Source organism: Plodia interpunctella, chromosome 2, assembly GCF_027563975.2.
Source record: "Plodia interpunctella isolate USDA-ARS_2022_Savannah chromosome 2, ilPloInte3.2, whole genome shotgun sequence".
Taxonomy (NCBI): Eukaryota; Metazoa; Arthropoda; class Insecta; order Lepidoptera; family Pyralidae; genus Plodia; species Plodia interpunctella.
In genome coordinates, this window is record NC_071295.1 from 25,001 (window position 1) to 136,064 (window position 111,064).

The 111,064-nt window shown below is 42.3% G+C and overlaps 7 protein-coding genes across 13 annotated transcripts; 1 reads left to right on the forward strand and 6 right to left on the reverse strand.

Moving 5' to 3' along the window:
* Positions 1-3,210: 3,210 nt before the first annotated feature.
* LOC128677588 (uncharacterized) lies at positions 3,211-5,202 on the reverse strand. The gene has a single exon (XM_053758556.1). The coding sequence runs from the start codon at positions 5,200-5,202 to the stop codon at positions 3,211-3,213; it is 1,992 nt and encodes a 663-aa protein (XP_053614531.1).
* A 16,842-nt stretch (positions 5,203-22,044) lies between these two features.
* Positions 22,045-25,584, reverse strand: LOC135309879 (uncharacterized). Its single transcript, XM_064436502.1, has 2 exons — positions 25,151-25,584; positions 22,045-22,048 (listed from the first exon to the last, which is right to left on the reverse strand). Exons 1-2 carry the CDS (start codon positions 25,582-25,584, stop codon positions 22,045-22,047), a joined length of 438 nt encoding a protein of 145 aa, XP_064292572.1.
* A 346-nt stretch (positions 25,585-25,930) lies between these two features.
* Positions 25,931-34,836, reverse strand: LOC128677602 (uncharacterized). Its single transcript, XM_064436503.1, has 2 exons — positions 34,411-34,836; positions 25,931-27,550 (listed from the first exon to the last, which is right to left on the reverse strand). Exons 1-2 carry the CDS (start codon positions 34,834-34,836, stop codon positions 25,931-25,933), a joined length of 2,046 nt encoding a protein of 681 aa, XP_064292573.1.
* Positions 34,836-36,851, reverse strand: LOC128677612 (uncharacterized). The gene has a single exon (XM_053758588.1). The coding sequence runs from the start codon at positions 36,849-36,851 to the stop codon at positions 34,836-34,838; it is 2,016 nt and encodes a 671-aa protein (XP_053614563.1).
* Positions 36,852-39,720: 2,869 nt separating this feature from the next.
* LOC128676766 (odorant receptor 94b) lies at positions 39,721-45,061 on the forward strand. 2 transcript variants are annotated; one of them, XM_053757085.1, is made up of 10 exons: positions 39,721-39,836; positions 40,612-40,801; positions 41,026-41,155; positions 41,231-41,441; positions 41,729-41,851; positions 41,971-42,090; positions 42,262-42,361; positions 42,432-42,536; positions 42,863-43,018; positions 43,175-45,061. In XM_053757085.1, the coding sequence occupies exons 1-10, from the start codon at positions 39,823-39,825 to the stop codon at positions 43,223-43,225; spliced, it is 1,200 nt and encodes a 399-aa protein (XP_053613060.1). In that variant the 5' UTR covers positions 39,721-39,822; the 3' UTR covers positions 43,226-45,061. The 2 variants fall into 2 exon arrangements, with proteins under 2 accessions (XP_053613060.1, XP_053613069.1); XM_053757094.1 differs by lacking the exon at positions 42,432-42,536.
* Positions 45,062-48,219: 3,158 nt separating this feature from the next.
* Positions 48,220-83,017, reverse strand: LOC128679366 (cell adhesion molecule Dscam2-like). 6 transcript variants are annotated; one of them, XM_053761593.1, is made up of 38 exons: positions 82,934-83,017; positions 78,446-78,523; positions 75,086-75,272; positions 73,885-74,012; positions 73,150-73,314; positions 71,105-71,245; positions 70,883-71,000; positions 69,945-70,161; positions 69,055-69,262; positions 63,477-63,627; positions 63,248-63,399; positions 63,056-63,146; positions 62,613-62,794; positions 62,254-62,399; positions 62,045-62,180; positions 61,841-61,960; positions 61,528-61,737; positions 61,273-61,420; positions 59,629-59,777; positions 59,331-59,523; positions 58,896-59,041; positions 58,725-58,795; positions 58,360-58,624; positions 58,068-58,211; positions 57,701-57,871; positions 57,211-57,340; positions 56,640-56,980; positions 55,015-55,203; positions 54,597-54,794; positions 54,041-54,213; positions 53,655-53,763; positions 53,365-53,517; positions 53,080-53,220; positions 52,734-52,901; positions 50,010-50,108; positions 49,537-49,729; positions 49,030-49,058; positions 48,220-48,515 (listed from the first exon to the last, which is right to left on the reverse strand). In XM_053761593.1, exons 2-37 carry the CDS (start codon positions 78,486-78,488, stop codon positions 49,046-49,048), a joined length of 5,589 nt encoding a protein of 1,862 aa, XP_053617568.1. In that variant the 5' UTR covers positions 78,489-78,523; positions 82,934-83,017; the 3' UTR covers positions 48,220-48,515; positions 49,030-49,045. The 6 variants fall into 6 exon arrangements, with proteins under 6 accessions (XP_053617568.1, XP_053617541.1, XP_053617559.1 ...); XM_053761566.1 differs by lacking the exon at positions 49,030-49,058 and having other exon boundaries at positions 75,086-75,266; XM_053761584.1 differs by lacking the exon at positions 49,030-49,058 and having other exon boundaries at positions 52,734-52,886.
* A 10,092-nt stretch (positions 83,018-93,109) lies between these two features.
* Positions 93,110-93,988, reverse strand: LOC128677295 (ATP synthase-coupling factor 6, mitochondrial-like). Its single transcript, XM_053758043.1, has 3 exons — positions 93,936-93,988; positions 93,641-93,783; positions 93,110-93,384 (listed from the first exon to the last, which is right to left on the reverse strand). Exons 2-3 carry the CDS (start codon positions 93,781-93,783, stop codon positions 93,192-93,194), a joined length of 336 nt encoding a protein of 111 aa, XP_053614018.1. The 5' UTR covers positions 93,936-93,988; the 3' UTR covers positions 93,110-93,191.
* Between the last annotated feature and the right edge of the window lie 17,076 nt (positions 93,989-111,064).

The following is a 111,064-nucleotide window of genomic DNA, read 5'->3' on the forward strand; positions in this document are numbered from 1 at the left end:
AACATTCTACCACGACGCCCCCCGGCGTTGCCTCACGGCACTATCCTAGCAGACGACGGGCATATTGTGCCCGCCGCCTGCCTCTTCGTCCTCGCCGATGGGGAGGGGCATGCGCTCGTGCCTCGCGCTCCCTTTCAGCAGCCTCCTTCTGCGACATTACCGTTTCGCAGAAGGAGTATACTGCATCCCAGCGTCCCTCGCCGCTCAACATCTTGCTGATGACGTTGTGCAGCGAGAGATCCAGGCCTCCTCCTCCTAGGGCCACTGCTAGGGCCACCCTCTCCTCGGTCCATTTCCCGCAGTCTGCCAGAGTGTGTTGGGCCGTGTCATCCGGCTCCCCACACTCATGACAGACCGGGGTTTCCTCCTTTCCTATTCTGTGCAGGTAATGACCGAAGCACCCGTGTCCGGTCATCACCTGCGTCATCCTGTACGTCAGTTGGCCGTACGTTCTTTCCATCCATTCCTCGAGCGATGGGAGGAGCGCCCCGATGGTTCGAACACCATACGGGGAGTTTTCCAGCTCTACTCGCCATCGCTCTTTCAACCTGTCTACGGCCAACTGACGGACAGTCCTTAATTCTCTTGGGGCGGGCCTTTCCCCCACAGCTCGCCTCCTTGCCCGCTCCCAATATACTTCCGCCTGAACCTTAGCGTCCATATCCCACGGTGGGGTGCCAGCCAGTGCACACGCCGCCGCCCATGCCACCGTTACGTAGGCCCGAGCTATGCGATTGGCCACCACTCTCTGTGGCCTCCGCAGCTGGGCCACGTTGGCTTTGGAGAGCCTATCTGCCCAGATTGGTGCCCCGTACAATGCCATGCTTCGGGTTACACCCGCATATAGCTTGCGGCACGGGGCACTGGGCCCTCCAACATTGGGCAGCAGCCGGCCCATGGCCGACGCAGCACCGACTATCCGGGGAGCCAGTCGTTTGAAGTGCTCCCGGAAGTTCCAGCGTGAGTCCAGGATGATACCTAGGTACTTGATATGCGGTTTCACCTGGACTCGTTCCCCACCGATGGATATGGACGCGCCCTCAGGCGGCTTCCATCCCCTGCTTCCGAAGGCGATGACCTCACACTTGTTGAGGGCCACCCTGAGCCCCAGCAGCCTGACGCGGGTGACCATCAGGTCTGCTGCGACTGCGGCTGCCCTGAGGGTGCTTTCCAGCTTCTCTCCCCAGATGGCCACCATCGTGTCATCTGCATAGCAGATGACAGTCATCCGGGGGAGCAGGGCCCCGCGGATGGCCCAGTCGAAGCCGATGTTCCATAGCAGAGGCCCTAGAACAGACCCCTGGGGAACACCGCAGGTCATCGCCTTGGATTTTACGCCTTCTCTGTCCTCGTAGAGCACCACCCTCTCAGTAAGGTAGTGCCCTACGAGGTTCCTGAGGTAGAGGGGCACCCCATGGTATTTGAGTGCCTCCTCTATTACCTCATATGGGAGGGAGCCGAAGGCATTCGCTATGTCCAGCGAGACACCCACGGCCCCTCCCTTCCGTTCCATTGCGTCCTCCGAGAATATTCGGAGGGCCCCTATCGCGTCAACGGTCGACCGCCCTTTTCTGAATCCGTACTGGCGGTGCGACACGTTGGGCCCGACATTTTCCAGATGCTGGATGATCCGGTTGGCCACAATGCGTTCTAGCATTTTCCCGGTTTCATCCAGCATCAGTAGGGGCCTCCACCCCGAGGGGGAGTCCTCGGGCCGGCTCTCCTTCCTGAGTAGGCAGAGCTTGCCCTCCTTCCACGGTTTGGGGAACCGTCCTGATGACAAACAGTCATCAAAGAGCTGTCTGAGACGGCTCCCCAGGTGTTTTAAGGCCACCGGTAGAACCAGACCAGGGACGCCATCTGGGCCAGGGGCCTTTTTGCAGGCCATTAGGCGCGCTACTCCCTGGTCAAATTCCTCAGTCGTCACCGGTGGCACTTCCGTCGTGATGGACTCCCGCTCGGGGGCCGACATTCTCGGAGGAACGAATGTTTGGGCCGTTGGGAATAGGCCTTCGACAATCCTATTAAGGAGATCCGGCTCTAAGGAGGCTGTGGGGGGGGCGTGGCGCATCTTGTTGCGCACTACCCTATATGGCCTCCCCCACGGGTCCCTGTCGAGTGTGGCCAGAAACGCCTCGTGGGCTTCCTCCTTAGCCTTAGTGATTGCCATCGACAGGGATTTTTTAGCCTCCTGGAGGGCAGCATGGAGTCGCTCCTCCTCTCCAGCTACCCAGTTCCGTCGCCGCCTGCATCGGGTGTAGTTACGACGGGCGCGGTTACTGAGACGTCGGAGTTCAGCAATGTCCTCCGACCACCAGTGAACCCGCGCCTTTGCAGGCAACGGGCCGGACCTCCTCATGGATGCGTCACACACCTCAGTGAGTGACACGCGAAAGCCTATTGCCCTTTCCTCCACACCAAGGGACCGGCTTGGTGTGGGTTCTCTCCATTCGATAATCATGGCAGCCTCTTCAGCCAGGTCCCTGTCGAGACTTGCCATATTCCACCTGGGGAACCCTTGCCGCCCCCCCTCGTCCCGACCGGGCATTTGGGAACAGGGCATGTTGGAGACCGTCGTCCTTATATATAAATGGTCGGAGAGGGTCTCGACATCCTCCAGGACACGCCAATTCGCCACCCGCGCGGCAATGGCCGGGGTCGCAAACGTCACATCAACTATCGACTCCCCGTTCCGCCGCACACAGGTAGCGGCGTTGCCCCGGTTTAGGACTTCAAGCCCCACTCCCACCGCCCAGTCATAGAGGGCTTCCCCCCTTGGGCTGGCGACGGGAGAACCCCATGCCGTGTGTTTCGCGTTGAGGTCTCCCATCAGCATGACAGGTGTCGGCGCTATGCTCCCGATCGTCCTACCCACTCTCTCAAGGAGGTCTTCGAAGTCACGAAGCGGCTCGTTGGGGGAGAAGTATGCAGCAATTATTGCGATAACTCCCCATCTCACCGCCACGTAACCTCTACCACTCACAATTTTCGAGAGAGGTGGGTGGTTTCCGATTTGGGGAGCAGTAACCGCCACCAGCCCCTCAGTGTCGCCAGCCCAGTTGGAAAGCGGGGGGACGTAATAGGGTTCCGACACTATGGCAGCGCCAATGCCCCACTCCGCCACGTGCTGGACTAGGAGGTCTTGGGCACGGGCGCAGTGGTTGACATTGGCCTGCAGAACTTCCAGGTGGTGGGAGGGTCGTGTTGGCATTAATGTTCCATTAGTCGACCCTCCGAGACCTCCCTCGTAGCCAGGGCCGTCTTACCCCTGGTGCGTGGGGGGTTGCAGGCCTTTCCCCCCATTACGTGCCCCGCCGGGAGCTTTGCGGCGTGGCACACGGCACACCATGGCTCCTTGGCGCTACATTCCACCGTCATGTGGCCCGTTTGGCCGCATCGGTGGCACACATTGGATCTGTCCACCGGAGACGGACAGAGGGCCCTAGTGTGGCCCAAGCCCATGCAGCGGAAGCATCGCATGGGCAGGGCCTCGAGCCCCTTGATTTTGGCGGCCGACCATCCGACCAGTAGGCGTCCGGCTTTGATCAAATTGTTGGCGGCTGCTACAGGGCAAGTTAGAATAGACGCCCCGGTCTGGTCAGGTGCCGTGCGAATAGCGCCAACCCTTATCTGTCCCGGTGGACAGTTTCCAGCTTCAGCTGCAGCTTCCTTTAGGGACTCCTGGGTCACTGACTCATCGAAGCCATAAATTTTTATTTGTGCCGTTTTATATGGCCGTGATATTTGGGCTTCATCGCCCACCATCTCCCTTAATTTTTCGGCCAGGGTGTCAGCGGAGACCGCACTGTGAGCTCCGGGGATCTCAATAATGCGAGCCCCGGTAGCAGTTCTCCTTACCGCCACGTGGTCCACCCCAATGGACGGTAGCTTAAGGGTGGTGACCCTGGCCATAACTGATTTGTAATCCATTTTGGATTCCGGCCGTAGGGTTACCACCACCGCCGACGACTTTGGTGGGGTGAACATTTTCTTAGGTGGCGGCTTCGCAGACACCCCGGGGGTTCGGACCTGGGCTTGGGTGGGTTTCAGCTTGTCAGGGGGGGAATTTTTTCCGTGCCCCTTGCCTTTTCCCCTCTTGCCTTTTTTCTTTTTCACCACAGTGGCCCATCCTTCCTTCTCCTGGTTGGTCAGAGGAGCTTCAGTTGTCTGAGAGGGGCCAGGCTGTGGCTCTTCCTCCTGCGGCTGTGGCCTACGACGGGTTGTATTTCGCGCCGCTGGTCCAGGTCTTGCGGATGACATTAGTGTTGTTGGCCGTTCCTCTTCATGGTTTTGGCGTTCAACCTCATTTGGCCTCTTATCTGTCGTAAGGGGCGGGCGCATAATCGGCTCGGGAGCAAGAATGCCCCTTTTTTCAGCCTCCTTAAGCCGATCCGTAACCATGCCCCCCAATCTCAGAAACAGGTCCCTTTCTAAGGATTCCTTAAAGTCCGCAAGGACTTCTTGGATTTCGGTCCTTGTGATTCCCGTCCCTGAGGTTAAAGGCGCAGCCGCCTTTTCGGAGTAGGCCGTACGGAGCGCCTTTGTTTCCTTCTGTAGAAGTTCTAGCTGTTCCCTCATCCTTTTATTGTCCGCTGTGAGTATTCGAACTGCTTCCGATTCCACCTGTTGGGCCTCGATTTTCTCGGCAGCTTCCAATATTTGTTGGCAGGACTCTTTCATGGCCCGCCACACCGTCCCTTTGAGGTTTCCGGACTTATCGGCTTCTTCGAGCACCCTGTTGGCAGCAGCCCGGACCACCCCCAAGTGCTCGTCCACTACAGTGGCGCGTTTACGGCCTTCAGTTGCGCCTTGTGTGCGCCGCATACCTGGTGTGCGAGGCCGGCCCCTGATGGCGGTGTTGATTTTAGGACCTCGTTCCATAGCTCCTGATACTTCCGGTGCTTTCCTTTTCAGGGGAGCACTACCCCTGCCACCTCTGTTCTCCTCGTTCAGCAAAGCCTCTGGGAGACTAGAGTCGCTGTCGTTGTCAGAGTCCGTCTGGACTGATTGTTGAGAGGGACTTGCGTCCCTATGGCGGTTGATGCCCCCCCCAGATACGGTGAGGCTGTCCACATCCGAAGATGCAGAGAGGGATTCTCCAGCGAAGCTGGTACCCTCCTGGGGTAAATAGTTTTTGTCACTCGCCATTTCATATTTTCCTTTTTTGATCAGGGTGAGGTCCCTGACTCCTCCTACACTCATGTGAGCGCTCGGGACGGGGTTCCCCCCCCGCCATTCATCCCATCGGCACGCTAGACCTTGGGATTGGGGTTATTTTTGATGAGGTTTTCTTCCTCGCGGCGCTGGCTTTTAATAGCACAGCACCCTCGGCCCCAGTATTTGGGGTAACGAGTTGCCCGACGCAGGTCCACGTCCAAGACCTGAACGCCGCGCAAGCCACATCTGCTGCTCACTGTCTGATTGTTCAGACAGGAGAGAGTGGCTGGTTAGCGGGATATTGGCCAACAACCAACAAGACCCCGCATAACGGAGAGTTGTTGGCTGCCGCCCAGGGTGCACCGTCCCAAATCCCTTGTCAGCCACCGCTCTAACCGAATCCAAGAGGATTAAGAGAGAGAGGTAAACGTTCAAGGGAATGGGCACTCGAGGAGGTTTCCCGCACTTAGCACCCCAACCTAACCTAACCTAACCTAACCTAACCTAACCTAACCTAACCTAACCTAACCTAACCTAACCTAACCTAACCTAACCTAACCTAACCTAACCTAACCTAACCTAACCTAACCTAACCTAACCTAACCTAACCTAACCTAACCTAACCTAACCTAACCTAACCTAACCTAACCTAACCTAACCTAACCTAACCTAACCTAACCTAACCTAACCTAACCTAACCTAACCTAACCTAACCTAACCTAACCTAACCTAACCTAACCTAACCTAACCTAACCTAACCTAACCTAACCTAACCTAACCTAACCTAACCTAACCTAACCTAACCTAACCTAACCTAACCTAACCTAACCTAACCTAACCTAACCTAACCTAACCTAACCTAACCTAACCTAACCTAACCTAACCTAACCTAACCTAACCTAACCTAACCTAACCTAACCTAACCTAACCTAACCTAACCTAACCTAACCTAACCTAACCTAACCTAACCTAACCTAACCTAACCTAACCTAACCTAACCTAACCTAACCTAACCTAACCTAACCTAACCTAACCTAACCTAACCTAACCTAACCTAACCTAACCTAACCTAACCTAACCTAACCTAACCTAACCTAACCTAACCTAACCTAACCTAACCTAACCTAACCTAACCTAACCTAACCTAACCTAACCTAACCTAACCTAACCTAACCTAACCTAACCTAACCTAACCTAACCTAACCTAACCTAACCTAACCTAACCTAACCTAACCTAACCTAACCTAACCTAACCTAACCTAACCTAACCTAACCTAACCTAACCTAACCTAACCTAACCTAACCTAACCTAACCTAACCTAACCTAACCTAACCTAACCTAACCTAACCTAACCTAACCTAACCTAACCTAACCTAACCTAACCTAACCTAACCTAACCTAACCTAACCTAACCTAACCTAACCTAACCTAACCTAACCTAACCTAACCTAACCTAACCTAACCTAACCTAACCTAACCTAACCTAACCTAACCTAACCTAACCTAACCTAACCTAACCTAACCTAACCTAACCTAACCTAACCTAACCTAACCTAACCTAACCTAACCTAACCTAACCTAACCTAACCTAACCTAACCTAACCTAACCTAACCTAACCTAACCTAACCTAACCTAACCTAACCTAACCTAACCTAACCTAACCTAACCTAACCTAACCTAACCTAACCTAACCTAACCTAACCTAACCTAACCTAACCTAACCTAACCTAACCTAACCTAACCTAACCTAACCTAACCTAACCTAACCTAACCTAACCTAACCTAACCTAACCTAACCTAACCTAACCTAACCTAACCTAACCTAACCTAACCTAACCTAACCTAACCTAACCTAACCTAACCTAACCTAACCTAACCTAACCTAACCTAACCTAACCTAACCTAACCTAACCTAACCTAACCTAACCTAACCTAACCTAACCTAACCTAACCTAACCTAACCTAACCTAACCTAACCTAACCTAACCTAACCTAACCTAACCTAACCTAACCTAACCTAACCTAACCTAACCTAACCTAACCTAACCTAACCTAACCTAACCTAACCTAACCTAACCTAACCTAACCTAACCTAACCTAACCTAACCTAACCTAACCTAACCTAACCTAACCTAACCTAACCTAACCTAACCTAACCTAACCTAACCTAACCTAACCTAACCTAACCTAACCTAACCTAACCTAACCTAACCTAACCTAACCTAACCTAACCTAACCTAACCTAACCTAACCTAACCTAACCTAACCTAACCTAACCTAACCTAACCTAACCTAACCTAACCTAACCTAACCTAACCTAACCTAACCTAACCTAACCTAACCTAACCTAACCTAACCTAACCTAACCTAACCTAACCTAACCTAACCTAACCTAACCTAACCTAACCTAACCTAACCTAACCTAACCTAACCTAACCTAACCTAACCTAACCTAACCTAACCTAACCTAACCTAACCTAACCTAACCTAACCTAACCTAACCTAACCTAACCTAACCTAACCTAACCTAACCTAACCTAACCTAACCTAACCTAACCTAACCTAACCTAACCTAACCTAACCTAACCTAACCTAACCTAACCTAACCTAACCTAACCTAACCTAACCTAACCTAACCTAACCTAACCTAACCTAACCTAACCTAACCTAACCTAACCTAACCTAACCTAACCTAACCTAACCTAACCTAACCTAACCTAACCTAACCTAACCTAACCTAACCTAACCTAACCTAACCTAACCTAACCTAACCTAACCTAACCTAACCTAACCTAACCTAACCTAACCTAACCTAACCTAACCTAACCTAACCTAACCTAACCTAACCTAACCTAACCTAACCTAACCTAACCTAACCTAACCTAACCTAACCTAACCTAACCTAACCTAACCTAACCTAACCTAACCTAACCTAACCTAACCTAACCTAACCTAACCTAACCTAACCTAACCTAACCTAACCTAACCTAACCTAACCTAACCTAACCTAACCTAACCTAACCTAACCTAACCTAACCTAACCTAACCTAACCTAACCTAACCTAACCTAACCTAACCTAACCTAACCTAACCTAACCTAACCTAACCTAACCTAACCTAACCTAACCTAACCTAACCTAACCTAACCTAACCTAACCTAACCTAACCTAACCTAACCTAACCTAACCTAACCTAACCTAACCTAACCTAACCTAACCTAACCTAACCTAACCTAACCTAACCTAACCTAACCTAACCTAACCTAACCTAACCTAACCTAACCTAACCTAACCTAACCTAACCTAACCTAACCTAACCTAACCTAACCTAACCTAACCTAACCTAACCTAACCTAACCTAACCTAACCTAACCTAACCTAACCTAACCTAACCTAACCTAACCTAACCTAACCTAACCTAACCTAACCTAACCTAACCTAACCTAACCTAACCTAACCTAACCTAACCTAACCTAACCTAACCTAACCTAACCTAACCTAACCTAACCTAACCTAACCTAACCTAACCTAACCTAACCTAACCTAACCTAACCTAACCTAACCTAACCTAACCTAACCTAACCTAACCTAACCTAACCTAACCTAACCTAACCTAACCTAACCTAACCTAACCTAACCTAACCTAACCTAACCTAACCTAACCTAACCTAACCTAACCTAACCTAACCTAACCTAACCTAACCTAACCTAACCTAACCTAACCTAACCTAACCTAACCTAACCTAACCTAACCTAACCTAACCTAACCTAACCTAACCTAACCTAACCTAACCTAACCTAACCTAACCTAACCTAACCTAACCTAACCTAACCTAACCTAACCTAACCTAACCTAACCTAACCTAACCTAACCTAACCTAACCTAACCTAACCTAACCTAACCTAACCTAACCTAACCTAACCTAACCTAACCTAACCTAACCTAACCTAACCTAACCTAACCTAACCTAACCTAACCTAACCTAACCTAACCTAACCTAACCTAACCTAACCTAACCTAACCTAACCTAACCTAACCTAACCTAACCTAACCTAACCTAACCTAACCTAACCTAACCTAACCTAACCTAACCTAACCTAACCTAACCTAACCTAACCTAACCTAACCTAACCTAACCTAACCTAACCTAACCTAACCTAACCTAACCTAACCTAACCTAACCTAACCTAACCTAACCTAACCTAACCTAACCTAACCTAACCTAACCTAACCTAACCTAACCTAACCTAACCTAACCTAACCTAACCTAACCTAACCTAACCTAACCTAACCTAACCTAACCTAACCTAACCTAACCTAACCTAACCTAACCTAACCTAACCTAACCTAACCTAACCTAACCTAACCTAACCTAACCTAACCTAACCTAACCTAACCTAACCTAACCTAACCTAACCTAACCTAACCTAACCTAACCTAACCTAACCTAACCTAACCTAACCTAACCTAACCTAACCTAACCTAACCTAACCTAACCTAACCTAACCTAACCTAACCTAACCTAACCTAACCTAACCTAACCTAACCTAACCTAACCTAACCTAACCTAACCTAACCTAACCTAACCTAACCTAACCTAACCTAACCTAACCTAACCTAACCTAACCTAACCTAACCTAACCTAACCTAACCTAACCTAACCTAACCTAACCTAACCTAACCTAACCTAACCTAACCTAACCTAACCTAACCTAACCTAACCTAACCTAACCTAACCTAACCTAACCTAACCTAACCTAACCTAACCTAACCTAACCTAACCTAACCTAACCTAACCTAACCTAACCTAACCTAACCTAACCTAACCTAACCTAACCTAACCTAACCTAACCTAACCTAACCTAACCTAACCTAACCTAACCTAACCTAACCTAACCTAACCTAACCTAACCTAACCTAACCTAACCTAACCTAACCTAACCTAACCTAACCTAACCTAACCTAACCTAACCTAACCTAACCTAACCTAACCTAACCTAACCTAACCTAACCTAACCTAACCTAACCTAACCTAACCTAACCTAACCTAACCTAACCTAACCTAACCTAACCTAACCTAACCTAACCTAACCTAACCTAACCTAACCTAACCTAACCTAACCTAACCTAACCTAACCTAACCTAACCTAACCTAACCTAACCTAACCTAACCTAACCTAACCTAACCTAACCTAACCTAACCTAACCTAACCTAACCTAACCTAACCTAACCTAACCTAACCTAACCTAACCTAACCTAACCTAACCTAACCTAACCTAACCTAACCTAACCTAACCTAACCTAACCTAACCTAACCTAACCTAACCTAACCTAACCTAACCTAACCTAACCTAACCTAACCTAACCTAACCTAACCTAACCTAACCTAACCTAACCTAACCTAACCTAACCTAACCTAACCTAACCTAACCTAACCTAACCTAACCTAACCTAACCTAACCTAACCTAACCTAACCTAACCTAACCTAACCTAACCTAACCTAACCTAACCTAACCTAACCTAACCTAACCTAACCTAACCTAACCTAACCTAACCTAACCTAACCTAACCTAACCTAACCTAACCTAACCTAACCTAACCTAACCTAACCTAACCTAACCTAACCTAACCTAACCTAACCTAACCTAACCTAACCTAACCTAACCTAACCTAACCTAACCTAACCTAACCTAACCTAACCTAACCTAACCTAACCTAACCTAACCTAACCTAACCTAACCTAACCTAACCTAACCTAACCTAACCTAACCTAACCTAACCTAACCTAACCTAACCTAACCTAACCTAACCTAACCTAACCTAACCTAACCTAACCTAACCTAACCTAACCTAACCTAACCTAACCTAACCTAACCTAACCTAACCTAACCTAACCTAACCTAACCTAACCTAACCTAACCTAACCTAACCTAACCTAACCTAACCTAACCTAACCTAACCTAACCTAACCTAACCTAACCTAACCTAACCTAACCTAACCTAACCTAACCTAACCTAACCTAACCTAACCTAACCTAACCTAACCTAACCTAACCTAACCTAACCTAACCTAACCTAACCTAACCTAACCTAACCTAACCTAACCTAACCTAACCTAACCTAACCTAACCTAACCTAACCTAACCTAACCTAACCTAACCTAACCTAACCTAACCTAACCTAACCTAACCTAACCTAACCTAACCTAACCTAACCTAACCTAACCTAACCTAACCTAACCTAACCTAACCTAACCTAACCTAACCTAACCTAACCTAACCTAACCTAACCTAACCTAACCTAACCTAACCTAACCTAACCTAACCTAACCTAACCTAACCTAACCTAACCTAACCTAACCTAACCTAACCTAACCTAACCTAACCTAACCTAACCTAACCTAACCTAACCTAACCTAACCTAACCTAACCTAACCTAACCTAACCTAACCTAACCTAACCTAACCTAACCTAACCTAACCTAACCTAACCTAACCTAACCTAACCTAACCTAACCTAACCTAACCTAACCTAACCTAACCTAACCTAACCTAACCTAACCTAACCTAACCTAACCTAACCTAACCTAACCTAACCTAACCTAACCTAACCTAACCTAACCTAACCTAACCTAACCTAACCTAACCTAACCTAACCTAACCTAACCTAACCTAACCTAACCTAACCTAACCTAACCTAACCTAACCTAACCTAACCTAACCTAACCTAACCTAACCTAACCTAACCTAACCTAACCTAACCTAACCTAACCTAACCTAACCTAACCTAACCTAACCTAACCTAACCTAACCTAACCTAACCTAACCTAACCTAACCTAACCTAACCTAACCTAACCTAACCTAACCTAACCTAACCTAACCTAACCTAACCTAACCTAACCTAACCTAACCTAACCTAACCTAACCTAACCTAACCTAACCTAACCTAACCTAACCTAACCTAACCTAACCTAACCTAACCTAACCTAACCTAACCTAACCTAACCTAACCTAACCTAACCTAACCTAACCTAACCTAACCTAACCTAACCTAACCTAACCTAACCTAACCTAACCTAACCTAACCTAACCTAACCTAACCTAACCTAACCTAACCTAACCTAACCTAACCTAACCTAACCTAACCTAACCTAACCTAACCTAACCTAACCTAACCTAACCTAACCTAACCTAACCTAACCTAACCTAACCTAACCTAACCTAACCTAACCTAACCTAACCTAACCTAACCTAACCTAACCTAACCTAACCTAACCTAACCTAACCTAACCTAACCTAACCTAACCTAACCTAACCTAACCTAACCTAACCTAACCTAACCTAACCTAACCTAACCTAACCTAACCTAACCTAACCTAACCTAACCTAACCTAACCTAACCTAACCTAACCTAACCTAACCTAACCTAACCTAACCTAACCTAACCTAACCTAACCTAACCTAACCTAACCTAACCTAACCTAACCTAACCAGTTCCCCGCGCTCCTCCGAGCCGAGCGCCACGTTTTTGCAAAGCTCCGCGTCAAAAATTCCTAAAATTAGGTTTTTTCGCAAGAAAGTACTAGTGTTATATATCAAAATAATCGCGTTTGTGCCCGCTACACAATGGTGTTTGTTTCGTGAAAATCGGTGCACGCAATAAAAAGTTGTGACAAAAACAAAATTTTCCAACCGAACTTTCGACCACATCGTCGCTGAAAACTTTTGTTTTATATCGGGAACTTTAAGAACTTGAACTGTGAGTCTGTGCTAAGTGTCTGTGTGCATCTTTCCACAAAGTTTCAGAATTATACCTTTCAAATCCGAGGGACTACGCCCATTTTCGTATCAGTGAAAAAACTATACTAAGTTTCCCCCAGTGAAATTTCTCATAAACCAAGGCAATAGATTAATGATTCACAGTGATCCGTACTCTCTAGTTCATGACCTTTACGGAGGCACCACCACATAACGCCGCATGACTCATCTTCCACCTGCAAAAGGCCTGGGAAACTGAGCGGAACGCGGAAAACCGCCGAAATTCAAGCTTTCGAAGGCTCCTGTGGGCAGTGGATTATCCAGGAACAGTTGGTGCACAGCTAATTGTGTAGAGCACTACTAGGAGCTGCCCTGGACCAAGTTTCACGACCGTCCGACATCGGGTGGCTGAACAGCAACAGAAAGAAGATTTCAGCCAATCAGAGGTTTTCCCGTGTTTGCGGCTGAACCCTGAGGAGTGGAACTGCGGCTCCTGTGCTGGTGGATGGGCCACTCTCTGAGGAATCCGGAGGCACCTCAACTTCCTCCGTGGGTGCTCCCACTACCTACATATCACACTTTTTCCGATCAGCTGTGAGTAAATTTGACAGATTTTGACACTCAGTGATTTTTCTAGACTCCCCCTGACTCCCCACCGTCCTCAAACGATTATAGTGTTAAAGCAGAACTATCTCAAAGTGACTTTAAAAAGTTTGATCGACATACGTTTCTAATTCTTAAAACTACATGTGTTTTCCTGCGTCGAGACCTAAAAGTTACGTAATAAAAGTGCAATTCAACTTTTTTTTTCCTCGAAGTTTTCCCTTAAAACTATATATATAATTTGGACTATACCTCAATATAAATAAGTTTTCCGCAAGCAGTTTTGTTGTAGATACTATACTTTTACTGTAATTCGCATTGGAAATTTCGGGAAAACCGCGCTGGAATTCCTCACCTGCAGCTTTTTCCGCTACAGTAATAACCTAATAGTCTTCTATACACCTCCTAATATATAATACATCTAGTTTTATCACACATCCGCGGGTATTATACTAACATTTCAAACATCTAAGTACTGTCTGAACTGGGAATTTCGGGAATTATAGTACTTAGTACTTACTCAGTAGGAATTTCCAACCTCCAGCTGTTTTCCTCAAGTGTCCGATGCAACCTATTCATCATTTTATTTTTAGTATTGTCCTAGTGTAGGTACTTTGTAATACAAACAAGTTTTTTTTTTTTTTTTTTAAATCCAGTGGGAATTTCTATTGTTAACTCACATATCACAACCTCACCTCAGTTACACAGAGCTTAACCACATCACACCCATTGCTAAACACGACATCTCATCATTAACTCAAGTGTTTCCTTCCACCCTAAAGTATAAATTTACAGAAGTGACGTTCCTCAAAATTCATAACCCGATCGCTTTCCTTGACTCACTAATGCAATACAAATCCATGACTAAACTGTGCTTTTACTTATATTTAGCATAATTAATAAAACCTGTGTACATATTTATTCTTAATTCCTTATTGAAAATTCCATACTGTCTTAGAACTAACCCAAACTATTGCATTGCAATTATCTTTATCCAACTTTATATACTAAACTACAACCCACTTCACAGAATTTAAACCAATATTTTCAATTAAACTACTTTTCTAAATTGAATCGAGTACCCACTTCTGTAAAATTTTATTTTACTTCTTTTTTTTTCTTTTTAGATTAATTTCATGTTCTATCCATCAGTTGAAATTGATGTAAACTGCATTAAAATACTACATGCAGCTGCATTTTCTGCATACATAGAGATTTGACCCTAAAAATTCTTAGATTGCTACTTTTCTCTCCCCGTTTTAAGAAATTACAATCTCCCCTTCTTATTTCATTTAAAACCTCCATTGTATTCTACAATACACTACAACCACACCTTAGTAATACAGAGCCTAACCACATCATACTCATTGCTAAACACGGCATCTCCTCATTAACTCAAGTGTTTCCTTCCACCCAAAAAAAAAAAAAAAAATTTTTTTTTTTTTTTTTATATATATATATTCTATATACTCTCCTCAAGAGTTCGATATAAACACCTACCACTCATCTGTATATTTCACATTACCCTAGTGCACTGTCTTGCAATTGTCTTGTTACTTATTTATTTATTTATTTTATTATTTCATTAAACCCAGTAGGAATTTCCATCCTTAACTCATACACTACAACCACACCTTAGTAATACAAAGCCTAACCACATCACACTCATCACTAAACACGGTATCTCCTCATTAACTCAAGTGTTTCCTTCCACCCAAAAAAAAAAAAAAAATATTTTTTTTTTTTTTTAAATATATATAGATTCTATATACTCTCCTCAAGAGTTCGATATAAACACCTACCACTCATCTGTATATTTCACATTACCCTAGTGCACTGTCTTGCAATTGTCTTGTTACTTATTTATTTATTTATTTTATTATTTCATTAAACCCAGCAGGAATTTCCATCCTTAACTCATACACTACAACCACACCTTAGTAATACAGAGCCTAACCACATCACACTCATCGCTAAACACGGTATCTCCTCATTAACTCAAGTGTTTCCTTCCACCAACAAAAAAAAAAAAAAAAATTTTTTTTTTTTTTTTTAATATATATATATTCTATATACTCTCCTCAAGAGTTCGATATAAACACCTACCACTCATCTGTATATTCCACATTACCCTAGTGCACTGTCTTGCAATTGTCTTGTTACTTATTTATTTATTTATTTTATTATTTCATTAAACCCAGTAGGAATTTCCATCCTTAACTCATACACTACAACCACACCTTAGTAATACAGAGCCTAACCACATCACACTCATCGCTAAACACGGTATCTCCTCATTAACTCAAGTGTTTCCTTCCACCTAAAAAAGAAAAAAAAATTTTTTTTTTTTTTTTAAATATATATATATTCTATACACTCTCCTCAAGAGTTCGATATAAACACCTACCACTCATCTGTATATTTCACATTACCCTAGTGCACTGTCTTGCAATTGTCTTGTTACTTATTTATTTATTTATTTTATTATTTCATTAAACCCAGTAGGAATTTCCATCCTTAACTCATACACTACAACCACACCTTAGTAATACAGAGCCTAACCACATCACACTCATCGCTAAACACGGTATCTCCTCATTAACTCAAGTGTTTCCTTCCACCCAAAAAAAAAAAAAAAAAGAGAAAAAAAATTTTTTTTTTTTTTTAAATATATGTATATTCTATATACTCTCCTCAAGAGTTCGATATAAATACCTACCACTCATCTGTATATTTCATATTGTCCTAGTGCACTTGTCTACTTTATTTATTCATTCATCATAGAAGGAAAAAAAAAAAAAAAAAAAAAAAATATATATATATATTTTTTTTTTTTTTTTTTGTTGTTTTGTGTTGTTTTACGTAATTACAAGTGGAAGATAAATTTTCCCGTTTCTCCCTTTAATACTGTCTTCTTATATTTTGTATCGGAATTCGTGTCCGTTTTGTTTTGTATATATTATAAGGCTACTGCGTGCGTTACTTTCATACTTATTGTCTGGACGCCGCCAAAATGGTCCTGACGCGGTCACCTGCCAGGAGGGGTGGAGGCCAGTCATCACCACCACAATCACAGCCACTGGCAATACCGTCCCACTCCCGTGCATTCACTGTCGATGAGGACCCTGCGATCACACCACACACACACACACCCGCAGACGCGGTCACAGACACGGCCAAACAAACCCTATTGAAGTCACCATCACCGCCCATAACTCCCCCTTTGGTTATGACCTCACTTACTCAAGAGACCATCTCACCCCAGATTTCACCAATTTACCCCACTTCCGAGGGGACAAACTCAGAACCGAATATGTACCAGATGGCATTCGACTCTATCACGGCCTCGGCGAGGGAAATACTGACCAAAATCACAGAAGGGAAAAGTGTCACCAGCGCAAATAAGAAAAGGATACAAGAACTCGCCAAAGGGATAATATCCACGGCGGAAAAGACACGAGACCAACCGCCGCCAAAATTGCCCAAGGCTGTCTCTGAAACTATCATTATGACAATCCGTGAAAGCATCAGAGAAGAACTAAAAGAGCAACGGCTAGCACCCACACCGGCCCCCCCACCAGCCCCGGCCCCTCTGAATAGATCCTTCTCCTCGGCGACTTCAGCCCCACTGCCCAAGCGCCGTCCTGTGCGTACTCTACCTGCAATAATAGTTAAAAGCAAGGAGACGGGCGACCATCAGCCTGTCGTGTATGACGAGTGGCGCAAAAACATATCTTTCAGGCACACGACTTTCGCCCCAACTAAAGTGCGCTCTCTGCGTCAGAATAAACTAAAAGTCGAGTTCGACACCATCGCACAGAGAGATGAAACCCTAAAGAAGGTAAACCAGATTCCAGGAATTACAGCGGAGGAGGCGAAACTTCGTCGGCCTTTGATCATCTTGAAGGGCATTAGTAAGGAGGTACAGCGAGAGGAGCTAATTGAGATCGTAAGCAACCAGAACCAGATTCCAACCGAAGATATTCGCTTATGCTTTTTGTTAAAAAATCGAAATGAAAAATTGTACAACGCTGTCTTAGAGGTAGCCCCTACAGTGCGACGCACCCTAGTCGAAGGAGAACGCGTTAATGTGGAGCACCAGCGGGTGCATGTGGCGGACTTCAGCAGATTCTTGCAGTGCTACAAGTGCTTACAATTTGGGCACACTAACAACAAATGCACAGCTGAGTTCTACCCATGCGGCCACTGTGGCTCCTCTGCACATCACACGACCACCTGCCCTGTTCGCAACGATACATCCAAAGTTTGCTGTTACAACTGCAAGACAACAAACAGCGCTGATACAAACCACTCTGCTCTAGATTCGAAATCATGCCCGAAGATAATCAATGCCATTAAATCCCTAGAAGAAAACACCGATTATGGTTATTAGGTCATTAAAGGTCATTCAATGTAACCTTCAGCGTTGTTACGTTACACAGCGAGAATTCTTCGCATATTTTCATCAACAAAACTACGACATTGCCCTCGTTTCGGAACCCTATGTGGGCTCCGACCTAGAGATGAAGCCTCCCCCCGGAATTAACGTACATCAATTTTCTAAAGGCTCACGAATAAAGTCGTGCATCATTACCAAACCCACAGTTTCTGCCCTTGGCATCACCCAGCTCTCCAACGAGAACGTAGCTGTGATCCGTATTAATTTGGGAATGAAAAACCTAGACATCGCCTCATTCTACATAGAACCAAACAACGACGCCAATCAAACCATCCAGAAACTGGACAACTTTCTACATTCAACCGGATCCTCCTTACGTTTAGTCGGTGGGGACACCAACGGAAGCCACCAGGAATGGGGCGAAGCCACCGCCAATGACCGAGGTGAAGAATTTGCAACAGCCATGGCATCCAATGATATGACAGTATGCAACATCGGAACAGAGCCCACATTCGAAGCCATTCGGCACGGCCAGCATTGTTCATCCATTATAGATGTCACTTATGTGACACAAAACATGACCGACTGCATACGAGATTGGCAAGTCAACCACTCGGCATGCCCTTCCTCTGATCATAATGCGATAGACTACATTCTAGCTCCGCCCCAACACCCTGAGAAGGTAAAAAGTAACACAACATTCAAATACAATACACACAGAGCAGACTGGTCCGATTTTCGAACAAAACTACACACAGCTACCGAACAACTCGTAGCCCGCACAGACTTCTCCACCCTTTCTGAAAGAGACCTCGATCAAGTTGTGGACAAACTGACTGCCACCGTACAGAAAGTTTGCAATAGAACACTTCACCGTAAGCGAAACCCTAAGTACTTCAATCCTTGGTGGTCCGACACCCTCGAACAGCAAAAGAGAGAGTGTATACGCCTACACCATCGCCTTCACGACCTCAAAAAGTCTCGAAGACCGCTGGACGACATCATAAAAACCTACAGAGAAGCCAAACTAAACTACGCCAAGTCACTCTCTCAGCACTCCACGGAACACTTTAGACAGTTTTGTGAGGCACAGGGTAAGGAGGACGTGTGGGCTGTCACCAATCGACTGATTAAAGACGCCCCGCTCAGACGCCCCCCACAGACTCTCAAACTGAACAATACATATACAGACAACAGCAGCAACACTGCATCCACTCTACTCGATCACTTTTACCCAGACGATACACCGGACCAGACCAACGACCACCACGAGATACGCACTACAGCAAATAGAATACCGGACACACAAGATGACCTACCCTTCACGACCGAGGAGATTAGGGAATGTCTGAGTCATATGAGTGCCAAGAAGGCCCCCGGCGACGATCACCTGACTGCCGACATCTGCCGGGAAACCTTTGAAGTTCTATCTGACTTCTACACAGCGCTCTATAATAAATGTCTGGAAACAGGACACTTTCCAAGTTCATGGAAGCAAGCAATAGTAAAGATCATTCCAAAACCAAACAAACCGGCCGACCAACTCAGTTCATACAGACCAATCGGATTAATTGCAGTATTCGGGAAAGTTCTCGAGAAACTTATCATCAAAAGACTCGAGTACAAATTAGAAAATGAGGAGTCTCTGAGTAAGGAGCAATTTGGATTTAAAGCCCAAACCTCAACCACTGACGCCCTAGAGAGAGCCTTGACAATCATCAAAACTGCCAGGAACAAAAAACACCAAGTGGTAGCCATCTCCCTGGACATCAAGGCTGCTTTTGACAATGCCTGGTGGCCGGCCCTATTTAAGCGGCTGCACCATATCCGGTGCCCCAAAAATATATACAGACTTATACAAAATTACTTCACCGATAGAACCGTGACCCTAAATTACGCTAACAGCACTTCCACCAAATCCATGACTAAGGGCTGCGTCCAAGGCTCCGCCTGCGGACCAGCATTTTGGAACCTGATATTAGATGAGCTCCTCACCATCCCTCGACACAAAAATGCTCACATACAGGCCTTCGCGGATGATGTCCTGCTGATAGTTGAAGGGAAGACACAACAGGAGGTTCAATCCATAGCCAATACTTGTCTGCAGGAGATACATTCTTGGGGCGAACGCACCAAACTACGATTCGGTCCGGAGAAAACTCAGTGCATTTCGTTTACGCCACAAACCAAGAAAGCCGAAATATACATGAACAACACAAAAATTTCCCTAATTGACCAAATTAAACTCCTCGGGATAATAATAGACAGCAAGCTCAACTTCATTCAACATTCCAAGTACATCATACAAAAGGCCACCAAGATCTTCAAAAATTTATCCAAATTCGTCAGACCTACATGGGGCGTTCACCCGGAGAACGTGGAGTGCATCTACAGACAAGTGATAATTCCAATTATTACGTATGCGGCCGGAATCTGGGGAACAGCCACAAAATTCTATTCTGTACGTCGGGCTCTTCGCTCCTTTCAAAGAACATTTGCCATCCGCGCAATCAGAGGATTCCATACCATTTCCGCGATTGCAGCGGAAGCACTAGCACAGTTTCCACCTCTACACCTTATAGTAAATGAAGCATATGAACTACACAAGACCAAAATGACAGGAAGGCTGGAGGGGCTCCCCACTGATATAACCCTGTATAGGAGAACTAAAGTAAAAAACCTTCTTCATCCAGCAAAAAGGGTAAACATTGAATTTAAAGAAGCGACCACTCAAGAGGAAACGGATGAATTATTCATTCCAGACTCACCAAATATCTTCACCGATGGAAGTAAATTAGACAGCGATGAGACAGGCGCGTCATTTGTCGTAATACAAGAAGGGCGACAAGTAGTCATCCGAAAGTTCAAATTAGGCCGTACAGCTTCAGTTTTTATGAGTGAGCTATTTGCTATCTCCCGGGCTTTGGAGTGGCTTCTCAATCGAAGACACTCTTCAGCCACTATTTTCTCTGACTCCAAGTCATCACTCGTTGCCATACAGGACCGTAGCAATACTGACCCCTTAGTAAACACAATTCACAACTACATCTCCCGATTACAAAACGAAAACACCACAGTGAATTTTGTATGGACAAAAGCTCATGTGGGGATCGTTGGTAACGAGCTTGCAGACTGCGCCGCCAAGGAGGCGGCTGCTAAGAAGACGGCAGCCGAACTCAACGTATTCCCGCTCTCGTATGCTAAACGACTCGGCAGATCGAGCGTCTTGGACGAATGGCAACGAGATTATGAGACGTCCACGCAGGGCACAGGTACAAAACTCTTCTTTAAACATGTCCGGGATATAGGAACGGTTCGTAAACAAATAAAGATATCATTCGCGGTAACGCAAATACTTAGCGGACACGGATACCATAAGTCTTATCTAAAAAGGTTTAAAATAGTAGACGATGACCTCTGCCCTTGTGACAACTCCTCTATACAAGACGTTGAACACATTCTTAAAGTGTGTCCCATATTCTCACGAACCAGATACTCCTACATTATGTATTGCAACTCCAAGAAAATAGAACCCTTTAACTTACTCCAAACAATAAAATGCGAAAACACCTCTGAAAAACTAATTAACCACATAACGACAATAGTATCAAAACTAAAATCGATTAATGGAACTTAAAAAAAAAAAAAAAAACTCTTACTTGTGTGTGTGCTCACCACTCACCACTGTTCATAAACATGTAAAAATTTTTAAGTTTTTTTTTATATAGTAAATATATACCCACCTAATCCACTTCAAATTGTTGATATGATAATAGTGTTTGGAAAACCCATAGAATTTATTTTATTATGCCCAGAACTTATTTGTTGTAAATCATATTTCTCTAGCATGAGAAACCAATGTAAACCTTTAAAAACTTTAAGTATATTGTAGGTTTAATTTAAGCGTAATAATGTAAAATTAATTAGAACTATTTTATTATATAAGTGATAGTCAATAACTATTAGTCCTAAAATGCCGTCAAATTGCCATGTAATACTAATTGCTGTAAAATATTCACTACATTGACAAAATATTCCACAATTTATTCGCATTCCTTTATGTAACTAAATTTAGTAACTGAGTTAATTATAGTGACTGTACATGTAAGTGTGACTGTATATAATTACCTGTATCAAATAGCAGGTTTACAATAAACTCCTTTCATCTGTGGTGTAACAGATGGGAGAAATCTAAAAAAAAAAAAACCTAACCTAACCTAACCTAACCTTTTTTTTTTTTTTTTTTTTTTTTTTTTTTTTTTTTTTTTGTTTTCGCAGGGGAATGCATTTACGCACTGAGTGTGGGACTCCTGGGCCGCTATCCAGCCCAGACTACCCACTAAACCCCTGCGGGTGCCATCGGCCGCTTTACAGGGAGGCGCCTCGGATCTATCTAACACAAGACGCCTCAGCGACTGGCCGGTCTCTTTCGCCAGAGACCGGACTCACCATTCTCAGGGGCCCACCGACACCTGGTGGACCCCTGCCGTCGGGTGGGACTAGTCCCACCGATTTAGGGGGGCGCCTGCAGGCGCGCAAGGTAGCGCCTGCGTCGCACCCCCGTCCGCCTTCTGCGGATCGGCTCCGCGAGGGGGTGGTCCTCGCGGTTCCTTTCCTCGGCCTCCCTCTGTGACATAACAGTCTCACAGAAGGAGGCCACTGCCGCCCAGGCTCCGTCACTCCCGAGCATCGCATTGACGACACTCGGGAGCGACAGATCCACTCCACCGAGCACTGCCACCAGATCGTGGCGCTGCCGACTCCACCTGGGACACTGCTCTAGAACATGTTGCCTCGCCACAATCGTGGCAGACCGGCTCGGTCTCCCGCTGGGCCACGCGGTGCAAGTACTCACCGAAGCAGCCATGCCCGGTGAGCACCTGCGTCATGCGGAAGGTGAGAGGCTTGCGCCGCCTCAACATCCATCTCTCCAGGACCTGGCGCAGGGCCTCCACTGTGCGTACACCGTACGTTGCCCGCGCCAGGTCTGCCTCCCACCTCCGCATGAGTTCCGCTTGCCCTCGCAAGCGGACCCGCCGGACCATCTCAGGCGAGGGGTGCTCGCCGATTTCCCTCCTGTTCGCCACAAAGTGGTAAACCTCGGCGAGCACCTCCGCCACCAACTCCCACGGCGGGTCGCCCGCGAGGGCTGTGGCCGCAGAGAACGCCACTGTACGGTACCCCCGTATCGCCCTTACCGCGATCACCTTCTGCGCCTGCCGGAGAAGGCGCTTATTCTCCGCGGCAAGGGCGTCCACCCAAACGGGGGCGCCGTACATCGCCATACTCCGGCACACGCCGGAGTACAGCTTCCGTACAGCGTCGCTGGGCCCACCCAGATTGGGCAGGAGTCGGCCCAGCGACGCAGCCGTCCTGATGATCCTTTGCCCCAGCTCTCGGAAGTGGGGGACAAAGGACCATCTCCCGTCGAGGATGAGGCCCAGGTATTTCATCTGGGCACTCACCCTCAACTCCTCATGACCCACCTGGAGGCGCGCCCCTGGGGGAGGTCCTCGCGTCCGGGCCCCGCGGAAGAGGAGGACTTCGGTCTTATCCAGTCGGACCCGAAGCCCCAACCTCTCTATGCGGCCGACCAAAAGGGCGAGGCCCGTTTCGGCCAGCCGCGCCGCCTCACCGAAATTCGCACCCCGGGACGTGAAGAGAGTGTCATCCGCATAGCAGATGACACCCGTCCCGGGGGGAAGCCGGCACCGCAGGACCCAATCGTATGCGATGTCCCACAGGATAGGGCCGAGAATCGACCCCTGCGGGACACCGCACCCGACGCCCCGCCGGACCATTTGACCTCCCCTGTCCTCGTACAGGACGACCCGCTCCTCCAGGTACGCCCCCAACAGCCCCCGCAGGTACGAGGGCACTCCGAAGTACCGGAGCGCCTCCCGTATTACACAGTGCGGGATACTGTTGAAGGCGTTGGCGATGTCTAACGACGTCGCCAGGGTCACCTCGCCTTCTCTGTCCGCCTCCTCCGTCACCGACCGCAGACGCCTGAGGGCGTCGATGGTGGACCTCTTGGCCCGGAATCCGTACTGCACGTCAGAGAGACGCGGTCCCGGGCCTTCCTCCACATGCCGAACGAGGCGAGAGGCCACAACACTCTCTAGGGCCTTCCCAGCCTCGCTCAGCAGGACCAGAGGTCGCACCGCCGAAGCCGAGTCCAAGGGCCGGCTCCCCTTCGGAATAAGGCAGAGCCGGCCCTCCTTCCATAATTTCGGGAACTGCCCCTCTCGCAGACAGCGGTTGAGCAGCCCCCGAAACTCCTCCCCGAGGTGCACGAGAATCAGCGCAAGCACTTTCCCGTGCACCCCGTCTGGACCCGGTGCCCTCTTCCTTGTCTGGAGGCGGTCGAGGACCACCTCCATTTCGACGTCGGTGACGGGAGGCGGATCTGCCTCCACCTCTTCTGTCGGCTGTCGGGCCATCCTCGGAGGAGAAAACCCTCGCGGATTGCCGGGGAATAGATCCCCGACAATCTCCCCCAGCAGAGCTGGCTGAAGGGTCTCCGTTAGCGGGGTCGCCTGTGGGCGCAATTTGTCTCGCGCCCACTTATACGGCCGGCCCCATGGGTCTCTTTCGATACCCTCCACCAGCTCCTCGAAGGCTTCCTCCTTGGCCCGACCGATGGCCAGCTGCAGCTCCTTACGGTTTTCCACATACACCGCATACAGCTGACCATCCCTCTCCTCGTCCCGGGGACTGCGCCGCCTGCTTCGACTATAGGCCCTTCGGGCCGCGTTGCAGGCGACGCGAAGGGCGGCAATCTCCGCCGACCACCAATAGACCGCCCGCCTAGGGGGGGCTCGACCTACGCTTGGCATGGCCGCCCGGCACACCGCTGTGAAAGCGTCGCCGAGACGGTCAGCCGCGTCGTCCACCCCCATTCCGTCTAGAGGCGGGAGGCTCCAGCGGCCGACGATGGCCGCCTCTTGCGCCAGCTCCCGGTCAAGCCGCGTAAGGGCCCAGCGCGGGAACCGGCTGCGCACCCGGGACGATGATGCCGCCTGACATTGGGGGGCGGCCGACACCTCGAACCGAATATACAAGTGGTCCGAGAGTGTCTCCACCCCCCCTTCCACCCTCCAGTCCGACACGGAGCGCGCGGCGGAGGGGGTGGCGAACGTCAAGTCCACCACCGATCCGCCCGTCCGTCGCACGCACGTGTGGGCTGTCCCCCTGTTTAGGAGAGACAGCCCCGCGGCCAGCGCCCACTCTTCCACCTTTCGCCCCTTGGGCTCCGTGGCCGGGTTCCCCCACGCCGTTGATTTGGCGTTGAAGTCACCGGCCACGAAGACCTTTAGGGGCGCTAACCGCCTTATTTCCGGCCCCAGGGCATCCAAGAACCGCTCCAGGGCCGGCAAATCCCGGTTCGGGGAGAAGTAAACACCAATTATGGCGTACTCTCCCCGAACCGCCACCACAAAGCCGTTCCCTCTCTTCTTAATCGCGAGGGGAGGGGCGGCACCAGGCCTAGCCACGATGGCCACGAGGCCATCCAGATCCCCCGCCCAGTGAGGCAGGGAGGGAACCGCGTACGGCTCCGCGACCACCGCGACATCCAAATCCCACTCCGCCATGGATTGCAGGAGGAGATCCTGCGCCCTAGCGGAGTGGTTGAGGTTGGCCTGGAGGAAGGTGACCCCCATCACTCCTCCATTTGGCCGACTGGCGCCTCCCCTTGCCTTCCCTCGCGCGGAGGAGGGGACGGCCCTTTCCCTCGGATCGGGGGTGGGTTGCAGGCCCTACCCCCCATCACGTGGCCCGCCGGCTTGCCGGCGTCGCGGCATACCGCGCAGCGGGGCTCCGCTGTGCAGGAGGCGGACAAATGCCCTGCCTCCCCGCACCTATAGCAGAGCCGGCTGCGGTCCGTCTGCGAGGGGCACAGCGATGCGGTGTGCCCCTTCCCCATGCACTTGTAGCAGTGCATGGGGCGCGCCTCCAGGTGCCGGAGCTGCACTCGACTCCAGCCTACCGTGAGGCTGCCCGCCTCGATCAGCTTTTTAGCTTTTGGTCCTCCGTGCAGCTCCCGGCTTGCGCGACCGCAGCCTTTATCCGCTGCGCCGTTGCCGCATCATTCAGGCCCGTCACGCGGAAGTCCGCGGTTTTGACGGGCCTGGAAACGTCCGCGACGCCGGAAAGGGCCGCCTTCAAGGCCGATGCAAGCGCATCTGCCTTGTCTGAGTTGGAGGGGCCAGAGACCTCGATTAGCCTCGCTCCGGTCGCACTCGGGCGAATCCGAAGCGAGCCGATTCCTAGCCCCTCCAGGCTCACCGCCTGCTCGGCCTTGAGGAGGGCGGAGCTGTATGTGGCCCCTTTTTGCGCTGCCTCTGGCTGTAACTTGAGAATTACAGCCGAGGAGCTAGGGGCCGACAGCTTGGCCGCCCTCGCTGGCGCCGCCCTGGGGGGTGCCTTGGGCGCCGTTGCAGTGGCCTTTGTTGGGGCCGCCGCCGGTCGCTCCGCAGGTTTGGGCTGGGACTTCTTTCCCACGCCCTTCCCCTTCCCCCTCCTCCCCCGGACTTCGACCCAGGGGAGCTCCGGGCATTCGTCGACCACAGCTGTTGAGGTCGACGGCCCGAAGGGCCCCCACTCTGTCGCTCCCCCAGCACCTACCCCCTTACAACCCCGCCTCTCAGAGGCCGGGCGTGCAGGGGCCCGAACCTCCAACTCCACCGGCTGCTCAAGCCGCGGCGCCGGACCCAGGCCGGAGGCCTCCTCAATGGCCGTCCTTGCAGCCCTCGCCACCTCGGAGTTGTCACCCGCCAGAGGTGGACGAGTGGCACTCCGAGGACATCCAGCCAGTCCTAGCGCTGCCAGACGGCCATCAATTAATCTGGCCATCCTCTGCTCCAGCTCATCCTCCACTGGAGCTGCCTGCCGCTGTACCGTCCGCGCAGCCTGAGCAGCCTCACGGCGGGCCTCCTCGAACCCCCGGCGGAGCGCAGCGACCTCAGCCTTCATAATGGCCACCTCCCTTTGGAGGCGACCATTATCGGCCTTAAGGCGTCGAACTTCGTCCGACTCGCTGCGCGCCACCAGGGTGTCCACGATATCCCTGATATCCGAGGAGGCCCGCATAATTTTGGAGTTGAAGCCCCCCTTGAGGGCGGCAGTCTTCCCGACGAGGCTGGTTATAATACCCAGCCTCTCCACCGCAGTGGCCATGAGTCCATCAGCACCCATGGCCCCAAAGTCCCGCGCATCAATGGGGGCCACCACCACATCATCGTCCCCACCATTCAGGGGTCCTCCCCTCCGGAAGGCCCGAGCCCCTAGAGAGGCCGAGAAGGAAGCCTCGGCATCCTCCTCTTGACTCCTCCTCGCTTCAGCCCGGGCCCTCGTCAGGTGCGAGGCACCCCGAGCCTTGCCCCTCTTCGCCACTGATTGTGCCCGTGGCACACCGACCTCAGTGTCGGTGCCGGAACCAGTCGCCACCTCAGAATAGAGGCGCTTGTTGCCCAGCACCGACTCCGACAACGAGGTGATGGAGCCCGCACTTCCCAACAGGCTCCCCATCCTCTCTTGGCCCACAGCGAGGCCACTCCCGTCAGTTTCCTCCCCAGCGGAATGTTCAGACCCTGAACATTCCATTTCCCCCCTTCCCTTTGTTTGGCCCTGAGAAGGGCCTTTTGGGTGGCCCTGAGAAGGGCCTTTTGGGTGGCCCTGAGAAGGGCCTTTTGGGTGGCCCTGAGAAGGGCCTTTTGGGTGGCCCTGAGAAGGGCCTTTTTTCAGGAAACGCCCGCGGGCGTCCCTCATTATTTGGTCATTAGACGACATTCTTCACAGTTCGCAAATTGCTCCTTCTGCACAGTGCACTTTAGCCGTCGGCCTAACCACTCCGTTACGGTGGTTAGGACGCGACGTTGCCCGGGGAACGCGACGTGGACGCAAGCACTGTGGGGTGGTTCCCCATGCGGAAAAACCTTTTTTTTTTTTTTTTTGTTTTCGCAGGGGAATGCATTTACGCACTGAGTGTGGGACTCCTGGGCAGCTAATCGGCCCAGACTACCCACTAAACCCCTGCGGATGCCATCGGCCGCTTTACAAAGAGGCGCCTCGGATCTAACTAGCACAAGGCGCCTCAGCGACTGGCCGGTCTCTATCACCAGAGACCGGACTCTCCACTCTCAGGGGCCCTCCGACATCTGAAGGACCCCTGCCGCCGGGTGGGACCCTTGTCCCACCGATTCAGGGGGGCGCCCGCAGGCGCGCCCCCAACCACCAAGGCGAGCCGCACGCCATCCAGTCCGGAAGCAGACCGGAGGCAGCGGCTCTCCGTCTTATTCGGCCGCAGAGGATAGGGACAGCGGCGCACCGTAATACCGGCAGTCCTCCTCCTCTGCGGCCCCACCGACCACCATGCCTGCGCCATGGCCGCGCCTCATTCGGCCGCAGAGGATAGGGACAGCGGCGCACCGCAATACCGGCAGTCCTCCTCCTCTGCGGCCCCACCGACCACCATGTTTGCGCCATGGCCGCGCCTGGTCGCGGAGGATAGGGAGAGCGGCGCACCGTAATACCAACCCCTCCTCTTCCCCCGCGACCCCTACCACGGCTGTAAGAGTAGAGGGCTTAGCCCCCTTCTCTCACAGCCACTGAGCCAATTGGCTCTCCAACCTGGGTTACCCGACATGGGTAACCCACCACCAGTTGCCAGGACATTTGCCAACGGCTAACAAGACCCCTAAACGGGGAGTTATTAACCGTCGCCCAGGGTGCACCAGCCCAATAACTTGTCAGCCGCCGCTATCACCGAATCAAAGATCAAGTGACAGAAGCAAACCTTCAAATCATCGAGCCAACGTGGAGGTTTCCTGACAGTAGCACCCCAACCTAACCTTTTTTTTTTTTTTTTTGTTTTCGCAGGGGAATGCATTTACGCACTGAGTGTGGGACTCCTGGGCAAACGGCCCAGACTACCCACTAAACCCCTGCGGATGCCATCGGCCGCTTTACAAAGAGGCGCCTCGGATCTAACTAGCACAAGGCGCCTCAGCGACTGGCCGGTCTCTATCACCAGAGACCGGACTCTCCACTCTCAGGGGCCCTCCGACATCTGAAGGACCCCTGCCGCCGGGTGGGACCCTTGTCCCACCGATTCAGGGGGGCGCCCGCAGGCGCGCCCCCAACCACCAAGGCGAGCCGCACGCCATCCAGTCCGGAAGCAGACCGGAGGCAGCGGCTCTCCGTCTTATTCGGCCGCAGAGGATAGGGACAGCGGCGCACCGTAATACCGGCAGTCCTCCTCCTCTGCGGCCCCACCGACCACCATGCCTGCGCCATGGCCGCGCCTCATTCGGCCGCAGAGGATAGGGACAGCGGCGCACCGCAATACCGGCAGTCCTCCTCCTCTGCGGCCCCACCGACCACCATGTTTGCGCCATGGCCGCGCCTGGTCGCGGAGGATAGGGAGAGCGGCGCACCGTAATACCAACCCCTCCTCTTCCCCCGCGACCCCTACCACGGCTGTAAGAGTAGAGGGCTTAGCCCCCTTCTCTCACAGCCACTGAGCCAATTGGCTCTCCAACCTGGGTTACCCGACATGGGTAACCCACCACCAGTTGCCAGGACATTTGCCAACGGCTAACAAGACCCCTAAACGGGGAGTTATTAACCGTCGCCCAGGGTGCACCAGCCCAATAACTTGTCAGCCGCCGCTATCACCGAATCAAAGATCAAGTGACAGAAGCAAACCTTCAAATCATCGAGCCAACGTGGAGGTTTCCTGACAGTAGCACCCCAACCTAACCTTTTTTTTTTTTTTTTTGTTTTCGCAGGGGAATGCATTTACGCACTGAGTGTGGGACTCCTGGGCAAACGGCCCAGACTACCCACTAAACCCCTGCGGATGCCATCGGCCGCTTTACAAAGAGGCGCCTCGGATCTAACTAGCACAAGGCGCCTCAGCGACTGGCCGGTCTCTTTCACCAGAGACCGGACTCTCCACTCTCAGGGGCCCTCCGACATCTGGAGGACCCCTGCCGCCGGGTGGGACCTCTGTCCCACCGATTCAGGGGGGGCGCCCGCAGGCGCGCCCCCAACCACCAAGGCGAGCCGCACGCCATCCAGTCCGGAAGCAGACCGGAGGCAGCGGCTCTCCGTCTTATTCGGCCGCAGAGGATAGGGACAGCGGCGCACCGTAATACCGGCAGTCCTCCTCCTCTGCGGCCCCACCAACCACCATGTTTGCGCCATGGCCGCGCCTGGTCGCGGAGGATGGGGAGAGCGGCGCACCGTAATACCAACCCCTCCTCCTCCCCCGCGACCCCTACCACGGCTGTAAGAGTAGAGGGCTTAGCCCCCTTCTCTCACAGCCACTGAGCCAATTGGCTCTCCAACCTGGGTTACCCGACATGGGTAACCCACCACCAGTTGCCAGGACATTTGCCAACGGCTAACAAGACCCCTAAACGGGGAGTTATTAACCGTCGCCCAGGGTGCACCAGCCCAATAACTTGTCAGCCGCCGCTATCACCGAATCAAAGATCAAGTGACAGAAGCAAACCTTCAAATCATCGAGCCAACGTGGAGGTTTCCTGACAGTAGCACCCCACCCCAACCTTTTTTTTTTTTTTTTTTTGTTTTCGCAGGGGAATGCATTTACGCACTGAGTGTGGGACTCCTGGGCAGCTAATCGGCCCAGACTACCCACTAAACCCCTGCGGATGCCATCGGCCGCTTTACAAAGAGGCGCCTCGGATCTAACTAGCACAAGGCGCCTCAGCGACTGGCCGGTCTCTATCACCAGAGACCGGACTCTCCACTCTCAGGGGCCCTCCGACATCTGAAGGACCCCTGCCGCCGGGTGGGACCCTTGTCCCACCGATTCAGGGGGGCGCCCGCAGGCGCGCCCCCAACCACCAAGGCGAGCCGCACGCCATCCAGTCCGGAAGCAGACCGGAGGCAGCGGCTCTCCGTCTTATTCGGCCGCAGAGGATAGGGACAGCGGCGCACCGTAATACCGGCAGTCCTCCTCCTCTGCGGCCCCACCGACCACCATGTTTGCGCCATGGCCGCGCCTGGTCGCGGAGGATAGGGAGAGCGGCGCACCGTAATACCAACCCCTCCTCTTCCCCCGCGACCCCTACCACGGCTGTAAGAGTAGAGGGCTTAGCCCTCTTCTCTCACAGCCACTGAGCCAATTGGCTCTCCAACCTGGGTTACCCGACATGGGTAACCCACCACCAGTTGCCAGGACATTTGCCAACGGCTAACAAGACCCCTAAACGGGGAGTTATTAACCGTCGCCCAGGGTGCACCAGCCCAATAACTTGTCAGCCGCCGCTATCACCGAATCAAAGATCAAGTGACAGAAGCAAACCTTCAAATCATCGAGCCAACGTGGAGGTTTCCTGACAGTAGCACCCCACCCCAAGCTACCTTTTTTTTTTTTTTTTTTTTTTTTTTTTTTTTTTTTTTTTTTTTTTTTTTTTTTTTTTTTTTTTTTTTTTTTTTTTTTTTTTTTTTTTTTTTTTTTTTGTTTTCGCAGGGGAATGCATTTACGCACTGAGTGTGGGACTCCTGGGCCGCTATCCAGCCCAGACTACCCACTAAACCCCTGCGGGTGCCATCGGCCGCTTTACAGGGAGGCGCCTCGGATCTATCTAACACAAGACGCCTCAGCGACTGGCCGGTCTCTTTCGCCAGAGACCGGACTCACCATTCTCAGGGGCCCACCGACACCTGGTGGACCCCTGCCGTCGGGTGGGACTAGTCCCACCGATTTAGGGGGGCGCCTGCAGGCGCGCAAGGTAGCGCCTGCGTCGCACCCCCGTCCGCCTTCTGCGGATCGGCTCCGCGAGGGGGTGGTCCTCGCGGTTCCTTTCCTCGGCCTCCCTCTGTGACATAACAGTCTCACAGAAGGAGGCCACTGCCGCCCAGGCTCCGTCACTCCCGAGCATCGCATTGACGACACTCGGGAGCGACAGATCCACTCCACCGAGCACTGCCACCAGATCGTGGCGCTGCCGACTCCACCTGGGACACTGCTCTAGAACATGTTGAGCAGTGTCCCGAGCCTCGCCACAATCGTGGCAGACCGGCTCGGTCTCCCGCTGGGCCACGCGGTGCAAGTACTCACCGAAGCAGCCATGCCCGGTGAGCACCTGCGTCATGCGGAAGGTGAGAGGCTTGCGCCGCCTCAACATCCATCTCTCCAGGACCTGGCGCAGGGCCTCCACTGTGCGTACACCGTACGTTGCCCGCGCCAGGTCTGCCTCCCACCTCCGCATGAGTTCCGCTTGCCCTCGCAAGCGGACCCGCCGGACCATCTCAGGCGAGGGGTGCTCGCCGATTTCCCTCCTGTTCGCCACAAAGTGGTAAACCTCGGCGAGCACCTCCGCCACCAACTCCCACGGCGGGTCGCCCGCGAGGGCTGTGGCCGCAGAGAACGCCACTGTACGGTACCCCCGTATCGCCCTTACCGCGATCACCTTCTGCGCCTGCCGGAGAAGGCGCTTATTCTCCGCGGCAAGGGCGTCCACCCAAACGGGGGCGCCGTACATCGCCATACTCCGGCACACGCCGGAGTACAGCTTCCGTACAGCGTCGCTGGGCCCACCCAGATTGGGCAGGAGTCGGCCCAGCGACGCAGCCGTCCTGATGATCCTTTGCCCCAGCTCTCGGAAGTGGGGGACAAAGGACCATCTCCCGTCGAGGATGAGGCCCAGGTATTTCATCTGGGCACTCACCCTCAACTCCTCATGACCCACCTGGAGGCGCGCCCCTGGGGGAGGTCCTCGCGCCCGGGCCCCGCGGAAGAGGAGGACTTCGGTCTTATCCAGTCGGACCCGAAGCCCCAGCCTCTCTATGCGGCCGACCAAAAGGGCGAGGCCCGTTTCGGCCAGCCGCGCCGCCTCACCGAAATTCGCACCCCGGGACGTGAAGAGAGTGTCATCCGCATAGCAGATGACACCCGTCCCGGGGGGAAGCCGGCACCGCAGGACCCAATCGTATGCGATGTCCCACAGGATAGGGCCGAGAATCGACCCCTGCGGGACACCGCACCCGACGCCCCGCCGGACCATTTGACCTCCCCTGTCCTCGTACAGGACGACCCGCTCCTCCAGGTACGCCCCCAACAGCCCCCGCAGGTACGAGGGCACTCCGAAGTACCGGAGCGCCTCCCGTATTACACAGTGCGGGATACTGTTGAAGGCGTTGGCGATGTCTAACGACGTCGCCAGGGTCACCTCGCCTTCTCGATCCGCCTCCTCCGTCACCGACCGCAGACGCCTGAGGGCGTCGATGGTGGACCTCTTGGCCCGGAATCCGTACTGCACGTCAGAGAGACGCGGTCCCGGGCCTTCCTCCACATGCCGAACGAGGCGAGAGGCCACAACGCTCTCTAGGGCCTTCCCAGCCTCGCTCAGCAGGACCAGAGGTCGCACCGCCGAAGCCGAGTCCAAGGGCCGGCTCCCCTTCGGAATAAGGCAGAGCCGGCCCTCCTTCCATAATTTCGGGAACTGCCCCTCTCGCAGACAGCGGTTGAGCAGCCCCCGAAACTCCTCCCCGAGGTGCACGAGAATCAGCGCAAGCACTTTCCCGTGCACCCCGTCTGGACCCGGTGCCCTCTTCCTTGTCTGGAGGCGGTCGAGGACCACCTCCATTTCGACGTCGGTGACGGGAGGCGGATCCGCCTCCACCTCTTCTCCCTCCGCGTCAGGCGGCTGTCGGGCCATCCTCGGAGGAGAAAACCCTCGCGGATTGCCGGGGAATAGATCCCCGACAATCTCCCCCAGCAGAGCTGGCTGAAGGGTCTCCGTTAGCGGGGTCGCCTGTGGGCGCAATTTGTCTCGCGCCCACTTATACGGCCGGCCCCATGGGTCTCTTTCGATACCCTCCACCAGCTCCTCGAAGGCTTCCTCCTTGGCCCGACCGATGGCCAGCTGCAGCTCCTTACGGTTTTCCACATACACCGCATACAGCTGACCATCCCTCTCCTCGTCCCGGGGACTGCGCCGCCTGCTTCGACTATAGGCCCTTCGGGCCGCGTTGCAGGCGACGCGAAGGGCGGCAATCTCCGCCGACCACCAATAGACCGCCCGCCTAGGGGGGGCTCGACCTACGCTTGGCATGGCCGCCCGGCACACCGCTGTGAAAGCGTCGCCGAGACGGTCAGCCGCGTCGTCCACCCCCATTCCGTCTAGAGGCGGGAGGCTCCAGCGGCCGACGATGGCCGCCTCTTCCGCCAGCTCCCGGTCAAGCCGCGTAAGGGCCCAACGCGGGAACCGGCTGCGCACCCGGGACGATGATGCCGCCTGACATTGGGGGGCGGCCGACACCTCGAACCGAATATACAAGTGGTCCGAGAGTGTCTCCACCCCCCCTTCCACCCTCCAGTCCGACACGGAGCGCGCGGCGGAGGGGGTGGCGAACGTCAGGTCCACCACCGATCCGCCCGTCCGTCGCACGCACGTGTGGGCTGTCCCCCTGTTTAGGAGAGACAGCCCGGCGGCCAGCGCCCACTCTTCCACCTTTCGCCCCTTGGGCTCCGTGGCCGGGTTCCCCCACGCCGTTGATTTGGCGTTGAAGTCACCGGCCACGAAGACCTTTAGGGGCGCTAACCGCCTTATCTCCGGCCCCAGGGCATCCAAGAACCGCTCCAGGGCCGGCAAATCCCGGTTCGGGGAGAAGTAAACACCAATTATGGCGTACTCTCCCCGAACCGCCACCACAAAGCCGTTCCCTCTCTTCTTAATCGCGAGGGGAGGGGCGGCACCAGGCCTAGCCACGATGGCCACGAGGTCATCCAGATCCCCCGCCCAGTGGGGCAGGGAGGGAACCGCGTACGGCTCCGCGACCACCGCGACATCCAAATCCCACTCCGCCATGGATTGCAGGAGGAGATCCTGCGCCCTAGCGGAGTGGTTGAGGTTGGCCTGGAGGAAGGTGACCCCCATCACTCCTCCATTTGGCCGACTGGCGCCTCCCCTTGCCTTCCCTCGCGCGGAGGAGGGGACGGCCCTTTCCCTCGGATCGGGGGTGGGTTGCAGGCCCTACCCCCCATCACGTGGCCCGCCGGCTTGCCGGCGTCGCGGCATACCGCGCAGCGGGGCTCCGCTGTGCAGGAGGCGGACAAATGCCCTGCCTCCCCGCACCTATAGCAGAGCCGGCTGCGGTCCGTCTGCGAGGGGCACAGCGATGCGGTGTGCCCCTTCCCCATGCACTTGTAGCAGTGCATGGGGCGCGCCTCCAGGTGCCGGAGCTGCACTCGACTCCAGCCTACCGTGAGGCTGCCCGCCTCGATCAGCTTTTTAGCCGTCGTGACCGGGCAGCGCATCAGGGCAGAGCCAGAGCCCCGCCAGTCTGAGCGGATTTCACCCACCCAGACCTGGTCCTCCGTGCAGCTCCCGGCTTGCGCGACCGCAGCCTTTATCCGCTGCGCCGTTGCCGCATCATTCAGGCCCGTCACGCGGAAGTCCGCGGTTTTGACGGGCCTGGAAACGTCCGCGACGCCGGAAAGGGCCGCCTTCAAGGCCGATGCAAGCGCATCTGCCTTGTCTGAGTTGGAGGGGCCAGAGACCTCGATTAGCCTCGCTCCGGTCGCACTCGGGCGAATCCGAAGCGAGCCGATTCCTAGCCCCTCCAGGCTCACCGCCTGCTCGGCCTTAAGGAGGGCGGAGCTGTATGTGGCCCCTTTTTGCGCTGCCTCCGGCTGTAACTTGAGAATTACAGCCGAGGAGCTAGGGGCCGACAGCTTGGCCGCCCTCGCTGGCGCCGCCCTGGGGGGTGCCTTGGGCGCCGTTGCAGTGGCCTTTGTTGGGGCCGCCGCCGGTCGCTCCGCAGGTTTGGGCTGGGACTTCTTTCCCACGCCCTTCCCCTTCCCCCTCCTCCCCCGGACTTCGACCCAGGGGAGCTCCGGGCATTCGTCGACCACAGCTGTTGAGGTCGACGGCCCGAAGGGCCCCCACTCTGTCACTCCCCCAGCACCTACCCCCTTACAACCCCGCCTCTCAGAGGCCGGGCGTGCAGGGGCCCGAACCTCCAACTCCACCACCGGCTGCTCAAGCCGCGGCGCCGGACCCAGACCGGAGGCCCGATCAATGGCCGTCCTTGCAGCCCTCGCCACCTCGGAGTTGTCACCTGCCAGAGGTGGACGAGTGGCACTCCGAGGACACCCAGCCAGTCCTAGCGCTGCCAGACGGCCATCAATCAATCTGGCCATCCTCTGCTCCAGCTCATCCTCCACTGGAGCAGCCTGCCGCTGCACCGTCCGCGCAGCCTGAGCAGCCTCACGGCGAGCCTCCTCGAACCCCCGGCGGAGCGCAGCGACCTCAGCCTTCATAATGGCCACCTCCCTTTGGAGGCGACCATTATCGGCCTTAAGGCGTCGAACTTCGTCCGACTCGCTGCGCGCCACCAGGGTGTCCACGATATCCCTGATATCCGAGGAGGCCCGCATAATTTTAGAGTTGAAGCCCCCCTTGAGGGCGGCAGTCTTTCCGACGAGGCTGGTTATTATACCCAGCCTCTCCACCGCAGTGGCCATGAGTCCATCAGCACCCATGGCCCCAAAGTCCCGCGCATCAATGGGGGCCACCACCACATCATCGTCCCCACCACTCGGGGGTCCTCCCCTCCGGAAGGCCCGAGCCCCTAGAGAGGCCGAGAAGGAAGCCTCGGCATCCTCCTCTTGACTCCTCCTCGCCTCAGCCCGGGCCCTCGTCAGGTGCGAGGCACCCCGGGCCTTGCCCCTCTTCGCCACTGACTGTGCCCGTGGCACACCGACCTCAGTGTCGGTGCCGGAACCAGTCGCCACCTCAGAATAGAGGCGCTTGTTGCCCAGCACCGACTCCGACAACGAGGTGATGGAGCCCGCACTTCCCATCAGGCTCCCCATCCTCTTTTGGCCCACAGCGAGGCCACTCCCGTCGGTTTCCTCCCCAGCGGAATGTTCAGACCCTGAACATTCCATTTCCCCCCTTCCCTTTGTTTGGCCCTGAGAAGGGCCTTTTGGGTGGCCCTGAGAAGGGCCTTTTGGGTGGCCCTGAGAAGGGCCTTTTGGGTGGCCCTGAGAAGGGCCTTTTTTCAGGAAACGCCCGCGGGCGTCCCTCATTATTTGGTCATTATACGACATTCTTCACAGTTCGCAAATTGCTCCTTCTGCACAGTGCACTTTAGCCGTCGGCCTAACCACTCCGTTACGGTGGTTAGGACGCGACGTTGCCCGGGGAACGCGACGTGGACGCAAGCACTGTGGGGTGGTTCCCCACCCCAAGCTACCTAACCTAACCTAACCTAACCTAACCTAACCTAACCTACCGACCGACCGACCGACCGACCGACCGACCGACCGACCGACCGACCGACCGACCGACCGACCGACCGACCGACCGACCGACCGACCGACCGACCGACCGACCGACCGACCGACCGACCGACCGACCGACCGACCGACCGACCGACCGACCGACCGACCGACCGACCGACCGACCGACCGACCGACCGACCGACCGACCGACCGACCGACCGACCGACCGACCGACCGACCGACCGACCGACCGACCGACCGACCGACCGACCGACCGACCGACCGACCGACCGACCGACCGACCGACCGACCGACCGACCGACCGACCGACCGACCGACCGACCGACCGACCGACCGACCGACCGACCGACCGACCGACCGACCGACCGACCGACCGACCGACCGACCGACCGACCGACCGACCGACCGACCGACCGACCGACCGACCGACCGACCGACCGACCGACCGACCGACCGACCGACCGACCGACCGACCGACCGACCGACCGACCGACCGACCGACCGACCGACCGACCGACCGACCGACCGACCGACCGACCGACCGACCGACCGACCGACCGACCGACCGACCGACCGACCGACCGACCGACCGACCGACCGACCGACCGACCGACCGACCGACCGACCGACCGACCGACCGACCGACCGACCGACCGACCGACCGACCGACCGACCGACCGACCGACCGACCGACCGACCGACCGACCGACCGACCGACCGACCGACCGACCGACCGACCGACCGACCGACCGACCGACCGACCGACCGACCGACCGACCGACCAACCAACCAACCGTGTTGTGTAGAACTTATATTTTGGCGCAAACGACTGGACTGCGCGTTTGTCAATCTAGCCCAATGAAAAAGCGCCATCTATATTCCTAGATTCATATTATATTATCTCCTTCGTGAATGCATTCGATTAGTTACGTATTTTTAACCCCCATGATAGCCGTACCCACTTATGTATTTGATCGACGTGTCTGTGTATGTTCGTGGCGTGTTGTAGCAGCAAAACGGGTTGAACTGATTTTAATGCTGATTTTTCAATTCAGGATTTCATCGAATGCGTTATTCTTTATATTTGGTCGATGGCTCGCATTAGCATTGTGACAAAACTGTTGCTCGCACCCCGCGCCCCCACTGAACCTTTGTTTTATTGCATATATGTCGGATGACAATGCAATATTATTGTGACATAGAGCTAATCTGATGATGGAACTGAAAGGTAGAACAATAGGATAGGAACTCAGCAATTAAACGACCTAATTTCATCGAGTTTGGGCTCATTTGATTCGTCTTGATGAGTGTTTTAATATTAGATGGTATCCAGGATCTGATAATGGAGCTGGTTAACATGAGCTGTTGGTGGAGGAGGATTCTTCTTATTTTTGCACGGATTTTAAATTTTCTGATAATGTAGGTAAATATAAAAGCTTGTCCCAAAAATGTTAGGGTAAACCTACCCTAGTTACCTACCTACCTACCTAGTTCAGACCTAACCAGGTCTGAACTAGTATTAAAGCCCAAAAAATAGAACCTCATGACGAGTACTATACGATATACTCTTTCAATCAAAACAAAAATTGTAAAAATCGATCTCCAATTGACATATAATTGAACATACTTAATAAAAAACAACTGAACTCAATAACTTCTTCCTTCTTCCTTTTTAGAAGTCGGTTAAATATATAGCGTTAGCAAAAGCTGCAAATATATCACATTTTAACAGCTGATGCTTCGGGAAAATGCTAGTTAGCTGCAAAAATATGTCAGTCATATTTCTAGCAATTAATATAGTAATTAAGTATAAATACTCATTAGGTGCCGACGTGTATAATTAAGTAACATGTTATTAGTGGCTCTAATATCCCCGATTGCTACTGAATATTTGATGACCGCCGCCCCTCCGCGTCCTCCGTGGAGGGACAATCTTTCGCTGCTTTCTATTATTCATTTGCTTGGACGTAACAGTTAGCAGCTATCCAGGGCCTAAGGGGCACACCCATCTTGATTTTTTATTTGGGATAACTTCCAAATTGATATCTAATAGCTTGTAATAATATATTGAGCATTTTCCCACTTTGTTCGTAATGGTAGTCTTCTTTTCCTACTCATGCAACTAATTATTACCTAGTATTACCTATATCTATACTATTATAATATAACAGTAAAGATATTTTGTCAGTACATTTAGTATTTTTTACTGAAATGGATGGAGGGACCACTTCAGGGTGAGTAACTCTTCAGGTCTTTTTATATTGGCGCTCGAAGGAAAGACCCCCAATATGATATTTTATATAAAGATTTTTGTTTATCTCTCTAATAATTTTGACTACTTAAAAAAATTATACGGCCACGTGAACGAAGTCGCGGGCATCTGATTATTACCTATGAAAGTAAGCATAAAATTCAATTTCATCGCAGCGCAGGGTTAAAATATTAACAGTTACTGTTTATTTAACTTATAATTATATAGCTGTAAAGATAGTCTTGTGTAAGTATATTATTATCCAGATTGACAGAAATGTTATATAAAACATTTTGAGTCCTTAGTTCTTTAATCGCATTGGAATCTTAAACTTTATTTTGTCTTTTCGTTCCAGACTGCTGAATGGCTGTTGAGAAGTACTTAATTTTAAAAAAATGATACTTACAAATATTATAAAACCACAATTAAGTTTTAGCGATTATTTTTAAATATTTTATATCGATTACTTTTTAAATGCAAATTGTTTGTGTAGAAAATAACAAATCTTATCGTGTATAGACAGAAGGGTAACACCATATTATTAAATGCGGCGGGTATGCCGGCAGCACAATGTCAACATGCAAACATACGTATTTTTCTGTGCCATTACAGTTTTTTGTTTGACAAACAAAGATTTAAAATGGTCCCCGCGTGCGGGTTGACAAATATGTTGCTTGCCATTACACAATACGTAAAGCGCGCGCGGGGAGGGGGGGGGGCATTCTAAATTTATGATGAATCACTTGAATTAAAATGACATTAATATCAGTGACTCACATCCATCACTTTTCCTCTCACAAGTGAAAAGATTTTTCTTTTGAGACGTACACACCTCCTTTTCAGCACCACGAACCACCCATCTTAAAATAATATTAATAATTGGTAAATTTGAATTGAACTAGTGAAATTATTCAAATATAATAATAATAAAATATGTCCATCGCGTCGACCCCTTGGTGATGGGGCGATGGGTAATTTTTTATTACAAACTGTGAAAGTAACTTTCATTAAAATTTTCACGGTTATTAGTAAGTATGTAGTTGATTAAAAGTCGAGCAACCATCTCAAGGTGACATCAAAGTTGTATTGCAATGAATTTGGGTATGTACATATAGTCTAATTTATTTGAGTAAATACATTGTAATGGCACAGCTTAGCGATAGTAGCGGCGGACGGGGCGCCGTCGCTGGCGCGCGAGGCCGTGCAGCCGCACCTGGCCACCTTGCGCTGGTGCGGCTTCTGCCGGCTGAGTCCGCGCCGCGCCGCGCACGACCTCTACTGCTGGTTCGCGCTCCTCGTCACAACAACTTACCTTCTGCAGGAATGCGTTTACGCTTATCAGGTCTTATCACCTTTTCTTTTTATTTCTATTTCGTTTCATTATTATTTTTTTTTTCAGACTAGATATATAACCTCTGACAAAGTTAAAAAAGTCAGTTTCTACAAAAGTTATAGATCCCATCGGCCAGTTTGAGAGACGATTTTTTGTGGTTATCGAAGAGACTTCGTACAGGAATTTGATGTGATACAGAAATTATGAACATAATAAATGATGTCTTGCAACAGGAGCGGGACGACATGGACAAGCTGGCTCGCGTGATGTTCCTGCTTCTGTGTCATGTGACCTCCATCGTTAAGCAGATTGTGTTCCATACAAAAGCGCATCGTATCGATCTCATGGTCATTAGTTTCGATGGTAAGTATTCTCGCTTAAGATTACATAAAGTTACAAAAAGCTTAAAGAAGTGAGGTATGACGCTTGTGATTGCAGAGCCAGCTCACGGCGGCGCGGCGCCGGCGGAGTGGCGGCGCGCGCTGCTCGAGCACACGGCGCGCAGCATGGCTCGTCTGCAGCGCGCGTACGCCGGCACCGCTGTCCTCACCTGCACGCTCTGGATCGTCTTCCCCATCATGTATTACATGCGAGGGCAAAACGTAGAGTTTCCCTTCTGGACCGGAGTTGACTACTCGCATTTAGGAAAGTTAGTAGTTGGTGTTCTTATAAAATTCTAAAAGTAGACAAGACATGGATGTATATTGTTTAAAAATGATTACAGTAATGCTGATAGTCGTAAAATTACAGTGTAATATTTTTGTTCATAAGGTAAAATGAAAAGATTTTTCTATCTTAATGGTATTTCGGATAAACAGCTGCTTCGTAAGGACAAAGGACACCCACGAATCCGGCAGGCTGTGAGATCCATCTAGAATTGCTTTTTATGATATTCAATTGTTGACGAGGAATCTAGGAGAAGTTTATCATCGCTAGGTTCTCGCTGGTGCTGGTGTACTCGTACTACGTGACGACGCTGGTCGGCATCGCCAACACCACCATGGACGCGTTCGTCGCCACCGTGCTCTTCCAGTGTAAGACGCAGCTCTCCATTCTGCGGTTCGTACTTTCATATAATAGGTGCCTTGAAGAGGCTTTTTGGACAATATTATTATTAATAATAAGAACATTAAATGTATTTATTGAATGAATAATAAATATGTATCGCTTGTCTTCAGGGCTAACTTTGAAACTCTTTCTGAGAGAGCAGTGGAGAAGTCATACAACAGAGAGCAGTATGATTTCATTTTGAACCAGCTGTTTTTGGAATGCTTGGATCATTACAAAAAGATAACAGTGTAAGTATATTTAAATTATTATAGGATTGGGTAAGCTAGCCCATGATTGCTCACATTGTTTCAGTTTAGTAGTACTTCTTTACGTGTAAAAATTTACACAGTTTATTCGATCTAAGAAATTATAAGGTTAGATATTCAGTATTGATTAAAGTGATAATATGTTTTATCCAGAATACTCAGCCTGCTGCAGGATATTTTTGGAAGTGCCATCCTCATTCAGTTCGGGATTGGAGGCTGGATCCTGTGTATGGCGGCCTACAAGCTCGTCAGCGTGAGTAGCCACTGCGTAACTTGAGATCATTTATGATGCTCTGATGATAATCGTGTATCGCATGTTGCAGCTGAACGTTCTGAGCGTGGAGTTCGCGTCGATGACTCTGTTCATCACGTGCATACTTACGGAACTGTTTCTCTACTGTTACTATGGCAACGAGGTGCAGGTCGAAGTGAGTAAAATACTCATGCCCCATTGCTCAGTCGTGCTCCGTTGCGACGACGCAGTACTTTGCATCTCCGACGTGGCCTGTTATTTGACGTGCGTATGTATCTATACATCGAAACTCCATACAATTTGTAAGTTGTTATTCGTTGATCCGTCAACGGATGTCAACAAGATAGAGCGCAATTGAGCAACGTGGCGTAACTCTAAAAGGTGCACAATTTTACCAAAATATTAAGACGTATGTCGAACAGAATTTTTAGAAAGACTACATCACACAAGACCTCCACCAAAGATTCATCTATGGATTTTAAATCCACTTGTGTTTCTCAGAGCGACAAGCTGATGGAGTCGATGTACCGAAGCGGGTGGCTGGGCGCCGGGCTGCGCTTCCAGCGCGCGCTGCTGCTGGCCATGGAGCGCGCCAAGCGGCCGCTGCGCCCCGCCGCCGGCCTCATCATCCCGCTCTCGTTGGACACCTTCGTCAAGGTATGCTTTCTGACTGTAGTGGTGTATTGGATGAAAGAGCATTTCAACATTTATACGCTGCTAGGTTAGTCTTACCCATATAAATCTATAGTTACTGAATTTATAAAGAGGAATGTTTAGGAATAAACCGAAATTCTTATTCGTATTTTTTTTCAGATTTTGAAGTCTTCATACACGTTTTATGCCGTGCTGCGACAAACAAAATAAGTACTTACTACTTCTCAATGAAATTAGAATCACTACAGCTTATAAAATTGAGTAAAATATTATTTATTATTTAATTCCGCTCCAGATTCCTCCACAAATACATAGTTTAGATACAATAATAGTAACAGTGAAATAAACAGTATCGTGCTGCTTCGTAGTAAATGATATTTTAATTTTATTTGTGTATTAATGTATTTGAGTACATTATTCTCAAACAAAGCTCGTAAACGGCAAATTAAATTCAAGGAGAGCAATATAAAGCGCGCGGGACAGTGTCGTGGCGCTATAACGAGCCGCTGACAACAATTCAATTTTGTTCGCCGCCTCCTCCGTTTGAATTTATTACGAATATCATTTTCATTCATTAGAATATCATTCGATTCGCGGCCGCTGGTCGCGTCCACTCCTCATCCTATTTACATTCCAGTCGCTTTACATACAATAAAATGTTTATGTTTACCTAGAAAGTGAAAAGCTATATAATTAATATCAAAAGTTGCTCTCTAGTCATTACATTTCCTACACTTGCGTTTTTTCTCTTGTCTGGGCATGTTCCTGATTTTGTACAAGTGCATTTTTATGTAATATGATTTCAAAATATAATTCGTAATATTTAATTTTGGTAAAGGTTACAGTAAATAATAAGGCCTTGTGACGGGAGAGCTGTTCACATATCGTTACACGAAATCAGCGTGTAACCGTAGGCCACCGCTGCATAGCCTGCCGCTCGGCTCTTAGCCGCTGGTCTGAGAGCCGGCGCCGGCTCTCGAATCCCTCGATCACTAATTGGACCGCGCGGCCGCAGAGATCTCCAAAGATACGAGTCAACACGACGTGCACAAGATGTCCTCGATATTATTCGCATCTAGTTCTGAATAGCTTCTCATGATTGAAAAGTGAAATTATTGACAAATCGAAGTTCGGGGGAAATCAAATTCGGTTAAGTCGTTTTTGAAATATTTGCAATTTTGTAAAAAAAAGTATTGTGTTCGCGAGGTCTAAGTTCGCCTGATTCTATATTAAAGCAGAATTAGATTACTCTTACTTATTTATAATATTTGTATGTATCTATGTATATATTTATGTTTGTATTATTATTTTTTCATCTATTGCTTTAGTCTTTCTGTTTCTCCCGAAGGTTGACTGCTGAAGAATGCTTTCAGCGTTAAGTCCGCCATTGTACCAATTTTGGTAAATAAAGTTTGAATAAATAAATAGAAAATATTGAACTTACAATAACATACGTTAGGTAATGTAGTTACAAATTTTCACAGACGAATAAATGTAAGCTCAAAGGTATGTATAATGCAATGCAATAGAAATATAAGACACTTTATTCATTGAGAAGCCAGAGATCGATCCGCAATGAAATTGATCTGGGGCGATGGCGAGAACTGGCGACGTCAATCAAAGCGCCGGCTCGCGACATTTTACTTTTACTGTTTAAAAATGTACGAAGTGTCGTAGTACCCTTTGTTCATTTGGTTATGTCCACAGCTTAGAGTTATAAAAACGCTATACAAACATCCTCACAAAATTTCGCATTTATAATATTAGCTAATATTGTGTGTTCATGTGTTGTTTTAAATATATGGTTACCATGTATTTAGGACTAGACTGGAATGTACCTAGCATTTAGAACAATAATATTCTTCACTCACCCTAGATTAATAACGATTTTCGTACTACATTTAATACAAATCATGTAAAGAGTTCAGCTACAGTTAAGTAATCATCTATAACAAACCTATAACAAACAAGCCGTTTTGTTGTGAATTTAATAATTATGAAGTTACCAGATTTGACTTTTTATGTTTGTATTCTTTAATTTTACTATAATTACATATTAAAAACAAGATAAATGACATCGTATTATTATACCTTAATTTATTCTCAATTGGATAAATACGATGCCTTAAACGGTGTTCCGAAATCCTCGAAAAATTTGGAACTTCGTAAATGATGGCAAGTTTTGTCATTGGAAAGTTTTATAACATCGCGTAACATCCCGGTCCCTGGTGAATAATGAAACGGCAGATGAAAACTGGATTATTTATTTAATAAGATTAGCTTCAGTCGGCCGGAGAGCGCGCCGAGAAACTCATCGCGACAAAGTTCATACAACAAAAATACTACTTTGGAGTTAGTAAAAAAGATGATATATCATTATTCAACAACACACTATATGAACTGCCTTTGTTAAGAGTGCACAGAAATTAGTGTCTTTAGAATAATATTATAGTTTTTTTTGTTTGCTTTTGTACAATATTTTGAATATTTACAAGGGGTTATATAGCTCACAGTGGGTCACGAGACCGCAACGCTGCAGTGGAGAAGTACCTGAAAGACAAAACACTTAAATTAATCTTGTAAAAAAATTATATTGACCACTAATTGGAGTAGCGCAGCTACAGTTTATCGTTCTCAGGATGCAGTCAGACATGCTAGGATTTATAATATGATTTTATATGCATTATGCCCGAGTATACAAATCTAATTTTAAAAGCAGACGTTCTTAACTCTATCTCTTATACACAATACGAGACAATTATAATGAATTGGGCATCATTCTAATACAGGATGGCAGCTTTGGCTCATTCCTTGGCATGCGCTTGTGTCGAGCATTTGCGATTGTCATTTAATTACTTGCCTCATCATGCAAGTTAAGATGTTTAAAAAGTGTTTTACGCGGATTTGGCGAAACCTATTTGGGGAATAAGCCTTGATCTTATTTATAGTAAGATCGTCATCAACTAATGTAGTCGAGCGGCTATTTATTCAGTCTGTCACAAGCGCTGAAGCCATGCTGGGAAGGGCGGGTGCTAGTTCCAATATGTTCGCTATATAGTATTACCGATACTCGATCCATTCTAAAATCGGTGGCTTTCGTGGCAAAACAGAAAAAAAAATATTATTTCAAAAGTACTTACATTATTATTTCAAAGTATTGTTACATATCATATTTTTAGAATAAAACTAAAGTATTGCTGTTGCTTGGATCCGAGCAAACTTATTTATCAAAGTGATTGCCTCCAGATTCCTCCACAAATACATAGTTTAGATACAATAATAGTAACAGTGAAATAAACAGTATCGTGCTGCTTCGTAGTAAATGATATTTTAATTTTATTTGTGTATTAATGTATTTGAGTACATTATTCTCAAACAAAGCTCGTAAACGGCAAATTAAATTCAAGGAGAGCAATATAAAGCGCGCGGGACAGTGTCGTGGCGCTATAACGAGCCGCTGACAACAATTCAATTTTGTTCGCCGCCTCCTCCGTTTGAATTTATTACGAATATCATTTTCATTCATTAGAATATCATTCGATTCGCCGCCGCTGGTCGCGTCCACTCCTCATCCTATTTACATTCCAGTCGCTTTACAAACAATAAAATGTTTATGTTTACCTAGAAAGTGAAAAGCTATATAATTAATATCAAAAGTTGCTCTCTAGTCATTACATTTCCTACACTTGCGTTTTTTCTCTTGTCTGGGCATGTTCCTGATTTTGTACAAGTGCATTTTTATGTAATATGATTTCAAAATATAATTCGTAATATTTAATTTTGGTAAAGGTTACAGTAAATAATAAGGCCTTGTGACGGGAGAGCTGTTCACATATCGTTACACGAAATCAGCGTGTAACCGTAGGCCACCGCTGCATAGCCTGCCGCTCGGCTCTTAGCCGCTGGTCTGAGAGCCGGCGCCGGCTCTCGAATCCCTCGATCACTAATTGGACCGCGCGGCCGCAGAGATCTCCAAAGATACGAGTCAACACGACGTGCACAAGATGTCCTCGATATTATTCGTATCTAGATCTGAATAGCTTCTCATGATTGAAAAGTGAAATTATTGACAAATCGAAGTTCGGGGGAAATCAAATTCGGATAAGTCGTTTTTGAAATATTTGCAATTTTGTAAAAAAAGTATTGTGTTCGCGAGGTCTAAGTTCGCCTGATTCTATATTAAAGCAGAATTAGATTACTCTTACTTATTTATAATATTTGTATGTATCTATGTATAAATTGATGTTTGTATTATTTTTTTTTCATCTATTGCTTTAGTCTTTCTGTTTCTCCCGAAGGTTGACTGCTGAAGAATGCTTTCAGCGTTAAGTCCGCCATTGTACCAATTTTGGTAAATAAAGTTTGAATAAATAAATAGAAAATATTGAACTTACAATAACATACGTTAGGTAATGTAGTTACAAATTTTCACAGACGAATAAATGTAAGCTCAAAGGTATGTATAATGCAATGCAATAGAAATATAAGACACTTTATTCATTGAGAAGCCAGAGATCGATCCGCAATGAAATTGATCTGGGGCGATGGCGAGAACTGGCGACGTCAATCAAAGCGCCGGCTCGCGACATTTTACTTTTACTGTTTAAAAATGTACGAAGTGTCGTAGTACCCTTTGTTCATTTGGTTATGTCCACAGCTTAGAGTTATAAAAACGCTATACAAACATCCTCACAAAATTTCGCATTTATAATATTAGCTAATATTGTGTGTTCATGTGTTGTTTTAAATATATGGTTACCATGTATTTAGGACTAGACTGGAATGTACCTAGCATTTAGAACAATAATATTCTTCACTCACCCTAGATTAATAACGATTTTCGTACTACATTTAATACAAATCATGTAAAGAGTTCAGCTACAGTTAAGTAATCATCTATAACAAACCTATAACAAACAAGCCGTTTTGTTGTGAATTTAATAATTATGAAGTTACCAGATTTGACTTTTTATGTTTGTATTCTTTAATTTTACTATAATTACATATTAAAAACAAGATAAATGACATCGTATTATTATACCCTAATTTATTCTCAATTCGATAAATACGATGCCTTAAACGGTGTTCCGAAATCCTCGAAAAATTTGGAACTTCGTAAATGATGGCAAGTTTTGTCATTGGAAAGTTTTATAACATCGCGTAACATCCCGGTCCCTGGTGAATAATGAAACGGCAGATGAAAACTGGATTATTTATTTAATAAGATTAGCTTCAGTCGGCCGGAGAGCGCGCCGAGAAACTCATCGCGACAAAGTTCATACAACAAAAATACTACTTTGGAGTTAGTAAAAAAGATGATATATCATTATTCAACAACACACTATATGAACTGCCTTTGTTAAGAGTGCACAGAAATTAGTGTCTTTAGAATAATATTATAGTTTTTTTTGTTTGCTTTTGTACAATATTTTGAATATTTACAAGGGGTTATATAGCTCACAGTGGGTCACGAGACCGCAACGCTGCAGTGGAGAAGTACCTGAAAGACAAAACACTTAAATTAATCTTGTAAAAAAATTATATTGATCACTAATTGGAGTAGCGCAGCTACAGTTTATCGTTCTCAGGATGCAGTCAGACATGCTAGGATTTATAATATGATTTTATATGCATTATGCCCGAGTATACAAATCTAATTTTAAAAGCAGACGTTCTTAACTCTATCTCTTATACACAATACGAGACAATTATAATGAATTGGGCATCATTCTAATACAGGATGGCAGCTTTGGCTCATTCCTTGGCATGCGCTTGTGTCGAGCATTTGCGATTGTCATTTAATTACTTGCCTCATCATGCAAGTTAAGATGTTTAAAAAGTGTTTTACGCGGATTTGGCGAAACCTATTTGGGGAATAAGCCTTGATCTTATTTATAGTAAGATCGTCATCAACTAATGTAGTCGAGCGGCTATTTATTCAGTCTGTCACAAGCGCTGAAGCCATGCTGGGAAGGGCGGGTGCTAGTTCCAATATGTTCGCTATATAGTATTACCGATACTCGATCCATTCTAAAATCGGTGGCTTTCGTGGCAAAACAGAAAAAAAAATATTATTTCAAAAGTACTTACATTATTATTTCAAAGTATTGTTACATATCATATTTTTAGAATAAAACTAAAGTATTGCTGTTGCTTGGATCCGAGCAAACTTATTTATCAAAGTGATTGCTACGCAGCAGAAATAGGAACCAAATTCGACAAAATTAGCGACGATGAAGGCGTCACGCGTGCAGGCCGGTCACGTACGAGACCAATCAAGCGGCCCTAAGCACAGAACTCCCGTTGACATGGGTCCGGCGCGGCGGTTTGTTTGCGTTGCCTCCAATTAAGCTTTGGCTTCCGAATAGAAGCCTTCCGTCAATGTTTCTGTCAGATACTTTCACAAATCACTATCCTAACAATAATGTATGAAAACTAAGTACTTAAATAACTGAGTTTAAGTTATTGGAAAAAAATAAAGTTTAGCTAGGTTTTATATTTTTACATGTAAACAAGTTTACCTGACACTGCCCCCGCTAGGCGCGGCAATATGGCGTGCGTGATCCCTGCGCCGGCGCGCTCTTCCGCCCCGCGCGTCGCGCTCCGCTCGCTTGCTCCGCTCAGTGAGCTCGAGCTGCGCGCTCGTCACGCGCCCCCGACCGCAAGCGCTGTATGACGTATCATCCGCACTCGACTCTACAGCTGGGAGTGTGTCTGTAAGAGACAGAGTCTTTAAGCAGCTCCATTTGAATGAGAATTCGAATTGATAATTAATAAGATTTCTGCATACTTAGTTACAATATATCGTGCTTGCTGTGTTTTTATGAACTTTTTAGTGTGTGTAATGAGACTAGTGTTACCAATAGATAACACTGGCTTGGCCTATGAAAACTATTATACATTAGTAAGATTAGCATAGAAACTCATGCGGCATGAGTAGGATTCGCTGGATCACTCCCGCATCATCTTAATTTGCTACGGATAGAATATTTACCAGAGAGATGCGCGGCAGGCAGGCGGTACAGCGAGGCGGCGCACGCGGCGCACGGCGAGCCGCTTGACTCCGAGTCGCTGTCGCGTGCTCGTCCGTACTCTGTATAGTACAAGGGACAACATACATTGAATATTTTGCAAGACACCTGCAGGGATCTCAGCACGTGCAACATCTATATTTATAAAAGCAAAAAACAGTCATCACGAAATCTCGAAAACTACTGAAGGTAGATAGTGACTGATATTTCGAAATTCCATCCCTAAGGGGGTGGAAATAGTTTGTATGAAACTTCGTCATTTTTGAAGTGAAATTGTAAATTTAAATTTGTAGTTGGTAAAAAATAATAATGCATTAATTCCATTTTGAAAATTACATCCATATAGTGGTGAAATATGGATTGTATGGAAGTTTGTATGGAATTTCATCTTTTTTTAAGTCAACATAACTTGAAATTTTTGGTAAAAACTGGTGCATCTCTAGGGGAATGCTGTAGGGATGGAAATTTATTGAAAATCTCAAATATCTCGGAAACTAGAAACTGCCCAGTGGTACCCTTTTGCTTGGAACGTCATAAATATAGTATGTGCGTGCTGTTCTCATATACAAATACAAAGTAAAGCGAAACTTTTATTTCTTAACCCGGCAAGTACATACAATGTTATCAGATATCGAGTGTTCCTCTCTATTCCGAGCTCACTAACAGCTGACGAGCAGCATATCCTTTGTTCCGAAATCTCCAGCCGCAGCACGAGGCAGCTCCACTGGGCAACATCATTTTTAAATCCTTCATGAATACGGAATGAAGTCCTTGCGCGAGATGGAGCGGTTTATGATAGAAGCAGTATTGTCGGAGTTTTATTAGTCCATTTGTCTCTGGAGCGGAGTTAATACAGCGGCCGCTCGTAAACCTCACCACTATGATAAACATTTCATAGCAAAACAAACACAATATTCAACATAATTTAATATTTGCTATAGTCAATTATAGATGAATATTAAATACATAACTAATATACCCAGTGTATTCTCGGAGTCTTATTGAAATATTAACCTAAACCCAAGTTAAGGCGCCATATATAGTGAAATGCCCTTTTTGAAAGCTTATTACAAACAATTATAAACAAACACTTATTACAAAACTTTCAACTGTTATGTTTTTGTGACTATATTTTCAGTCCTTCAACTAAATTTCTGCTAAAACAGAAACACGATTAATAAATGTTTTCTCGATAGATTCTTTTTTCGAAAATATCCTAATTTTTTTACCAATATCCACGTATAACTACAACACGTATAAACATAAAATTTGCTATATTTGAATTGAAATATTGAAGTTATTGTTCTGGCCAATTGTTGCCTATTAGCTGCCTAGGCTGTGTGCCCTTAGGCACCTCGTACGACATCCACGGGAGAATAAGGAGCGGTCCTATTGTAGAGCGGAACCACTCGCCACATCCATCTAAGTACTATAAATATCTAATAAATTACTGGTTAAGTGTGTGCAGACCACACGCAATGTTAGGGTTCTGAAGTTATATCCTACAGATATAACGCAGATATGTTTTTACTCCCAGATTAACATAATACCAAAGTTCAGACTACATGATATAGATAAACAAATACTATTCACGATGTCGCTGACCTTCACTAGTTGGAGAGGCACCCATAGAAGATTCACGAAGTATAGAGTATAAAGCTCATGACGGGGCGGACCTACGATAAGTATGCAAAGTCGCTGTTCCTTCGTTGGATGATTCGTGACTAGATAGGAGTAGAAATAGAAATATGACACGAATTCAAATTGCAGTCGCGGATTTTTCAGTGTAATTTGACGTTACAAAATCCGAGGCGGATATTGTTAAATTTTAGAAGTAGTATTCTCCAAGCCTAGGCGTTCACTTCATAGGCAGCGTGATTGTGTGAATGTGACGTGAGCGGTGCCCCGGCCTCGGCCAATCACAAGATAATGGCGCCGGATATTGGCAGCCGACGATGGCTTTGTGTTGCGAGACATGTCGGCGGATTTATCGGAGCAGAGTGTTTTCTGTCAATGGCGAAATATTGGATGTTAGCTACCCACGGCTTTGCTATTTCTTGTTGATATTCATAGAATATAATAGCGTATTAACTTGCAGGATTACTAAAACTATGTTGTAACTTTTATTAATAGTATAAATCTCAACTAATATTATAAATGTGCAAGTATGTTTGTTTATTGGTTTGTTACCTCTGCATGCGTTATTTACTCATTTAATCTTGAAATTTCGTATGTTTATAATTAAGAGTATGGAGATACATCTCCATACTCCATAGGGTACCTTTCATCCCGGAAAAAACTATTATTCCGGTGGGATTTTCGAAAAACCTGTATTCTATTATAGGTGGCGCTAAATGCGCTGAATTTGGTAGAAAGGTAGATTATGACTAGGAGACATCCGCTATGAAAGGAATTTTGAAATTATTTCCCTAAATATATGAATTAGGGGTTGCAAGTTTTGAATGAAACTTCGTCATCATCATCGTCGTTAAAGTATATGTACATATTATCTCGATTATTTTTGTGAAAGGTAGAGATGGAGTACGGACGAAGTCACGGGCAATTTTTAATATGTACGAATGATTTAAAAAATCAACTAAAAAAAAAGCAAAGAGAAGGCAAAAGGACATATCCTCCCGTTAAAAACAACTATTAACTAGTTGTTTATAAATTTTCAAAATACATACCTTGCGAATGCGCGAGCAGGTTGGGGCGCGGCGGTGCAGCAGCCAAGTCAAGCGACTCGGCGCGGCCGAACGTGTGCAAATGCAGCGCACACCCCGACGCCGCGCCCGTCATGCTGAATGTGGCGTACGGGCTTATCTCATCGTGCAGATCATCTGTGTTAATTAATACTTTAAGGGCTTTAAATCGTCAAAAGATTAAGCGTTTAGATTTACTTAAATCAATAAATATATAAATCTTCACTGAAATTGGGAATAGAAATAGTTAATAGATTAAATATTGAAATATAAGTTCAATGTTATTTTTATTTTTTCACTTGGAGACTGAATATAATAAAATGTTGATTACTATCTGATGGGGATAGGGTCTTTCCATTTCTCTTGCCGGGTTCCGTGCTGTAGAGCTGCGGATGCGCGGGCGCAGGAGCCGGGGAACAAGTGCGGTGCAGGCACCAGGCTCGATGTCGTCGCCGCGCCCACACAACGCCGACTGATCGAAAGTAAAATTTACATACTATATGTCATCACCGAGTAAAGAAAGAAAAAAGATTGTAAGACTCGTTAATTTATTACTAAAATCTATTTCGTTATTGTCTTTGTAAAATATTTGTACAGCTAATCTGTTGCTACTGACCAGCAAGAGAAGCCAATAGCGTGGCGAGAGCAGTAGCTATCAGTATCGGCAAGAGAGGAGCGCGCCACGCTACCGCCCCCACCCCGACTCCTCCCCCTTCCGATATCTGGCTGCGGGCTTCCACTGGAACCAGCACAGGCTCCCCGATGCGTTCTGAGAATAAGTATTAAGGTTAAGTTTTCTGTTTTTAATTTGTAGGACGAGGAATTAAATAAAGTTATTTTTTTTTTAGTTAACAATCTTATTTTGTTTGTTAAAACGCATTACGTTTAAAATTCTTGATTAGATACCTCCAGTGTGTGTGAGTGTTGGCGCACGGTAGAGGGCTGGGGAGTCGCCAGCCGGACCGTGAGCCACCACGCGGACCTCATACCAGGTACCTGATGACAGTCCATTCGCCTAGAAAAGCAATAATATATTTTAACAATGTATTTACTCTATTATGTTCACGATCGTTCTCTTAAACTTTCGCATTGCGTAATTATGTTAAACGATAGGTATTAAAAGCGTACATATATACCTTTTTTATAAAAAAATGTAAAAAGGTATGTATGTGCGCGTTTACACCTGTTGTTATTTAATATGTTATTGTTATTAATGTAATAAATGTTCATGATTTCTTTCAGATATGTTAACAATAAGTGTAAAAATAATTTGATAAGGTTTCAGAATTAACCTCAGCTCTCTCTCCGTCGGCAACGAGAGCCTGCCAGCCGCCCCCCGCCCGCTCCCCCCGCACCGACACGCTCCAACTGACGGCCGCGCATCGCCCACGCCAGGCCAGTAAGTTTAGCCGCAACGTGCTGCTATTTGCCCATACAAATTCCTTGCCCAATGGAGGTTTCACTTCTGTATATACAACATTTTCTTAATTTGATATGTGTATTTTCAAATAAATTACAACGGAAAAACAGCTAACAGAAAGAAATGTAGAGCTCAATATTATAGTATCTCGAATCGAAAAATTACGGCACTGAGTTTTCCTTTAAAATGCTTGCGTGACGATACTATTACTAAATGCTAAATAATAGTATCGTCACGCAAGCTTTTTAAAGGACCTGACTCAGTGCCGTAATTTTTCGATCAAAAATCATATAAAAGTATTAGAAAATAATAAATATAGATTACACATAACACAAAAAATATTAAGAACTTTTTACAATTTATTAATGAAGTGGTATTTTTTTATTCCGAGAAATAATTACAAAATGAAAAGTGTCACCATCGCTTACTATCACCATCAGTCCTTGCACGAAGTGGAGGTGACATCGGTGAATAGCCTAACGCGTTGTGCGCGCGCATGGTGACCCGGTAGAGGGCGCCACATGCCAAACGCCGCAACGTCAGCGTGGAGTCGCCGGCCGGGACTTGTGTCGAGCCTGTCGGTGATGAATCTGGCGCGCCCTCGCGTCGCCACCAGAAAGTATATCCTATATTAAAAAAATTCAAGCACTGAACTCAATTCCAATTTTGATTGCGACTTCTTTATGTATGGTATTTATTTGGATTTATTAATATCATCATTAATAACTAAGTATTATTATTAATTATTGAGTAAATCTATGTAAGCATAATTAATTAATGGTAGTGTGTGACCCAAGTCGAGCAAAAGTATACAACGGCACAAACAGGTATGTGTGGCAATTATACCAAGAATGGAGGCACCCCCATCTTCCGGCGGGTCCCATGCTAAGTGTAACGTGTTGGTGTCGGTGCGCAGCAGCCTCGGCGCCGGCGCCGCGGGAGGCCGGCGCACGAGCACGTGGTACACCACTGCATCAGCGCCCGCACCGTTCCGAACGGAACACGTGTAGTTCCCCGCAGTTGACGTTTCCACTTCTATAGTTATAATCACATTATTATAAATTTAACATTAATAAGTAATTTGTTTTACAAAAGCTTTATTTTCCATAATTTGATGGAGGTAATAAGGGAAAAATATAGTTAGGAATTAAAATTGTCACTTCAAATTCTATAAATAGCCAATTAAAAGTCATAATAAACTAGCGGAATGCCGGCCCTCAGCTAGTTTTGCTAATAATTAGAGAGATTAAAAAAACTTTATATACTATATTGGGGGGTCTTTCCTTCGAGCGCCAATATAAAAAGACCTGTAGAGTTACTCACCCTGCAGAAAGCTACATAAGTCGCAATGAACAACTTTTGTTAAGGCGTCATTTCTTTATTTCCTATCATTCTTATTTCATATATTCGTTTCATTTGAATCCGTCCAGTACTTTCGGAGATAAGCGTGATCATACATACAGACAAAATATTTTTACTGTCTATAGGACTATCAACTATGCATGTATGGCTGTTGGTCTTTCAAATATCCATACATCCATCCATACAAATAAATCTGTCATATCAAAATAACTACATTTTTTAATTGCATAGTACCTATTAATAACCGGTTTCCATTACACTTTATTTTGAATTTTTGTCTGTATGTTTGTTTGTTTAGTGTAATCTTCGAAACAGTTTATCCGATATTATTATGGGGTTTTTAGTATTTTTTTATTATAAGGTTTTTAGGGTAAGGTTAAGAAAGTCACGGAGCACAACTTAAGGATAGTTTATATATCGGAATTCCACCGAGGAAATGGGGGTGCTAGTTTGTATGACACCTCGTCTTTTTAAAGTGAGACACATGAAACTTAATGTTTGCATTCATAGTAAATTAAAAGAAATAATAATAGATTGATTGTATTTTGGAAATTGCATCCCCATGAGGGTGAAATATTGGTTGCAAGTTTTTATAGAAATAATAAAGGAAACATTTTTAAAGTAAAACACATGGAACTTTAGATTTATCGATAACGGGACTGAACACGTTCCAGGAAATAAAATGAGATATGTAGCCGGAAATGGGACTAGACTTGCACCGGGACATAACAGGACACCGGGACCGGGACATAACAGGACACCGGGACCGGGACATAACAGGTCGATACGGAATACATTGCAGGAAATGGGATAGGACAAGTTGTGGGAAATGGGACGGATTATATTGCGGGAACGTGACAAGATTTGTAAAATAAAATAGAGCGGATATCGACGTTGAACTAGAGACGGAAGACGACTATTAATTAACGATACGACACATATAAATCAAATAATTTAAAGAGTCGTACAGAATATGGTAAAGATTGATATTCTATGTCTCTTTTTAGAGCTATGATTGTATTTTTTTAGAGCAAACTATTAGTATATCCTTGCTTTCACTACCATTTCAGTATCCAACAACTATACAATTTCTAACATGTATAACTTACTATGTATGATAAAATCTCCACTGTCTGTGATGGTATGTGCGATAGGGAGTGGTGACCAGTGATAGCGCAGGGGTGGTGCGCCTACGGATGAGCAACGTAGCCGTAGTCTGGTGCCACGGAAAGCGTGTACTATTCGGCTGAACGACGAGATTCTCGCCGACAATGGCTGCGCAGGCGCCGCCGTCACGGGCCTCGTTGGGGCGCCGGCGCCGGCGGACGTGGCGGCGCGCACCCAGAACTCGTATACGGTTCGTTCGCGCAGTCCTACCACGTCGCGAGATACTTCGTCTTCATTTATGTCAGCGCCTGCTTCAACGCGTTGTGACCATTCACCACCCACTCTTCAAATAAATATGCTATTAAGTACTGCACATCCTCAGTCAATAATTATTCTTAAGTTTGATATATGTTTTACAGTGTCCAATAGAACTTGTGTAATTTTTATTTTAAAGATACTTACTACTACCCGAAGTTGTATTCGAGTTTTTCTTTCCACTTTACAATGAAAAATAGTTTGGAAGCTAGTTATCACGTTTGTGTGATATATGTGTATTGTTTATAGGAGCCGTACTTGCCGAGCTCCCTGGTGTAGAGCGTGTAGTGCGTGAGGCGGCCGGCGCGCGGCGTCGGTGGCAGCCAGGACACCCGGACTGCGTCAGGACCCGACGCCAGTGCGCGCACCGCCGCCACTACCCCCGGCACTTTATGTACAATATACGAATTTGAATTTGAATTTATTGACCTCAATTATTTTCAGAGCCATGAAACTATGAAATATCTGGTCGATTTATAAATGAAAATAATTATAGTGAATTTAATTAATGTCGATTCTGTGTATAACAATCACTTACTTCAAGCGATGTGGACAATCAGTCTTAGAATATTGAAGTAGCAATTATTTAATTTGATTGGTGCAATATTATAAGTTACATTATAAAATACAAAATCACACGAGTGAATAATATACATTCTCGTTATTTGTGTTTTTGTAATTTTCTTGGCAACTTGAGATTGACATATAGAGCATGCAGTTCCACCAGATGGACACATAGTGAACTAACCGTCTTCTCCAGTGACGCAGTAGACGGGCGCCGCCGGCGGGCCCAGGCCGGCGCCGGCGCGCGCTCTCACCCACACCGTGTAGTTAGTGGCTGGCCTTAGTCCAGTCAGCGTGGCCTCTCCGCTAGCGCCCGTACGAGCTGTTAGCCACTCAGTACCGCCGCCAGTGACCCCTGATATAAAAGTTTTATTGAATGTTTGCTATCAAAAGACGTCCTAGCTGTGGTTTTTAAATTAGGCAAAATTCTAAATATTGAAAAGAAGATGATAAAATCAAGTTATAGCTTTCAGTTTCAATTTGTAAATCTCTCTTTAAAATCGCCTTAAGAAGAAAGAAAGAAATTATCCTAGATAATAATTTAAACTTACCATCAGAAACAAGTATAGGCGCGTAGTGCAGATCATATCCACGTAAAGCATGTGTATGCAATAACGCTGGCGGTGACCAACGTATACGCAGCGAACGCGTCGAAACCGCTTCGCAAATTACTGAGTTCGGTGGCTCCTCCGGCACTACCAAATACGATAACAATGATTCCACGAAAGTCAGGCATTATTTTACAAAAAAATGGTACAAATTCTGTAATGGTAGTTGTAAGCAATAAATAAAATAAATAAATAAAATTCAAAATTTACATAAATAGAGGACGAACGTACTAACCTCCATCACCAGTGGTTGCATAAACAGCAGGAGAATGCGGCGACGCTCCAGCGCGATTGTACGCTCGTGTTGTCAATGCGTAGCGAGAGAAAACTTTCAGGCCCGCTACCGTCAGTTCTGTGCTGCCCCAACCAGGAGCCACCGCCATGCCGTTCCGCGTCATTCCATCATCTCCGGCATTTGCCAACTCTCCTTCTCGGCTGAGCTCACGCCACGTGACCACGTAGCCTAACAACTCTCCATTCCAACTATCTTGAGGAGGAGCCTGCCAGTGAAGGTACATCACTATTTTAAATGGAAAAGTACAAGTCGATATTAAAATACTTCAATTTTTAATTTTAACCTGTAAATGTGGGTGTACATACCGACCATGATATGTGTAACTCTCCAGAATTGGCAGGTCTCACTCTAACGTTTTGTGGAGAAACTGAGGGAGCTGTATGAAAAAACAATGAATGTTTATACTATTTATGTCACTTTTTGTATAATGATATAATAAATGTATTATATATTCAACATATAATCTAAATAAGTACCTTCGTCAAGCGTGGTGAAGAGCAATGGATCTGAAGTGGGGGACTGTCCCACGTGGTTGGCGGCGGTGAGACGAAGTGAGTACGCTGCAGCAGGTCTTAACGCCTCCACCCGAGCAGCCAGCGTTGTCAACGTTGAATCATCTAGTCTAATAACGTTGAAAATGTATGATTGATTGATTAAATTTGGTCGAAATAACCAAAATTATTATACTTAGTTTAAGGTTTTTTGTTGAAATACTGTCTTGAGTATAAATGAAACTTATTTTGACTTTGTCAATTTACAACTATGTCTCAAAAACAAAGGTTACATTGATTTATTCTTTTATAAATAGCTAGGCTAGATATTAATACAATGAAACGAAATAGGTACAATTAAAAGACGAAATATCAAAATAGTTAAGTATTTATTGTAATTAAGTGGCAACGATAGTTAACCGTTCATTAGTGGTAGGCTCGATGGTCAAGTTGAAGGTAGTAGCGTGGCTCGACTCGGTTCTCAGCGTGTGCAGAGGAGTCACCAGTGCGGAGTACCACAGAGTTCTGGCTAGTGCTGGCGCCTGCCATGTCACTCGCACCCAACGTGAACTCACGCCACCCAGATGCAAGGCCCTTGGCGCTTCAGGGGGCTCTGTTAATCGCCGTTATTATGCATGATTAGTTCAAATAACGAATTGCTAAATATGTAAAGCAAGCATGATCATGTCAAAAATTGAAAAAATTAGAAGTATAAAACCTTCAACATGCAGGAACATGAGCAGCTCGCTCCGTCCGAACTGGTTGGCGGCATGACAACGGTACTCGCCGCCGTCCCCGCGCTCCACCGCGCGTAGTTGCAATGTTGAGCGTAGACCATCTGCTGTTCGGACTTCTGATACAGTCCACCTATACCAGTAAGTGTTTCCAATCACATTCGATTCTTACATACTTTCGTTTGTATTCAAACACACAATTCTTCACTATTCTTCGTCATTTTTATAAATGATCTAGCAGATAAACTATCATGTTAATGACTGCTTTATGCAGATGATCTTAAAGTGTTTAATCGAATAGAAACGGTTGATGATAGTATAGCACTCCAAAATGATCTTATCGTTATTTTTGATTGGTGTAGGTAAGTTTTTGCATCACTTTTACAAATAAGTGCAACCGAATTAATTTTAGTTATAATTTTGATGATCATGAACTTCAACGTAAATCAGTAGCTAAATATAATTCCAAAATTATATTTGATGAAAAATTAACATTTCGTGATCACTACCAGTGTATAGTTAAAAGGCAAATCAGATGTTCGATTTCATTTATAGGTCAACCGTTGGTTTCAAAAAGATAATAAGCTTTATCTGTCTATATAATAGTCTCGTAGAGTCGTTAGTGTGGTCGCCGTACTATCAAGTACAGTCAGAAACTATTGAAAGTGTGCAGAGAAGAGCATTGAGACTTCTTTGTTACATAACTGGATGTGGATATATTGGGAGATCCATTCCATCGCATGAAGGCAGACTTGACAAATTTTGTGTTGCTAGGCTTGACATACGAAGAAAGCACCAGAGTTTGTTAACATTGCATAAAATTTTGCATTCAATTATTTATTCTCCGCGCTTGCTCTTCTCTCTGAACTTTAATACCAGAATAAATTTGTGTCATCCTGTGACTTTTTGTTTAAATGTTTATGTTTAAGAAGTGTTATTTACATAAGTAAATAACACTTCTTACTATAATCCAGTAGTAGATTCCTTCTACTGGATTATAGTAAGAAGTGTTATTTTTTTTGTGTAGGCTTTATAATGACATCATGAAGTCAGATGGTATGCATAGTTTAGACCTCTTCGAGTCTAAACATATTAGATTTAAAAGACAAGTAAAGAGTGTCCTCCGATGAGTTCTGTCAGTTCTCTTGTTTAGATTTTATTTAAAACTCACTTATAATATGACCACGATTCTGTGTTATTTCTATAATTTGTGTCTATAATTTCTGTATTTGTAAGAGTTTTTGAGCATATTGGATAAGCATGCAATGCATTCACGTTTTTGGTTAGCGATCTAGATTAGTACCTATACTTCTTCTTTTTCTTGACCTTATCCCACTCATGTGGGGTCGGCACAGTATGTACTTCCTTCCATTTCGTTCCGTCATTTGCCTAGATTAGTACCTATACATTATATAAAAATAGTTACAAAACTGCATGTGATTGTTAACTGTTGTGTTTGCTTAATAAATACAAAAATAGACAAACAATTGGATTTTAATTTTAATTTAAAGTTAAAATATGTGATCTATTTAGCGCGGTTATGGAAGAGCATTGTGATACAAATGCGTGAGTATTCAACATTTATCTATCTTGTTTAAATTGTTCGAAATTGTTACAACTATAGATACCTGTATGAATTCAGGTCCAGTCTAACTCCTCGATGGGACCAATGCAGCGTGAGAGGAGAGTCGCCGAGCGCGTGACACACTAGCGACACGCTGCGGCCGCGCACGCAACTCACGTTTGTGCCCACGGACTCGTCAAAGTGTGCTGGCTCTGTTCACAGACAACTATGTTTATGAAAATATAATAACTGATAAAATAATTATTTTATAGGGATTAAATAATCTAAAATTATATATATATAAATTATTTGTCCTTACCATGAATAGTCAAGTTGACGTGTTTTATAAGCGGTGGGCCGACACCGTTGTCTGCAACACACCGGTAGCTTCCTTGATGTATGCGCATTGCAGTGATACTGCGCAGTGTTCCATTATTGGCTCGTAATCCTGATGCAGTGTCTCCCCATTCTGATCCACTTATCACTTCCCATTGGTTGCTATTTTCGAGGTTAAGGCTGGCTATTTCCCCTGTTGAAATTATCACTACTGATGTAATTAGTTACTCTTTTATTTTAATTTGTGGTTAAAAGATGAAATATATGATATAACATAAATATATGAAATTGTTTACCAAGATGTCTGTACCACGTGACAGTAGGTGACGGGTATCCTTTGGCAACACAATCCAAGTTGATAGGGGCACCTAGCATCACAGCAGTGTCAGTGGGCTCCGAAATCCACGATGGTGCAACTGCAACATCAAACTGTATGAATTTGATGGTCTTTATTGCTTTACATGATGTCATGTAAAGTGACATATACACTGTCGGCTTACCTTTGACGCTAAGCGTTGCAGTATAGTTAACTGTGGCTGCATGGTTGGACACGCGGCAGGTGTATCGACCACTGTGCTTTGCTGACAGATCAGAGAACATTAATAAGGAAAACTCGTTTAAGCTCTTTTCTTCGATCTGGAACAAACGATAGTCTTGTTACAAAATTTCGCAAAAGGAAGCAGTATTATTAGTAGAAATTCTTTACTACCTGTAAGTTTGGCGGTAGAGGCGCTTCATCCTTGAGCCATGAAAAGTACATGGGTTTGTCACCAGACGAGACTCCACATAGGACTTGTACTGAACTGCCTTCCATCAACTCGGAAGAGAACATGAAGGGCGAAATTTTCGGTGGATCTAAGAGCAACAGATAAATAATGGTGATTCATAGTGATGATAAGGGTGAAAGTGAGTGTTATAGAAGCCAACTATCGAAGTAATCTATTAAGTAATGATAGAAAATGCGAATATTGCTGTACAGTACAGTTTGATCCTACGGCAATGGCATGCAAGGAAGTATGCACTATCCCTGTGAAAAGTTAAAGTAATGTAGTTGTTCGGTATACTGACTTCTAACTTGGATCTCGATGTCACGGCGTGCAGCAGCGCCATCTGGCGCAACAACTGCGCAAGCGTAGTGTCCAGCATCGGCCGCTAGCGCCGGTGACAACCTGAGCTCAGCTCCTCGGGCTGACACCCGCCCTGTACCCTCCACAGCACGCCCGGCACCCCGCTCCCACCACGAGATAGAACTGCCGTTAACATGAGTTACAGAACCGACCTAATGTAAGTGTGATGGAAAAATAAACATCAATGTCCTACTTGTACATGCGTACTTGCGCGCTTAATTTGGTTCTGTTCATATTGTATATTATATCAGCAAAGCTACGTTTTGATGTGTAGTGCTTGCGAGTGAAGCATGCGTTAATAAAAACTGTACTGAAGTGTGCAGAAACATATAAGTGTCGGTGTAAAGTCATAGGAATCATCCTATCAAATGCACCTCTATGGACCTGATCGGATATCCAGCGTACGGGCAGAAGACTGTGGCGTTGGCGCCCGCGACGACTCGCACCGGACCCAGTGCACGGATTGACGGTGGGCCTGAAATTACTCATTGCGAAAGAATTTCAAGAAAAAATCATATCCTCTAAACATATTCAACTACTAATTTTATAGCTAGATCTGAATAGAAATTTATGTACCGTATATGTTAAGTCTTGCGGAATGGTCATGATGCCCTTTGGCGTTGCTAGCACGACATGTGTACCGGCCACCATCTTCGGGTGAGGCTGAGCTGATGTTAAGGATCGAAACCACGTCACCGTTTACCGATGACTCGTCGCTGATAAAGTATCTGGTAAACAAGTGTTTTGAATATCATTGACAAGGCTATATTTCAATTTAGCTATAAAAATATGATTCATGTCAAACCTGTGACGATGATATTGATCAAGGGGCTGTGAATCAAGCATCCAACCGATCCTAGGAGGAGGGGAACCTGAAGCAGCACAGCGCAGAGACACGCTGCCTCCTGCGCGCAACGCCTGCTCTATGAATGTGTAGTGTAACTCCGGTGGAGAGTCTGCGGGCATAAACCGGTCAAGTGCAATTTTTTTTTTAATTTCGTGGCTCCATCGTTCGCCATAACGATGATTTTGCCAACGTCAAGGTTGAAATTGACACGGAATATAATATGTTATAATGATATTATAAACACGAATCAGTGTGTAACCTAAAATATAAAAGTATATAAATACATACATACGGATAAAGTAAATAAAAATTATAAGTAGATATTATTATTTTGTATAAATTTTGCCAATATAATTATAAATGGAGAGAAAACTAATGTTAATAGAAATTGCATATTCACAGGTCTTGGGACATAAGGGGGAAGGAAGTCGTATAGAGATGGAGAAAATTTTGAGCATTCAAAATTATGTGATCAGGTGTACCCTCGTCTAGGCCGCATTCACATAGCGAGTCTTTAATTTTTATTTTAGCTAAGAATACCGGGGAGCATGCATGACCTGTGCGGAGTCTAATAATAGTAGAAGTGCGGTGTTTGTGGATGGAGCGGTATTTATTGAACCAGGGTTTGAGAGGAATGTCAGGTTGAATCTTTGAAAAATGTTTAAAGTGCAAGTTGAAATCACGCGCCGAGGTGTTATCATGCGGGCTGTCAGACTGAAAGATAATGAAGTGACCATAAATAAAACATATTTTTCTTTTATCTATGGAAGTGATCCTATAAGTATTCCGTTTTATAATTTTGTTTTTAGTTTTCCACAGTTTAGATACAGGTAAATGTTATTTTATTTTCAAAAACACGTGTAAGTTGATACAAAAATCTATCATAGAATAGTGTGCCAAAAAAGTTACAGCCATACATACTTAAGTAAATAAAAAGCAATTTAAATATAATAGATAAGTATATTTGTGAAGTCGAATACTATATCACAAGTGCCTATCTTCTTATCTCATATTGATAGCTTTTAAAGTTGTGTAATGAAGTTTAAAGAATCGACTTAAAGTCTAAAAGTATTTTTTCATTATGTGCAGAGAATCGTTGATACTTGCAACTTCTCTTAATCCTTCAATATAATGTTTTTATATCTGTGTCTTAATCCAATCTTGTACAGATCTAAAAGTTTTTATATGTGTGCAATGTTTAATCTAATCTTTTTATATGTCTAATCTATGTTACGGAATGAAGATATTTATTCATCGATTTTTGCAAATGTTTCCTCTGACAGGTAACACATGGAGCACATAATATGGCGTGGAGTGTGACCGCGTGACCATAAGTCCGGCGAAGTGATTGGTCCGACAGCGAGTCCGGCGACAGAGACGAGTGGGCGCCCACGACCCGCCCGAAGTCCGGCAATTTGTCTCAAACCCCATAATATATCAACGCACGCGTATAGCTGACGGGTTTTAAAACTAAAATAACTTTATTACTAAAACAACTGTAATTAAAGTAATTGCAAGCCAATTATAAATACATTTCATCATCCCGGACACAACGAGACAAAGATAATGATTATGTTTGTGTTTGCTAACCTGTAGGGAAAGGAGAAGCAGCAGGGTTGTAATTATTGATCTTTTTAGAAAAAGAACATGACTTACGCAGAAATGTAGTAGTATATGAATACTGTGTAGTACAGTAAACAATAGAGCGAGGCGACATGACGCGACACACGCGGCGGCTTTGTGGCGGTAACGAGCGGCGTGTAGCTGAGCTCAGATCATACATCTTAATTAATATTGAGCGAGCTGGCACATCGCAACTATATAGCGATGATGATAGTGCTGTATTAAAACAAAAGAGTAAGTCCTTTTGTACCTAAATTTAACTTGTATTTGATGTTCATTACACAACCTAGATAGTTATGTTATATGGAAAGCACAAAAATACGGCACAAGTACGACAAATGTGAAATTCAAATCTGCAGCAAATATAGATATGTTTTGCCACTCTGCTGCTCGAAGTCAATTTAATAATAACTTCATAATAATGATAAGAGACATTTTTTAAGTTTTCGATTTCGTGGTAAATAAATAAATATTTCGTAAAGAAAGCTTAAAAGATTGAGCATTATTGATATGAAATATAAGGAATCGGTATAGAATTTGTAGAGGCAGCAATAAAAGCGGACGACGGCGAGGCGACCCTAGGCTTAGCACTACTTCACATTCTATTTTTAAACATTCTATTTTTAAATCCTATGTATATTGAATAATTTTAATTGTATGTCCTATGGGATACTACTTTGGGGGAGTGCTAGCACCATTAACACTATTTTCATTTTACAAAAAAGAGCAATCCGTGCTATATATGGTTTGAGGAGAAGGGATTTTTTTAAAGATATTTTAACTTTACCCTCTCAATACATATTTGACAACATTATGCATGTCCGGAAAAATTTAAACTTATTTAAAAAAGTTGGTGATTACACTGATAGAGCCTTACGTAATAAAGATAAATTGTCTGTCCCCGGGCATCGGTTGGCCAAAGTTAGAACGTCTTTTGTTGGGAACTGTATCCGTTTTTATAACAAATTGCCTAAATGGATTCTTGATTTGCCGGACAAAAAATTTAGAAATTATATAAAAGAAGTACTTTGTAAAAAGGCATATTACAAGTCTGATGATTATGTGAACGACAATAATGTCTGGCCCAAGCATGGTGCAGTATCCTCATAACATATGTAACTGATTTATGACACTATTACGTACGTTTTGTACATTTAGCTTTTTATTTATATATATATTTTGTGTGACAATTTTCAATAATTTTATTGGAAATACAACTTTTATTTTATGTATTTATTCAAATTTTGACATTTTTAATAATGATGTAAATTCGTCCTCCTAATTTTTAATATATGTATAAGACCTATATTTGTTAATTGACGTCCTTGGAGAAAAGGCTGCGGTGAAGTTTGTTGCGCCGCTTCTTCTTCACCTGCGCTTTGGAAGTCGGCAGTAGACTTAGTTTATGTCCTAAATTGAATAAAGAATTTTGAATTTTTTTGAATTTTGTATCAAGTATGTTTATTATAAAACAGGTGTCACGTCGCCTAAAGGAATGACATTTAGTGGCAAGTAGTCGCATACACAGGTAGATAGTGAATTATTGTTCATTTTGATTGATCAATACATACAAATAAAAAAATTGAAGAAAGGTCAAATTTGTACATTGGATATATTTTTTAAATTCTTCATGGAATATACTTAGTTACTGATATAGATGACGAAAATATAGTTTTGGAAATTTTGTCTGTCTGTCTGTCTGAACGCGCATCACTCGAAATCTACTGGATCGATTTACTTGAAATTTGGTATGTAGTTACCTTATATACCGGGTTAACATCTTAGATACATTTCATTTCGGTAAATGGTCAGGTTCCCGTAGGGTAATTGAAAAACTAATTATGAATCTAAAATTCCTCGGAATCCTCATCAATCATCTTATAGATATTTCATCCCGGAAAATGAGGATGGTCCTGTAGGAAAATTAAAATAACAATCCACGGAGCCGATTTACTTTAAAATTATGTAGAAAGGTGTCAACAGAATATAAACAAATTGTTTTTATCGATTAAAGTCTGATATAGATATAATGGGCGCTGTATGTATCAATATAAAACTCTTCCGTTACTAAGTGACTGACTGACTGACTGACTGACTGACAGACTGAGTGCAGGTGAGCACTAAGAGAGGATTTTTGTAAATTCTACTCCGAAGGGAAGTGAAAGGGGTGAAATCTGTAAATATGAAATGGGAAATGGGAAGGAGATACGTAGTGGGAAACAGGACGGGACACATTACAAAAACATGATGGCACAATATGTAGGGATTGGACAAGTTTGCGGGACGAGACACGCACCGGGAAACAGAAAATTGAACTAAAGATAAAACTAAACTAAAGATGACAAAAAATGCGAATTTAAATCATATATGTTTACCAGTCTTACAGAGTACGCGATAAAAAAATTACTGAGATTTTACTATGAAATTCACGGGCGAAGCCGATTGATTTAATTTAGCAATGAAATTATCAATGTTAACTAATATATATATACGGATTTGTATAAATAAATTATTTTATGAACCGGGAACATATAATGTATAAATTTAAATCAGAAAATCGATAAATAGATAAAAGCTAACAAAACCATGACACCTACCAATCCTACTGTCGCGGTGCAGCCGGGGCCAGTTGTTGTAACCGCTAACTTTGTGCGACGGAAGTTAGCTTCTAACTGATACGATTTTGTGCTTGTAACTTTGGCGAGAGAATTTAAATGCTATTTACTTTATTTTATCTAAATAAATGCTTTTATCGAATGGATTGGAAATTGAACAGTTGTGTTTTACGCTAGAATTTTTCATATTATTATCAAGTACACCAAAGCTTCCATATCAAGACTGACTCATAATCATTTTCACACAAACCAATAGGAATTCAATGAAAATAGTATTATTATTGTAGGGACACATGATAGGATAACAAGTAATACTTTCACAAAGACAAAGGGGGATCCAATCATACAAGTAAGAATGGATCACCTACCTACGATTTATGTGAGTCATTTTTTTTCCAAGCCAAGTTTGTTCGCACGACCACGTGATAATGGTAATGCTAGGTATTGGGTAGGGGCCGCTACAAACACTTCTGATTGATTCCCGGCCGCTACTCGCCCAGATTGATTGTGACCCCGCACCCCTCCCGCAACCCTCAGGCATCGCACCAGCGCGATATCTATGTATTGATATCAGTTAGTTCTATGAATTTCATGATTGGATTATCCGCTGGTTGTTGTGATGGAAAATAAATGCGTAGTTTTTTGTATCAATGATACAGAAAACGATGATGATGATAGAAAGATATATGTATCTTGAATTTCTTCAATGCAGTAGCATATCATATTAATATTATTACTAAGGTTAATTTAAGGTAAGGTTATATATTAAGCAACAGGTATTAAACTCGCACACACCTTTTTTATTTCCCAGACGTTTCGGACCTTGTTGCAAAGGTCCGTGATTACTGGGCGACTGACTCAGCTATATATAATTATGCAACGCGAAAGTTTAAGAGTAAGGTAAGGTTATTCATACGGAAGTATCAGCCATACCAGTAAACATAGTTTGTGGTTTTACCCCAGTTAATGGTTGAGGATCGTAAATCAGATGACCGCCGGCTCGCTGAGTCACGACCAGCAACAGACGATGAAAGTTAATTTAATGAAAGTAAGCCATTCTAGGGTAACTATAATTAAACAGGTACAGAAAAAAATACTTAGAAGAACAAGAGGATGATATGGAAGTAGAGCAACATTAAAACAATTTAAAGTATATACAATAGAACAAAAAAGGCAAATTGTAGAGGATTATACACGAAACAACGAAGTTTATATTCGTACAGTGGGGCCACCAGTCCGTCGATAGAAAAATTATACAGGAGATGGAATATATCTAAATATCCAATGTAGCAACTCACCCCCAAGCCGAACTTCAGCAGCAGCCTGCGCGCTCTCCCTCTGCCGGCGCGCGACACACTGGTACAGCCCACGCTGGGCTCGCGCCAGACCCCGCAGGATGAGTTCTGACCCCGCGCCGGTCGCCACGCCATCGTGCAGCCAGCTCAGCGAGGCCGTCGGGTCATTGGCGCTGCAGTTCAGGCGGACTGTGCTGCCCGTGTCTGCCACCTAGACAATTAATCTATTTATTAATTCTTTTCGCTTGCAACCGCTAGCAGAAAAATAATTGCAAGTTTGATAATAAAAAAATCTTCGAAAATACGTAACAGTAAAAAATACGATTCTACGGTTACGTTTGATTTTATTCAAGATCTGTCTGTCTGTTGATCAGGTGCGAGAATGGCCGTAATGACGACTTTTGGAGAGCTTTCTGGCGATCTGAATCTCTCATGAACTTCCACATTTTGTGACAATAAGGAAAGAAGAATTTCCTCATTGACATAATATTTATAAACTGCGGCGAAAGTGCATATGGATTTTACACTACCATCAACAATCGAAACGAAATATTCCAGATAATGAGGCTCGTCTTCTTAAATTTATCGTAGGTACAAAAATTTGGAACACGTCGAAAATATTTTGATTTTATTCACTTAATTTTCACAACTTTCTCGCTCAAATAACTTTTAACACTAGATATAGTGCTCGTAGATACTTGTAGATTAGGATGGCTCGTCAGTACAATGAAATCGCCAAGGGAAACTCAACCTTTGACGTTTTACAGTCAAAATTGGCTTTATATATTGAGACTATTAGGTAGATATTTTATCTCAAGACGACAGCCTAAATGTCGGCTAGTCTGTACTATAATAGAATGTTACTATATCTGTTGTGTGTAATAACAAATTACCACTAGAGTAGGAGAAACAGTAACAGTGAGTACGTCTTCAACATTCAATCTGAGCTGAGCCGTGGCATCTCCGAACACGTTGTAAGCCTTGCAAAGCCACGCGCCGGCAAGCTGTCGCCGCACGCGCCTGAAGCACAGCGCCGCGCCTCCCCCCCACTCCCACACCGTGGGGGAGGGCTCGACTGGGGAAAGCCGGCCGTGAAGCTCGCGGTACCAGCTGCTTAAGAATACGTATGTGATCAGCTGCTTTAAATATAGAAAACTAGCTTTGTTCCAGGTTATATACTACGCAACTTGTGTACCAAATTTCATAACAATACATTCAGTAGATTTTACGTGAAAGACTAACAAACATACATATATGCACACATCCTCAAAAATTTTCGCATTTTTAATATTAGTAGGATATGTAAAAACAAGTACTATAAAAGGCTGTTTTCTAACTCTACATAATTTGAACACTTGTTCAAACTATTATAAACTGAAAATTCTTATTTGTTGCAAGTTGCCATCAAACTATAATGGGAGCAGTTTAATTATGTATTAGTGTTATTAAGAGAAACTAGTGTGTTCAGTAAAATGTGCAGCTACCGAAGTTTAGTAATTATATAGAGTTCGTGCACGATCACCGCAACGAGTACTTAGTTATTGGTGCAATTTGCTGATTGTGTTAAGTGCTCTAATATGAGTAGCAGGTCATGAGGTAACATAATAATATTATACAGTTAACTGTGTGCAAAAATAGATATTAATAAAAAATACTTCAATACATAAATTCTAACATTTGAAACATTCATTTATTGATGTGCTACGATCAACGTAGCACATCAATAGAATGAATGTTTCTGAAATTGAACGTCTGTGAAATAAAGTATTTTAACAGCCATCAAATATATCTGAATTCGGACCAGATACCAGATAGTGACTGTGAATCATACGTGTAGTGCGGCTGTGGGTGGTCGGGCGCAGCGCACGGCAGACAGACGTGCGCGCCCGCCGGCACCGACAGCTCGCCCGCCGGCGCGGACAGACGGGGCGCCGATGTTGAGCTACCTGCTATAAATACACAGCACTCTGAGACAATATTCTACATTGTGAAACTTCTAATCTATTAATGTCGTAAGTAACACTAGGTGGCAATTCACAAAGGTGTCGTTTACTAGATACGGTGAGCACGGCAGGTTTGCTCCTCTTGGTGACCGCCGTGAGGGAGTGTCTCGCGAGGCAGCTGTACGGCCCGTCGTCGTGTGGCGACACTCCGCGAATCAGGAGTGTGTCACCAAATACCACATAGCGCGATTCTGTTAAATATACAATATTTATAAAACTTTCACGATGAGTTCAAAGAAAAGAAACACGTTTAATAAAAATCTAAATTGACTATATCCATATCCAAATTGTTAGATACATCGAAACCATTGCAAAAATGGGTTTGAAAATAAAGCTTGTTATTTCATAAACCTTGTGCTTTGTTTTTATTGCAAGTCTCTGTAATATAACTCCATAATGTCATATCGCGGCTTGCTTAGTATTCAATACAGAAAGTGTAGAACAACAGCCATTATTCCGGCCAGCAGCGCGGGTCGCGAAACAATGCTGTCCCGCTCCTGAACAAACTTTACTCATTTTAATATCTGCTCCACTTCAATACTCGTGATTTGAATTTTGTCTAATTACTTTTCTTGTGAATAGATATTTAGAGCTTGGAGACCGTATCGGTTACACTTTTCAGATAAGAAAATGTTAAGAAACTTCAAATGAATCCTATTACAGGTATGAAATTTAATAAATTAAAAGTACAGATTTAATTATATACTAGAACCTAATAAAAGTAATAAACAATTCCACCAAAACAAAGTTCTACAAGTATTTAATTTGGCCTTGAGAGGGATTATAACAAGTTATCCCGGCCATTCGTCAGCGTCCGCGTGAAATACGGCGGGCTGTGAGATATCGCCTTAATTAATTTCGTGTGATACAACGCGGACCGACTCGGCCTGCGACACGGAGGCGAGGTGGGCAAGCGACCAATAATATAGTCTATTTCAAAATATGAATAATAACGCTTACGTGTTGAGGTAACGCATGAGCTAAGCATTATAACTGACTTCTCACCTTTTATTTCACATTTCGATCAAATCAAAACTTTGACAGCATAGGTATAAAATATAAGTTTCTGTTTTTTTTTCAACACTTTAAAACAATTTGAAACGATTTGACACTCAAAGCTTTAACTTAGTTGTAGACTTGTAACGTAAGGTTAGGTACTTGGCTAATCTAATGAACATCTTATTAAAGTCTAGTTTCGGCCAGTTTCGTCTCCTGATCACGGATGATATAGCTATATTAACAACAAAACTTTTCGCTTCGTTTAGTTTTTATGAGTGATTCCGATTTTACATAGTAGTGTTAATTATCTACTGAGAACTTAATTCAGATAACTTTGTAGCCGAGTAACTTAGTAGCATTCAATGGGTAATCAGCCTGTAAGCCATATCTTCTAAGGTATAACAAAGGGCATTAAATAACTTTTGGCTGGAGACACTTTCAAAAGATATAAAGGACAATTTAATGTACTATTTAGAAATGAAAGTTGAGGATGAAACATAACTATCTAATTCGATGTAGGTACCACTAAAAATGGCTTAATTATTTTTTACACAATGTCGTGTAGCCTATCATAATAGAATTATATTAACAAATCTCTTGGGATCCCTGAAATCCTATTTAGTAGCGAGGAAAGTTATGTTAGCGCAGATCTTATAAATCCAATTCAAAGCTTTCTTAATATCAAAGTTATTAATGGCTTAACAATCACCATAAATGACGTCGATAAGCTGGTGGAAAGGTCTAAATTATTGTTAGAAGTAGCTGATCCCATAGAGGTATATTCGACGTGGTTTCTCAATTAAGTTGTATATTAATCGTGAAATTAGAGTAGTTAGAGAAGATGAAATTTATTATCTGGATAGATGTAGATTATTCACGTAAATTATTACATACAGTTAGTTACATACAGTACACAACTACTAAACCAGCATAAATTCAAATGTACTATGAAATTAACTTTTGGTTCATAAGAAAGTCTGACCATGCTTTAAAAAAATTGGGAAAACAAATGTGGGACCTTTGCCCTTCTGGGCATCCTCCTGAATGTGACGTTTGGGAGCCGTTATCTTCATGAAAAATGAGATGGGGTAGTTACCAGGCGCGGGCGGGTCCACATTGAGCACTTGGTCGGCGCGGTACCACACGGCCGGGCGCACGAGCGGCGCGGCGCCGGCGGCGGACGCGCGGCACGACACGGCCGCCACTCCGCCCGCCGACACCGTGCCCGCGCTCACCACGGCCTCCCACGGCACATCCGCAACTACATGTCGGTTTTACTTTCATTAACACTTAGAGTGCTTTGCACCAGTTAAGCTTAAACCTGCGCAGAAAAGCGCAAAGCACGCCGTTTTATCTAAAAGTTTGCGCGCAGTTTAACGTCAAAGTTGACTGCTGCAATACACTTTCCACAATCAAACGAACCTAAACTTGTAAAATTTATTAACTATTTCTTTTTTGTATGTCGACGTTCTCCAAAGATTTTAGATTTTCCCGAACAAGTATTGTATCACGGTCACAGTGTTTTCGGTGGCCTTACCGCGTTATAGTGTAGGGGCACAGGGAGTAAGATAGTAGATGAATGACAATGCATTATTATGACAAGCGTGACCTGATGGTGTACTCAGAAACGGTTTCAGATGTGAGATTATTTTGCCGCACATTTAATGCAATAAGATCTCTTTGACAACAATAAAAGCTTGTGTCAAAAATTTTGTTTTTTTTGTAAAAATACTTATTTTCATCATTCTATTTGGAATCAAACTAAAACAAATCCATATATGTGTGTGAGTGAACAGGGAGTGTTTATACGTGTGTCTGAACCGCATCTCACCAGGCTCGAGCATGACCTCCCGAGAGAGCGCGACGCCGTGCGCGTTGGCGGCGCGGCACCGCACCACACTGCTGCTGAGCGCCGCCGTCGACGGCAGCACCTCCAGGGTGCCGTTAGGAAATACTCGCCTATGACACAAACAATATGTTTGAAGTTTCAGCATCTACTACATTCATGTCTGATCAAGTTCAAAAGTGTTTGAAAAAGCTCTTCCAATTGATAATTAAATAGTAATCTGTCTTTTGAGAAAGATTCTGTATAAATGCAACATAATATGTCGAAGTCGTAATGCGATGGAAAAAAGTGCGAAAAGTAAAAAAAAACGGGTTGCACTCCGGGAGTGCCGGCAGAAGTGAAAATATAAATATTAACGTCTTGCATTTTTGACGTCTTACGAATTTTCGATATCACGTGTCCTGACGTGAGTAACATTTTTTACTAATCACAAAAGTGCACAACGCCGCTGAAGAAGTTTTTAATTCAAGCAATTGAGTATGACAAACATTGCACATCATTTAGGGCCACGTACGGGTGCGTGCACTAATTTCAACGCGTTTCACGTTCACGGCACGTGCGCGGCTCATCTGTTCAGGATTCATTGAATTTTCATTGAATTGAGTGTTCGTCATTTTTATCGTCCGCGGCAAGTTCTTATAATTTCACTTTTATCCTGGGGGAGCCATGCTGAGGTATGCGATGTCGTTTGTTTGTTTCTGAAGTAACATTAAGAAAATTGGACGCAATAAACGGAGCTTATTGTTATTAACAAGACATATTATATTTTACGCAACTGACATATTATATTGTAAACTGAAGAAAATAAATATTTTAAAAATCAATGTGTCCGTATAGATTCATTAATGTAGTCTTTTTGCGTAAAAGTTCAGACTAATAGAAAGTGGTATGTTCATTCGCGTACTAGATAGTGTGAAATCAAAAACTTATAATTTTGACGGACAAATATCTGGAGGCACGGCATGCGAAGGCCAAGTCGAACTATTTATTTAAAACCTAAAAGATTTTTAATATTGATATGATAATAATAACTTGCGTAATAACTTAAGACAGAAGGTCTCTTAAGTAGGAACTAAATAAATTAATCGACTTGGTGTTACATGGATCTCACAACTTTTTACGGTAGAAAAACTGAGCTGCGAGACTTGGGTTTTTACAGCATGTTTTTGATGGCATCAGTATATACCTATGGTGTGTATCAGTGAGCTCTGCCCCATCCTCGCCGAGCCAGCTGAGGCGCGGCGCGGGGTCGCCGGCCGCGCGGCACCGCAGCCGTGCGCCGGCAGCCGCGCTGTGCCTCACCAGCGCCGGCGGCTCCACCACGAGCCGCGGCGCGCTGCCGCCGCCGCCGCCGCCCACGCTGCTCACTGCAACTATTTCTATATCTCCCACATGCTCAAATCAACACTACAAGATGTCTACTGGAGGTCATAATTCGATTTAAGATTAATAGTTATTCGCCGCGAATTTAGACCTCGCGAACACAATCATCATCAATACATCATGAATATCAATACATATAATAAAATTGAAGAATAATTGAAGATAAATTTTGTCCTTTACAGCACATAAATTAGATTAATAGATTTTGAAATATCGTGAAATTAAAAAATACGCACGCAGAATTTTAAGTAGGTATCTAGTATTCATACAAAAATTGTTGTCAGTTGTCAGAACGACTTTCTCTGTCTACTTTGTTTAATTCTTTATTAAAACTAAATTTACAACATAATACAAAATATACTTATTGCCCATAAAAACAATATTAGTACAAAATAATACAATTGTGCATACATATAGACCAATGGTGGGCCTATTGCGCTAAGCAATCTCTTGCAGCCAGTATGTATGAATATATAAGTGTATAAAACTCTTCCGTTACTGAGTGACTGACTGACCGACAGACTGACATACAACGTACACCCAAAACTGCTGGCTGAAATTTGGCATGTAGAGGATTTTTGAAAATTCTACTCCGAAGCGGGTGAAAGGGGTAAAAAACTGTAAATATGAAAGTTCTACATCGTTGAACTTAGTGACTTGAAAATTTGGACGTTTGAATACGTGTTTCAGATTTTTCAGAAAATTAACCCTCAACCCCTTAAAAAGGGGGGTGAAAGATTATATTGGACTTAATATAATTTTCAAAATAAAAAGCTGAAAATTGGCACACTTACTTATTGTAGTAACAGTAATAATAAATACAAAAAATGTTTAATTTACGTTTGTGGTTAATAAAAAACCGGGACATAAAACGTCATGGAAAATGGGACGGCACGCGTTGCAGAAAGCGGGAGTGGGAGTCGGAGCGGGAAATGGGTAGGAGACACGTAGTGGGAAACGGGACCTTTGAACGGGCGAATTTGAATCATATATGTTCACCAGTTTTACAGAGTACGCGATAAAAAAATTACTGAGATTTAGCTATGAAATTCACGCGGGCGAAGCCGCGGTCAAAAGCTATACTAAATAAATAAAACAAATAAATTTATTATTTTGTTATCCCACGAACTTAAAAATTCTATTGACAGATCTTAGATACTTTTTAAATTTCGAAAGTTATCGCTTTACAAACATACACACATAAATACATACACACAAAAAATGTAACAATAAAGTAACATTTAATTTTTTATTTACCCATGTGTTTCTTAATTATGCCAAATTTTTCAAGGCCTATTCTTAAAATGCACTTCCAGCTCTTCAGACGGAAGCAATTTGTAGTTATTTCCCCGCGAGATTGGGATTTCTTCTCCCACTACTTTCCTAATATGAGAAATAAAGAATACTACATTTCAATTTAATTAGTTCAGCAGTTTCGGCGCAAACTAGCAGTGGACATCGTATACGGTCTCTTTCTAAACCATACGATCTTGAATGATACGTTGATGTGATTGATACCAACTGAATGATTCTACGATGTTTATTGATAAGATTGATAATTGACATGAGTGCACGCGATGAATGATATTTGTGTACTAGTTAGATTACGCCGCGGCGCATGTAATGCTGATACAAGTAAAAAGTGTTTGCACTGTACAATGACTTTACAAGGGTTTCGTTTTTTCTTTTAGGTACGGAAACCTCACATTATCAGTCTTACTACAAAACGATATCTAAAGTAAATACTTTCTAAACTACTACTATTTCTAAAATGAATTCGGTGGAATGCGTTGCACCGACAACTTTGAAGTTAAAATTAACGCGCACAAAAAAACGCAAAATACGTAATTTAATCTAAATATCAGCGGCGTGCTTGTTAAAGTCAAAGTCTGATGAAAATTTGATGACTCACCCTTGAAATGGAACAATAATGCATTATTAAGCAAGTGTCGTTTAGTAGTAAGACTGTTATTTTATTCCGTTGCTTTCGTTATTGTTGCGAAGTATTTAGAAAAGAAAAATGTTTATCCGAAAGGGACAGTATTGAGCCTCTATCTCTCTGTGATAAGGTTTTATCCTCTATTTGCTTTATTTCGACTAGAGCTTTAATAAGATTTTCTTTACGTTCCTTTGTTTGGCAAACAAAGAGAGCCAAAGATAACTGAATCATTTTCTGCTTAATAAGAGCGGCTCAGTTCTAACTCAAACCTGTCTCGGAACTCGAGGGTGAAAAGAAAAAGTAACTACGCGATTCTTTTCGCAAACAAAGAGAACTTAAAGCCACTTAAAACTCTAAGAACACAAGTGGAGTTTTAAATCGTTTGACCCAAAAAAGTGTCGCGAGTGAGAGGCTACGTTGTGAATCGAGACGATGAAAGAAATCGTCCTCGAATTTGTTATTCAGTTGAGTTGTTGGTAGCTGTATCTCGAGGCAGTATTACTTTTATAATGAACTGTTGCGAAGGAGCTCGAAAGAAGCAACCATCGAGCCGTAGCTAATGAAATGCCTGCGACAGTTTGCCGGCGCATTCTCCCGCCCGCCGAGTCGACTCGAACACGAAATTTCAATTACATTGAATCGAGTCTCAGTCTCGAATTCCTACGATACAATATTCCGAGTGCGGTATGGAACACGTGGTACCAAATGAAATTTATTGTGAAGTATTAGCTTATCTCTAGCGAGTCTATTCGTTTGAGTGGCGCAATTTCGAAATCACAACACTCATTCCGACTTGTCGAAAAGCATTATTAAGCAGCATTATTGACTACTTAAAATATTAATTGATTTTCGTCATTAATTTGAAATTTTCTTTCAATTGAGTTTATTTTCTTCAGACCAGTTTCTCCAATCTCTTTCTATGTGACTCGTCTATCCCCAAGTTTTTTTGTTAATTATTTTGTCCATATATTAGGTTTTTAATATCGTCGTTTAAATTGTTGGTAATTTTAAGTTTCGACATTTTGGACGTTAAATCCTATTATTCTTTTCTATTCTATTCTATCGATATTCTAATCTTCTATATTTTGATACAAACTCGCGGTAAACTGGTCTTTATTTATTATCAAGTGTGTTAATTGCTAACATTAGTAACAGATTTTATTAAAGTCCCTGGTAAACTGGTAATTGTTGTGATCGCGAAGTACAATAAAGGTGAGGACTCACCGGCCAGCAGCAGCAGCGGCAGCAGCCGCGCGCTGGCGGGCATGGCGTGACGCGACAAGCTTCAAGCGGTTCTCCGTTCTGTGAACAAAACAAAAAATATTATTATGTGAAATTAATCTAGCCAATTGGATCAGAAAGACAAACATAGTTTAGTCTCATTGATTAATATGAATAGGCGTATAATTTAAATTCGCGCCGCGCTGTCGTTAGGACAAAATGGCGTAATTTTATTGCGCAGGTTGAAGTCTATCCATGTGTTTTTACCATATATCCTGCAAATACTTTGGCAAAGAATTTAAAATATAAAACCAATAGTACTTTGTTTTATCTGAACTATCAGGAAATTTCCTTTGCTTCTCAGAAGTAACCGTTAATTTGTGGAAATACTATATATTTAAAATTTAACGTGAGTGATTATAAAGGTCAAATTTCTATATAAATGCTTTAACGTTGAGTTACTCTGTATCATCACTACACATATTGGATTTGTAACAGTAAACATTTGTAGATTCATTTGTAGAACATTCTATAGTTTACACGATGTTTGGACTCTGTTACATTTCTCCTGCGCGCGAGTGCTACAGCAACAACGCGACACACTGTATGTACCATATATTATGTAAATCGCAGTTGAGAATTTTACAGTTTAAATCGGACGACGTAATTTATGGTACAGTTTCTTTGTTCGGGTAAAACTTATTTTAACGCTCTATGAAAAAGTATGTATAGAAGTTGCACTCTATGTTGTAGGTCTCCAACACATTACATACATGAAAAATAAACATGGTTTATTTTTACAAATAACATAATCTTATTTAATATATTATAATATTTCTTTTTTAAATTTATTATTAAGATAGTATATTTTTGTATAAAGATATGACATACGATTTAAAACAATTTAAAACAATCTAGATCGTCACGAAGGGCTTTTCTTTATTCGCACGGGAGGAGATGTCGTCCTGCGTGGGAAGAAGCTTCAGTTCCTAATAATTGTGCGTTGGTTTGTAAAAGCTATATTTAATACTAGCTTTGTTTAGTAACATATATTATATACTCTACATATATTATATACTATAAATATTATATACTCTCCAAACAAACTTGATTAATAATAAGTATTTATTGACGAATTTTATTAAATAAAATGACCATTTTGTTGATATCAATGTTTGTTATTGAGCAATGTAAATATGTTTTCAACTTGCGTCTTTCTTCTAACTAATTTTATTTGGCAACATTCTGGAACATTCTTTCGAAATCAAAGAGATGGAAGTACCTAGACAGTAACTTTGTCAAATTACAGAGGTGTCTTTCGGACTTTATCAATATCGAGTGCCCTTCCTACAGTCATCTGGGCATGGAATTGAAATTTAATGTAGCCGTGAACATAAGACGTAGAATTTCTTTCGTAAAATAAACTTAGATATACCTACCTTAGATGTACCTGCCTACTTATTGATAAACTTTGTTATATTTATATTTTGTCCCTATATCTTTTCAATCAGCCATAAAATTCCTAAGTGCTGTGTATACACAGCAAAACAGATAGCTAAAAATACCAGTGACGATCCAAACTTAAGTATTTGATAAAAATGATAGAAAATGTATATAATTACCGAAAAAAAAAATTAATCAGCACATATGAATGTTGAAACATACTGAATGAATGTTGAAAATAAAAACACGTGACGCCTAATAACATTAATGTTAACACGGACTTAAACACAAGTGGGGAAAGTACTCGTATGTACGTTTTTATCATGAAATATTTTTAAGAAGACGGGAAAAGCTATGCTCGGTAATAAGGAGCGGCGCGGGCGCGCTGTCGGAGGGAATTTTATCGCCAAGTGCCGGCCTGGCCGGCAAACGATTTACATGTGGTTTCTTTTTTCTATTACCTACTTTTTTTTTTCTAGCAAACGATAGTAGTTTGCCTGAAGGAAATGATTTGGTTTTGTGGTGGCTTTTGTGGTTTCTACACTGTTACTGATATATCGTATGTACTAGCGGCCCGTCCCGTCTTCACTGTCTTCGGGTAAAACCATACAATCACTATATATAAATAATTACTAAAAAATATAATCTATTTAGAAAATCCTTACATAAATCCGCCAGGTAGTTTTGTAACTCATCACGTTTATACAGACAGACATACTGACGCGACAGTCGATTTGTTTGTATAATATTCAAGGATTCATTGATATGTCTCATGTACATGAAGTGATATCTTCGTTCTTCTTTCTCTGTTAACTTAATTTTAAAGTAATTATTCGTTACGTCTATAAGTGATGTATGTAAGTATATCATCCTAAATTGATTAAATAATTTTAATTTCGACTTCTCCCTTCGTTACTATGTACCAAACAAACATTACTTATAGCTTACTAAAGGTGTCTAAATTGTGATTTGAGCTAGTGTGGCTAGCAGCCAAATGAATGTCTTGTGGTCCTTTCCCTTTGCTTTTCCGGAAATGCAGAAAAGTGAAGTATGCAGCAATTTGTGTTTCTGTATGGTAGTTTTGTTGAAAGACGCACATAGAAAGCGATAAATAAATATATATTAAGACAAATCACACAGATTGAGCTAGTCCCAAAGTAAGTTCGAGACTTGTGTTATGGGATACTAACTCAACGATACTATATTTTATAACAAATACATAAATAGATAAACATCCAAGACCCGGGTCAATCAGAAAAAGATCATTTTCCTTTATGACCCGACCGGGGATCGAACCCGGGACCTCGAACCGGAGTGTCAGGAAGTCTGCCCCGGCCGGCGGCGCGCGGCATAATTTAATATCGCGCGACGCGAGCGAGCACTCTCGACGCATTTGAGTCACTCGCTTGAGACGTGCATTGAAACAACATACATACACTTGTGTATCTTATACGTATTTATACTGCTGTATATGTACATGGTTAGTTCAGTGCTTGAGGCAAGCCTATATGTTCAATCTATACTACTATTATAAAGATTGTGAGTTTGTGAGAGTGATGTTTGAGGCGGGTGACCGCCAAAAATGTCCAAATCTACCAAACCGATTTCCAAAATTCTTTCACTATTAGAAAGGTACATTATCCAAAATTGGTATAGGCTATATTTTATCTCAAAATTCCTATGGAAGCGAAGCCCCGGGCAACATCTAGTTGTTCATAAATCAATACATATAATAAAACAAAATTAGGCTATCGAGTCATAGTAATAGGGTAAGAATATGAAAAAATATCTGTCCGTATATTTTGTCTTTAAGTCTGTATAATATATATGTCTGTTTGAAACGTTAATCCCCGGAACTACTGGATGGATACGAATGATTTTTTTTTGTTATATTATATATATATATATATATATATATATATATATATATATATATATATATATATATATATATATATATATATATATATATATATATATATATATATATATATAGCTATATATATTATATTATATATATAGCTATATATATTATATTATATATATAGCTATTAAGCCTGGGCAACATATAGGGTATAAATGATTTTGAAAACTGGAACACCTGATGGAGAACCATGATGGTCTAGCTAAACTATTGGAAATATAGAAAAGACGCCTTGACGAAAGTTGTTTTGTTTAATGAGTTTTTCTGTTGAGGTATCAAAATCGAATATCTAGAACACCTATCAATAAAAAACTAGCTAAGAATAAGTCGGACTCGCTCACTAAGAGTTCCGTAGCAACAAAAACTTGTTTTGCATACATTATATTCTACGGAACCCTTCTTAGGTGTCGTTGGTTTTTATATCTTTGTAATAATAAGAGGTACAGTAAGGAGACAGATACAAAAAGTTTTTTAAATTATATAAAAAAAACATAATATCACTTGTGATTACCATTATTTTACAACAAAATTTTGTTTTAATTACCGTATTCACTGTGTTAACGAGAGTTTCCGTGTTCGAAAACTTTTCTCCTTTAGTTTAAGACGCGCGTTACACAGATACCTACGTAGCTTTGACAAAAGTTTCGTTGTTTAATGCGTATTACATGTCTCAAATTAAACTTTGCGTAATTATATTACTAATTCATTTATTTTGTTTTATATGACTATACTGACTTCAAGAAAATGAGCATCTCAAAATCTGTGATAATTACTTTTAAAAAATAATTTAGGGAGATCTTAGCAATGAGGTAAGACACTGGCAATGAGGTGAGACACTGGTTTCGTAAAATAGTTTGTTATCTTTTACTTTAAAAAAAGTCATCATTCTATATGTTTATTCTGTTTGCGCAAATTTTAATTATTTTTTTTATATCTTTTCAAATACATAATATTATAAACTCTTACTTCTGAAGCTTCAGATACTTACTTATTGTTAAAAAATTATTAATATCATTAATTCCCCAACTACCCCTATTTTACTTTATTAAAATACCGCAAAAATCTCTGTCATCAGCAAAACACACATCGAACAACCTTTGTACACAGTAAGCAAAACAACTCACGATCTCTCTCTCGCGACTATCCAACGATCACAAAGTTCACTGCACGTCCCGCAGTCGGCACCAGCGGCGCTCACTCGCGCGCGATCCACGGCGACTGCCGGACGCCGCTGCCGCACGGCCGGTTACCGTGCCGTTACCGCACGCATTTACTGAGAGGATGTAGTTACAAGTTTCTTATTCATGGGATACAAATTTCACTTCTTTCAGTTTATGTTTATGTGGTATTTAGTAGAGCTAAGAAACATTTGTTATTAGCAGCAACACAACACTTGTTATTAGCGTACCTTACTAAGTAAAAACGGAACTCTTAGGATCCCTTTGTTGTCCGCTCTCAAGGCTCTTATTCCCGGGAATGCGTACATGTATAAAGTTGAAATATACATCAAATATTCAAGCCAAAGGACCTTTTAATTTTCTTTTTTTAAGAAACATAAGTTTACATATTTTATAGCTTACTGTACCTCGGTGCGAGAGCTAAGTCGCTCTTAACCATTTTATTTCTATTCATTTTAATGTATATTTAAAAAAATCACAATAAATATAGCACCGACATATTTAATTACATAAAAACATTAGTTAACTCAAGATGTAAAATTTTATAGTAGATGAATATAAACTGATCAATTAAAATTTATTTTTATATTATATTTTTTCACTGGCAAGAAACTCTTTTTAACTTGCTAGTGTTTTATGTGATTATCGTTTTCCATCTTTACTTTAGATTGTTTGGTATTTTATGAAAGTGAATTCTTTAAAATGTTCTCGTCATAATTCGCAGGACAGTTATTTCGCGAATGTATATAAGTAATGGCCGCGCCTCGCGACGGCATTGTGCCGGCTTCATCCGCTGCAGTTTCATTTTCTTTTCATCAAGGTATCTTCACGCCCGAGGGACCACGTCTCGGTCTAACAACCCTCCTCTCCCCACCACCTCCTCACTTCAACCCCGCCACGTTCCTTCGTTTTGATAACGCTTTACATTTTTTAAGATAGTTAGTGCCTCGGGCTGGAAAAGACTCGAGATCCTCAGAGCGAGGATGAAACTACAGGATTTATGGCGGCAAGTTTATTATGTATACCAATTTGCAGGCAATTTAGAGATTTTCTGCAGGCTTCATAAAGTTATAGCAGCGAAAATGTTTTAATTACACTGTATTTTTTGCTAGCAGGAAAACATTAAAGCAATAACTCATGAAAGATATAACTTGCCAATTTTTTAGTTTATACAAAATAATACTCAACGTAGGTTACGTTGAGTATTGTTTTGTATTCAATGACGTGTAAGTGCAGGTGACAGATTGCTTTCAATGACGTGTATTATGAAACTTTAAAATATTGGGAAATTTAAAAATATCGAGAAATGAATCTAACTGGAAAATGCCACCTGTTTTCGAAGCCGGTTACAACTGTAGCAACATTTTGGACGAGACAATCCCGCAAACAGATGCACTCTGCAGCACCGACACGAGCTAAACAGTTTTGTCTTCGGACCCATCTACATCACGTAGTTGTCTCCAACAAATGGTAGTTCCATGAGCTAACTGTATCAACTGAGGCAACCCAATGTACTGGGATAGCATCGCGCGGCACCTGCTACTAGCAGAGCTTTATTGATCATTTGGTATTTAGTCTACCTTGTTTAGTTTTCTAGAAGGCTCGTCAAATCCATATGTGAGGACTAAACTAAGAAATGAAATAAGTATAATAGAAGTGAAATGACAAAGTAATATTAGAAAAAAATATTATAAAATAGTAAGTGAATATAATGTACGATTGCAATTATTATAAAATCGAAAATTTTCTTTAACCATAGCAAAGTTTTGATGGTTATAATACTAAGTAAACTCCGCCTTTGAGCCTTTGATTTATTTTGGTATGTTGATATTTATTTTCACATTTCACCTTTGGTGTAATAAAGAGTATTGTATTGTATTGTTAAGTAGCCACAAAGCTACCTTGTCGTGCATTTGTACAATGACAATGATAAATGTTATTATGCAGATATCCGCGTAATGTAATGCTTAAGTTTTTGACAGCATCTTTCCATATTAATTTTTTATTGGCGTTTTGGAACCGATATGTATGAGCGGTAAATATGTGCCGCTGCGTGACTTTAAATTCACGTGAAATTGCGAATTTTGTGAATTTTGATGAGATCGCCCGCGGCGTCAAATTATGAGATGACTGCGCGGCATTAATGCATCGCTTGATTTTAACTGGTTTCCTTTTATTGCAAAACTAGTAACTTTATAATGCAATTAGGTACTATTTAACCCAATAGGTGCAAAGCTTGTTGATTCAAGAATGTATATTAATTTGCCAAAATAAGTAAGCAAGCAAGCATAACCTAATAAAAAATAACAAATTTAAATATTGTTCCGAAATGAAATATAACTATGACCACATATAAATACAAAAATGTGCGAGATATTGCAATTGAGGTTTATTTATTTGCTTAAATTGTGACACATATGGTAGAATTAAATAGGTATATTGTTAAAAATATATGCCAGCATACAAGTACAATTTAAATATCAATAAATATAAAGTATTGTCATAATCATTATTATGACAATCTTCTTTTTCAAATTCTTAATCAATGTTATCCATCTTGAGCCGCGAGATTCCATCGACACTAGGGATATACATACAGTTACATTGCAAGTTAAATAAAAGCTTGTAAAAAGACAAATATCACCATAGCTCCTTCTTCGTCTTTCATGATACTCGTATGAGAATATTTTTTGACGTAAAACTAAATTAAAAATTGTACGAAAAATAATGCAATATCACATGTATTCTGGCTGAATGCGCCCGTCCGGGGGGCTCCCGTTTTATTGAAATTTTCCACATAGTCGCAGGAAGTATTTAATTTCGCACCGGCACTGCAGTGTCATTCGCATTTTTTATTTTCATGAAAAGTACCGATGTAAATGTAATTCAATTAGACTATTACATGACTGTATAAGTTGTCAATCTTTAGTTAATGACCAAAATTTTCTTTCATTTCAATTGCGTTATAATTGCTGAGTGACTCTGAATAAAAGACGCCTTGCTTCCATTTCTGCTTTCATCGCGTCGCAATTTGTTTTTATTATGTTTTATTATAACATTCATGACACCATCATAAACCCTATTCATAGCATTTTTCTATTTACCTGGCGACTAGGGTTTACAAAAGTGTCGTGTTTGTAGGAATGAAGAATAAACATGCGACGACAAAGCAAATTAGTGGATTTGAATACTACTACAAGAACATAATTCAGAAATTAATTGATTTGTATATATCAGATTACAATGCAAATAAAATTGACCTATTGATATTGACGTGGCCTAGAGACACATACATGCAGCTGGTGACTTGACTTTAGTAGAATTAAAACTCACTTTGTGTTCTGTTCATATTTAACTAACTGCCAAAATATAATATTAAAAAAGAACAAGGTGAGAAATTAAAAATAGTGAGAATAAAGATAATAATTTTTAAAATATTGAAATAGTGAGAATTCTCCCCAGCAGCTGACAACCCTAATGCCTCACCGACCGGTCGCACACACCTGTATATTTTTATTCCACCCGCTTGTTATTCACGCCTGCCATTCAGACATTCAGTGAAAGTCGAGAGTTCCCGGCTCCGCCCAGTGCGCCTGTAATGGATGAGCGTCCCACTGACGACCGAGTACTGCCCGCGCGACAAGTTTGTCTGGCGGTACGCATCACAAGAAAAGGGTTATCAAATTGTGTTGATTGCGTGCTGAGAGGAATAAAAACAGAAAACCTGGGGCTCGCTCGTACTTTACAGAAATACCTGCGCTATACAGCACTGCAAGTTGAACAGCTGTTCATTACATAATATACAATTTTCTTTTCTGAGCCGTTGTTCAGATAATTACGGTTTTAGAATATACTTATGTTTGATATTTATTAAAACACTAGCGTCTTGGCATCGCTCGAGTAAAACCACAATACATTACACGCCTTCCTCAAAAATCACTCTATTGATAGTGTGGTTAATAGATTTTATTAAAAAATCTCACATAAAAATTCGCTGCGTAATTTGAAAGATTTCAGGACACATATGAACAGACAGCGGGAATGGACTGTGTTTTATACTATGTATATAGAAAAATAAAACTTGGGTATCATTACACTTAAGTTATGCTTTACTACATATATTTCTAATAGTTTCAAACAGCTTTGAACCACTAAAAATAGTTTCAATTTCCCACTAGAAAAGCCGTGGGTTTCAGGTACTGGTTTCAACAAGTATTTATCATCAAAAGTCAAAAGCAATTATAGTTTTAGGCTGAATGATAAAGTAATTCAAAATAACATTTATTACATTAAAATATCGTGTGTAGAGTTTGGTGCTCTCACTCAGGCTCTCTCGCGGAAAACCTGAAGAAAATCGGTGCATATGTGCGTTTGGAGCAACATTAAACTGAGTTGATAATGTGAATTGCGGTGCGGGGGACAAGGCCCGACTTTTCAATTTATTTGCTTTATTAGAAAAGGAAATAAACGAATATCACTTTCTCTATAAACTTTCTTCAATTTCTTAATTCTTAATTAATAATGTATAAAATAAATTTTGAAAGCTTGTTTCCAGATATCATCAGCAAGATTATACACCGGTGGTTATTCTTCTCTGGACCGAAACGAAACATTGATTTGACGAGGCCGCGGCAATCACTGGATCATTCATTAGTAATGTATTCATATTCTATTTCGTTAGCACAATTTCCCATGCCCCGCGCGGAGGGGGAGGTCTGTTTTGCATAGAAGTGGAGGGAAAAGAGTTAATGGAACTGCGGGTTTTAATTCCAAAGAAAATTAAAATAAAAATTGCCTTTTTCTCAAAATAATACAGCATTTACTCGCCGTTGTAGCGCTTTGAATTGGCCATAAATTTGCTCTTGTCTAAGTAATGAAAAAGCATTGTAAATTCTTTCTTAAAATTGTCATATTCCCCTTCAGTATAAATGTATATTTTTGAATTTTGTTTAGAACTACGCTCTCGCGAGGTAAGAAGACGTCGAACTCTATTATATAACTTTACATTTTGATAACTATTTTCACCATGACAAGCTAAGTATGACAAACGGACACGATTGTAGTTACACAGTTGATAATATGGTGATATTTATAGGAGGACCGTTGTCTATGTGATGATTAAACATTAACCATTCATCTGTTAAAGCATAAAATCTTTTGCATGAATATAAACAGGAATGGAGGACGACGTACAGTCGACGAATAGTAGTAGCATCTGGCTGCTCCCGCCTCGCTCCCTGTCCTGCCAGAACCGCCGCGACTATCTATTGTCATAATATTTAATTCACGTTTATGTTCTATCATATCACATTTTAATAGAGAATTCATATTCAATTCTTTTTTGATGAAATGATAATAAAAGTAGCGGCCAGTCAATTACTGGTATGTTTTGCTTCAGATATTAATATAAATCAAGTGTATGCATTTCTTTAAATATGAATATATTAATATATATTTCTTTTTATATGAATGTGTTTCTTTAGGAAATGATACAAATAAACTAAACTAATACAGTAGTATTCTTTTTGAAAGTATTATTCCCTGTTCTGGACGTCCTCACCACTTCCGCGACCAAGTGTTCCTTTATTTATGGCTTGTGCTTGTTTTCAATTAGTTTTCCTACTTCCAGTAACAGTATTACTGTCATAGCAGGAGTGGAAGCAGAATTTGTTTTATATATATATACCTGTGAACTAAGGATTGATTGTCATTAACAGTTGATGACATTGATGAATATGACAGTTTTAAATAATGTGATATGTCGATATACGGAACTCATCGTTATCCTAAATTTCGTTTAGTAAATGATCAGCTTTCTAAGCCACATATCTCAATACGTCTCAATAGCTTTGCATTACTGTACACTGCACTAACTATACGAGTACACTGCACTATCACATTCGATCTAATTTTTGAACGCAACGCAATGAACTGCACCAGTACATACCATCAAGTGACCGAGTTGGATTGGAATGTAGTTCCATCCTAACTAATATTATAAATGCGCAAGCAATTCTATTTGTTACCTTTTCACGCTCTGTGTATTCAACCAATCTTCTTGAAATTTTGTATATATGTTGTTTGAAGTACGGAGAAGGACATAGTACCCTATGTCCTTCTCCGTACTTCAAACAACTTCGTACTTAACGTACGTAACGTACTTCTTTCATCTCAGAGAAATACCTGTTCCCGTTAGAAATTCACGCGGGCGAAGCCGCGAGCAAAAGCTTAAAGATAATCGCATCAATGGTACCCAACTTATTTGACTTACCAATTTAAATTACTACAATTTCCTATAATTTCCGTGTGATTTTTTTGAAGTATTTGGAAGGATGGCAGAGGTTCATATCCGTAATGGGTATAAAAATTTCCATATTTGCCAGACATATTCATAAATCCCATGCCCCGATGTCACATTACTGATATGTCTGTCTCTTGACTGATGAAGTATCCAATTTCGTCGGCGCACGACTTAAACAGCAGCAGTTTTATTTTCGTGTACGTCAGAAAATTAAACAGTGTTTCCTTGCCCGCTCTGCTCCTTGCCCGCTCTGCTCCTTGCCCGCTCTGCATTCTTGATTTTCCTTGAAATTGCAGTGTTACTATCTTTCGTCTTTATAATGCAACTTTGTAATAGAGGATTTTAATCAATTGTTTATAATAAACTTCTCTATACAGCTGTTAAGAGAAATTATAAGATGAGACTTCAGTTCTAAGGTGCCCTTTATTGTTGTATTTCGGGTATAAAAGATATAAGTTTTGAGTTGATAAATTAAGAGTTCATCTATATTTAGCTCAGTTTGATCGACTCCCAATCACAAGTGTATACGAATGTATCAAAGGAACGTCGTATTTTTGCGAAAAGTGTTTCAAAAATGTGATGGTAAGAATTTCTATTACAGTACACTAAGAAACCTAATTACATGCGAGTGTATGGTACGGCTCCTCATACTATTCCCTGCTGTGCTGGTGCTCGGTCGTGAGAAGCGCAATATGCACAGCGCGCATTGTTGTACAATGTTCTCCCGATACGACATTGCATTAAGCTCGGGTGAACCTTGTGTTCAATTATACTAGTATTATGATAGTTTAAATAAAGCGAATTCAGTACGATTATTGTAAGTGGAGAGCATACATTGAGATACACACACGAGACAAAAATTTCTTTTGTGGGTGTCATAAATAGCTGTAAAACCACAGATATAAAAACATTAAAAGTGTAAAACATAGTTAAAAGAAATATAATTATTTTTATCTACGGTGTAAACTTGAAATAAAACAAATCAATGAATATAACTACTTGATGTTTTATTATGACAATAATTAAATTACATTTATTAACTAACATGACATAATATTGTCTAGGTAAGGTAGCTAAGCTACGGAGTATCATATTTATCCTGGATAACCAGAAATCTTACTTAATACTGGACGGATTGTTATAAAATTTGGTACATGGGTAGACTATAACCTCGAATAATACACATAGGTACTTTTTATCTTGAAATTCCCACGAAAGCAAAGCCCCGGTGAGCAGCTAGTTAAAAATAAAGGAATATCAATAGGCATTATGCGGCGTCGGCGTAGCATTCTCGTAGCGTTGTCGTAGCACATTTGCTACGGACACCTACAACGCGGAGTGCACCTACGAATACCGCGGAGTGTGTGCGGAAAATGTGAATGATGCTATATTATGTATTCCAGTCATATATTTTCTCTCAAAATATTATCAAAATAATGGGTGCTTTAACATATTGAAAATAAAATTATTGGTGTTGATTTATTATGGCGATTGGCCGAAATATAATGGAAGAAGAAGTAACAAAACAAGTTATATATCTCGTATAAATCTGGTCGTAACAATCATATTAATTCTGCTTGGTCGATGTTTTTTTTATTTTAATAGAAGTACTTGTCTACGTAATACCTTCATACCTTCAATCATAATTCAAGTAACAGACAAAGCTATATTACGTTTAACCTTATGTTTACGAAATTTTTTATGTGATTTGGATATTTAACAGTATATTAGGTATTTTAAAACTAAATTTAACGGATAAATAAATACAATAAAAAATCAATATCTTGTAAGACAAATTGGCTTAACATTAATTTAATTTTATGTGGCACAATACGATTCTTCTGTTTTTCTTGTTTTATGGCTTCATTCGCCGAAACAATATTTTCCCTGGGCTGAGAATAGCACGGTGTAGTTAAAGAAAACAATGTTTTTTTTCTCATACCAGTTAAGCATCGTTGGACCAGTCTTGTTCGGCATCGACTGAACGCCCGTAACGAGCGCTATAAAAGTAATTTAGCGAGCAGCGCGCTGACTAAATTATCGTTTGTGAGCTTTAATATGTCACGCTTGTTTCGCGACGTCAGTAATGTGCGGGATCTATGCAGCGGCCGGTTTTTGGCAATCATTGAGAATATAATGAAATGGGGCGGTTTCATAACGAGTGAACTCCAAAATAATGTTGTATTAAATTAAAATTACCTTTTTAAATTAAATTACCTAATCTCCATTGTTTGTATTATGATTGCCAGAAGGAATTTTGTAGTACAAGCAGACCATTCGGGCGTATTATTATTACTTCAGGATAGTCTACTCTGGCAAATTCTTTGAATCCCGTACTCAATTAGTGACGACTACTGGTGAATTTGCTATAATTTCTCGAGATGTAAAAACAATTCAGTTTCAGAGAATCATTTTTGACACATTATAAATACATATATTATTATGTTTGGACGCCTAGTATAAGTATTTTAGATTGAAAAATAAAACATTGCAATTAAATCTTTCATATCAGAGACTGGAAGACTCACGAGTAGTAACTAACTTCAAGGTTAGTCGATAGGTGGACAACATGAACATTACCAGCGTAACTCATTGCTGGGAATATGCCTCCTTCGCCTATTTTCCTGTCAATGATATTTGAATTAAGTATTCTATTTTGAAATGATTATTATATTTTGCCTATTTTTTATCTGACATGATATGATCATTAAAATATTAGGACAAATCACATTGATTAAGCTAGCCCTAAAGTAAGTTCGAGACTTGTGTTATGGGATACTGACTCAACGATACTATATTTTTTTAGGCAAGTACTTTACGTAGTACGCCACCGAGGTCGCCATTAATTCTATTTTTATTTATTATCATTTCAATATTATTATATTTACATTTCATTTTGGATGCCAGATATTTTGTTACGATAGATCAAATATTAATATTCGAGTATACGATAAAATATGACATGGTTGTTGTAGGTTTTAAAAATAAAATGATGTGCCTATACGACGTAATTTCCCGAATCTCAAGTCCTCACAGACATGTCGGAGGATAGGCAGCTCAGCTCAAAGCCTTTGTTTCCCCGATGTCTGTGGACATTGATCGTGTTGCAACTATATTGCTCAATACAATATTCTACAATAGATGGCGCCTTTACAATTATTTACACATTAATTGCTTTTTATATTTAAAAAATTACGTTGAAGGAAATGTCTATTCATTGATGTATGTGAATTGTCTAACCTATTCTCCTTATAACTAGTAGTAACCCTCGGGACGTTAGGAGTAAAAAGACACTTGTAATAAATAAAATCTGTACTTACTTAGTTTCGACATGTGGCACACCGATTAACGCCAGCCCGCAGCGACTTCTAGCGTCGACGGAAATGAGAAAAGTTGTCCCGCACTTTACATTTATTTATTGGACCACCTTCGAGGCCGCTCCCAAATTCCGCAAAATGTCGCCAGCTCTCGCAACTTTTTCATATTACATGAGCTGGTGTACGCTGGTGGGGAGATAACGATACTCGTAAGTGTATGTTGCTTAGTAAAATAAGTACCTATGAGTGTTAATTATATGGCGAATAAAACGCTTACCAGTGGTGATACCTTTGGCTGAAATGGTCTATACTCATGTATCAATCTGTTACGTTGTATCACCTCTTTAAAAGAAAACTAATCAAATTGGTAACTAAGACAAATGGCAAAATTAATATATTAACATTGCCAAGAATGCCAAACTAATGATATCGACGGGATCATATTTCTTAACTTGAAATAATAAAAAAAACATACATGGGTTCTAATACAATAAAGTTCAGGACTTCATGCAAAATTTGATGATTTACTCAGCATATTTGCGCTTTATATCATGTATGGTATAAATTAAATAATAAGTATTAATGTTCATTTCTTCTTCTTAGGGTCCTTGGCTGCGGAAGCCTCGTCGATGGGGTCGAGCTGCGCGTCGTCGAACTTGAAGCTCGGGAAGGCCATCATGTCCACGCCCGACCCGCCGCCGTACTGCCGCTCCAGCTTCTCCAGCTCCGTCTTCAGCTCCTTCTCGATCGTAGGGCTCGGATCCACTAGTTGGCCACCACTAAAAATATATATCCATCTTAGTAATGTTAAATAGATGAATTATGTAATTGTTTTTATACGGATTGATGTATATAATTTTACTATATAGTAGCGCCTCGCTTTCGTACTTACCATATCATATGTGATATTTATAAATATGAAAGTTCGTCTAGTAGATTTTACATAATTGAACAATAGTCAGACTGACATCGAAATTTCGCATTTGCGAATATCAGCTATTATAAAAGAAATGTCGAGATGTAATTGTTACGCACGAGCTTTTGGATTTGTATTCCCTGATTTTGTCTAAGAACAGTTTCTGGACGGGGTCGGAGGCCTCCTGCCTGCTCGCCGCGGTCGCGGCCAGGCCCCGCGCCCCGCGCGCCGCCCTCGCGCTAGTCGCTGCCCGAGCGAGCATCTACAACACAGAAGCTAACCTCAATCAAATTCTACTTGACAATTTTACGACAAATATTGATGATTTGCTCGGTAACCAAAACTGTTTTGACATTATAATGTTTTTTGGCGTTTAATCCGAAATTTAATGAATTGGTTTTTGCATGAAAATACCTTTTTGCACTTTCAATGTAACCGTGTGGTCAGTCAAACTGACAGCTGATAGATCAGTGTTGCTGTTGTATAAAAACTTTAGCAATATTTTGTTTTTTTAAAAGTAGGTTGTAATAAATATAATTTTCTTGAAAATACATTTTTGGTATAACTGTATGATATTTTATTTTGTAATACATTGTATCCTTTCTAAATGTCTGAATGCAATTTTTGCGCTATGAAACATCGTCTAAAAATATAGCTGTCGCTTTCTCAAGAAGTAGATTTACCTACTTTTAAACTTTCGCGTTGTATAATTATATATTTAACAACAGGTATTAAACGCGCACATACCTTTTTATTTCTAAAGTAATAAGGACGTTGTCACTATCTTGTAATAAGAACACTGATAGTGTGTATTGAGGATGGAATTAGTCGGTACTCGAGTACCTACTAATTGTGACGGTACTTGGTGGAACAATAATATGGCGGTAGAAGAAGATTCTACCGGACAAACGTCGCCGCCGTAGCTTGTTGCGAGTCGCCCGGTGACCACGGACCTTGTAACAAACAAGCTCCGGAACGTCTGGGAAATAAAAAAGGTATGTGCGAGTTTAATACCTGTTGCTTAATTATATGAGTAGATTTGTCAAAACAACTCACACAGATGTACTTGGTCTAGTATTTTAGTAAATATTTTCATTTACGCTAGGAATTCCAACCGTTTATGTTTTTAAATTTACTGATGGGCAAAAGCCTCCTCTTTCTGTTTACAACAACTTTTATCCCTCGCCAGCTTAGATTCCAGAAGTGTGTGCGTGTTTATATAACTTTATAAACGTATAGAACTAGGAGCTTGGCAATTTTTTCACAACAAAAGTTAAAATTCAAAACCTTTCACTGCGATTTCATTACCATAGTTCATCAAAGAACCGATTTCATATTGCGCTTGTAATAAATGAAAAAGCAATTTCCGTCCTCGGTGTAGTCATCAAATAGTAACGTCCATTATCGCAAAATGACCGTTTTACTTCATTTTGAATACGTGATCGAATTTCATTTTAAAATATTTCATTGCGACTTTCTCAAATTATAAATGTTCAATGTTTTAAAGGCATATTACATGCGTGTGACTTATTTATTGACAATTTCTACAAAAACACATTTCGAACATCAAATTTTAACTAATGTGATAACAGTATCCGAGCTCACAAATGATGACGTCATCATCTGCATTCTGTGAGTGCTCGAAGCAAATTACAATTCAATACTTCGACAACAATATCGTCTCACCAATTTCGTAGTAGCGATTAGTTCGCAATAGTATCCAAGCAATTATTTGGCTTCCACTAAATCCATAATGAATTTATCTCGTTTCACAACAATCTATTTTCTGCTGAGTACAATGTTGTTCGTAACTCATACTAGATGTACAGGAAACCGTTCCAAATTCACTAAAAATTCACCTCTATCACTATTGCACAGAGGTGAACGAACCTCTGTGCAGTGGTAATGATGATGAACATTTCAAAACAATTTTCTCGTTACAATTTGGATGCAGATTCTGGAAATAAGAGTGAAGCAGACGCAATAAGGCGACTAGCGCAGCGTGATAATAACAAATGTGTAACATTATTCATACTACATAAGGCTATCGCAAAAAGTCAGACCACTGGACTCCAAAGTCTTGATAGCATAAGAAGATAGATACAGATATAAACTGAGATATATACTATGAATATGTGCCAACAGAACAGTTATTTACTAATTAAAAGAAAAACGGAAAGTTAGGCACCGTTTCTACGACCTGAAGTCCCAGTGTATGCGGGTGATAACACAACAGCGCCGCATTTGTCAGGATTATGATCTACGTTAACGGAAGAACGATGGAGGTTTTAAAATAACGGGCGCGCTCTCTTGTTTCAAACATCACATCTACGCCACGATACGTCTGCGTCATCGCGTGTTATATGATAGTATCTGCTTTTATACTCTGGGTATTATTCGGCGATACATTTTGTTTCTGTTTTATGAATAGTGCCATCTTTATGTGATAAGGGTTAATACAGAATAGTAGCTGTACGTACGGGAAAAACCAAAGATATAAGAACATTGTTCTTATATCAGTGTGGATATAACAATTGTTGACTATGCCGCTTGCGCCTGGCTCCAATCTCGCGAGCACTATACTTGCAAGATGTCATTAAGGATGATATGTGGGTCTGTAGTCTGACTTAGGGTGATCAGATATCCCATCGCATGACGTCACTCCTGCCACCGTCTCAGCCGAAGTGCAACTTCAAAGGAATTTCAGACATTATCTACATAATGTGTGTAATATTCTAGTATTCATGTGGCAGCAGCAGGGCGAGTGCGGGGGTGTGCTGGCGGAGGCGGGGGTCCAGTGGCGGCCAAGCGTGAAAGCGGATAGCTCGCGTACGAGCCGGAACGATTGAGATCGCGGTGGTTAGTGCCCTTTGTGCCTGTTTGTTGAACCCTCTGGCTCCTCGATTCCTCTTGTTTTCGCTATGAATCAATAGATTGAAAAGCACATTTTCAAGTACTTAATGTACATCCTACCAAAATAACTATTAAATTTTATCATCGATATCTATTTAACTAAACAAAAAAGACGTCATTTAACAACTTTAAATTACTTGGAAAAGCTCTTTGACATCAACACGATCTTAGATGGTGTTGATGTTTCGTAACAAAAACTTGCTCATGTAGGGTATTATATCGGTATAGAAGTTTATGAAGAAAGATGATGACCTTAGCACGAAATCATAAGAATCAGAAGTCAGTCAGTGCAGTAGAAGTCACAGAGGGCGCAGACCGCTGGACATCCGAAATATTGCCGTCCATACTGGAGATTTACGAGCGCGCTGCATTGAAATCGCGTCCGCCATCGCAGTCTCACACGAAGCCATATTGTACACTTGATATCTCCGCGCCGCTGGACAAACACTATAATCGACACTCTCAGCAAAACTATATGCTGTATAAAAAATCTGCACACAAAGATCAAAAATACTAAATATCGAGGAATACATTAGTTGAAAGTTATGTGCACGTAAAGGACTTGAAACTTTAAAGAAAATTGTATGCGAAATGACATTATCAGGGAAATTAAGAACATTATAAGAGCAAGTATCCAATCGTGGGCCTTCCAGGAAAACCGCCGGATATAAATAAATTTGTAATCCAAATGATCCTTTACATTCATGTCGAATAATTATCCTCTAGGTATCCATTATCATTTACGTGTAACCGGGAGATATTGTTATAAATTAATTACTTCTCCTCCCACGCGACTTTGTACGTACTGATCAGAGAAAAGAAAATTGAAATTCTGTTAAATGTCATTTCCACCGGCACGAACAGAAATACAAAAGGTTGTTCTGGAATAAATAGGTACTTTGTTTTGTAAGCGTGACGTAATCATAGCAGCAATTGGTTTACATTAAATATCATTCCTCCAAAATTAAATATATTCACGAACATTTTAGTAATTCCAAGCAAGATCTAATGTTGGACTTAATACTAAATTTCAACAAAAAATAATAATATGTTTATGTGGCATTTGATCAGATAATTTAGTTATTGCATGTTACAATTTTACGCACATTGCCACGAGATTTGAATCTATATCAATATTCGCGAGCACTATATTTGTTTTTTCGAAACATTGTATTCGAAAAGTGGTCTCGAACAAATTTTAATATGAAAACTAGCTTTTGCCCGCGGCCTCGCACGCGTGAATTTAATTTCTTATAAGGTATCGTAGTGACATATCAGTTATTCTTTTATCGCGTATTCTAGGACTGGTAAAATTTACTTATTACTATGATTCAATTTCTTATTTCTTGTCATCTTTAGTTTAATTCTCCGCTTCCCGCTACGATATCCGCTATGTCCCATGCTTTTCCCACAACGTGCCCCATCCCATTTCCCGCTACGTGTCCCACTTCCGCATCCCGTAACCGACGCGTGTCGAACATTTCATGGACCTCTCTTCAAAAATAATAAAGTTTCGCGTAAATTTCCACCCCTACATAGTTTCCCTAGAGTTGCAATTTCCAAAATCTAGTTATTGTATTATTATATTTTACAAATCACCAGTTTTTACAATATTATAGTTTTAAAATTGTTATTCACAATTCAGAGGATAAATCCCGTCACACGACGAGTGTAGCGTAATCCGTCAGCGAGGAGGACGGTCCACGAGGAGTTTTCTCATTTTATCTAAGGATAAACAACACCGCTCCAACGGAGAAGAAAACATAAAATAGAGCCCAAGCAGCATTTTCATTTTCAATGAAAAACAAATATATTTTCATTAAATATCGGAAATCTAAGTCAACTAATAAACATAAAACAATTTTTTTACACTATGTTATTACTTGACAGAACTTACACACTCGTAGATATAGATTGAACTCACCGGCTTAATTTGCATTGGATAAATCTTAAACTTAGAGTTTGCTACAAAATAGTTCATCTGAAGTGAAAACAGCCCAAATAACTATAAACGAATTTGAAATCTTGCCTTTAGGTCTCCGGTTATACCTACCCTGTGCCCCCCGCGAGCCCCGCCCCCCTCCGCCGGGATAGAATGTACGAAACAAATAGTCACTCGCATCTCGTGAAGAGGGATCACAAAGACCTCCTCAACACTTGCTACAAATTGAAATCGCTGCGACTAGCGAATCACTTTACTTACAGTTTTTGATTTATAATTGTAAAGTTTTTACGTAGGATTCTACTTGCTATCTAGTTCTGTGTTTTTAATAAAGCAATATATTTTGATTTGTATTGTTTGTGTTCATCCCTTTTCATATGATTCTATCAGAAAATAAGCATTTCTCCAGCTTTGAATATTTTTTTCTAAAAACACTTTTTACTAAGTCTTTACTTTTAATAAGTGTTTCATAGACAATTATTTTTTAATATTGTCTTATATTGATTGTGGCTGGAAAGGACCACCTTTGGCGACTTCGAAAGCCAACTCTTCTTTATTCGTCATAATCTAGGTTTTGGAATTGTTCATGGTACTCGCACTTTACTGGTCTGTTAATTTATTTTAAAATATAATATAATAATTAATGTCACTATGTATACATCTTACGTACCTATTTCCGTGTCGCCGTGCGCCGGCGTAACCGATACTGTTAATTAATTCTCCGAAATATTACGCTCAAAGCGACAAAGCCTTTGCAGTATGAAAACAAGAGCTGTCCGAAGCAAGTGGCGCCTCCTGTGGGTGCCACTCGGAACTTTGCGAGCCACATGAACTGGCAATTGTTATTATGAAATAAAAATAGACTGGCTTGGCAAAAAATTCCTTGAAAATTCTAATAAATAAATTAGTAACGTTGGATAACTTAGTTATCGTCAGATATAACATTTCGAGTTTGTTAACTCGAAGTATATGTTCTATATGCTCTAGCTTTTATAGCATACTTCATTGATTCTTCATCATACAATAAGTAGATAAAGAAATTACTAATTCAATAAGATTGGATGAAAAGAAGTGGAAATTAACGTGTGATTCAGCAACAGCAATGACACGCAAACACCAAAGGATAAACCTTTTAAAACGCATCTGTTTAATACCATCTAAATAAATTTTGTTTTATTTTTTGTAATTAATATTGTTTTAATTCAAGTTTATTATTTGATTTAAATTATTTCCATAAAATGAATAATATGATTACATATTACTTTGGTATAGGTATCTCACTTAGTGTGACAGAGAGTCGGCATCCTCTATTACATGTAATGGCATATCATTATCTCCATTTCATAGATATTGTCGCAAGTGAAATATAAATAACAATGATTTTACACAAAATAAAAATAATATATTTTACAAAACGAATTTTTCTTGTGAATGACTTTGATCCATTGTAAAAGGTAGTCACGAAATCAAATCAAAATAAGTCATAACTATCGTATAAGTGGAGGGAAAAATGTGTTCACGTGGGAAATATTACGGCGACACCCAGGCAGAGATTACGCGTCACTCGGAGGAAATTATTTGTTAGCGTGAGGCGCGCGCTCGAGCACTGAAACTTGGACGAAAATTTTTTCTATTTTTGGTGACCTACTATAAAATATGTTTTCTTTTCCTTTCCAAATGGACTTAAAAATTGGTACTGGGTTGAAAATAGAGAGAACGACAAAATTATCATATTATAATCTGAAAACTTGTGTTACCAATAAACAAACAATTTATTTCATTAGAACAGCAAAATGTTCACTATAATCTAGCGTAGTTTTCTCAAAGGACGTGTTTCCAGTACAAGGTACGTTAGATAATATCTGAATGATCCACAGCGCACTCCCACACATTTTGTTACTCCTATGGAAGAACTTTAACTTTTGTTTACGGTGACGAAAATAAGCTATATAAATCCTTGTCCATAAAATGTATGTATGCGTAAAAATAATATCAAAAGTATTTAAATGCCCAACTTTGGTACCAAGTAACTCGTTACGTTTTTTTTTCACGAAATCCCTAAAGTGAATTACATCGGGAACAAGGGAAATATTCATTAGTCGCATTGTACCGATGATTAAAAGGCGGCCCTCGTAATTGCCTGCGCGAGTTTTCTACCGAGACGTTGATTAGGGCCCTAATTTCACGGACCGCGGAGTCCGCCGTAACGTGACGTCTGGCCGCGCGGACCTCATGCGAAAGACGGGCTTCTTGGAGGAATATGTACCAATTACCTCTATAATACATATACGACTATTCTACAGTAAACTTATCATCATTAATACGAAAGTATGTAAGATTTTACGGAGATCTGTTTATAAGACTTTCACGCCAAATGGAGATGGTTTTAGTTAAAAATGTATAGATACACAAGTAAAATATAATTTTTGGTATACTTCTTATTCCAATATTCCCATGCTTAATGAATTGTGTCTCTGTGAAAGACAATTCTGAATAAACAAAAAAAAATTAGAAATACTAGCAACGCAATAACAGTAGATAGTACCACCTTGTCACGTTACGCAGCGTGTGCTGCGTATACTGCTACGCATCGAAGCTTTTCCATGTTTCGTAGTTGATGCAGTGCTCCCACGTCCAACTTTCGATATAAAAAACTATGTCAAACAGCCTAAAGATCATAAAACGACATATTTGCTATTATATTGAGTTAGTTGATGTGCCGTTGACTGTACATGTATCCACATTAAGATGTTAAAATGTCGATATTCCCAAAGCCAGCACTGTCGTTTGTTATTGTGACACGTCCCCGGCTGGAGGGTCCCGACAATGATCCGCTAAGCCGCTCGCAACAGTGTTGGGGAAGATTCAAACGTTTCTCAGGCTTTTGTTTTTATACTATAAAGTGCAAATGACTTTGACAGGATACATTGTCATATCCGTTTCAAATGTGTACATATGTGCTACATATGTGTTCCGCTATATGTGTGTTGAAACATCTAAAGCAACCAAATAATATGAAATACAATTAGTTCTAAATTACAAAAAGAAGGACATTCAATTGCTAATAATATTATTTGAACAAAATGATACGAGTGAATAAATCTTATTATTTTAATATTACAGAATGCACTCAGCTCAGTTCATGTATCATTTATTTGTATAATCGCTCCTAATTAACCTAATTTCAATGAAATGGAAATCACACTGATCTGACTGACTGACTGGAATCATACGGAACGTAGATCATAAAGTCGACATTTTTATTATTGCAACAACTAGGTAAATTCATTTGAGCCAGTTCATAATTAGCACTCACATCGCTCATACCCATTATAGTATAACCTTGTGCTACAGTGAATTAGCACGATAGTGTCTTTTAATCTTATAACATCTATCATTTGATAACATAATCTGAACTAATTTCCAAGGTGTTCAGTCCCGGACTGCCTACATACATTGGGGTCAGATTTAAATTGTTATGTAATTTTAGCAGATACTCATACTTAAAATTAAATAAAAGGTTGTGTGAGAGAGTTTCAAACTAGTTTGGAGCTCTAAACGACTGAAAGGACAAATTCCCATCACTACTTGTATGTGAGCTGATCCTCGGCGACACTCATGAGGTAATCCGATTGCCGACGGGAGACGCGGAGACGAGAGGAGAAGGTCTTAGCATGAGTCCTCCAGAACATCACTGTCGCCGTAATCTTTAAACGACGCGGAATCATATTTCAAACATTACGAATAATTGAAGCGAAATAAGATCTTATTTTGTTCCGAGTCGTCGGCTTGGAGGCTGTTTCGTTATTTAAATATAATAATTTTGTATTATATTATGAACACAAAATATAAGTGATTAAACATTCCAGTGTTTATGTCTCCACTTATTCTACTTATTATACATTGAAAATCTTATACAATTATCTAGGAAAACTTTATGTAAAACCAATGTTAAAGAGTTAATTTTGTTTTATATATAGAACCAACTTTTGCCCGCGGCTTTGCACGCGTGAATTTCAGTTCTTAAAAGGAATCGAAGTAAACAGCAAAGTCCCGGGGCGCACCTAATATTTAAAACAAGGAAGTTGAAGTCGTGTACGTGCATCCGAGTATATCTAGCGAAATATATGACATACACATATAACTGCGTAGGTACATGATCACACACAATAATGCTGTTTGCGGTCGACCTAATTAGCCGTTGAATTAAATCCACTTCCACCGCAGGCCCCTCTCAGCCCTCTCAGCCCTCTAAGCCCTGCGTTTCAGGTCTGCATCACGAAGGTTTATACATATTTTGCACTTAGTTGCGATTATGTCGGTTAAGTATATAAGTATTTTTTTTTATCAATCGTTAAAATATAACCTAAAATAACACATAGGGTACTTTATATACCGAAATTTCCACGGGAGCGCAGCCCCGAGGCGCAGCTAGTGTGACATATCAATTCGCTCAACTACGATGAGTGTGTCGAACAATCCGTAACCATAATATTTTTTATTACCTAGGTACACGGTATTAACAAAATTAATAGCTGTTGCCGGACCTTCGGTCGATAACTTGTTTGTATAGATCCACGCAGATAACAGACTGCCACTATGCCGATGTTGTGAAAATTAATATTAATGATTACATACATAGTACACATATACATTAGTTACTCTATTGATGGCTCCTCTGTGTCGTGTTCAGTCTTTTTCCAACGTACATTTACAGTCCACACGGAGATAATAGATTGACTTCTCAAGTAAACTTGTCGCTTCATAAGTAACAATGAGGTATCAACTATAAAAAGACTTCGTGTTTAAATTTTCGGAAGAAAAATGAAATATCTATTTTAGGTTGTGTTATAACTTTGTGCTCAGTAAAATAAGGGTGACCACTCACTACACCTTAAATAATGTCTTTCTTAGCTGAAACACTTCACATCACGAGCCGCGGCTTTTTTCGACATATTGACATATTATTTTCACAAATTTCTTATCTTTTCATATGACGTTGAAATCTGCCTTTCACTTCATCCGTTACCAAATGCTCGATATGTTTCTCCAAATTTATACGGTTTGTTAATCTGGAAATGTCTGTCGAATCGATGATGTCAAATCTAAACGGCATTTCAAATAAATATCCATAGCTCGTTTATAATCAGGCATAATGTCGCTACCTTGTTACAGCAAGCAGTAGGATTCGACCTTTAGCTTCTAACAATAGGGAGTAGCGAAGCGTCGCCTCCTACAGAATCTGTGGGCGATTCCCCACACGTGCCTCGGACAGAGCTATTGACGGACGGTTTATTATCTGCCGCAGCCATTGTGGCCAAATATTGATTTCGCGACACTTGGGAGAGCGGGCTTTGCTATTTCCTTTCAAATATTCTCTTCACAATATTTTTGTTGACCGTTTGATATCTCTGAGTCTGTGTAATTTAAGTAAAATATAATATAAGAAGAAGAAGGATATTCATTTATGACGTTATTAATATTAGGCAAGAACGACCACCAGATGACGAGGTCGTCCAGCAGAGAGACGCCGGGTGGATGACATTGGGAAGCTTGTCGGTCAGGACTGGGTGGGAAGGCTAGAGGTACTCGTAGTCAAGAGGAAGTCAAGGAGGAATGGACCAGGCTTATGTCTGAAGACATTAAACAATGAACTGCAAAAATGAAAAAAATAATAAATGTATTTATATAGGTGCAGTCCGTTAAAATTTTAAGATAAAAGGACTTATGTGTGACACACGCTGCTTTTATTTAAATACTTCTTAAATGCTAAATTTCATTGCATTTGGTTTAGTTTACTTATAATTATTGTAAGTGAAAGGATGTATTAAATATAAGTAAAATACAAATACTTCGGCAATCGATTAAGTTAATATTCCGAAACAAACACGATTTATAGATTAAACAAAAGTTTTAAACCCATCTCGTATATGCCACCAAAGTCCCCAGACAACGGAGGCAGTCAAGTGCCGATGAATTATGGCCAATAAAATAAATTAATAACTTCATTTTTTGCGAAGTGTCCAAGAGAATGATTTACCTGGTCGCCGGTCGCCGGAGAGCGGGACAAGTCGGGAATAAATGACTTATTACAGTCCGGGGTACCGCCGGACGCCGGCCCGGTGTCCGGCGCCGGAAGCCCGGGAGTTTTTGTCGTACGTGCAGCTGATAAACGAATGTTAACTTCTACATTAGTTATAAAGAGACCAAGCTTCAGATAGACATTATAAAGCAATGTAAATTAGTTATTTTGTTCCTACAAATATTCGACACAAAATTTTACCTTCAATCAAAACCTATACAGTTTATTTCATAATTTGAGATTTTACAGCAAAATGAGTTTATATAAAATAAAATATTATATACTGTAAACAGAGAGTGAATACAGAGGTATTCTATCCACCCTGTGTCCACCATTATGTAGTGTGGGAAACTAGTGAGATAGTACGCTGTACAACTATTTCTAGAAAGTTTAGAAACAATGGTCTGAAACTGCTACAATTTAATACTGACAGTTGTTCGAGCGCAGAGATTGTGTTCTATATAAAATATTATTATATAATTAAATATTATAATATTATGGTGTTGAGATTAGAGACTAGGGTATTTTCTAGCTTCGGGTTAAGAGTTTAAAAAATAGTCATTATTGTTTTACCTAAAGCATTGTTTAAAATTAAACCAATGTTAAGTAAAGTTCAAATAACTTTATGTTAGATATTTATTCAAGCACATAATAAATTTGCTAGCTCTATTATGATAGAAAGTTTATAAGGCTCATGATTATGACATTTATTCTTAGATTTATTATGCTTGATTACATGTTCCAAATGATCTTCACATGGAATATTTCCATATACCTATTTCATGAACATTTGCGGTTGTTGGCTCGAAAACCAAATATTTAAAAGCCTCAAAAGTATCCAGGCACTTGCGGTGTTTGACGCAGATGGAGAGACGTAGGTACATCATATTACAATTATGAAAAAATCTTACTCGAGGTAACTGGCAAACTTTAACGTTATAGAGCTGCTGGGTGGAAATGTATTCCTCGTCACAAATGAAATAGTGCTTGAGACTGCGACGAAGAAGTCCAATTCCGCAGTGACGTTAACGTACAGTCACCAGCATGTCGATTGACTTAAACTCATTGACAATTCGCCTCAATCGCAGTCGTATAAAAGTTTGAGCCTCAATTTGATATGTAGGCGACTGTACGAGCAGTAATGTATGATCGGATTTATTCGCTCGGAACAGAGCAGGTAATCGCGCGGCGGCTTAAGCTACGGTTCCAATCGCCTCATTCCTCTGATTCATCGACTAGATTAATATTTTTTAGCTTGTGCATCTATTGTTTTAAATGTTACTAAATTTTCTCCTCGGCTTCGCCCGCGTGAATTTCATAGTAAAATGTCGGCCATTCTTTAAGAAAAATGATGAAGAGTATGTTTGCCAATTTTCAGCTTTTTATTTTGAAATTTATATTGAGTTCCATACAATCATTCACCCCCCTTTTAAAGGGGTTGAGGGTTAATATTGAGAAAAAAATGTAACACATATTCATTAAAATATTGGGATTGAGCTCATGCGTACCATTAATACTACAATGCAAACCAAATAAGAGCAAACGGTTTCTTTTGACAAGAAACTAACAAAACAGTTCGTGCAATGGTTATGATAATTCATTTCCTATTAAAATAGTAGGCAAGTCGTTGTGACCGTTGAAAGTTCCCCTTTTCGAATTTCCCAACGTATGCAACTAGCCGTGCCGCGGAGTTATTACGCGTATTACCGTGTAAATGGAACTGGTGTCAAATGGCGCGCTGGCTGCGGCGCGCGGTGGCGCTCGGAATTACACTCTTCTGGATTATACTCGCTGGTACAATCCAGGCGACACCTAGGTTAGGTACGATCACCTTTGGGTCCACAGGCAACCGCCAGCGACCGGCAGGCTCGTCAATGCCGTGTGTATTTAACGAGATATTGCAATGTTCGCTAAATAAAATAATCTATTACAGTTAACTTTTACTAAAATTTATCCATACTAACATTATAAAGAAAAAAGATTTGTATTTTTGTTTGTAATGAATAAACTCAAAAATTATTAGGCCAATTTTGATGAAATTTGACATCTATCTATCTCTATAGACGAAACATTTTGGAGTGACATAGATTACATTTTTATTATGTTTTTACCCGAGCGAAGTCGGGACGGACCTCTAGTAAAATATTAATTAATTAATTAGCAACTCTGTAATATGAACGTATTTATTTATATAATATACGGCACGTTTACATTGTTCAAAATTTATAATATTATAGTAATTAAATAGTAGTTGCAGTTGAATGTGATACATGAACAGCAGTTACAGCGCGCACAACACTTGCCAGCATATAAAGCTGCGTTGAAAAAAAGAAAAAGAAACAATAGTCAAAGATATGGTGAAACGTTGTGAAGAACAATAGCGAATTGAATGAAACATTTTATATGTCATTATGAAATAATATCAAGTCTAAATGAATGATGTGAACGGAACAGTTTGTAGGAGATTACAGGTTAGTGTCAGTATCTTTATCAAAATATTTAAGTATTCCGTTTGTAGCTGTGCTATTTGTCATAAACAATGTCCACTTCAGGAATTTTGTTGTTTATTTCATTATACGTAGTGCATATTCTAGCTAGTGGTAGATGTGAGCCAAGGTTTGTTCTGTAGTATGGTATGCTGGAAGTTTTAGTTATGGGTTATGTTATGTTACTTAGTACAATAACCTGTTACTTGCTCTGTGACCGCCGCGGCACGAATGGAGTTGTACAGCTCGTAAATTATTTCGCGAAATGAAATGCTACCCTTGTTTATTGCTTAACCATTTCTGAATACCCACACCACTGACTGTAACGATAGAATATTCTTTCACAAATATTTAATACTATTTTATTCACAACGAACTACTACTACAATTGTTTCCTGACCCCACATTATACACTCGTTCTATTTTAGGTTAAGTATTTAAAATACAAATCATCTCTTAATGATAAAAAAGAGTACAGTTTAAAAATATATTCGACAGGTGTTTGATTCTGTAAAAAGAAAACAAAGTTTAAAAACTTTCTGGCGCTGAGAGGCGAGACCTCCGTTAGAAAACGGGACCGCTGCACTATGCTGGTGTCGTGTAAAGCTTTTTCCAAAACTGTTAATCTCCATGAACCCCATGAACGGGTATTCCCGTTTAGCCTTTGTAAACAATTAAGCAAGCATTTGTTCGTCTGTCCCTTGTTCCATACACAACGGGAAATGACAGGAGCTATTTTCAAACCGGCAAAAATGAAAAATGAAAATGGAGAAAATGTAAAGTTAAATGCCTAAGTTTAACCTTAAACGACATTTTTGAAATGCAATAGGTACTGTATAAGGTGTTAGGAATAATCTAAATAGTCAAGGAATAAAACTAAACAACATACGACGCTGACCGCACTTAAAATTTGGGATGAGGGTGAGAAAACACAATTTTAAGCAAAGCGTCTGTAACTTTACTGTATTGAATTCTTGCTTCATTTCTTTCCTATGTATATACGTTCAAGGTCCAAAATTGAAACTATATTAACTTATTTTGAATGTTTTTCTTACACCGCAAGCTCAGTGACTCGACTGGTTCTGAAACGAGAGAGAGCCAGTCTTCTGTTCTGCACTATATGGTGCGCATGGTCTTTCCAGCGGTATCTAGGGAACGGCACTGCACTGGGTCGACACCTGACACTTTCCTGTGATAGCCTAATTGTATTCCACATCTTTCATTCTCTCCAGATATAGTTCCAAGCGTTCTTCTATCAGCGCTCTTAGCAGAGCCTAGAACGATATTATATTGTACTAAACATAAATTATCTTCAACTTCGTACAATCAACAAAATCCACTCCGATTAAGGTGGGATTCCCAGCCTCACTTTACCGTAGTATTACAGAAATAAGATTTATTATCTTTCACTCCTGGTTTCGCTTACGTGAATTTGATTGATGCTTCATTTTTTCTTGGGATAACCTAAACAGACATGGAAAAATACTTTTCGGAACCAGTAATACAATTTTCCAAAAATCAACTTGTCATCTACAACATGGACTAATAAAATATTCTTTTTCTCAGGCCCTAGTTTCCCAGACAATTAAATAAACACGATGTTTTCCATCCCGCTCTCCCGCCCGGGGTTGCTCCACCTGCTATTACGTAGAACAATGGCCGCCTTGCCACAGTTTATTCATACACTTTCATTACTACGCCTCGTAAGACTTTATTATTATGCTTCTGCATTTTCTAACGATATATTGTTGTTTATTATACACTAATAAAAAATCAGGAAGTGAGCCGGGGAGCGAGCGACAGTCAGAATTGATTACGTAGCAGTTTCAATTGTCATAATAATTGTGAGGAGTATCTTTCATTTGTTTCTTGGAATTTTCTTGAAGTTTTCGTAACACTTCTTGCAAAGGCAACAAAAAGTTGGGAACAATATTTATTTGAGAAATGAATACATTATATACTTTTTTAAATAAGTACTCGTAAATTTATTATTTACTTTAAAAAGACTGATTTTCATTAACATAAATTCTCTAGTCACAACGTTCAATTCAGTATTCAAATGTGCGTTGAAATGTAATGAAAAGGGCTCCAGCTCGGACGAATAGTAATTTTTGTATAAATCAAAACGAAAAATAAAATGGGGGCGAATTGATGTCAAATATTTAATTACAGACTGTGAGCGGAAACTTCGGCTATTGACATTGTCGCGATAAACGACTTTCCGAGAATAATTAAGTCGAAGCTAATAAGAAAGTGTAATAAAATTAAGCATTTCTATATAAAACGTACGTTGCTAAATAAATACGTATATTTTTGACATTATTTTTATTAAATTTTATTTGATGGTTATGTAATAAGTTTTATTATTCACAATATATTCAGGCTCCTCTTCTTTCTTACTCGAATTGGTCCACGAAAATTGTATAATCAACTATATAATATGTTCAAGAAAAATTATAATTACCTACTTAAAAATGTAGTCCTAGTTAAGCTTTTACATTTCTCTCGTTGTTAGTTTAACTGTCGGTATTAAATATTTGCTTAACTTCAAACAAAATATAACTGAACCCTTGGTCCTTGGTGTGTGGAAGCAAAAGAGTTTCTGAGTGATATAGGGCCGGCGCTTTGACATTCGCTCTGGTTGGCACCCGGTCGAAGGATATCCGTGGCTATTCAAAGAGCAAATGCGGCCAGTGTGAAGGGAACCTTTGAGCCGGGTGCTGTGTGTGTACCGGTGGTATTTGTCATTACATCATTATTGTTGTATATATTTGTAATCAGTTGAATTTCGAAACTATTGGTGAATATATGTACCACATTACAATTATAAATAAATTGCTGTATTTTCGAGTTATCGGGGTTATCAGCAAAGCTATCGGCCCGAATTTCAAGTTGGAATCTGCTCTGATTCATCGCTGGAACTTATGTGGGATAATATCGAGTATGAAGCAATTTTCACAGTGCAGACTAAATTATTCTCGCTCTAAGCAGTTCGCACGCGATCCGGTAGGGTTGGCGAATTGAATTAATTGCACGTGAAACTACTTTTTACTATTTTGCCCGTTTTGCGCTAATATTATGAAGTGGAAAGTGTGTTTACATTAGCTTTGCTCTTAGACTCACGGAATTTAAAAATATGAATACTAAGCCACGTTTGGTTGATAGAAGTTAATTAATACTTAGTAATAAATCATAGTAAAGTGGAAACAATTCTGCTTGGAAGTCTATTTAGATTTATTGTAATAAAACTGTGATGAAATAGATTGTGTTCTATCTGCAATCGTCGTGACCTAGATTAAAAAAAAACGATTATTCCCCCTGTTCATTATGTTTAACTAGCAACCCTACCGTCCGGGTGCGGAGGAGAGCGCGGGGCAAAACGCCCGTATTCTCATAAACGTTCCTTTTGTAATGTCACAGTCGCTGAACAATACAGCGTTTCCAGTCCCCCTCTCTGCGCCCTCACCTCACCCCTCCCCCGTCCCGGTAATCAACTCTACGTTATTCATTTCCATATTAAAAACATCGCAAATAGCTCTCCAATTGAGTCGAGGCGATGAAACGGAGCCCAAATAATGTAATGAAATAAAGTCTCGTTTGAAATTGTTACGCCACACTGATTTTTGTATAGAATATCGTATCGAGTATCGTTTTTTTTAAATGAAACGTGTCATTAAACTATAAATTTCGACCGATACAGAGAAAAATGTTGCATATGACTACGAAAAGTATTTACAAAATAATCGACAATTTATATATATATATATATTATATAATTCAACTTCACTACACTTTTTTCACTATTAAATCTAAGGAAGGGATATAATCTTTTATTCGTGTACTGACATGTACAGTACAGTATAAGATTCTAGAAATTGTATTTGCTAAGCAATCGTATGAGATAGTATCCAATCCCCTGCGCGTGACACTCGAGACGTCAGCCTGTATGCAATAAATGGTAAGAGAGCTGCTGGCTGGATTCGGTTTTATGATTAGTTCTGTAATTATTATGTAAAATTAAATTAACCGTAGTCGGATATAATAATGTTAAATTTATTTATTTTAGCTTGCGTGCACCTAATTATTACATATATTATGAAGTTATTGTAAATAATATAGA

Bases quoted from the DNA above. Each gene is read 5' to 3' on its own strand.
- LOC128677588 (XM_053758556.1), bottom strand. From the start codon at position 5,202: ATGAGTGTAGGAGGAGTCAGGGACCTCACCCTGATCAAAAAAGGAAAA.
- LOC135309879 (XM_064436502.1), bottom strand. From the start codon at position 25,584: ATGGGGGTCACCTTCCTCCAGGCCAACCTCAACCACTCCGCTAGGGCG.
- LOC128677602 (XM_064436503.1), bottom strand. From the start codon at position 34,836: ATGGGGGTCACCTTCCTCCAGGCCAACCTCAACCACTCCGCTAGGGCG. The intron at 27,551-34,410 runs GTGGAAGAGTGG...GGCCCTTCTCAG, and splicing joins CGGAGCCCAAGGGGCGAAAG to GGCCAAACAAAGGGAAGGGG.
- LOC128677612 (XM_053758588.1), bottom strand. From the start codon at position 36,851: ATGGAATGTTCAGGGTCTGAACATTCCGCTGGGGAGGAAACCGACGGG.
- LOC128676766 (XM_053757085.1), top strand. The intron at 41,852-41,970 runs GTTCGTACTTTC...GCTTGTCTTCAG, and splicing joins ACGCAGCTCTCCATTCTGCG to GGCTAACTTTGAAACTCTTT. The intron at 42,091-42,261 runs GTAAGTATATTT...TGTTTTATCCAG, and splicing joins CATTACAAAAAGATAACAGT to AATACTCAGCCTGCTGCAGG.
- LOC128679366 (XM_053761551.1), bottom strand. From the start codon at position 78,488: ATGCCCGCCAGCGCGCGGCTGCTGCCGCTGCTGCTGCTGGCCG. The intron at 75,273-78,445 runs GTGAGTCCTCAC...ATATAGAAATAG, and splicing joins GCCGCTGCTGCTGCTGGCCG to TTGCAGTGAGCAGCGTGGGC. The intron at 58,796-58,895 runs GTACTTATTTAG...TTTTTCATACAG, and splicing joins CTTCACCACGCTTGACGAAG to CTCCCTCAGTTTCTCCACAA.
- LOC128677295 (XM_053758043.1), bottom strand. From the start codon at position 93,783: ATGCTCGCTCGGGCAGCGACTAGCGCGAGGGCGGCGCGCGGGGCGCGG. The intron at 93,385-93,640 runs GTGCGTAACAAT...ATATATTTTTAG, and splicing joins GAATACAAATCCAAAAGCTC to TGGTGGCCAACTAGTGGATC.